Source organism: Peromyscus maniculatus, chromosome X (assembly GCF_049852395.1).
Source record: "Peromyscus maniculatus bairdii isolate BWxNUB_F1_BW_parent chromosome X, HU_Pman_BW_mat_3.1, whole genome shotgun sequence".
In the NCBI taxonomy this organism is placed as follows: domain Eukaryota; kingdom Metazoa; phylum Chordata; class Mammalia; order Rodentia; family Cricetidae; genus Peromyscus; species Peromyscus maniculatus.
Genome location: NC_134875.1, coordinates 117,058,141 through 117,202,319, shown reverse-complemented (window position 1 = coordinate 117,202,319; position 144,179 = coordinate 117,058,141). Strand labels below are relative to the sequence as shown.

General features: G+C 38.9%; 2 protein-coding genes and 1 pseudogene across 4 annotated transcripts; 2 read left to right on the top strand and 1 right to left on the bottom strand.

Annotated features, from left to right (window-relative positions):
- Nucleotides 1–45,797: 45,797 nt before the first annotated feature.
- On the top strand, nucleotides 45,798–47,292 carry LOC102916262 (tumor susceptibility gene 101 protein pseudogene; annotated as a pseudogene).
- Nucleotides 47,293–50,945: 3,653 nt separating this feature from the next.
- Nucleotides 50,946–72,675, bottom strand: Fancb (FA complementation group B). Of its 2 annotated transcripts, XM_006973197.4 has the most exons (9): nucleotides 72,283–72,626; nucleotides 68,623–69,630; nucleotides 64,305–64,457; nucleotides 63,248–63,340; nucleotides 58,425–58,553; nucleotides 57,337–57,500; nucleotides 52,910–53,340; nucleotides 52,562–52,796; nucleotides 50,946–52,109 (listed from the first exon to the last, which is right to left on the bottom strand). In XM_006973197.4, the coding sequence occupies exons 2-9, from the start codon at nucleotides 69,559–69,561 to the stop codon at nucleotides 51,701–51,703; spliced, it is 2,553 nt and encodes an 850-aa protein (XP_006973259.1). In that variant the 5' UTR covers nucleotides 69,562–69,630; nucleotides 72,283–72,626; the 3' UTR covers nucleotides 50,946–51,700. The 2 variants fall into 2 exon arrangements, with proteins under 2 accessions (XP_006973259.1, XP_042125077.1); XM_042269143.2 differs by lacking the exon at nucleotides 58,425–58,553 and having other exon boundaries at nucleotides 72,283–72,675.
- On the top strand, nucleotides 72,491–112,564 carry Mospd2 (motile sperm domain containing 2). Of its 2 annotated transcripts, none has more exons than XM_006973198.4 (15): nucleotides 72,491–72,862; nucleotides 73,011–73,080; nucleotides 86,663–86,818; nucleotides 89,477–89,563; nucleotides 91,255–91,409; nucleotides 94,535–94,595; nucleotides 96,824–96,862; nucleotides 99,895–100,019; nucleotides 103,747–103,923; nucleotides 104,626–104,738; nucleotides 105,642–105,738; nucleotides 106,486–106,582; nucleotides 106,996–107,125; nucleotides 109,741–109,843; nucleotides 110,743–111,368. In XM_006973198.4, exons 1-15 carry the CDS (start codon nucleotides 72,854–72,856, stop codon nucleotides 110,878–110,880), a joined length of 1,557 nt encoding a protein of 518 aa, XP_006973260.1. In that variant the 5' UTR covers nucleotides 72,491–72,853; the 3' UTR covers nucleotides 110,881–111,368. The 2 variants fall into 2 exon arrangements, with proteins under 2 accessions (XP_006973260.1, XP_042124893.1); XM_042268959.2 differs by lacking the exon at nucleotides 110,743–111,368 and adding an exon at nucleotides 112,384–112,564 and having other exon boundaries at nucleotides 72,726–72,862.
- Nucleotides 112,565–144,179: the final 31,615 nt, after the last annotated feature.

The following is a 144,179-nucleotide window of genomic DNA, read 5'->3' as shown; positions in this document are numbered from 1 at the left end:
CTTCTGCTTTCATATGGTTGTAAAAGTCTCAGACAATGTTTTTGCATGCTAAGTCCAATTAAATAAAGCAAACAATATTTTGGCAAGCACCACTGCTCGTTAGTAAGGGATTTAAATTCTACATGGGCTTTGTTTATGCACTGAGCCACTAATTGTCAGTCATTTTGATATGCACAGTAAATCAGAAACACCACCTTGATGAGACTATCCACCAGTGTCACTGCTTAGAAGTCACAAATGATAGAGGTATGGTACAAGCTTCCAAATCTCTGTGATCTAAGTAGCTGGGACGGAATGATCATCTATTTTCTGACTTTGTGCTCTATTGATCAGGTAACTTCTTTCAGCTCTTAGAAAAGTCAGGATTGGATTGCACTGGATACTTCTTTTAGCTTTTAAAGTACATGGAATGACATTCATTAGCTTGATATTGATCCTACTGATTCCCATCACTCCCTTCCACAAATAGTTGTTTCTTATTGGGTCTCTGCAAATAAGGCCTATCTTTAGCACACACACACACACACACACACACACACACACACACACACACACACACACACATTGTGTGATAACAGCTGTGTGTCGCATATCCTGTTGGGTGCCATGTTATAAAAATTTTGAAAACTGTAGCTCTCCAGAGCATTATCATGATTTAAAAGTGTCTTCAGTTTAAAAATAGACATTGGCCTGTTGCATAGTAAATGTGGCCACCCTTCTACTTTTTAAATGTCCCGGGCAAACAGAACTGATGCCTCTGAGAAACATGGATTTCAAAGACTTCAGTCTGCAGAAAACAGAAAGAAAAAAAGTAAAATACACAATAAGAAGAGCTCTGTGGATATAACTCTTTGAATAGCCTAGTGAATTCCTTGAGACCTTGGGCCTGGGTCCACAGAGCTTCCTCCCTTCCTTATAGTTAAATTTAGGTGTTAGAGGCAGAAGATAGTGGGTCAACTCTTTCCCTTCACTGGCTCCTAGTCTGATAACAAAGACATTTAAAATTAGCTTTTAAGGTAATGATGAGAGTAGAGTTAGCAAAATATGGCAGGCTACTACCAAAGATAAAATGTTCTTAAAATATAACTAAGAGATTGTTAGTCTGACAAAGGGAATGAAAGTCACTCCAAACAAAAGGAAGGGTCTATGCGGGCTCCATGAAATGAACAGCAAGTTCATTTTGTATGGAATTTTGTATGCTATAGGATAGCATGGTATCATATGATATAGCTGAAACATCAGTTGACAATTGAATGGAGAGACAGAAAAGACCAGATCATAGAGGGAAGCCTTAAAGGTTATGCTTAACAATTCAGATGGACAGTAGTATAGTTCAATGACAAAGCATTTACCTAGCATTTGCAAGACCCTAAAATTGGTCCCCAACAGCACAAAAGAGTTTGGACACTGTCTTGTGGTCTTGCGGAACCATTGAAGGTTCTTAAAATAATCAAATTTTAAGCACAACGTGTCATTTTTCAAGCACAATCAATAAATGATTTGATGATGAGACATAGGGAGGACTTAATTAAAATGATGGAAAGGCAAAGAAAGTAAGAGAAACAGCTTTTTAAGAGTTCAAGTCAAGAAAATGTGGAAATAGGAAAAGAAGCAGAAGTGTTGGATGGATGATATCTAGACACTTGATTAAGTGGCTTGGTAGGGGATTTACATGAATATAAGAGAAAAGAGAAGTATGGTTTGAGCTAAACTGAATTAAAATGGCTATAGGAAATCCAGCTGAATTAGAATGCTGGACGATTGGCTCTTCAACTCTTTCTTCTGTCTCCCAAGCCAAGGTGCAAAGAATGCAGGAATTATACAGTCCTTGGTCAATCAATCCTTTTACTTAATATTATGAGGCAATAGTTTCTACCATGTATCTTTAAAACCTATTTTTCAAGGAGAAAAATGCCAATATGCAACAAATATAAGAAATTCTTTAAAACCAGTGGGGCACAAATGTTGGTATTTCTGAAACTAAATATTGCTAAGATTTGAATAAAAACATTTCTGAGGGTATAGAGTTTTTGAGACAGGATCTTGCTATACAACTCTAGATATCTGATACTTACTATGTAGCCCAGGCTAGCCTTGAACTAGTGGAATTGCTTCTGTTTCAGCCTATGAGTGCTGCAACTACAGGTATGTTCCACCATTCTTGTCTTGAACAAATTCTTGTCATTGGACAACCAAGCTTCATTTTGAGAGGCAAGAAGTTTGCATGGGTAGAGAAAAGTCACCCAGTTTTATGGTCCTGGTCTTGAATTTTCTCTTAGTTGAAGAATCCACACATAAACTATGAACCAATGGCTGAGGGGCCCCCAACTGGATCAGGCCATCTGAATGGGTGAGACAGTCAATTGGCTTGATCTGTTTGGGAGGCATCCAGGCAGTGGGACCAGGTTCTGTGCTCAGTGCATGAGTTGGCTGTTTGAAACCTGGGGCTTATGCAGGGTCGCTAGGCTCGGCCTGGGAGGAGGGGACTGGACCTGCCTGGACTGAGTCTACCAGGTTGATCTCAGTCCTTGGGGGAGGCTTTGCCCTGGAGGAGGTGGGAATAGGGGGTAGGCTGGGGGGAAGGGGAGGGGGGCGGGAGGGGGGGAGAACAAAGGAATCCATGGCTGATATGTAGAACTGAATTGTATTGTAAAATAAAATTAAATTAAATTAAAAAAAAAAGAATCCAACTTTTTCTATACACCAAAAGGACTTGGCTGTGAACAATACAAACAAGAGATCCTGAAGGGAGAAGTTTTTATTGCTATAGACAAAGTGTAGAGACCATCAGAGGAACCACACCTGCCTGTCAATTACCCATAGGCATGCACAGTCCTTTAGCAAAGGAGCTATGCTACCTGGGTTTCAGTCATAAACTTTGAGTTAGCAAATATTATTATAGAATAAGGATTCCGTTTACTGTCATGAAAAAGTCAGGAATTCATTTTGCCACTCAGTATTTTTAAATGATCACCATGGAATTTTTCACCAACATGGAAATTTCACTTTGAAATGTCTTTTGAAGAGAAAGCATTTCTAATAACTGTATATGTATGTATATGCCTTCATGTTCTAGGTGTGTGTGTTGCAGAGAGAAACATCATGTGAATACCAGTAAAGTTAAAATAAGAAAAGTGTCAGAAGTGAAAAATTAGTAACTCTCCTGGCTTCAAATACCATGTGTGTTTTCTACCCATGGCAAGTACAGATAACAAAGAAATAATTCTGCTGATGTGAATGAAATTTCACCCTCTTTTCCAAATTCATTCCTCATTTCAATCCCTTCACATATTATGAAGACCTGCCTGTCTCTGCCAATCCCAACAGGGTTCCTTATACAAAGCAGAACAAAATCTAAATTCTAAGACCAGCTTCTCAGCTTCACACAACTTAACAAATCTAAGAAATCAAAGGTTGCAGTTCAGCAAATGGAATTACACTTCTGTTTACCTGATTTACACCTCCAGGCCTAATACTATCAAAGCCCTGGTCATGACTTTCCACTGCATGATTCACTCCTGAACACTGTTTTGTGTTTTAGTCTATCAGTCTATTTATACTTTAGTGAGACCATGACCCTCAAGAACATTCAAGGTCAAGTGTGTTAAATCTGTGAGTGCTAGGACTTGAGACTTCATAACTGCCTACTTAACATATTCCAGACTCTGTCTCACTAACACCTCAAGCAAACCACACAGATATCCACATCCATGATCTTCATTGCCAGTCCACACTGCTTTCGTTATTTCAGAGAAGACATGACTATCCTTCTAAAATGCTCACCCTGGCTTCATCTTCCCACTGACTCCCATCTGAATAGTTCATGAGTTCATTGTGTTTCACCGCCTCTCCTCTGATTTTACTTTATATCAGACTGAAAGTTTTTTTTTTTTTTTAAACTCTTCTCCTTGGCTCCATTCTGTTCCTGAGTATAACCAGAGTCATCTTCATAGAGTTTAGCTTTCAGCACCATGCATCATTCTGGTTTTTGCTTTTGTTTCTGAGATGAGGTCTCACTTATGTAGCCAAAATTGGCCTTGAACTTGGGGTTGATTCTCCTGCTTTCTATCCCCTAGTGCTGAGGTTACAGGCATGCACCACCACAAGTAAATGAGCATGGTGTTTCTTTACAACTTTCAATAACTTCCTTCTATCCATAGAAAACTTCCCCAAAGTATTATGTGGTAGTATATATTATATGGTTCATTTGGATGACTCCAATCCAATCCGCTACAATTCCCTGACATCCTCTAACTCTCAAATTCATCTCCTTCTTGAAAGACTTCATAATTTATATTGCTTCCTCCTTGTTCTAATAGTCTGTGAGTAGAAGTCTAATGTCTAATGAATCAATCCTATAAGAAGATGCTCTTCTGAACATATGTATGTTTCTAAAAGGCATCTCAGAGTAGATGGCCTGTCCTTGTTAGAATGTATTGTTGAAGTTCATATGACAAAAAGGTAAAAACAGAGTTGAGTTCAATATTGGGTTAGGTAAATTATAGTATTTACTATAATAAGGCACTTATGACTTTCAAGAGAATGGAATGAGGGGATCTTTATAGAAGGGACATGATGGCCCTCTCAGAAGAAGGAAGGAGATTTGTCAGAAGAGTGCAAATAACAGCATCTAGATGCTATGACTTAAGAAGGAAGACAGCCACTGAGTGGTACTGGAATGCCTATGGTTCACCTTTATATGGCTTCTTGTGACTATTCTGAGATGTGAGCCTCTCTATGACTGCTAAAGCTTCTGTAAAAATCCATTCCACTGGCACAAGTGAGAAAGGTGATACAGGGTGTGGAGAGAAGGGGAAGAAGGTCACCATGACGAGTGACCATACAAAAAGCTGGATGGACAGCATTAACCACACATCTTGGTTAGCATGATAGATTTTCTACCACTTGAATAATTATGTCTCAGAGAGAATAGGTTTATTTGACATCAGAGTAAAAGTGGATGCAGCTATGATAAGGGTGAAAGAATTAGCTATTTCCAGACAGCTGACCCTTGTGTTAGAGTTTCAGTCCAAATCAGAAACTTGTAGAACTGCTATAAAGTAAGCAAATACCCCTGAATAGATCACTATAATAACTCTATAAAATGGAAATAAAATAAATATACTTCTATGAAAAGGATGACAAAATGATACTACAATAGAGATATGAAGCAACCAAATGAGATCACTGATAATAATTTTAAAAGGAAGCAATGCTCTTTATTCCAAGGTACCTTAATTTATAAAAATATTGTGTTTCCAATGGGTCAGAAGAATAATTTTGTAATTTTGATTCAAAGTGAATGAGAGAAGTATGTAAAAGTGAAGAGAGAATTGATTATAATTGTCCTAGAATTTTTGCAATTTCTAATCTAGAAATCCAAGAAGCTAAATCAAATTTCCATTATATTTTGCATAATAGGATTTATATAATAGGCAAAATTCCTCAAGTTTGAGATGTCACAGCTCAGAAAAAATTTCAATTCCAAAAGAAATTATTTGAGGCATAATGTAGGCATATAGTTCCAACAGGTATACATAACATTTAGTACTTACTTGCAGGGACACAAGGATCTTAATGGAGGCTATCATCTCTCTAGGACTTTTATGCTAATTAGAAATTGAGAGAGCAGTATGAAAGAATATGTATATAAAATATCATATCCTGATTTGCAAAGCAAAACCAACATCCTAGAAATTTATGGTAGCTCATAGATTGTAGAGTAATTTCTAATGAACTTTGACATATTCATCAAGATAATTTAGACTACACAATAATAAATTCAATATTTTCAGTGATACAGCACAAGATTACTTCTTACTCATATAAAGTCTTAGGCAAACATTGGAGAATGAGTTAGTGCCACTGTTCTCTAAGTAGACACTGTTTTCCTTGTCACTTCAGCACACTTATTTCTCCATATCCAAATGTGTTCCCAGCAACTATGTAAATAAGAGTCAGGGCAACAAAAAGAGATGATATTCTGACTATAGAACTAGAGGAAGAGCATCAGGAATAAGGATATTAGCAAACAGCTAAAAAGCATAGAGTAATGGAGGTGCTACAGAGAAAAGTAAAAATTAGCTCAGAGTTCCAACAAGAGGAGCTACATTCAAAATGTATGAAAATTAAACAATATGCTCTTGAATGATCAGCAGGTTATTTAAAAATCAGGATGGAATTTTTTAATTGCTAGAATCAAATGGAAATGAAAATATAACTTATCAGGCCCTTTGGGATAGAGAAAAGCAGATCTAAGAAGGATACTCATAATTATAAGTACCTACATGAAAAATAATGAAGATCTCAAACAAGGAACCTAATGTGGCATTTCAAGGTCCAAATTAATGAAAAGAAAAGACCTAAATTAATAGAACTGGGTATGAGTTAAAGAATATTACAACAGGCACTACTGGAATCCAGATAATCAAGTAATATTTTGAAAAAAATTATATTTAAAGAAGTTGGAAAATCTGAAAAACTGAACATATTTCTGGACAAAGGCCATTTAATAAAACTGAGTCAAGAGGATATAAAAACTTAGTTTATATCTATAATGAGGTATGAGATTTAAACAATAATGAGTCTTATGACAAAAGCCTACTGCTATAATAGATTAACTGTTAAATTCTGACTAATAAAAGAGTAACAGCTCTCAAACTATTGATGACTCATTCTAAAGAGCCAATATTAATGAATTCATAAATATACAACAAAGAGAAACTGAAGACATTGGTTCATCCTTGATGAACATGAATGCAAAAATTCACATATGTATGTGTATATGTACATGTGTACATATATATTGCATATATTATTACATAGCTATGTAATATATACACATATACAATGTACTATAGCACATTTATAGAGTCAAAGTCAAAAATCACATAAAGTTACAAAACATTCAGAAAAGGCCTTTGATAAATTTTATGTTCCTTCATAACAAAATTCCTAAAGAAACCAGGAATAGAAGCATCATAGATAAATACAATAAAAGCTTTATATGACAAACCTATAGCCAACATTACACAGAATGTCAGAAAATAAAACATACTTCTTCTAAAATCAGGCATGAGACAAGGATGTTTAATCTCTTCTCTCTTATTCAATACAATGATTGAGTTCTCAGCCAGAGTGACAAGACAAGAGAAAGAAAAAAAAGGAATACAAATAGAAATGGGAAAAGTCTCATGTTGTGTGATATTTGTTTGTGTTCTGACAAATAAAGCTTACCTGGAGATCATAGGGCAGAGCTAGTCACTAGTTAACCACAGAGACCAGGCAGTGGTGGCACACATCTTTAATCCCAGCACTTGGGAGAAGGAAGTATGAAGATCAGGAATTCAAGGCTCCCCTGGGCTAGTTGAGATTGAACCAGTCTAAAAGAGAAACAGCTGGGCGGTGGTGGTGCAGGCTTTTAATTCTAGCACTAGGAAGGTCAAGACAGGAATATAAGGTAGGTGGAGACAGGATATCCCACCCATTCAGTCTGCGATTTCGTAGAGGTAAGAACTCTAGTGGATGGCTGCTCAGCTTCTCTGATCTCTGAGCTTTCACCCTCAGTATCTGACTCTGGGCTTTTATTGATAAGACTAATTAGGATCACTCTTCAGTCTCATTATCTCTATTTGTAGACAGCATGATTCTGTTTAAGATAAAAGACTCCACCAGAAAACTTTTAGACCAGACAAAAACTTTCAACAAACTACCAGGATACAAAAGCAACATAAAAAAACTAGTAGTTATGAGTGTGGGTGTGGTAGTGTACGCATTTAATTCCAGCACTGGAGAGAGACAGACAGATCTCTGTAAGTTCAAGGCCAGCCTGGTCTACGTATTGAGAACCTGTCTCAAAACAAAACCAAACAACAACAAAATCAGTAGTTGTATATGTACTAATAACGAGTATGATAAGAAAAGAAATTGAAAGAGAGTAAAATATGGAAATTCTTTCCAATATTTAGTGATAGAAATAATTAATATCTTGAAAATGGTCATATTACAAAGAGGCATATACAGTGTTAACACAATGTACATCACAACTGCAGTGAAATTCTTTTACTATTTTTAACTTGGCATACAAGTAGCTAAAGTATGACATTATCACACAGTTTGTTTTTATTGACTGACTTCACTGTACTCCTCTCATCTAATCCCTCCCTTCTTAGCTAGTAGGGTAACCCCTAATTCTGGGTTTATATTGTAAGAATTCTGTTACCCTCTTTTCTCCTTTTCCTGAAGACCTCCTCCCCCCTTCATGGTCCTTCTCTCATTTTTTTAATTTATACCAATAAAATATCCTACACATGCATATATGCATATATAAAAATTTGAATCTTGGGTCTGCATATGAAAGAAAACAAGTAATATTTATCTTTCACACTTAACATTAGAATTTCCAGTTCCATTAATTTTCAGAGAAATGTTATGACTTCATTTTTTGTTAAGGCTGGAAATAATTCCATTGTGTATACCCACATTTACAAATCTTAAAATAACAATCTCAGAATTCACATATTTAAGGATTATACACATTAGTGACTAACTCTGAGTCACCAATAGTGCATTGATGTCACATTAAGGAAATAAAAGCACTTGAGGGAAGAAATAATGAAAGCATTTCCCCTTGGAATTGGTAAACCAAGAGTGAGTCCAGATTTGAATTCTCTACTGTATGCTTCCTGTGTCTTCCATCCTCCGTCTGTCTGTTGTGCGAGTCTGAACCTGTGCCTGCCTGAAGGCTGTCTTGTGTGGACTGCTGTGTGAGTGGTGTCTGTCTGTGTCCCTAACAGAGGGCTTCACCCTGTGTTTATTGAACATCATAGAAAGCACCACATGGGGAAGGGATGGGACACTTTACAGACATCTCTAGCAGAGTTTTACAAGGGCTTAAGTAACTGGCTCCAGCTGATCCCAACTGACCCAGACAACAAACATCATTGTTTATCATCTAATACCCATAAATGGATGCTTTCAACCTTTATGGAAGATTTTAGGAGGTTGCTTTCACCTTCTGTATTTGCTGCTTTCAGTAAATAATATACATGCATTATCTAAGTCAGGGGCATGGAAGGATATGTTACTTAAGGCTGCAGCTACGCCTTAGCTTAGGTTGTAAAAGCTGATCATATGGGAAATCCAAGGCAAGTAAGGTTGGTTGTTACATTTGTTCTCTTAAAGGCACATTAAACAAACAGAGTGCACAGTAAGCTAGCCATCCTAAGTCAAGTGACCTCAGGGTGTATTATTAAATTTGGCACTGAGGTTCAAAAGTTTCAGTCTCCTAGAACGTAAGAGATAATTTCATCGTATTGCACCACCACACAACTGGAAACTAAAAAGAGCTGCAAAAGTTATAGCAATCCTGAGCAAATAAAAGTAATGCTTAACGTATTACAATACCAGATTTCAAATTATACTACACAGCAACAGAAACAAAACCAGCATGAGATGGGCAGAAAACAGGCATATGGATCAATGGAATAGAATAGAGGTCCTAGAAATAAATCTCTGCAGTCACAGGCACATGATTCTTGACAGTGTTTCTAAAAATGGACACCAGTGGAAAATGGCCTCTTCAGCAAATGGCTCTGTAAGAATCAGATAGATGTCCATAAGTAGAAGAATGAAACTAGATTCTATTTCTTAGAATGTACAAAAAATTCAATTCAAAGTGGATCAAATACCTTGATGTAAGAGCTGAGATTTAGAAATTATTAGAGAAAGTATTTCAAGACATGGGCATAAGCAACAAGTTTAAGAAGATGCTAATAGCTAAGGAAATTATTACTGATAAATGGACAAATGAGGTTGTATAAAAATTAAAAAAACTTTTGCACAAGAAATGAAATAATTACCAGAGTGATGTGACAACTTACAAATCAGAAGAATTTCCCTAGCTATTCTCTTAATAAGTTATTAATACATAATAAGTCTAAAATGTTAAACACTAAAAGAACACATAATTGATTCAATAAATTGGCAGAACTAAACAGATAATTCTCAAAAGAAGTGCAACCGGTCAATAAATTTAAAATTGTACCATATATTTGGGGACTACAGAAATTTAAATTAAAACTGTACTGAAATTACATCACACTCTAGTTAGAATGACTATCAACAAACAGTAACAAATATTGGCAAGATTCTGGATGTGGGAAGGATAATTATTATTCAGTGTCAATGAAAATGTAAATTAGTACAGATATTGTAGTCATTTCCTCAAAATCTAAACTTAGAATGCCCATATGATCCAGCTACACCTTTCCTGAGTGTGATGGTTTGATTGAAAATGACCTGGTAGAACTGTTTGGGAAGAATTAGGAGGTGTGTTCTTGTTGGAGGAGATATGGCTTTGTTGGAAGCAGTATATGACTAGGGGTGGGTATTAAGTTTTCAAAGACCCACCCGTTCCCACTGGGCTCTGCCTTGTTCCAGTGGATCAGATCTAAGTTCTCAGCTACTGCTCCAGCACCATGCTGTCATGTAGCAGTTTCCCCTGAAACTGACACATTCATTCATCTAGGAAACTCCTTAAGACAGAAAGTAAAGGACCCAAAATAGCTTCAGAAAATCCCTGAAACTGACCAGATTCACTAAAGCTCACACACACACACACACACACACACACACACACACATACACACACACACACACACACACACACACACACATACACACACATATACACACACACACACACACATACACACACACACACACACATACACACACATATACACACACACACACACATACACACACACACACACACACACACACACACACACGTACTAGAAGAGTAAAGAACAAATGCTACAATGGATCACTCTCGGACAAGCCAAGCTGCAAAACCAAAGCTGAGACTAGCCTGGAAAGAAGCAGAAACCAAGCTGCCTAGAAGAGGTTTAGGGCAACCGAGTCGCATAGAAAGGACACTGTCCAACCTGTTGAGCTGCCTGCAGGCCGAGCATTGTGCTCCAGGATCCCGGATTTTGTTAGCTGTCACCCATGCTGGGGTGGGGTTTGGTGATACAGCTGTATTTGAGTCATTTCTGGTCCCCTTCACTCATATTCCTCTAAGTAACCCTAGTAAAACCCATTGGGTATTCATACATCAATCTGTCATGGGCTCCCTATCTGAGGTGAGTAGATGTGTGTGTTGAATCTCCACAGTAAAAGTCCTGTCACCCAACACATGCTTGCCTGTCTGCTGTCAGGCTTGCCACCATGATAGTCATGGACTCTAACCTTTTCTGAACGTGAGCCCCTCCCCCCAAATTAAATGCTTTCTTTGATAAGTTGCCTTGGTCATGGCATTTGTTTACAGCAATAGAAAAATAACTAAGAAACAAAGGCACTGAGTATATATCAAAAAAATCAGTCAGTATACAATAGAGATACCTGCATCTCAATGTTTATCGTAGCATTATTCATAATAGGCAACTTATGAAATAAGCCTATGGATGAATAGAAGAGGAAAGTGTGAGTTTGTGTGTGTGTGTGTGTGTGTGTGTGTGTGTGTGTGTGTGTGTGTGTGTGATCAAGAACAAAGCCATATTGTTTGCAGAAAAAATAGGCAAGACTGAAGATCTTCATGTTTAGTGAAATAAGTCATACTAAGGAAAACAAATGCCATATTCTTCTCCATATATGTTATCTAGATTTAAAAGATATGAAAGCAGAAGAGGACTATTTGAGAAAAAGAAAGGGACCAATGTGAGGGAGTAACAAGGACAAAAGTTGTAAATGGGGGAGCCAGTGTGATCAAATTTTATATTATATATGTATAAAAATATCATAATAAAACCTAATGGGTACAATTATTATATGCTAGTTAAAGCATTAAAAATACAGATTCCCCAAATCAGAAGCTAGCTTTAATTTGTTTTATTTATGTATATGTATGTATGTGTGTGTCTTTGTGTGGGTATGCACATGTGAGTGTAGGTGCCCACAGAGGCTAGAACAGGATGCCAGGTCCACTTGAGCTAGATATACAGACGACTGTGAGTTGTTCAATGTGGCAACTGGAAGCCGAACTTAGGTCTTCTGCAAGAGCAACAAGCACTCTCTCTCCAGCCCCAGAAAGTAGCTTTTAAATTCAACCATATGCAATGCCAGGTGTTGGTGGTGCACGCCTTTAATCCCAGCACTCGGGAGGCAGAGCCAGGCGGATCTCTGTGACTGGACTACCAAGTGAGTGCCAGGAAAAGGCGCAAAGCTATACAGAGAAACCCTGTCTCGAAAAACCAAAACAAAAAAAAAAAATTCAACCATATGCAATGCATGATGAAAGCAAATAAATATATCTAACTTCAGAAAACATGTACACTGGATAAAATTTGTCAGTGGATGTTTGTACATGGTGTGAGATAAGGATCAAATTTCATTTTTCTCCTTAGGTATATCCAGTTTTCTGAACCCATTTTTTAAAAATAAATAGTACTTCCCCTGTTGTGTGTTCTTGGCACCTTTGCATATTCTATATTTCAAAATTGTTATTTAAAACTGAGATATTGGTCACAATTCTCAAGAGAAAAACAACAGAATATTAGGGGACTAGCTCCCAAGATCACAAAGGCTGTAAGGTCCCACGAGTGGCCATCTGCAAATTGGAGAACTACAGACATATATAGCAAAAGTGACAGAAGTTGCCAGTATTGACCCATCGAAGAAACCTGATGCCTCAGAACTAGAGGGACAGACAGTAAACTCCCTAAAGTGTGAACCCAAAGACTTCAAACCCTGAGAGGGCCACTGGTCCATCTCAGAATCTATAGTCTGATGTCCAGGAATAACAGCAGAAGAATTGAAACCTTCTCCAAAAGGAAGAGCCCTATTTTCCGTTTTTCCTTTTCTATCCAGATCCACTCTGCTCTATTGATGGAATGTGCATAACCACATTGATAGTGGACTTCTACTCTCCACTATCTTTTTTTTTTGAAGTATATATTTCAATACTTGGTCCTCAATGGGTGGTGATGTTTGGAAGAGGTTGTGTAACCTCTGTGTGTCTAGCATATGGAATGGCTGGTTTTTAGGTTTCACTTGTATTCTTGCAGGAAAAGTAAAATATTTCTAAGTATTTTCAAACATCAAAAACCATGATGCTCCTTCTTCCTACTTGCCCCTTTAAGCCGACTCATTTGAGGGACACTATGCACGCGGCTCTGGCAGGCCTTGTCCTTCTCCCCCATGCCCTCCGTCTTGCTAAAATTGCTAGATGCCACCAAGGTCTGCTCCCTTGTTTTGACCACTTCCTCCTCCTGAGGCTGATTACCAAGGTCCAGCTATCAAAATAATGAAATCCAGCAATCAAAAGCCCCTTTTGGCTCACCTACTTAACATGCCCAATTAAAACTGAACACCTCATCCTAAGACATGGTTTTTCATTTTACCTTTATAAACTGCCATTTTCCTACATGCCATGTCTGTCTCCTCTCTAACCAGAGGCAATACTTTGTCCCTTAGGGACAAATACCCATTCCCCCTTTCTTTGTCCCTTTCCCCTTATCCCTAGTCCCCTATCTCCTTTACCACAGCATCCTAGCCCATTCTAACACAGACCTCTCCTTCTTCTCCTCTTAAACATCACACTTGCAAGGTCATTTGCTGCTCTTTTTCTGCCTGAGTCAGAAAGCAGCCATTTTAACTCCCTTTCCTGCTTAAAATAAAGCATCTCTGTGAAAATGGGAATGGCTTGTGCCTAATCCTGGTCTAAGAGGAAGCCCCTGCTGTGAGGGGATATCCTTCACTCATCCCTGGGATAGTCAAATTCCCCTCTTCTTTGCAGTTATTGGTTAACTGTATTCTTTGTCTAGAGGTGGACTGAGTCAATGTTATCTCTTCTACCCTGCATGTAAGCATGGCTGTTGATTTTCCATTGTTCTGGTCTTGTTTAGGCAGCCTTTTCTAAGAGAGACTTTTTCACCACAGACTTCCTGGTAGGTATTCTGGCTCTTAAGAGTCTTTCAGCCCCTTCTTTTATGATGTTCCCTGAACCATAGACGCAGGAACTATGATATAAATGTATCTGTTGGGACTGTGTCCAATTGTCATCTTCTGTGATGGTCTCCATTTGCTGTAAAGAAAGTCTTCTTTGATGAGGGGTGGGGACTATACCAAACCTGAGGCTTTGAACCGAGGAACCACAGATGACAGCAAACTTGTAATTAAATGATCAATTTTTGACACAAGTCAAATTTAACATTTCTGCATTGCTCTATATACCTTACATTAGAAGTCCCGAATCAGGTGAGCTAGGAAGGAGGAAGGTATTGATATGACCAAAACCGGTATCAGTTGTAAGAAGTGACAGTGACAGATAATAGTCTGACATTAAAAGAGGAAATTAAAGAGAACACTTTAATTAGAAATAAAAGCCACATGCTCTGGAGAGGAAGTAGCTTTCCACACCACAATAGCCCCCCTTAGCTGCATTATAGTGTCAGTGAATAATTGACATTCCTAATAATGACTGTGGCATTTTTTTAAATGTTAATTTCTGTTCAGTGTGTTCTATTTAAAAATTCAGGGTGGTGTATAAGGGATTCAAGCAAGATTTACATTGTAGACTTCTAAAACATGTGATTTGCAAATGTACCTTAGGGATTATCTAGTCTGTTTTCTAGATGAAGAAAGTCAGTTCAAGAAAGGGGAAATACACTTACCCAAGGTCAGGCACTCAACATGCACAATTAAAAATAAAAGCCTTCCTTTGCTGACTAGATGTCATTTTTCCACTATTGTTCATCTTTACAGACATAAATATGTAATTTGAATGTATTAGGACTGACAAGTTTAACATTTATCATTTTAATAGGGTATATTTCAACTATTTAGAATTTTCCCTCACTGACTTTATTATTATCATCTAGTCCTTACTGAGTCTGTGTTGTTCAAAGAAAAACAGTAGATCCGATATATGTGTGAAAGAGATAAGAATGCCCTTGCCTCAAGTGACTTAAATTTTGAGAAGAGAGGGAAACTTTACATGTAAGAAGTCAGAATGACATAAAGTTTTATGAGTGTAAGTCAGCATGCATAGCTTTTCACACTAGGTGCTCTGGGAATCCAAAGAGGAAACAGCGAACCAGAGCAGATCAGATATGGGCACTTGGAAGTGGAAGCTCAGCTAAAATGGACTCAAATGTTTCTGTAGGCTTTATAAAAGAAAAATCAGAGGCTCCAGATACAAAGAACAATATTAGAATACATGGGGATAGACTGGGGTTATGGCCTAGAAGTAAAGTATTTACTTATCGTGAGTGAGGCCTGAGGCCCTTTGTTTAATCACTGGTATTAATAGAGAAAGGGAAAAAAAGCTAGGATAGGATAGAAATTAGGATAAGGCTTTATAAACCATGTAATCGAGCATATTATTTAAAAATATTATTCATGAAATTTGAGTACAATCAATATTAAGATTTGAGCCTTCACTGGAAAATCATAAAATTAAAGGATGAGAATAAGGAAAATTGTCCAACTACTATAGAACAGTATTCTATTGCAGAAGTATAATGCATATCAGATATATTAGCTACTTTCTAGTAGTCCCACTAAAACAAGGAAAAATTTATATGGCCCACCCCTTTGGGGCCACCACTTCCATTGCCAGGAGCTACTGCCACCACTGGTGTTCACTCTTGTGAGCTGTCCAGATACATCTAAATTAATTACTATACCTGCCTCATCACTAGAATGGTCCCATTTCCAAATGGCTCTCAGAGATAAATGGACTGTCCTAAGCCTCTGTCACAGGCACTCAGTGAATACTCATCAATTATAACTGAAGAAGCTATAGTATATATGGTACCCAGCTAGAAACAAAATCAATAGAGCCTACCAACTTAATGCACTAAGATACAGCTTCATCTGGGCTTTTTGTTATAGAGATTTTTCTTTTGTTATTAATTTAACCTCATAGTTCATTAATGGGCTGTTTAGACCCTGTCATTTGTTGTTGTTGTTTAATTTTGGTGTTATATGTACCCAGATACTTATTAATTTCTTCTAGGACTTTGTATACATTTGTATATAGTTAATCATAAGTCTTTAGTGATTCATTCATTTGATATTAGTTGTAATATCTCTGATTTTACTGACTTATCAACTACATACTATACAGTTACAAAAATTCTCAACAAAACACTAGCCAAGCAAGTACAGCAACACATCAAGATTATTATGCACCATTATGAGTGGATTTTTTCCAAAGATATTTCAACAAATGCCCATCAGTAGCACATTAAAACACATCAAATGACTAAAAGATGCAATTGATGCAGTAAGGTATTCAATACTATTCAACACAGCTTCAGGATAAAACCTCTGAAAATTATATATTGAAGGAACATACATCAATTAAGGCTGTATATAACAAAGCTATAGCTGACATGTGAAATTACCTCTCAAATAAAGATATGTCCACTTTTACCACTCCTAGTCAACATAATATTACTAGACTTATTAGTCAGAGGAAATGGACAACAGAAGAAAATAAAAGTCTTCCTAGTTGGGAAAGAGGAAGTCTGTTTGCAGTTGACATGAAAAATCTAAGGACCGCCCCCCCACCAACACTTTGAACTGATAATCAAATCGAGGAAAGTCTTAGAATGTGAAATAAAATTAAGAATATGAAATAAAAATTAAAAGGGCTACAGCATTTTTACATATCAGTGACAGATTGGTTGCAAAAGAAACTGAAAATTAATACTATTCACAATAGCCACTCAAAAATCAAATGCCTAGGAATAAAATTTACCAGGGAAGTGAAAGATTACTTATAATGCAAATTTTAAAACATCGATAAAATAAACTATAAGATACAATATGGAAACATATAATCATGCCCTTGAATTAGGATTAATATTTCTAAAATTTATCTACTACATAAAATGATATATCGACTCATGTAATGTGTATCGAAGTACCAATGACATTTTACCTGAACTAGAAAGAACAAATGCAACATTTATATGGGACCACAAAAGGTCTCAAAATAGCCAAAAAGAAATTCTGTGGAAGGGAGATGGAAGCATCATAATTGCTGATGTCAAAACATACTACAAAGCTATAATAATCAAAATAGCATAATACTGGTATAAAACTACATTAATGCACCAATCTGATACACCAGAAAAATCCAGAAATTAATCCATTAATAACAGCTAGCTGATTTTCAGTAAATATGTCAAGAACATACATTGGAATAAGTCTTTTCTATAAACGAAACGATACTGAAAAAACTAGATAAACATAGGCAGAATTACGAAACTAGGTCCCTGCCTCTTATCACATTCAAAAATCAACTCAAGGATTAAGAACCTAAATGTGACATATAACACTGTGATATTTCTGGGCAAAAATGTAGAGGAAACAAAGTTGTTAAGACAGGCAAATATTTTCTAAATATGAGTCTAGAAGTACAGGCAACTCTAGAGAGACAGGACTATATCTAACCCAAGAAGTTTCAACCAAGCATAACAAAAACTCAGCAGTAAATATACAACATACAACATACAGAGTGGGAGAAAATATTTGTCAACTGTTCTGACAAGAAACCAGTATCTAGAATAGATATAAATAAAAATAAGCAAGTAATTCTACTAAATGAGCAAACTATATAATTCTACATTTTCTAAACAATTTATAGATATATTGTATTATTTCTTATCCCCCTTAAAGGCCAACCTATGCTTTGTTCTGAACGAGGCTCTCACTTGGCAGCAAAGCCTGGGCAAGAACTCACTGTACAGCCCAGGATGGCCTCAAACTTGCAGCAGTTCACCTGCGTCATCTTCCCAGTTGTTGGGATTACAGGTGTGAGCTTTACCGGCAACATATTACACAAAGCACAATAGAGTTCTGCCATTTTAGATGACAAAGCCTTTCGTAATTCACTAATATGCCTTGCCGCTCACTTGGTTAGGCCATAGCTTTCACCCGTGTTATTGCTGGAGCTTCCCAATGCTGCCTCCCTGGTATTCCTCCACTCCAATCCATGCTCCAAATGGTAGACACAGAGCTCTTTCCCAAACACATTTCAGAATATGTCACCTCTGTGTTGAATACAAGTCACAGGCTTCTGTACAGAAATTATGTCAGTTTTGCAACTCTTCTGAAGCAACTTTAAAATAGTCCCAAATTTAAATTGCTGTTAAAATGCTTTTTTTTACATTCTCTCCTCAGCTATATAATCTCTTTTTTTAAAAAAAAAAAAAGGAAGAATTTCACAAAAATGTCAAGACAAATGAAATGAAAATCTGAATATTTTCCAAACCAAATATTAAGGATTTCAATATCAACATATACACAGAGAACCTAAAATATTGTCTTCCTTCCTCATAGTACTAAATGTCATCATGAGTTTAGTTTATCACAACTTTTTCTTACTGCTATGATGATAAAAGCTACAGAAAGGACAGGTTTTGCCATAAACACATTTCATCCTAAATATTTTGTAATGATTATAATGACTAAAATATTATTTTAGTTAAGTAAGCTGCCCAGTCAACTTAGTTGAAATAGTAATTCTGCCACATTTTAGTAACAGATTGTGTCTCAATTACAGAAAATCTTTGTGAGAAAAAGATAAAATTATATGAAAAGTGAAGCCGCATAGTGAGGATAGAAGCTTGGTTAAAGGCAGTTAAGTGGGGAAAGGTCTATCTAATTTTGTGTTTTAATTATATTTGAAAATATCTGGTCAGAAAATTCTGCCCTCTAACTGCCAAATGTGCCCTCAGTCGTACAGCTGACAAATAATTGTGACATATGCCATGACAGGGAACCTAAGAGCATAAGACAAAATATGTCATACAGTTTGTGACATGTATAACCTAATTATTTAAGCAGCTGATCTTTCTGCAACTAATTCAGAGGAGGCTTTTCTTAGTGTCTTAGTTCTGCTAAGCTACCAGGCGCGACTTCGTAAAAGGCAAACCAACTGGTTCAGTGAGCACCACCTACCTCTATCATGTTTAAGAGAAAGTCAAGGAGACTTACCAAAATGAGAAGTGAGAGCATGCTTGTGTTTTGTTTTGTTTTGTTTTTCTTCCTTGTGTGGACATTCTCTTCCCTCATGCAACCCAAGGGCCAAGCCACAAATCCTTTGGAAAGATGGATGACATTCCCCTCAAAAACGAAGGGCGTTTCACTCAGCAAACGGAAGTTTGCTAGACTTGACATACCCACAGGACTGTCCTGTGATACCAGAGTAGGTGCAGCGGGGTTCTTGGGAAGACCAGGAAGCAATCTCCGACTTCTGAGGAGCACCAGCCCTAATGGCTATGCTGTCCTTTGGTGACATCGGAGAAGCAAGTATGAGAAGAGTGGCACGTTTTCTGCAGGCCAACTCGATGCTCTGGAAGGGAGCCAGCTCCAAGCATTTTGAAATTATCTGCCTTCCAGAACAGAAAAGTGCCCTAAGAGATGGAATGCCAGACGTTAGAAGCTCGGGGGGTATCCTGAAATCACTGTGACCTTGGGCATAGACTGCACCAATACTAAGGCCTCTATAAGGATATTTGAGGTTAGATAGCTATGAGATAAAGACTCTGCAGCTGAGTATTTGCTGATCAGTTGCTAAGGTTACTCAGGAATTGCTCTTTGCCTCTAATGTATGTACATTTCAGAGGCTAGCCAGAAGCAGGGGGTGGAAACTAAGCTTTAGAACAATCTGGTCTCTTTCCTAATTGCTGTTCAGGCCTGAGCTAAGAAGGGGCAAATGGTTGGGAGATGTCTCAGGTAAGTGCTTACATGTTTGGATACTTAGCATCTACATAACAAGACAGACATGGTGATGCTGTTGTGGGTCATTCAAAGATTCACCAGTCTGACTTGACTTCTGGTTTTAGTAAACTAGAGGCTTTTATTAAGAAGAGATTGGCCAGGACCAAATCAGAGAGAGTTCTGTAGGTAAGGTTCTGGCTATTGTTAGCCCAGGGATTATAAAGGAAAAAAACGACAAAGTTATAATTTGGGGAGCCAAATTTACTCATATCCTGTCTTGATGTAGGCTTGATTTTGTAACAGATGTCCAGCAGGTGCCTCAGCCATCCAAGCAAGCAAACATTTCATACAAAAGCAGAACTTAGCAGTTAGCCTGTTTAATCCTGTGGTGACCCAATACCTTGTAGGAATAGCTGAGGCAATGGAATCTTTTGCAACAATCAGCAATTTTTTTTAAGAACGGCACAACTGCACAAGGAAGGGGTCCATCTTGGACTAGCTGTCAGAGTACATTGAGGGTAGGGGCAACTAAAAAGAGTTTTGTGTTTACAAGCCTAGCACAGCAAACTTATCCTCTAAATACAATGTCCACCATCATAGTGCACACCTGCAGTCCCAGCACTGGGAAGGTGGAGGTAGGAAGATCCCCGGGCTTGCTGGCCATATCAGTCCAGCCAAACCAGTGAACTCTAGGTTCAGTAAGAGACCCTATCTTATAAAGTAAGGCTGAGGGAGATACCCAGTGCTGAGGTGTTTTCTATGTGCGTGTGAACATATGTGTGAACCCCTGCTGTGGATATCACTCTGTATAAATAAAATGCTGATTGGCCAGTAGCCAAGAAGAGAAGAGAATTCTGGGAAGTGGAAGGCTGAGGCAGAGAGATGCTGCCAGCCACAACCATGAGAAGGTGTTAAGATACCGGTAAGCCCTGAGCCACATGGCAACTTATAGACTAATAGATATGGGTTAATTTAAGATATAAAAACTCGATAACAAAAAGCCTGCTGCAGTCATACAGTTTGTAAACAATATAAGTCTCTGTGTGTTTACTTGGTTGGGTCTGAGTAGCTGTGGGACTGGCAGATGAGAGAGATTTGTCCTGACTGTGGGCCAGGCAGAAAAACTCTAGCTACAAACCCTCCCACACACATACATACACATTTGTTTTCAATTGAATGCGATGACATCTTTAACAGTTTGAATTTGAAATGTTAAGTGCGTCTATTTTATTTGGTAAATAAGACAACACAAAAAGATAATCAATGAAAATTCCTGGTCCTGCCTCTGTGTTTCAATCCCCTATACTTCTGCCAAAGAGGTGAATATTTGTATTAGTTTCCTATGGGTGCTGTAACAAATTATAAAGGGTGGTGGCCTAAGACAATAAGGAATTTATTCTCTCAAGTTTCTGGAGGTCAGAAATTTGAACCCAGTACAACTGAGTGAAAAGCAAGGGACTGTCAGGGACATGTTCACTCTAGAGGCTTGTCTCTTTTGGCTTCTGGAAACTTGACATTCCTTGACAAAGAGCTGCATGACTCCACTATCTGCTTCAATGAATAAGCTACCCCTCTTCTCTGTGCATAGTCTTTCTGCCTCTCTGAGGATACTTATAATGGCACTGAGACTTCCTCCCACAATACCACATAGCATGATCAATTTAATCATCTTTTACCACATAATTTAATATTTATACATTCCCAAGAATAGGAAGTAGATACATCCTTGAAGGCTGTTATTCAGCCTACCATATTTTCTTATGCATATTTATAAATATAAGCAAATGGAAACAGATAAAAAGCATATTCATACCTTTTACTTTCTGATAAAAGTCATTAACAATACACTATTCTGTACCTTGGATTGCTAATCTAATAATATATATTAATGATAGGCACAGTGGCTCATGACTGACAGAAAGATTCTGGTATAAGGTCAGTCTGGGTTATATATAGAGTTCCAGGCTACCCTGGGCTACAAAGAGATGTCCAAAACCAAAAACAAAAACACAGCTTCACAACCTCATTCTCTCTCTCTCTCTCTCTCTCTCTCTCTCTCTCTCTCTCTCTCTCTCTCTCTCTCTCTTCCCTCACGCGTGCGTGCGTGCGTGCGTGCGTGCGTGCGTGTGTGTGTGTGTGTGTGTGTGTGTGTGTGTATCAGTGCAGGAAAACCATCCTCTAGTTTTACAGGTACATAGACTACTTATCACTAAATGGGTGTTTATGGTTATTTGCATTTTGCTGATTTAGTTCCTTCCATTATTTTCAATTTTCCATTACAAACAATGACAAAACAAATAAGTGTGTATGCATGTATGTACAAATATACGTACAAACAAATTTAACCACAATTTTCCAAAAGAAGAATCTCTTTGTAGAAGTGTATATGAATTTGTAGTTCTGTATAGATATTGCCAAATTACCTGCCTAAGGGATCTATCCATCTCTACTCCCATCTTCACAGTATGAGAATACAAGTTCCCCATGTCTTTGACAGCAGAACATATTGTTAAACAAGACTTGGATTTGTGCCAACCTTAAAGTTGAAATATATTATCTTGGTAAATTGTTTCTGTATATGTGAACAGAATTTTTAAGACTTACAGAATATTTCATCATTTGAGTGGTACAAATTCTAAATATCTTTTCCTATAGTCAGACATTTCATCTTTTGTTGTTTGAAATAGTACAATATCTGAGAATATATCGTTTCTTGCTTCCTCAGAATATATTTCTAGCAGTGCATTTGCTCAACAATCTTAAGAATCTAAGGTCATGGACACATACTGCAAAACAGCCTTCTAGAAAAGTTTTACCTGACTTTCACCAGTAGTATGAGCCAGATATCAAAAATTGGATTTTGATTATTTACAAGAATTGATAGTGTTAGCCCTGGGATGATGACAAGAATACATTTATTAGGGGTTTACTGCATGCTATTTTCATAAATGTTTTATATATGTTATTTTATTTAGGAACTCCATTTTATAGTTGAGGAACCAGAAGAATCCAGCTCTGAACCAGAAATCTATGGATATAGAGTTTTGGGGCCCAACTACACAGGATTATAAAGGCTTTAGTTGGTAGGCTTCACCGGAGAAAGGAAACCTTCCCCACATGCCCGCTGCAAAGCCTTCACCCTTCAGGAAGTGCAGTCAAGACTCAGATGGCTTTGTCAAGGCCATGGAGAGAAGGAGAAAACCCTGGAGTTACTTTTATATTCTTAAATTTACTCCTAACTGACTTACTTCCTGCTACACCTGACCCTTGGGACAGGAACTTCTTGTTTGGGATATCTCAATGGTGAGATTTTCTCTCCTCTTTAGTGAGGTAGCTAATCTTCCATCTGTGCATCACTGATTCCACAGAGGTTGTGGTAAGTGGTGGAGAACTGGGAGAGGGGGGGGTGGAACAGGAACAGGAAGAATCTGGCTCTTTCTCTGATTTCGTCTTCTCTTGCATTATGCAGTAGGCAAACCAATGCTTACAGAGATGTTACTTTCATTTTGCTGTGTCTTAACCAACTACTGTGAAACTAGGCAGCTCGGTTCCCTCCAGGCTGAGCTCCTGAAAGAGCTAATTTAGCCTAATGGAGGTGGAATAACTAGCCAGATGTTCCTAGCTAGTCAGTGCAGGGTCCCAGATTTGAATTCTGGTTGCCTATTTTGAAACTAATATTCTTTATAATACACATGATTGTTTGAAAGCCATAAAATGAGCTATTGCATGCAAAGTTCATAAAATGCTATACTTTAAAGTAAGACTTGCTACACATTACAAATAATACATAGGTATATGTGCTGTGGAATAATCCTTCTGTACACTGGGAATATGTATTACTCTCATTGATTAATAAAGAAGCTGATTGCCTATAGCAAGGCAGGATAAAGTTAGGTGGAACAATCAAACTGAGGATACTGGGATGAAGAAGGGTGGAGTCAGGGTAGATGCCAGGCAGCTCCTGAGGAAGCAGGACATGTAGAAAATGAGGTAGGAAGCCATGAGCCATGTGACAAAGCATCAATAAGAAATATGGGTTAATTTAAGTGTAGGAGTTAGCTAGTAACAATTCTGAGCTATCAGCCAAGCATTTATAAATAATATTAAGCCTCTGTGTCAGTTATTTGGGAGCACGTGGTTAGGAAAGGAAAACTCCTTCTACATATATGGTATCAATTTTCCATGTGAACTCACTGGAATTGAGATATGTGGTTAAGAGAAATAAATTTCTCCTGTATCTATAATCTCTAGAAAATTCCCATTAATTCTATTTATAGACTCGCTTCCCTCTAATGACTTAAAAAAAAACTGCTACCTGCTCCTTTTGCCAAAAAAGATCTTTTCTCACTAATCTGAACAATGGTATATTTTGATTGTAAAATAAGGTTCACATTGTTTGGCATTAATTTTATAGCCAGGCATATTTAGATGCTTATAAACAGGTTATAGTATGGAAAAATGATTCACTTCCTACTGCCTACATATTAATATCACTATGCTAGGGCTTTGGAATGTATGTATGTGCACATACCTGAGTGTTAGACAGCTTACATTGCATGTGTAAGGCCCTGGGTTTGATTTTCAGAACCACAAGTAAAACACACACACACACACACACACACACACACACACACACACACACACACACACACACCACTAACCTTGATTTAAAGTTTGCATAATATGTTTTGTCTACACTATTACTTTCTACCTTTCTTCATTGTACTATTTAAAGCATATCTCATGTATATAGTACAAACTAAATGAAAAATGATACAAATAATATCGATAACCTTTCTTTACATAGAATATTCATTTCTTTTACATTTAATGTAAGTATTGATATAGTAGGATTTATATTCATCATCTTGATATATGTTTTCTATTTTACTCACCTAGTCTATGTCCACTCATTCTTTGCCCTTTTGATTAATAACATTTTTGCTATTTTTTAGAATTCAATACATGAATATTATATTTACATCATTTTCACCCCTTTGTCTCCCCCCTCCAATTCCTCCTGTGTCCCACACTCTGTCTCAAATCCATGGCCTCTTCAATTATTGTTTTACACACACACACACACACACCTTGCTGAACCTATTTAGTATTGCTCATATGTACATATTTTACATGTTTGTCTGGCAATGGTAGTTGGTCAACAATTTAGCTACAGTTTACGTAAAATTTTGTCCTCAAAAGCCACTTCATATATCAGTATGGAGTATCATCAAATAACCAAAAATCATTCTACAGCATAACACAGCTATACAACCCCTTAGCATATGCCAAAAAGACTTGACATCCTACTCCCCAGATACTTGCTCAGCAATGCTCATAATTGTTCTATTCACAATAGCTAGGGAGTGGAAGCAACCTAAATATCCATCAATAGAGAATAGATAATGAAAATGCAGTATGTACAATATGGAATGATATTCAGATATAAAGAAAATGAAGTCATGAACTTCTCAGGTAAATAGATGAAACTAGAAAAGATCATATAGAGTGAGGTAACCCAGACCCAGAAAGACAAACATTGAATGTCCTTTCTTTTTGAAGTTTTAAATCCTCAGATGTGTGTGTAAACCAGGATAGTGTAAAGGGATCATGGAGAGGAAGTACTTGACAGGAGAATAGCAGAATACAGGTGATATAAAGTGAAATGATGGGGGGGCTCCAACTGGAGAGGATGAATGGAAGTCAATCCAGAAGGAGAAAGAGGGTAAAAGAACAAATAACACCAAGGATGTTTCTTAAAACTTCAAGGAATCCTATTATTTTGTATTTCCCTAAAACTGTTCATAATACATACACACAGAAGTCTACATTGATATGATATAAATACAGATATAGATATGTATCTTAAAAGAAGTTATGCCATCAGGGCTGACAATGCTCCCCAAAGAACTAGAGACTACTAAAATCCCTAGTACCATGCACGAGAAACCACTTTTTCAATGGTTCATAAGGGCAGTCCAAGTGACTCTCAAACAACATAGACTATCAATGTAGTCCTTGGTTTCTTCTCAGGAGTTGAGGGTGTACGCTTACTGCTGAAGACACTGCACACTTGGATGATTATAGGTGGATCTGACTCAAAAACCTTCTCAGTGCAGTCTAGCTTCTATGGTTTCAGGAAATATTATGCAAGCTGCCAAGGAAGGAAAGAAATTAAATAGGTCTCCCTGTAGCTAGAGTTTTCCTGCTTTGCCCACAGTCAGGACAAATCTTTGTCACCCACCAGTCCCACAGCCACTCAGACACAACCAAGTAAACACAGAGACTTATACTGCTTACAAACTGTATGGCCGTGACAGGCTTCTTGCTAACTGTTCTTATATCTTAAATTAATCCATTTCTATAAATCTATACCTTGCCACGTGGCTTGTGGCTTACTGGAGTCTTCACATGCTGCTTGTCATGGCAGCAGGTGGCAGTGTCTCTCTGCCTCAGCCTTCCGCTTCCCAGAATTCTCCTCCTCCTTGTCCCGCCTATACTTCCTGCCTGGCCACTGGCCAATCAGTGTTTTATTTATTGACCAATCAGAGCAATTTGACATACAGACCATCCCACAGCATCTCCCCTGCTGTGACATCTATGAACTACAACAATTATCAGCATAGCAAGATATCCATAAATTTACACTAACATGTTGGTGGTAACCAACAGCTATTTAACTGAATCTAAGGCCCACTCAACAGGAGGGAAATCATGCCTGGTACTGGAAACCTAGCCAGCTTCCCAGGACTAGTGAGGCTATAGACCTTAGAAAAGAATCTACTACAGTCACTTCACTAGACCAGAATAATCCCTTACTACCTTCTAAATCTTATAATACCTACAAATAAGTGTAGCTATCATTCCACATAAAAGAATCCTCTCCTTACATCAAATCACAGAAAACCACAACTGTACACAATACAGGGCTGAAAGGATCATGGTGAACCCAACCCCAACAGATATCTATATCACTGCTCCTGCATCTATGGCTCAAGGAACATCATGGAAGAGAGGATAGAAAGACTGTAAGATCCAGGGGACCAGGAAGTTTGTGGTGAAACGGGATTTCCTAGATATGGCTGTACAAACAAGACTAGAACATTGATAATATCAGTGGCCATGCTAATATGGATGGGGAAAATTTTCAATGGATCATACCCATAGACAAAGAACTACAGACAACTAATGACTTCTGTGAAAAGGAAAATTAGACACTTCCAAAGATGAACCATGTTGGTTGATCAATTCAGAGTGGTCACCTGAAACCATATACATACAATCAACAAAAAAGGACTAGACAAATCATATTTATATATTTGTTCATATATATGTATATACATACATATGTAACAATAATAAAGAAAAAGAGACTATAAACTTGAGAGTGGGAGGGGCATAGGAGAGATTAGAGGGATAGTACTTGGGATGGGCTGGAGGAACAAAAAGTAGGTGAAAAAGTGATATAATTTTATTTCAGTTAAAAATTAAAAAATAAAAAGTTATATTGAAAATAAATACCCTATCAGAAATATTCAAACATCAAATAATATTTTCATGTGTTCACTTAAAATTTATGTGCATAGATTTTAAAAATATAGTTTTGTGATCTCTAACAACTGCATACACTTTCTAAATTATTCCTATGCAAGATTTTGAATGTTCTATCATCCCAGTTTCCATGCACCCCAGTTACATACTGTTTGCTGAATATTATATAAATAAAATTGTTTATATTCTTTTTTCTTTCACATATTATGTCTATGAGACTAATATATGTGATTGTTTCTTTTTATTTCTGAGTAGTATTTCATATATGAATGAATAACACAATTTGTTTATATATTTTCATATTCAAAACATTCTGGTTATTTTATTCAGTAGCTATTATAAATAAAAATATCATGAACATTGATCTATAAGTGTTTCTATGGAATTTTTTTCATATACCTTGGTAAGCACCTAGGAATGCTAAGTAATCCATAGAGAATTCTGTTAACTTTTACTTAAAGATTAAACATGCATTTGTGCTTATTACTAATATATAACATTTACTTTTTCTGATATTTCTAAAACTTAATAAGTCTTAAACTTCATTTATCATCCTGAAATCATTTTAGTGTTGTTACACATTTTTGTTCCACAAATAATAATGCCCTGACAATTATCTTGGAGAGAAATCATCATTTATACTTACATACAACAGTTTTCGTGTGTTCATTTCATATTGCAATTCCATGTTCCACTCAGTGTCATTCCATTCTTTTCTGAATAATTTCCTCTGACATTTGTAGAGCATCTTTCAAATTAAAGGAATCCCCTTAATCTTTGTCTGAAACCCCTCATTTCTGATGTACATTTTGCTAGACATAGGTTTTTTATTTCATTTATTAAAGTATTTGTATTGAGGTGTGTGCAATGGTAAATGTTGCAAAGTCAAATGATGACTTGAAGGAGTTGGTTCTCTCCTTTTATAATGTTTGTCCCAAGGATCAAATGCAGACTTTCAGGCTTGGTTGCAAGTGCCCTTTACTCACTGAGCCATCTCTCCAGTCCCCACAGACTGATGCTTTAAAAATAAGCTTAAACCTATACTTCTATTGCTTTCTGAAAAAAGCTTCAAATGCTTTTGAAAAGCCATCGGTTGTCAGTTATATTATTCTCCTTTGAAGGTTCTGTATTTTCTCTAGCCATTTTGTTTAACCAGCTATTTATCCTTCATGTGGATAAATGTGGTTTCTTACTCTTTTCCCAATTTGGAATTTCCAAAATATAAATCTGAGTTAGTGTATTTCATGAGTTTTGAACAAATTCTCAGCCATTATCACTTGAAATATTGCTTTTGGCCCAATCTTTCCATTTCATTGAGATAAAATACATAACTGTTAAAGCATTAAATACATATCATGACTATTACATGGTAGTCTTTCTTTCACTTTTCCTTCTCTGCTTCACTTTCTCTTATATTGACCAACATCATAATACACTGACTGCATTTTGTTGTCTGTCATATCTATTGCTAAACATATGCATTGTGTTTCATTTCAGAGGCTGCAATTTTCATTTCTAAGTGTTTTATTGATGATTAAGTGTTCTAATTGTTTTATATTTCCATCTATCATTTTTCTTCTCTTTTGGATATATTATTTAATATATCATTTTAAAGGTACCTGCTAGTCTCAGTGTCAGCTATATCTGGTCTACAACTATTTATTTTTCTCATGATTTTTAGTTTTTCCTTGTTGCATAGCCAAAAAAAAATCCATTGTGTGCTAAATGGTGTGTATAGATGAGCCATAGATGTATAGATATTGCAGATGATTTTATCTTTTACTAGAGTTGATTTCTCATTATTTCAGTAAGCAATAAGGATGAGTGATTAATCAACTGATCCCAATAAGAAATTGTGTGTTCTGGACTACATTGCCAATTTGGTAAGTATTGGTGAAATTATTAAGGCCACTCCATGTAGTTAAAAGGGAGGTTTATTTTGTGGGATAACTTACAAATGAAGGGATAGTTTACAGGGTCTGGAAAAAGTGTGGTGCAGTCTAGTGGTGTTCTATGGAGAATCTGCTCTGTTTACCTCCAGCATCCAGGGTCCGGGAACCGAGAGAGCTGGCTCATCTGGATCTCGGGTCTTCGGGGTCCTCACTTGGCCCAGTCTTGTAGGCGTGACAGTTACGGAAGCCTCAATGGGGGTTGGAACTTCCAGACCAAAGCTGAAATGGCTACCTACTACATCTCCCCCTTTTGTATAAATAAGAAGGTTCTAACCTAATATAAGACTATATACAAAGGAATGGTTATCAAATATTGTCCAAGAGTAATGAGGGATAATGACCTAGATAAAATGGAACTACAACCAATGTGAATAATATCAAGCAAGAAACATACTAAAATCCAGAGAAGTCTAGAGCATAGGTAAATGGCATGTTACAAAGATCATTCCAAAAGGTGTCCTATCCTAAAGAACCTGAATCTAATACTTAATATGTTCTATCTAAGATAATATATATATATATATATATATATATATATATATATATATATATATATATATATATATATATATATATATATATATATAACTGCTGGTCTTCAATCCCATCAAAGACCTGAGAAGGAATATAATAGTACCTGAGAAAAGGAAGATGGATGCAAGCAACTTTCAGAAATCTTGCAAGAGTAGACAGAGACAGCTGGCAGCCTGGACAGTCATCTAATGTTTCTCAACATTGTTGGTGTATTTAAATTGGCTACAGGCCTAGAGTATCTGACAGACCATTTTTAGAAGCAGGAATTCTGAAACACCATCTTACCCTGTCTTGGCAGACTTCAGAAGTCACTTTTCCTTGTGTCCCACTTGTCCAGAAGGACAGCACTCATATTGTCAGCAGTTGAGGCAAGGGCAGTTCTTTGCCCAATAGGCCATTTTGTGCCAAGAAGACAAACTTCCAAATGGAAATATCTTAGAAGCCCAAAATTCTCGTGGGATCAAATTGGTGCTACCAGGAGCAATTGTGTCTCACGTCAACAGAATTCTAAGTTATTTAAATGCCATATCCTCTAGGTCTATGAAGTGTTTGAAGATTACCTGTCCATCCAACCTATGTATCTGTAAATCTGGATAACCTAACTAACGTAACTCTAGAGATGACAAGCATAGGTGACTATAAACCTATAAATCTTATCTACCGAAATAACCTAAGGACTACGGCTTCCTGTAAGCAAGGTAAACAGTCTATAAGCAAATGAACAGTAAAGGATGATGACTTCAAAATTGTGACAATACACAAGACATTTATAACACATGTAGGAATGTATAGTGTGATATACAATATGACAATAATTTTAAATATATATCAATATACAGAATATCCTAAACAGAAGTAGAACATACCTACAGTATGATGGATATAAATCTACATTTGTAACAATATACAAACATTACAAATAAGAGTAAAAATATATGTACATTATAACAAATATAGTTCTGTATTTGTGTCAATATATGCATTATCTTAAACAGGAATATAAAAATAGTTTACATTTGTATCAACATATAAGAATTCATAACAGTGCAAATTACAGTGCAAATTATCTAAGGCTGCTATTTTACTAAATTTGTTTACTAGTTTATACAATAATCTACCGTAATGTCTTAAGTGTTGTGGATGTTTGTTTGATAAATAAAACACTGATTGGCCAGTAGCCAGGCAGGAAGTATAGGCGGGACTAGCAGAGAGGAGAGAAAGAAAGGACAGGAAGGCAGGAGGAAGACACCAGCTGATGTCCAGGGAGTATTATGTAGAGGCAACAGCTAAAGCCACGGAACACATGGCAGCATATAGATTAACAAAATTGGGCTTAGTATAAGAGTAAGAGCTAGACAATGGTAGGCCTGAGCTAATGGCCGAGCAGTTTAAATAATACAAGAGTCAGTGTGTTTATTTTACAAGTGGGCTCCAGGACTGGCAGGGCTTGGCAGGAGCTGGAGAGAAACTCTCCAGATACAAGTAAGCCTCAATCAACATCTAACATGTTACTATTCCTAGATCCTGGAGGAGACATGAGCTCTGGAAGTTAAGAAACTTTTGACTTTTAGAAGTTGACAGCTTAGCTCTTTAGCTTCCTACTTCATTCAGTTTTGAAATGTTGCAAAAGTTTTGACAGGGTAACCAGCCATGTGTTTTAAGTAGAGCTCCCCCAAAGTTCTGTCCTTCAGAAAATTGGGGGCCTGGTGACATATTCTTTGTATAGTGACAGTACTATGAAAATATTCCAAGATGAAAATTGTCTGAATGTAGGTGCTGCAATATTTTAATTTGTCATTATAATACCATACAACTGCTAAAATGCTGCTGATTGTATTCTCAAAACAGAAGTACTTATTCTTTTCCAAAAACTGGAATGAAATCTAACCCCAAAGAAGCAAAGATCTGGCAACAAGTCATTTGGGGAACAATTCTCACTTTTCCTTTTTTTTCCCTCCCTCTTCATCTATTATTAATCCCAATATTTTTCTCTCCTGGAGAGTTACTTGAATTTCCTAAGATCATCTTTTCTTTCATTCATTTTTTGGACAGGGTTTCATGTAGCCCAGGCTGGCCTTGAATTCTATATGTAGATACAGATGACTTTGCACTATTTTTTGTTTCTCTTATATTAAAAAGATTCTTTTCTAATACAATATATACTGACTACAGTTTCCCCTCCCTCTGCTCCTTCCAGTTCCTCCCCCTTCCCCCATCCATTCAGATATACTCCCTTTCTGTCTCATTAGAAAAGAACAGGCTTCTAAGAGATAACAACAAAACATAATGAAATAAAATATAGTAAGTAGAGCAAAAACTTCTCATCAAAGATGGACAAGGCAAACAAACAAAAGAAAAAGAGCCCCCAAAAGAAGACACAAGAATGAGAGATCCAGTTGTACACAGACTCAGGAATCCCATTAAAAAATACTAAACTGAAAGCTATAATATATATACAAGGGAACTAGGGCAGACCTGTGCAGGCCCTGAACTTGCTGCTGTGGCCTCTGTGGGTTCATATAAGCATTGCTCAGTTGATTGATGGCGTGTTATCCTGGTGTCCTCCATCCCCTCTGGCTCTGACATTCTTCCTGCCTCCTCTTTCATGAGCACTGAGGGGAGGGATTTGATGGAGACATCTCATTTAGAACTGTATGTTTCAAGGTCTGTCTGTCTGTCTCTCTGTCTTACTCTCTGTTTCTGTCTCAGTCTCTCTCTTTCTTTCTCTGTCTGCCTAATGTATAACTGTGAGTATCCATATTTGTTCCCATCTGCTGCAGGGGGAAGCTTCTCTGATAATGACCTAATAAGGCACTGATCTATGAGTATTGCATAATATCATTAGGAGTCATTTTATCACTACTGTTTGTTTTTTTAAGACTTGTAGTATTTAGTTTTACCCCAGGTCTCTGGGCTATCTAGTCTGTGTCATGAGCAAAGGCAGTCCGAGCCCTGAAAAACAACAGTAATGATGTTGTAAATGCTATTATGGAATTAACAATGTAACTATTTGATGGAGTCAATTTTCATTGTGGCAAAAGGTAGCCACTGGACAACAAAGTATCCTCGAATCAACAGGACAAAATTGACAGACAGAGCACGAAACAAAGGACTACTGATTCTTGCCAAAACAAGTGTGGTTATGGCTTTATCAAAAGGCATCTTCTGAGGCCAAGACAATATGGCCCCATCCCTGAAGTGGCCTTCGCATCCGGAAAAAGTACGGTGCCCTTTTCCTCGAAGGCAGCTTAACCGGCAGAGGGCCGATGGCTTCTGTTGTGCAATGGAACAGCAGTTGAAAGCTCACACCTCTCGATAGTAGACTGGCATGTAATAGAGGGATGTGGAGAAGAAGGGGATGCTGAGATGAAGCCATATACACACAGCCAAGAAGAATGGACAGCTGAATTCAAAAACTGTCAACAATTTCCAGAATTTAAAATCCTGAATCATGACAGGACACTAGTGGAATTCAGGTGTTTCTGGTACATGGACTGCTCTCACCCAATGTGAGGTTGAACTGTTGACCTTGTGTACATCCTACTTCACAAATGAGTCTGTCAGATACACTAAGCCTATAGGATAAAGATGATGCCCCAACACTGCGGAGAAACCTCTCAGGTGACTGCCCAGGCAGCTGGCTATTTCTGTCAACTCACAATTTATTGGAAGTTGCTTGCATGCACTTCCTGTTTTTATTTTTGTTAGCTAATATTATTCCCTTCTTGGGTCTCTGAGGGAGTTGAAGATTAGTTAGTTATGGTTGAAGATTAGTTAGCTATAGTTGAAAATTAATTAGGATAAAAAGTGCATTAGATACATCTTGGATTTACCAAAATAGGATAGATAATGGAATTATTTTCTCTGATTTGTCAAATACCTGTTTAGGTATTTATTACTTGTATATATTGTATATAGTTATTGTACTTTTGTATATAGTTTTTCTTTTGTTAGTTATAACCTTTTGCTTTTTTTTCTTTTTATCAAAATAGAAAAGGGGAAATGTGGTGGTATTCTAATTGTACTGAAATGTGATTTTGATTGTATGTTAATAAATAAAGTTGCCCGGGGGTCAGAGCTATTAGAGCCATAGACAGAGTGTGGCGGTGGTGGCACACACCTTTAATCCCATAGATCTCTGTGTGTTCAGGGATACAGCCAGCATTGGAGACATATGCCTTTAAGACCTAGGGGGCTATACATTCAGACAGTGATGAGACAGTCACGTGTTTGGGTTTACAACCAATGAGAAGGAAGAATGACTAGAAAAACGACTTACACTCAGAAAATAGCTCTCTTTTTGGGAAGCTGGGACACAGCAGGAGGAAGGGTGACATTTTAGCTCTGAGCTCTGACCTCTTGGCTTTCTCTTTTACATTGTTTCTGTGTTTCTTATTTAATAAGACGGTTGGTTACATCTACAAATGGCGCCCAACGGCTCGTGTTTCTACCTTAAACCTGAAAATATTTAATAACCAATTCTAAACAGAGCCAAAACCAGGTTCCTGCTTCTTGTCTCATACAGGCAACTAGACGCCACAAAACGCAGGTTTGAACACTGGCGGGTTCCTGGCATTTGCGTTTGACCGGCAGTATGGCGGAAATGAGGCATCTGCCTGCGGCACATTAAGCTGTGTGGTAGATTTAGTCTTTACTAGTATTTGAAAAATAAAAATAAAAAAAAAAGGTTTCTGAGCTACATGCTGCTTTGATAAAAGCTTAAACCCACTATTTCTGAGACTTGATGACTCCCAGAGCTGGCAGAAAATGTACCACTGCCATGTTGGGAAGCTGAAGTGGGCAGAGCCAGCAGCCACAGCGCTGTTTCAGGCTAAAAAGGCTACAGTTTAAAGCAATAAGTTTGCAATAAGACTGATTCAGATGAAATAGTTTATAAAGCATGTAAAAATGTATGTAGGCTTAAAAGAAAAAAATATATACCATTATATAAACAAATAGTATCTAAAAATAAAGTGTTTAAAAAAACAGTGAAGGTAATAAGCCACGTAAAGATGGCTATCACACATAAAATCTGGATTATGTTGTCTTTGATATTCGTAACTGAAGAAAAACATTTGATTGCAAAAGCTGTTGAGTTATGCCAAAATGTATATTTTAAAGGTACCTTGACTTCAAAATTTGGATTTAAGGATATGTTGCTTTGAAAAAGAGGTTCTGCTTTTGTTTCCACAGAAAGCCAGAGGCTGTGGATTTGTTCCAGATTAAGATACATCAGGTTTGACCAGCCAAGACTCCCTGAAAGATCTCCGATGACACCATGGCCCAGAGGATCCAACATCCAGAGCGGTTTCAAGGCAACTGGTTCACACAATACAGCCTCACGGACTACCCCATAGGCCTAAAATTTTCTTTGCGTCCCCATAAGATACAGCGCCCCCCTCAAGCAGGAAGTAGTAAGAGATGCTATGCCCAAATTCCCAAATATACCAAGCTGGCTTTAGAGGTGGAATTGGCTCACTCCCCCTCTAAACCCAGACATATTGCTTTAAAAAAAATGGTTAAGAGATTCTTGTGTCCCAAATCAGAAGAGCCCTCTGGTGTGGGACAGAGAAAAACTAATATTTTTATTTAAAACAGGTTGATTATAAATGTGATCTCTTTCTAAAAAAGAAAAGAGGATATGATATAGATATATAGGAGGATATGGAGATAATAAGATAAAAGGGTAGATTAATGAACCTACTTTTAAAGAACAACTTGTTTAAAATGTTTTACATTGGTATAGATTTCAGTTTATGCTTAAAATGTTTTACATTGGTATAAATTTTAGTTTATTGATACAAACTTGAAGTTAATTTTGTTATACTGTATATATATATATATATATATATATATATATATATATATTCTTGTTTGAGGTATTATGCTTATGTAACTCATTTAAAATTGTAATGGATAATTAAAAAATAGATTAATAATTAGTCATCTATGATAATCATATCTGTAGCCATGTTAGTTAAGTCTTCTAGGTATACATAGATATATTTCAGATAGATAGGTAATCTTCAAACACTTCATAGACCTAGAGAATATGGCATTTAAATAACTTAAAATTCTGTTGACATGAGACACAATTGCTCCTGGCTGCACCAATTGATCCCGAGAGAATGTTGGGCTTCTAAGACATTTCCATTTGAAAGTTTGTCTTTTTGGCACAAAATGGCCTACTGGGCAAAGAACTGCCCTTGCCTTGATGGCTGACAGTACAAATATAATGCTGTCCTTTCTGGACAAGCGGGACACAAGGAAAGCGACCACTGTACTCTGCCAAGACAGGGTAAGATGGTCTCTCAGAATTCCTGCTTCTAAAAATGGTCTGTCAGATACTCTAGGCCTGTAGCCAATTTAAATGCACCAACAATGCTGAGAAACATTGGGTGACTGTCCAGGCTGCCAGCTGTCTTGGTCTACCCTTGCAAGATTCCTGAAAGTTGCTTGCATCCATCTACTATTTCTCAGGTACCATTATGTTCCTTCTCAGGTCTTTGATGTGGTTAAAAACTAGATAGTTACAATTTCCTCAGTTATGATAAAATTTAAGTTAGATATAAAACCTTAAACTCACAAATGTAAGATAGATAGGACATCTTCTTTAATATTGTAACTATAATTCTTGCTCGGTAATTGTTTTGTTATATGTAATTTTACCATGTTAAAGTTAAAACCTTCCTTTTTAAAAAAAGAAAAAAAGGGGAAGTGCTGTGGATATTGCTTTATATAAATAAAACACTGATGGCCAGTGACCAGGCAGGAAGTAGGTTGCCAGGCAGGAAGTAGGTGGGACAAGGAGAGAGGAGAATTCTGGGAAGCGGAAGGCTGAGGGGAGAGACACTACAGCCACCGCCAGGAGAAGAAGCAGCATGTAAAGACTCTGGTAAGCCACCAGCCATGTGGCAAGGTATAGATTTATAAAAATGGGTTAATTTAAGATAAAAGAACAGTTAGCAAGAAGCCTGCCACGGCCATACAGTTTATAAGTGATATAAGCGTCTGAGTGATTATTTTATAAGTGGATTGTGGGACTGCTGGGCTTGGGGAACCTGGAGAGAAGCTCTCCAGCAACACTAGTCTCTGGTTCTTGGTCATCTAAGCAGTGCCAGGTATGGGTTCCATCTCATGAGTGGGCCTTAAGTCAAATCAGACATTGGTTGGCTATTCCCACAAATTATGAACCACCCTACCACATCTTGTAGGCAGGACAGATTGTAGGTCAAAGGTTTTGTAGCTGGGTTGGTGTTTATATTTTTTTGTATCCTTCAGAGCAATTTCCTATACCAAAGACACAAGAAAATGAGGACGAAGGTTCTATGTAGACACCGACTCAACAACTCCATGTTCAATGAGTGGGGTGGGTGTTGTCTTCAGCAATGGGAGAGCTAGCTGTTGTCTAGTCTTGGTGTGATGGGAAAGTGCAGGGATTATCTGAAGTCCTGGCTAGAGTAGTCTACGAAGCTAGACCACCTTAGCTAAACACCTTGAAACTGTCCTGAGCAATTTATAGTCCAAAGATGATCTTTGGGTGGTGTTTGTCAGCTTAGTGGCATTACCATAATCCAGGTGGAATTGTTGTTGTGGAAACCCCATTATCCTTTAAAGACATCAAAGGTCACTGTTATGAATGGTCATGGTTCACTGCAGAAAAATGTAAACATGTAACACAAATTGCCAAACGGTCTTATTAATAAAAACCCAGAGCCAGATATTGGGGTGAAAGCTGAATGATCAGAGGGATAGAACAAGCCAGCCACAAGTAGTTCTTTCTGCTAGGAAATCCTCACCCCAAGAGAGCTACTTCCTGTATACTCACATCTATTTACCTTTCTGTGCCCTGCCATCTCTCTGCCCAGCTACCTCACTTCCTCTTTCTACCCAGCTCTATCACTTCCTTTCTGTCTATATAGACCTCCAGACCTCTATGGTTAACTAGCACTGGGATTAAAGATGTGTGCCACTACACCTGGCTATGCTCACAGTGTGGGCTTGAACTCACAGAAATCCAGATCAATCTCTGCTTCCCAAATGCTAGGATTAAAGGTGTGTGCTACCACTGCCTGACCTCTATGTTTAATATAGTGGCTGAATTTTTCCTCTGAACCCCAGACAAGCTTTAATTGTAAGAGTACAAATAAAATACCACCACATAAACATTTTAAATGTCATATTCAGCAGATCTCTGAGAGGTTAAAGGACAACAGTCTATTAAATACATGTGGGGTACACAAGCTTAATTCCTAGTTACCTGCTTCAGACTCAAGCCTGAAATCATGTACAGGAAGGTAGATGAAGTCTACTTCTAGAATTAGCTAATGTTCTATATGACCATTGATATCACACCAGAAACTTTAAGTGTGTGTGTGTGTATGTGTGTGTGTAAATCTTATAAATTTGAATTAGTATTTAGACCTTAAAAGTTTTAAAGTATCAAAATAAAACCAAAGGATTATGAGATTAGTGGCAATAGAATAGTCCCTTAGTTTTGGTTTTTCTTCTGGTCCCATACCAGGTGGCTCTTCTGACATGAGACAGAAATTTTAGATTTTCCTTTAAGATGCATGTTTGGGTTTAAAGAAGGAGAGAGCTATGCTCCAACTACAAAGCCACCTTTAATTTTTAGTTGAATTGAGACTATAAAAGACTTATTTGTCAGTAGAGAACAGCAGAAACAAACATTTGCGAAGATTCATGAAATTTTATCCTATTGGAACTGTGCTACCATTAGGGCAATTTGCTATTTTTCTTGGGGCATTTTCTCTTGATGATTTGTCCTTTGCTTCAGATGCCTCGTTTTGTCCAGTGGTCTTCAGATCCCTTAGTTGGATGAATTTATTCTCCTGGACAGACAAAAAGAAAACCTGGCCCCAATCCTAACCTTGGGGAGTTGCCCTTTTTGAAAGGTTATATCTGATCAAATGAAAAGCATTTGTTAGTCTTGTAAGTTAGTTTAGATTGAATGGCCACACTGTTTGTTGAACTACCACCTCTCTTAATCAAGAGGTCTCTCATGGTTGAATATAATCTTTATCAATCTTGATGACATCCATAATTTTTCTACTCCTGTGGAAACAAAAGCAAAACTTCTTCCCCAACGTAACACATATCCTGGTTTCCACTCTGAGATCAACACATCTTTAAAGTATACAGGCTGGTTTAATTCAACATTTTTTTTCTACTATCCAATGTCTCTCCACATTTGTTGTTACTTTCTCATTAGCATTTAGAAAATTTAAAGTTCATAAAGTATTGTGCAATCTATCTTTGTGGGTCTTTATTACACCTTTATGCTTATTAAGCATATCTTTTAGAGTTCAATTAGATATTTCTATAACTGCTTTCTCTGTAGGATTGTGTGGTATATGCTTCATGTTGTAATATGCAAAAAATTGTTTCATTTTACTAGACACATATGCTGGAGCTTTTCAGTTTCATTAGGTTCCATTTATTAATTGTTGCCCTTAGTACCAGTGCCAACTGTGTTCTATTCAGAAAATCTCCTGTGTCAATGAGTTCAAGGTCATTCTCCACTTTCTCTTCTATCAAGTTTAGTATATTTTGGTTTATGCTGAAGTTTTTTTATCCATCTGGACTTGAATTTGGTGCAAGGTGATAAGTATGGATCTATTTGAATTCTTCTACATCAGCTATTCAGTTTGAGCAGCACTGTTTGTTGAAGACATCATCTTTTTTCCCCAGTGTGTTTCTGGCCTCTTAATAAAAAAAAAATCAGATGTCTATAAGTGTGTGGGTCTTCAATTCGATTCCATTGATCAACATGTTTGTTTTTATGAAAATAGCATGTAGTTTTTATTACTGTAGCTATGTAGTAGAGCTTGAAATTTGGGGTGCTGATACCTCCAGAAGTTGTATTATTGTACAGGATTGTTTTAGTTATCCTGGGTTTTTTGTTTTCCCATATGAGATTGTGTATTGTTCTTTCAATGTATGTAAAGAATTGTGTGGGGATTTTGATGGGTATTGCATCGAATTTGTAGATTGCTTTTAATATTGTGACCATTTTTGCTATGTGAATCCTACCGATCCATGATATCTTCTTCAATTTCTTTCTTCAAAAACTTGAAGTTTTTAATCATACAAGTCTTTCACTTGCTTGGTTAGAGTTAATCGAAGATATTTTATATTATTTGAGGCTATTGTAAAAGGAATTGCTTCTCTGGGATGAAGCCTATTTGATCACGGTGGATGATCTTTTTGATGCTATTGCATTTGGTTTGTGAGTGTTTTGTGGAGTATTCTTGATTCTATGTTCACAAGGGTAATTGGTCTGTAATTTTCCCCAGATATACCATTTACCAAAGTTAAATCAAGATCAGATAAGCAATTTAAACAGACCTATAAGCCCTAGTGAAATAGAAGCTGTCATTAAAAATCTCCCAACCAAAAAAGCCCAGAGCCAGAATGTTTTAGTGCAGAATTCTACCAGACTTTCAAAGGAGAGTTAATGACAATACTCTTCAAATTATTACACAAAATAGAAGCAGAAGGAACATTGCCAAGTTCATTTTATGAGGCCACAATCACCCTGATACCCAAACTACACCAATATTCAACAAAGAAAAAGAAGCAGAGAAGGTTCAATATATGAAAATCAGTAAATATAATCCACCATATAAACAAACCAAAAAAAAAAACATGTGATCATCTCATTAGTTGCAGAAAAGTACTTTGACTAAATCCAGCAGCTTTTCATGATAAAAGTGCTAGAGAGAAAGGATATACTTGATATTTTATAGCAAGACCATAGCCAACATCAACTTAAATGGAGAAAAACTCAAAGCAATTCCACTAAAATCAGGAATAAGACAAGGTTGTCCACTTTCTCCATACCTATTCAATATAATACTTGAAGTCTTAGCTAGAGCAATAACAAAACCGGAGGAGATGAAGAGTGTAGCAGGGTCCTGTACTGTTGTTCCTTTGAGGAAGGGGGCCAAGTCAGCGCAGAGTCAAACCACACAGACTCCGGGAGAATGTCCAAACAACAAGCTCAGTTTATTCAGGAAGAGGCAAGCCTTATATACCCTCCACCTCACCCTGGGGGGAGGTCTGATGAATATGCGTCTGCTGGTGTGACATGGCTGCCTCTCATTGGTTCAGGTCATCTCCAAATCATGTCTCAGCTAAGGCCCTTAGGCCTACCCAGGTTGGCTGTCAGAAAGTATCTTTTTTACTGGTTTGGGCCAGCTGGCCCTCAAGCCTATTAGGGATGAGTCATTCCACCCAAGGGGACCTTGAACTTCTAATTCTCCGGGTTCTACCTCACAAGTGCTGAGATTACAAGCCTGGGCCTGCACATTTGGTTTTATGTGGTGCTGGGGGTAGAACCCAAGGCTTTGACAAATGCTAGGCAAGAACTCTAGTAATTTAGCTATGTGCTGTGTCACCAACTCCATCTTTTCTCTGCTAACGTGGAATGCCATTATTATCATGTACCAAATTGTCAAATTCGTCTGGTCCTATTTATGAACACTCTATTCTATTGCAGTATGCCCAAATGCATGACAGAAGTAAACTTTGACTTACTGATAATTTACTCTGCATGTTAGTACCCAGTAGGGAGATGCTATTCCCTCCATGGTTTTTTTTTCACAAGTTCCTATGGTCTCTCTGCATTGTAGATATTTTCCATAAGAATTTTAGAAACAGCTCGACTTGTTCCTTGTACACCCTACTGATATTTCATTAAAATTTTAAGTGTATAGAGACTGAAATTAGTTACATCTACTTTCCAATTCAGGAAAATGGTATGTGCTATTGTTAAGTATTATTTGAAATCTTTTAAAGTGTGTTTTTCATTCTGATCAGAAACATGTCTTATTATGGGCACTTTCTGTTGCTACTATAATTATGATATTTGCTTTATTATATAGTCTTATTTTGAAGACAATAGACTGGATTGAGCTTTTCAATATATAAAAATGAGATTGCTCTCCAGTACAAAGCAAGTGCCAAAGAAGGTACTGAGATGAGCCAGAATTACTGTTTTGAGCATAGAGGAAAAAAGACTGCTCTCTTTGAATGCAGACCATTTAATGAAAATGTATTCATAGAATTAGATGGATTCTCAAGGGAGTTCAAAGCACTTTTCTTTCAAAATTCTTATACTTTTAATCTAAAATATAAACTGAATTATTTCTTGTCTACTTCATCTCCTTTCATTGACCATCTATGTTACACCAGAGCAATCATCAGAATCATATTTTTATATGCACATACATGTGGGTACATGTGTGGAATTCAGAGTTCAATCTATATAATAAAAGCATATTTTCATCATCAAGAAATACTTCGAGGCTAGGGATGAAGCTTGGTTACAGAGGGCTTGCTTAACATGTATGAGGCCCTTAAGCTCCACATAAAAATCACCCAAATATCTCAAAAGTGTGATTTATATATTAAATACCTTTATGATGCTCAAAGGCTCTAGTGTAAATTTCCTTGTATGTGTTTGTTTTTTCTTTTGTTCTGGGATTATTCCTGAATCATGAGGTAAAACACCACCATAATATCTTTAATCTTATACCTACTTCCAACATGAACACTCTCAACTCTTAACAGATACCCAAAAGATATCCTCTTTCTCAGCCGGGCGTTGGTGGCGCACGCCTTTAATCCCAGCACTCGGGAGGCAGAGGCAGGCGGATCTCTGTGAGTTCGAGGCCAGCCTGGGCGCAAAGCTACACAGAGAAACCCTGTCTCGAAAAACCAAAAAAAAAAAAAAAAAAAAAAAAGATATCCTCTTTCTCTTTCTCAAAATGAAGACCTCTTTTCTCAGATTATGCTTCTATTGGACATAGTCCTTTAAGGTTGTCCCCTTGGAACACTAGGGATATTTGTTTAGCTTACTCTAGAGTACATCTCTGTGTGACTGTCTCTCCATTAAGAGTGTGTGCTTCTGAAAAACCAAGAAAATTATCTTTGTATCTTCAGCCTTTAGATGTGTACAAGTTATTCAATGAAATCACAGGGAAACACAGGACCAAATAGACAGATCTCTTTATATTCTTCCCCTTCATGGTCCATTGGTATTTTCAAAGATGTGAAATATTTTTTATAGGAATATCATCTGGAAGTATCACAGCAGACAGCAATTGTAAATAGAAAACAGAAATCCACCTCTTTTCCTTCTTGAAAGATATAGTACTCCCATAAAACAAAGACCTAAAGTTTCTAGAATAGACAGCTTACCCGCCCCCCCGGAATTCCAATTTCTCAATTGTAGTGATGACCAGTGAATGACAAATACTTCCAATACTGGAAGACGTAGGTGAGTCTCAAAAAGAAGCTACTTGAAGACTTAAAGGTTTGACACTCATTTAAGAAATTCCCGAATATGAACGAGCGATAGTAGTACAATAATTCTGGAAAGTGATAGTTCTAACAAAGACAACTGACAGCAAATAGGGCACTGATAGACTGCAATATAGATATTGCTGGAGGGGAAGTAGCTAAATGAAAAAAAACTCACTGATTCTATCACTCGACTGAGAAACTAACCATTGCAGGATTTATACACAGTCTTCCTTTTCCCTCATATTGAAATTATATTAATAAAGTTACAGTTTTGGTAATTATGTATTTATAATTCCATCTTTTAAAAATAATAAATAAAATTTGTTACTATAAAACTATCAGGTCATGACTGTTTTATTAATAAACTGACTGAAAGGAGAAAAGCATGCTATCAATAGAGCAAAGGTTGTGGTTACTGGAGGCTTCAAATTTTGGCTCTGTTCCTTACTGGCCATGCGACCTTAGGTATATTATTTCACTTGTGTGGGTGTCCGTTTCTTTATTGGTAAACAAGTGTTGGTTAATAGTACACATCTTAAAGAGCACTGTGGAAGAAAACATTATGTGACCATGTCCTATTCTGCACTGAGCAAATGCTAGCCACTAACCACATGGGACTATTTAAACCTTGTTAGATCAAGTAAGGAACTCAATTTAAATTTTTATTCTGTTTTAACTAATGTAAATGTAAACTGGAATAGCAACACCTTGCTAGTGGCCACTCTCCTGAAAAGCAGTTTTAGGATGAACATAGTATTTGATTCAATAAATGATGTAACTACTACCCAGCAGCCCACACCACAGAAAAGTGGTAAGCAGCATGTGTTAGTTTCTGTCAATCTTATTCTACCTAAATCTTACAAATATTTTTTTCCTAATAATTTTGTTTTCTGACTGATTTCCCCCCTTGCAGGTGGCATGGGTTTCAGAAAACAACAGGCTGCTCTGCACACCAACCCCCACCTTCTTTGGGGGCCAACAAATATACTACATACTTAGCCTATTTTTCCACCAGTAATGCCTCCAGATCCATTCAGATTCGAACACCACAGTGATTTTACTACTTTTATCAGAATTTTAAAAGCATAAAGCTATAGCATAAATTTCCATTTGGGATAACTTACAAGAGGATTTTATTAATGCTCTTGACATAACAAATTACTCAACCATTCTAAACTTTAAAACATCTAATGCCCCTCAAAAATCACACTAAAACTTACCTTGTTTTATGAAGAGATTAGAAAGGGTTAATGTTTCACACACTACTCTATACCTTGGAAAGGGTGTAAGCTCAACATTAATAACCCCGTGTCTATCTAAATATAGCAATGCCACTCTGCTTTGCAAACAGTCCTAGGACATCAAATCAGTTTATTGTTTTTTTCCCAGTGAAAAGACACAATGAACAATAAAAAATGATCAAGGTTTCTTCTCTTACCACAGGACAGGAGCCAGCTGAGAATATGAGAACATTTGCTATGAGAAATAACTGAAAGTCAGAATTCTTCAGATGTTTTAAGACATGCATAAGACAGAACTGTGTTAGACAGATAGTCTTTCATTTATCATTCTGTATTCTAAACCAGGAGATACAGAGATGCAACTGAATTGGTCTGGCATACAACTCTCCTTAGGGAGGATGGCAGAAAAGAAACTGGTCTGCTATAACAGGAAGGAAGCAGAGAATGGGGGGGTGGGGGGTGGCCCACACATGTGACCTCAGCACTCGGGAACCTAAAGCAGAGATTATTGCCTTTTACTTTAAGGTCACGCTGGGCTATGTAGCAAGCTCCATGCCAGTTTAGACCACACAACAAGGAGATTCTGTCCCAGAGGCGGGGAGGATGGATAATTAAACAGTTTTTGAAGTATGTGCTGGTATCAAAGCTAGTGGCTAGAAATAATTCAGCTACAACAGGACCTTTACTTTTTGTCACAAGTACTTTTTTTCTGAAGTTATTGGCAGTGCAGTTTAAAGAGCATTTGGTTTGAATCAGATGTAACAATAAAAATACTGTCTACTTTTAATCTCATTCCAAGGCCTAATTTCCTGTGATTATAACTCTCGGCTTTGAAAATTAGGACTAGCTGCTTCAAGCAGGAGCTACATAGAGTCATTTCCTCCACAGAGAAGCAAGTCCCCTTTCAGTCTGATTAAGGCCACCTCCCCAATCACTTGAGCTGGGGGAAAAGGAGCTTTCTAAACAAAAGAAAGTGTGATTTGGAGAAAGGAGGAGAAGGGTATGCATGCGGTAATTAATAGAGCACATGGTACTTTTTTTTTTTTTTTTTTTTTTGGTTTTTCGAGACAGGGTTTCTCTTGTGTAGCTTTGCGCCTTTCCTGGAACTCACTTGGTAGCCCAGGCTGGCCTCGAACTCACAGAGATCCGCCTGCCTCTGCCTCCCGAGTGCTGGGATTAAAGGCGTGCGCCACCACCGCCCGGCAGAGCACATGGTACTTCTAACTTCGACTGAACTTGTAAAGACTAATGCTAAGCATTTTGATGACAAGTACTATGCTTTTACTGACCATAACACTATTTATGATTTGTCCAAATTGACTACTACTGTGAAGAAATGGATAATTAAAGATGAAGTTAAAGGTGGGAAAGAACTTCCTAGCTGAACTCAAGGCCATGATGTTGAACAGCCCCAAGTACTCTCTTTTTAAATGTATTCTTCTCGGGGGGCAGCGATTGACAGGCGGCCTGGGGCGGCCCCGTGGCGCTGACCCTCTGCCTGCGGGGACGAAGGCGCGCGCCATGGCGGTGTCCAAGAGTCAGCTGAAGAAGATGATGTCCAAGTACAAATACAGAGATCTAACTGTCCGTCAAACTGTCAGTGTCATTGCCATGTACAAAGATCTCAAACCTGTATTGGATTCGTATGTTTTTAGTGATGGCAGTTCCAGGGAGCTGGTGAACCTCACTGGAACAATTCCTGTGCGTTACAGAGGTAATACATATAATATTGCAATATGCCTGTGGCTGCTGGACACATACCCATATAATCCCCCTGTCTGTTTTGTTAAGCCTACTAGTTCAATGACTATTAAAACAGGAAAGCATGTGGATGCAAATGGGAAAATCTACCTACCTTATCTACATGACTGGAAACATCCACGGTCAGAGTTGCTGGAGCTTATTCAGATCATGATTGTGATATTTGGAGGGGAGCCTCCGGTGTTCTCCCGTCCCACTGTTTCTGCATCCTACCCACCATACACAGCAACAGGGCCACCAAATACCTCCTACATGCCAGGCATGCCGAGGGGAATCTCTGCATATCCATCTGGAGACCCTCCCAATTCCAGTGCTTATTCTGACTGTCCTTACCCACCTGCTGGCACATACCCTGCCACAACAAGCTCCCAGTACCCTTCCCAGCCTCCTGTGACCACTGTTGGTCCCAGCAGAGATGGCACAATCAGTGAGGACACCATTCGAGCATCTCTCATTTCAGCAGTCAGTGACAAACTGAGATGGCGGATGAAGGGAGGAAATGGATGGTGCTCAGGCAGAACTCAATGCCTTGAAACGAACAGGGGAAAATCTGAAAAAGGGCCACCAGAAACTGGAAGAGATGGTCACCCGCTTAGATCAAGAAGTAGCTGAAGTTGATAAAAACACAGAACTTTTGAAAAAGAAGGATGACGAACTAAGTTCTGCTCTGGAGAAAATGGAAAATCAATCTGAAAATAATGACATTGATGAAGTTATCATTCCCACAGCCCCACTATATAAACAGATTCTTAATCTGTATGCAGAGGAAAATGCTATTGAACACACTCTCTTTTATCTGGGAGAAGCCTTGAGGCAGGGAGTAATAGACCTGGATGTGTTCCTGAAGCATGTCCGCCTCCTCGCCTGTAAACAGTTCCAGCTGAGGGCACTTACGCAAAAAGCAAGAAAGACTGCGGGTCTTAGTGACCTCTACTGACTTCTGGTCTCAGCTGGAGACGGACCTCTTCGTAAAGCCTTCTTTTCTTCTTTTCCTTTCCCTCATCAGTAGAACCCAGAATAAGTTATTGCAGTTTATCATTCGAGTGTTAAATATTTTGAATCCGTAATATATTTTCTGTTTCCTTTGGGTAAAGACTGGCTTTTATTAATGCACTTTCTACCCTCTGCAAGCTTTCTGTGCTGTGTTGGGACTGAATGGGCTAAATAAAATTTGTTGCATAAAAAAATGTATTCTTCTCTCATACAATATATTCCAAGCACAGTTTTTCCTTCCACCCACTCCTCCCAGTCCTCCCACCCCACATACCACCTCCCTAGAGCAAGTACACAAGTACATCCAGCAAAGCCACTCATAAATGTACACGGCCAATATTCAAACAGTGAAAGCACTGTGGGGGTCTGGCTTACTACCAAAAATCAATATCTAAACAGGACCTGGTCCCACTGAGTACAGCGGGCAGGATAGATTCCTGAAATGAGGTCCTAAAAGGTGAGCAAGAAACTGAAGCCAGAAGACTTTTGTTTCAGTGGTATAATATGTTATTAGCATCTAAAATGCAAAATACCTATGGGTATAAATTAAGGCTCTTTCTTTAATATACTAATAAAAGTCAGAGGTACTTTGGAGATATGACCAGACTATTAGCATTCCAAGAACATGGATCAAAGGGAAAAAAGGCTTTTGCTGTTGTTGAGGTAGTAAGCAACTCAAATCACAGACACAGATAACCCCAAATGGCGAAAAGAACAAGCCCTTGGAAGAACTCGATGAAGTACAGTTTGTGTGTCTTTCCACTGTACCAACTGTCCTTAAAAGCAAACGTGCTGTGTTCTTCAAATGGGAGGAGGGGACAGGAGAGAGGATGGAGAGAAGGCAAGGAAAGGGTACATGATGTAATTATATTTTAATTAAAATAGATTAGTTTTTTAAAGTAAGAGAGCTGAGTATATATAGTTGAGTGGTAGAGCATTTGCTTAGCTGGTATGGGAACCTAGGCTTAATCCCTAATACTGAAAAAACAAATTAACCTTCTGTATGCACAGATATGCATAGGACTGTATTTTATGTCCTTCAAGATTACTGGTAGGCATATAGCTATCTGTCAATAATATTATATTTCCTGACCCCTCACTAAATCTAGGCCCAGAGCTAAACAACTGTCACACTTAAGATGTCTTGAAAATTTTCTCTACAGGATTTGGGCAAACTGACAGTTGTCAAGAAAATAACCTGCGTTCTTTTCAAACCATTGACATGCCCAGATCCTTAGTTACCAGGAAAGTATGGGAGCAGTTAATACTTCATGCTTGCAAACATAAGGTGTCACTTTGTGCAATCAGCTTTAGCTCTTTCAGCTAAGAAGACAGTCAGCATCTTAGTCAAAGACTGTAAAATGAAAGGGACCTGCACCTGCCCCCTTCCTTTCTTTTCCAGACACTCTTGTTATTAAGACTTCTTTTTCAATGTTAGTGAGATGGTTCCATGGGTAGAGGCACTAGCCACTAAGCCTGATGACCTGAGTCCCATTCCCTAGACCCACATAGTAGAAGGAAAATGACTCCCAAAAGTGTTCTCTGAAGTTCACATGGATACCATAGCACTTGCACACCCACACACATACTAAACACATTCTTTTACAATTCCTTTTCAGGAAGAGAAAGTAGGTCGAATTTTTATTTCTTTCAAATGTCGCTCACTAGACCTTATATATCAGTTCTTTAATGAATTTTCACTTATTTTAAATTTTCTTTTTTTTTCTTCTTTTTTCTTTTTTTTCGTTTTTTTGTTTGTTTGTTTGTTTTTGTTTTGTTTTGTTTTTCGAGACAGGGTTTCTCTGTGTAGCTTTGCCCCTTTCCTGGATCTTGCTCTGTAGACCAGGCTGGCCTCGAACTCACAAAGATCCGCCTGCCTCTGCCTCCTTCTATCTCTACTGAGAGCTATATTCTTTAGTCTAGTTAGAATTTTGTATTTCAGTTTTTGCCTCCAGTTGGAATTTCAGAAGGCATCAAAAGCATTTTCATTTTTTTTTGCATGGAAAATGTGTGTGCGCACACACAGGAATATGTGCTGCACACCTTCTGTCTTGTTTGAGATGGAGTCTCTTATTGTTTGGCATTATAGCTATCAAGCTACCCCCTCCCCGTGAGTTTCCAGGAATTCTCCTGTCTCCACTTCTCATCTCATTGTAGGAGCACTGCATTTATAGGAGCATGCTTCTGCACCCAGCTCTCATAGGATGCCGAGATCAGAACTCAGGTCCCTAGCCTTGCAGGGCAAATTATTTTATACACTAAGCTCTTTGCTCAGCCCCACAATTTTACTTCTGAGAGTATAGTAGCTTGTGAGGTATACTTAGCCATTTGAGAGAGATGTTCTTTTAAGAAAAATGTCCCAAGTTCTTTGCATTCCTACAGTTGTATAATTTCAGAGTGGCTCTCTAATACAATATAACCAGAACTTCACAAACTAGTCTTACTCACCACTACATTTAATTTTCCAGAAGGGCTAGGTATATCAAAAAGTGATTTCTAACACTTTGCTTCTTCCTGTTCCCATGGGGTCTTCATTGATCATGGTCTCTCTTTCCTTGTTCTCCTCTGTTCTTGATCCAGCTGGGATCTCCTGCTCCCCTAAGCTCTCTTTCCACCGACCCTTGTCCTTCCTTACCCCCCCCTCATGTCCAGTTTGCTCATGTAGATCTCATCCACTTCTGTTGTTGGGTGATCCCTGTGTCTTTCTTAGGGTTCTCTTTACTACTAGCCTCCCTGGAGTTGTGAGTAGCAGTCTAGTCATCTAGTATCCACCTATGAGTGAGTATATACCATGTTTGTCTTTCTGAGTCTGGGTTATCTCACACAGGATGATTTTTTCTAGATCCATTCATTTGCCTGCAAACCTCATGATGTCATTGTTTTTCTCTGCTGAGTAGTACTCCATTGTGTATATGTGCCACATTTTATTTATCCATTCTTCAGTTGAAGGGCATCTAGGTTGTTTCCAGGTTCTGGCTATTACAAACAATGCTGCTATGAATGTAGTTGAGCATGTGCCCTTGTGGTATGATTGAGCATTCCTTGGGTATGTGCCCAAGAGTGTCCCCAGATATCCACAAAGATACCTCCACAATAGACTATTGGCAATGGTCGAGAGAAAGCCCAAACTGATGATTGGATGGCCGAACCCCCTAACTGTCATGATAGAACTCTCATGCAATGACTGATGGAAGCAGATGCAGAGATCCACAGCCAGGCCCCAGGTGGAGCTCCGGGAGTCCAATCAGCGAGAGAGAGGAGGGATTGTGTGAGCAAGAGATATTGAGACCATGATTGGAAAAAGCACAGGGACAAATAGCCAAACTAGTGGAAACATGTGAACTATGAACCAATAGCTGAGGAGCCCCCATGGAACTGGATCAGGCCCTCTGGATAACTGAGACAGTTGATTAGCTTGAATTGTTTGGGAAGCCCCCAGGCAGTGGGACCGGGACCTGTTCTTGGTGCATGAGCTGGTTTTTTGGAGCCTGGGGCCTATGCTGGGACACTTTGCTCAGCCTGGGAGGAGGGGACTGGACCTGCCTGGACTAAATCTACCAGGCTGAGCTGAATCCCCAGGAGAGTCCCTGCCCTGGAGGAGATGGGAATGGAGGGTGGATTGGAGGGAGGGGGGCGCGGGCGGGGGAGGAGGGAGGACAGAGGAATCCGTGGCTGATATGTAAAATTAAATTAATTTTAAAATTTAAAAAATAATAATAAATAAAATGTAAAAGAATTTTTTAAAGTGATTTCTGACAATCCAATTTAGTTAGTTCATCCATTTGAAGTTGGCTTTTTTACATGCCATGTTTTACTAAGCAGAATACACAAAAAGAAGCTTTTTTTAAAAATAGAGCAAAATATTTTTTACTTAAGTGGTACATTTAAGAAAAGATTTCTCAAACCTAAATTATTGACATTTTAGTTCTTTGGACTATTGGATTTAGTTCTTTGCTGTGTGGGCTATCCTTGAATAGCAGGTTTCATAGGATCCTAGCCTTAACTCCCTGCAATGGTAGGTTGGGAATGTTACGGGCATCTAGTGGGTAGAGGAAGTCCGAGATGCTGCTAAACTTCCTACTAACATAAAACAAAGCCCCACAGCAAATAATCATCCATTCCAAAGTGCCACTATTAGAATTCTTATTTTGTCTCAGTTCTTCTGATTATATACACATAAACCTTCCTCTACAAATTCTAACACAAAGAAGTCTCCAGGCACAGTCAAATGCCGCCTTGCAATAGAAAGCAGAAGCAAAGGGAGTCAAAATGACAATGTAAGAAACTGCTGCTCTATTGGAATACCACATTGTGTCATCAGTATTCATCATTGAGCACACACATCTAATTTTGCTACGCAGGAGGTTGAGGTACATAGATTTCTGCAATCCTAAGTAAGACCAGTACAGGCTCCATAATGAATTATAGGACAGCCTAAATTATAGAATGAGATCCTACATCATACACAAAATAATAAAACAAAAACAAGTCCGTCCCTAGGGATTATAGTAAGTTTTAATCCTTATATTAACAAAGGATAACAAGTGAAACCAACACTTTATGACAGTTGGAACATTTTAAAACAAGATTTTGAAAGTATAATTACAAATTGGCCAGTTTCTCTGCAATAAGGTCTGATTTCAACTGAGTCTCAGCTAATGCCAAAGTCATCTCCACATAGCTGGCACCATTCACTTTCAGATTCAAGTCCTGTATCAGTCTTTCTCTCTGTACTTCTTGTTTGTGCAGATGGATTTTGGCCATTTCCTCTGAAGCACTTGTGGCACTATTACTTGTGTTGCTGGTCTTATACTGATGCACCAATCCATCTCTCACATATTCAAAGGCAGAAGTAGAAAGGGAACAAAAGGTAACTAGTTCCTGCTCCAAAGTGGATGACAAATAATTCATTAGGTCATCCTCAGTTCCTAATGTCAGGTATTTGAAGAAACATTTTTCAGGGAGCACTTTGAAGAGATGGTCAAGAAACTGGAATAAAACTCCTTGGTTCCTAAAAATAAAAGACAAACGAGATACAACTGCAATGGACACAAGAGTCACACATATTTATAGTAACCAATTCATATTCATTCATAAACACAAAGATCAATAATAAAAAATGCATGCTTTCATTAATAAAATTCTGACTATATCAGTACACATATCCTGTACTAATTAACTTAATAGCAGTCAAGTTACTGGTTATGTATCTTTTGCTCAGTAACAACAGCAACATAGTATTTACTGAAAATTCACTATAGAGAAGGGGTAAACTCTAAAATAGCTGCTAGAATCTAAAATATATAAAACAAAAAACTAAAGAAAAGACATCAAATTTCTATGCATTCAAGCAATTCCAGGCCATGATTGTGACATATCCTAACACAGAATTCTACACAGAGATTATTAGACCACTCAGACACACGAACCTCTCTGAATTGGTTTGAACTGGATATACATTACCTGCAGTATACTGTTAAAATTCCTTCAAATTTTGTTCTTGGCTTCCAAGAGAAGAGTGCCCCACAACTTCGTAGCTTTTTATAAAGGTATATTTCTGTAAAGTCATTGATGATTTCACATTTCATATGTTTCAAGAGCCACATCTTCATTAGATTCGGGGCATGGGCAGGCGATGTGACAAGAAAACAGTATTTGTGCAATACTGCAAGAAGTGAGAAAAGATCTTCCATATGTTCTACAAGAAAAGCACATCACAAATCCTATCCTTAAATTCTGTCTACTATCAACCAATTTTCAAAATCTTCTGATTCAATTAAGCATACAACAAAAAATTGCCCCTCCAATTACCTAGTGATTGCTTCGTGGGGAACGCCAGTAGGTGGTTCATACTAAAAAGATCTTGTAGATTAAAATCAAGGTTGTCACATACAATATAATCATGCACAGTATTTTTGTCACTCTCTCTGTCACTAATGTTTAACACTAAAGTGCAACACAATTTGTTAAATACTAAAAGTGGAGAAAGAGCTGTGACAGCAGTAATGATGTGTGTAGGTTCTGTCTGAGAGGACTGCTCACACAAAGACTTTTCTTCTTCCTTGCTCCCACAGGTCAACTTGATCCTTTTTCTCTTTGCTCCTGTTTCCACTGGCATCAAGTATGCTTCTGGGTGAGAACTCATACTCAACCTAGTCACCTGACTTTGACACTTCATAAGCTGAAAGCTGGACCTGTTGCCTTGATCCATGATCAGTGACAAAGTCATTTCATTAGGAGATCTGTGAAAATACGAGAATTTGGGTTATTCTGCACATTCTTTTTTTTTTTTTTTTTTTTTTTTTTTTGGTTTTTCGAGACAGGGTTTCTCTGTATAGCTTTGCGCCTTTCCTGGAACTCACTTGGTAGCCCAGGCTGGCCTCGAACTCACAGAGATCCGCCTGCCTCTGCCTCCCGAGTGCTGGGATTAAAGGCGTGCGCCACCACCGCCCGGCATCTGCACATTCTTTTAAAAGAATCAAATAAATGATTAAATATTTACAAAAAAACCCAGGAAAATAGTTATTCTCTCCTTCCCTAGGAAAAATCATTCCAATGCAAAATTTTAAAGAGTTGGAGTAAAAGCCACACAGACTTGAAAAAGGTCTGTGATGTCAGGTACATCAATCACACTCCTGGGTAGTTTCCACACCTAAGAGGAGCTGGATAATACAAACTAGATTTTCTAGGTTTTTAAAAAAGGAAATAACATAAAGTTTGGTGGGTAGAGAGGTCGAGGTAGATCTGGGAGGAGTTGAGGGAGGAGGCTTAATATGATGAAAATACATTCTATGAAATTATCAGTGAATGAATCTTATTGAAATACATAAAAAGAAATTACTCATTTTTAAGTTCTGGTAATAATTTAGAATAAAATACCTCTGAAGTAAACCTTCCCTGAGTAACTTAAAATCTAACTGTTAAATATAGTTTCTTTTACAAAAGTTTTTGTGATTGATATTCCTCATTATTGACAAATATGACTCAGGTTTATTTAGGCACATTCCAATTCTATCACGTTATCAAGGAATGGTGATGCATACCAAAGATAGGAATTTCACTACCTACTGGGTTATACTAAAGATTAGGCAAAGGATTTTAATGAAACAACTTGTAATAAACATACTTGTGATATTTTGATTCCACGACTATCATATACAGATTGTGTAATGAAGAAAGAGTAATTTTGTTGGTGTAACTGAGAGCTGGGATTTTTCAGCAAGAGGGGGAGAAACTGAGCTACAAAACTGGTAGTGATACCGTAAAGTCTTTACTCCAAATTGGAAATATCAGCATGGATTTATGCTAGATTTTACCACTAAGAATAAAACCCCACAGTCAACCAGCCAACCAAAGACAACTCTTATCTCTGCATATACAAAATCCCAAGAAAGAACAATCCATTGAGCTAGAAACAAGCACCTAGTCCTGACCAGGCTTTTGTTTCTAATTACAAATCACATCATTTAAGGGCATACGTATTTAACTCCTGAAGAACTGTTCTTAACAATGTTATTCTGGCTGATAAATCCCAAAGCATTTTTACATGCTTTCTGATAGGAGAAGGCATTATCTATTCAGAATTCTTTTAATATAAATTCAACAATTTAGTCAATGACTCAGCTTTGAGATATAACTTCTGATTTAGGGGGCATAAAGGTGACAGCGAAACGTGTTATGCTATACCATGGGATGAATTCAGCAAAGTCTAGCCCATTGAACTTTACAGGGAAAAATGCTTGGTTACTTCAAAATATACATTACAAGAAAAAAACAACATATACACAAGAAAGGAGTGTGTACAGAGTATGGGGAGGTATATACAGCCAGGTCCAATATATAAATATTATTTGGCTTATGTTTTAAAAACTTATTTTAAATTCAAGACAAGACATAAATGTGAACATTGCCCGAGAGAATTGTTAGCCAAACACATTTTTAATGTTCTCACTGTGTGTGTGTGTGTGTGTGTGTGTGTTAAAATTCTTACAGATGAGACATACTTTTGCTTCAAAATAATCTGGAGGGTTGTGAATAAAGGTGCATATATAACAAGATTAATAATAATTTGATAATTATTGGACCTGAGTCATGAGAAGATGATGTCACCATGCCATCTGGTATGTTTGAAATTTTCTATACATGAACAGCATTTAAAAAAGTAATCATGCTCACCATACTAAGGAAATAAAAGCTTGAAAATTATGAGATAATAAAACATGACCAGGTGAACCTAGGAAGGGGTAAATAGAACAAATATAAATAAAAATGTGGAATAAACAGTGGACTAGAAAATTGGAGATAAAATTAGTGAATAGACTATATCAGAAGACACGACCTAGGAGCCAATGAGATGAACAGAAGGTACAGAGGTAGGCTATGAAACATGGAATACAGAAGGAACAAGTGTAACACCACTTCCTGAACTGCTTTAAAAAAAGTCAATTCTCAAAGTCTGGAAGTTTAACAGCCTAATGGAGAATATAAAGAAATCCACATCCAATCACATCATGATGAAACAGGTATAAAAGGAATAATAGCATAAGCCTAAAATAGTAAGAAAATGAAGGACTAGAAATTTTTAAAAACTAGGAAACAATTCAAAAATCATAAATCATTAAAGCAAAATTATTTGACTGAAAAGTCTAATAAAATGAACAAAATTCTGGAAAATTGCTCATGAACAGACACAAGATTTGGAGCGAAAACTGCTAAGAGCACAGTTGATAAATGTTTGTATGTATCACAGCATTCAATTACTAGAAAAACATAAGCAAATGGTTTTTAAGAATAAAATCTGTATTATCCACAACTTTTAGACAAATTGATCACCAGTTAAGAATTATCTCAAAATTCACTGCTTTCCAGATCAGTACAACCAAATGGCAAAATCCAAATAATTTGGATTTTATACAATTTTCCATAGATCAGGAAAAACAAAACAAAACAGCCTGGCTTCCTAGGAGGCTGAGCTGACAGGATGATTTAAACACAGGAACTCTGGGCTAGCCTGGGCAACAAAGCAAGACTCGACATGAATAAATGCATATGAACAAATGAGCAAACTGTCACAACACTGGGGCTAAAACCAAGAAAATATTATTGAAGGAAATTTCAAGGCGACTTCACTTGTGTTCACAAATGCAAATATTCTTGACCAAACATGAGGAAACCAAATCTATTATTAATGCGCCCGAACTATATAATGAATTTGGGTTTATAAAACTCAGGATTGCAAAATTAGTTTTAGACTAGAAAACAGATTCACCTAACTCACCACATGAAACAAAAAACCCCCAAACCTGCATGCTCCATCACCTCAAACACCTTAGGAAGTCAGTGAACAGGCAGGCATGGTAATACACTTGGAATCGTGGGGCTGGGATGGCTGGGACACGAGGATCAAGAGCTTGAAGCCAGGCTGGGCAAAACAGAGTGCTACATCAACTTAGGCTACAGTGAGATCCTTTGTCATGAAATAAAAAGGAACTCACTGAAACAAGATCAAGTAGAAACCCCAAATAACTAGGTAAGGTGTTTGAACTCTACACTGTTACAGTCAAATAAACTAGCAGAGTCTCTCCAACTTGTCTGTATGCACATTTGTGCTTCTCTGTTTTGGTGGGAAAGCTTTTCTCTAGGCTTCAGACAGTAGAGATATTATTTCCCTTTCCATGATTTCAACAGCCCAAGAAGAAAAATCTTCTATTATCAAACATTTAGTTATTTAACTAAACTTTCTCCAGTCCATGCTAGTTTAAAGTTTCTACATGCTCCTAATTCTTCTCAATGCTTTGATAAAATATTCTGTGTGCTCTTTAATTATCTCCACCCTGAGAATATCCATCTTCATTTTGTAAATGCCATGCTCCTCAAATAAACTCAATGCATCTGTATAAAATGGATATTTGTAGAACATTGCTGGCCAAGACACATACAGCTACTAAACAGTAGAAACATGGCAAGTGGGAATTAAAACGTGTTAGACAAACCAAATTTCAAAAGCTCAATATAAAAACAAGTATCTCATTAACAGTTTTTACACTGATTATATGTTAAAATGAAACTTTGCATGGAGGGTATCCAATAAAATACTGAAACTAATTTCACTTGCTTTTATTTCAATTTTTAATAGGGCTACTAGAACAATCAAAATTACATGTGCCTTTCATTAATTTCTGTTAGATAGGGTTGGTATGCAGCATTTATATAGCATTATTACATTAAAATTAACTTACAGTTTCGAAGATGTGACTTTCATTCCAACAACTAAGTCATCGTCTAGTACACGACACCAGGTCTGCTCTACAATATGTTCTGGCTCTTGAAAAGTCTCTGATGACTTCTCCTCAGGGATATGGACACTGTTTTCATCTTCATCACAGAACGGAACAAGGGAGTCCTTAAAGAAAAATGTGTCAAAACAGGTGACTACAAAAAAAATGCACAGAATGAATCAAAAGGTATACAATGAAGACCAGCTTGTGGCTTTATAGCATGAAGAAGCATGCTCAGCCCCAAGCCCTACAGACTACAAGCTTTTCAAGACAACTATGAATGTAGCCCAACACATTTGTAGATGATATCATGTTGCAATGTCAAAAGGCTGGACACTACAGAAGGATTTTAAAATAAATTATAATACAGTATAATAATAAATAATACAATTATATAATAAATAAAAAGTTATAGGTTATACATAACTTATTAAAATAAAATTCATGAAACATAAGTATATGCTCAGGTCAAGAATCATGACTGGAAGATGAGTTATCTGATATAGAGGCAGTGGGGACACAAAACTGGATTTTAATACAGTGTGATAATATATTCCACAAATATACTGAAAACAATCCACTCTGGAACTTGCACTGAGCTCAGATCGAATTGTGCTGAAGTTTTATTGTTACTGTCCGGGCCATTCTCATGTCATTACCATAAATATATAATAACAACAGAAACCAGAGTTAGGGGAAATAACTGTTCCTTATTGAATCTTTATTTTTATGTCGAAATACCATTTGTACACCAATCTTCACAATACCCACAGCCTCCTTTGTTGGTTGTATTGTTCTCTACATTTTACAGATACAACTGAGCTACAGAGCGGTGAAGAACACAGCTACAAAGTGGCAGAGCTGGGTTTGTACTTAAACAGACTAACATTGGCTCCTTGAACAAATGTTTTTCAATATTATGAAAGTCTACCCTGTCACTCTTCTTTTCAATCCAGTAAGCAATATTTTCTACTTTATTATAATTTAAATAACTCAAACAGATTGCACATTGTCAATTGAATAAATGATAGTCACATGATTAACTTTACCTCCTCATCACTTGACGTACTATCAACTTTCCCATAAATTGAGTTTAAAAGAGCCCTCCAAGACTTTGCAATAAATTTATCCTTAAGTGAGATATGTTTCTGAAATTTGTTAAGAAAAACAAATGAAGCCTGTAAAATAGAAAGAAAAAGTTACCAGAGACAGTTTCAAATGAAACTGGACATGCCATTAATTCAGGAAGTACTTTGTGCAAATAAGCTCTGCAGAGAACACTTTCAGAGAAAAGCTCTTTTGTTTATAGATTCTCTTTCTCTTACAAAAGAAGTGCTTTGTGTTCCCAGGAAGACATGGAAGTAGCTGCTGTGGAGTTTACGCACCAAACTGAGCATACTGATACATTAGCATCCATTTCAATGCTGCGTTCAGTAACATGTATCACTATGAATAAAGCTGAGGCCTCCAACAGAACAATGGCCACAATCTGTTTGATGCTTGTTTTTTCCTAGTCAACTCTACTGACAAAAAAATCTACTGAAAACTATTGAAGAAGCTAACTTTGGCTCAGAACAGGGAATAGGGCAATTCATTTCTTTTATTGTGCTAGATAATTAGATTTCAGCTCTAAGGATGAAAAAAAATCTTGGAATATATTTTGCTACTAAAAGTATAAATAGTCTTGTTGAATTGACAGAAGTTGCTTCATTTAGATAGACATGTAAGGCTGTTTAAATATTAATCCAGCTTCTAATAAAATGTCTTTCCATATTTAAAAACCTTTTGGGTTCTTTCTTATGAACTAAAGTTTTTTTTTTTTTTTAATCAATCACTAGAAGGTGGAGGAGGGAGACTGAATTATTTACCTTACTTACCTTACCTCATTACAAAGCGTGTAAAGTGTAGCTACCATTTTGAACCATCTCATGGTGGCCTCCTCCTACTTGCTTCACAGTGCCCCTAGTCCATTGTCCAGGTACTTGGTGGCTTGTAATTGGGGTGGGAGTGGATGTATCTATCCAAGGCGGGCTGACTGAAAGTGAACCCTCTGAAATTAGCACTGGCCTCTGTCAGTTCTTTCTCTTCTCATGTCCCCTCTGGTCCAGGACAAAATAGCAAATCTCTAGTTTCAAATATTGTGTAGTTTGGTTATTAAACTATAAAACTAAACCAAGCTCATAGGAAGAAATTTAGTCAATAAAGCATTCCCCTCCTTTTCCTATACACATAATCCTGCTTACCTTTCCAGAATTTTGCCATGTATGTTAAGGACTATTTTCGTTCATCTCCTTATAACCAGAAACCCAAGCAAAAACCCAGTATAGGGACAAACTGCCCTGCTTGACACTGAGCCTTGCTACTATCCATGCCCCAAATGCCACCATTTGGAAAAGTCTGAAGACTAAAAAAGATGTCAGCACCCACAAAACTATATCCAAGTATATGGAAGCACTCTGGGAGCTGCCTGGGAGGCCTGAATAGTCACAAATGGTTTTTTTTTTCTAGCTAGAAGGCAACACTACTTGGACTCTTAACAAAATTTCCTTGCTTGTCTTCTGAATTTACCATTTTTTCTGCATGTTCCTATGGAGTGTTTTTAGTCTTGTATGTTTTCTGAACACTTCTTAAATTGAACCATTCTGTGTACCTCAGATTTTAAGGTTGGTTGTGTTGTCCCTAACAGCTGGATATCTTTCCTTCTCAGTGATTTATAGCACTTCATCTCATGAGCACAGTTCACTTCTGTTGATGAGGATCTGTGTTAATGTCTAGGTGTGGGGCATTACAAGCAATGATTATCAGCATCTTGCTACATGCTCACCAATTTCTTCAAGGTATGGGTCCTCCATTTTCTTCCCTACTAACAACTATGTTGATGCTCTAGTTTTAGCTCTAAGGCACTTAATTTTTCTAGTCTGCATATTTCATCATATATAAAATGAGGAGTAGGGAAGGAGTAGTTAATATCTAAAGGACCTTCCTCTTCCCAGATGACCCTGACTTCTATCAAGTTGACAAAAAAACTTAAGTGCTGCATGCTGCAGGAATATATCATAAGAACTCAGCTGGTTATGACAAAGTCACTATCCACAATTCCACAATCAGGGAATTCCTCCAGAGGAAGCCAAATCCCACAGAGTTTTTGGTGTTACTTGGCTTGTTTTATATATCAGATGTATTCTGTTATGAAAATCATGTGTGCCTTCATAGTTTTCCCAATTGACTTTTCCCTAAGAAGGGCTAACAGTGTGGACTGATCACTCTCTGGACATACACATTCCAGGTATTTAGAGAACTGCCTCAGGAAAGGCATTCTCTGGAATCAGATTATCTCCCTTGGCTACTTTCAAGGACTAGCAGTAATAACAGTCCACATGCAAGTCTCCTGATTTAAGACAAATTCCACAAGGAGACACCGCATAGGTCAGGTAGATGTTCAGTAATAGCTTTACACAATTTAGCCTGGACCCTCCTTTCTTACAGCCTTACTAACTTTATAGACCTCTAACTCCTTATCTAACGACTTCTAGGAATATTTGGATAACCTTCTGCACTGACAGCTATGCTCAGCCAGAACCCCAGTTCAAGCCTCACTGTAATTATCATTGGCAGCATCCGGCCAGGTCCATGCCCAGATGGAGGAAAGTACTTTATCAGAGATACTTCTGTACTCTCTAAGAACAGACTTAAGCATCCAAGCTACCTGTTTAAGAAGGCCTGGCGGATGTACCAGTTAAGCTTTACTTCCTTTCCCAAACCTTACCTCTAGTTCCAGATCTCCCTTTAACTATCACCAGAGGCATCTAGCTGTACACAGGTTGCCTAGCAACTGAGCACACTTTCCCCCACCCTGCAGAAAAACAGCAGAGAGCTTGGACAGATAGGAGCCACAGGAAAAAAGAAGACAGTTTTATTTTCTCCCATTGACCTAGCAATGTATAGTTTCTTAACATTTTCTACTAATCATGTTTAAGACTATAGTTGAGCACATAAGATCCCTCTTCTTAGATATTACCCGAATTTAGCCTTTAGTTAATTCATTTCTCCATTGATCACTTCCCTTTGGGGTTGCAAATGATAATTAATGGTTATTGCCCCTCAGTGTGATTCTTATCACCCCTCTGGTTGACCCTAGAAGCCTGCCTATATATACCAGGATTTCCAGGGCATGTGGAGGACAGAGAAAAGAGAATGGAAGAACTAGATAGGTAAGAACTTGAGAGGAACAGGAGAGAGAAGGAGATGGGAGAGGAGATGATATGGGAAGGAACAAGATGGATGAGAACCTAGAAGGGGCAGAACTAGATGAAGGAATTAAGACAGGACCTAGAGGGGACCAAAGACAAGTGTAGAGAGAAATCAGGTTAGAAATGAGCTAAATATGAGAGCAGAATATAAGCTTGTAACTGACACAGAATAATAAAGTATATGGACTAAGGAGTTTCGTGTACATAGATTCATTTCTTCTCATCAAAGATTAATCATCAGCTGGTTGTAGATTCTTCCCGGACCCTGGGAGGGGACTATCGAGGGAATGGACCCCCCATAGTCCCCGATACTTAAGAGCACAGGATCTGTGAAGGTATTTCCAAAAATAATAAACTAAAGGGGACAAGACCCATTCTGGATGTGAGGCAGCATCCATCACCCCATAGACTAAGGGTATGAAAGTTAAAAGGGGAGAGGAGAAATTACATTAACACAAGCACACTCTCTGCTTTGTGGCTACCATGAGATACCTCATGGCTACCATGCGATGCACAGCTGTGCTCTCCCACACTCCTGTTGTCATGATATTCTGTCTCATCTCAAGCCCTAAGCAATTGCAGCTGGCCAGCCAAGAACTGAAGTATCTTAAACTGTGAGCCAAAAGAAATCCTTCCCTTTGAACAGTGGTTCTCAACCTTCCTAAAGCTGCAACCCTTTAATACAGTTTCTCATGTTGTGGTGACCCCAACCATAACATTATTTTCGTTGCTACTTTATAACTGTAATTTTGCTACTGCTCTGAATCATAGTATAAATATCTGATACATAACCCCTGTAAAAGAGTTGACTTCCCAAAGGGGTCCTGTCCCACAGGTTGAAAAATATTGCCTTAGATCCTATGTTAGGAACTTTGTCAGTGATGAAAACTAATACAGCTGGTATATTTAACCAAAAACAATAATTCTTTTGCAGAGATTTTTCATGGTCTGTCTGAGAGAGTCTCATCTATGCTGGCTTGGAACATGGTATATACTGACCTTAAACTCTTGTTACCCCCAAGTGCTGGGGTTATAGGCATGTGCCACCATGCCTGGCTTTTGTAGAGAAGTTTATTAGGGAAAAATTGAGAGTAGACTGTTATATGTCTGTTAATGTGCTATAACCTATTATACTCACTGCCATTCTAAGAGAGATGCTGTGACATACTGATTCTGTAGGTCAGGATCCTTTTATAACTGGCCTTCTGTTATTTTCATTCATATAGCTTGTTAACCCTACTAAATCCTACTGCAAAAAGTTATCATTTCTAGACAATATACTTATATGTAACAGCACAGTAGTTTGGGTTATTATTTTTGAGACAGGTCTTGCTCTGTTGCCTAGGCCGTCCTGGAACTGTGTAGAGCAAAAGCTGGACTCAAACTAACAATTAGCCTGCCTCAACCTCTCAAGTGCTAAAAGCACAGGCCTGCAACATCACACTCACCTTCATAATATTAATAGTTTTTTATAGCAGTGCCCAAACATAGAGCTCTCTGAAATACCCTTTTTCTAAACACTGAGTTGCTGAATACTGTAACCAGCCCCTTTCAATGTTATGTACTTCAGTTAGAACTTGTCAATCACAAGGCAGAAGGAAAGAGCAGATCGAGACACTAACTTCTAATTGTGCTTCCAGTGCTGGAAGCACCAAGCAATAATTTTCATGTTCCTTTTCAGCGGAAGGGTCTTCAATGCAATCCAGTGGTTTAGTCTAATAACAGAAAAGATCAAGACAAGCTGTGAAATAAATTGAAAATTCAAAGGATTAAAAAACTACAATCACTATTTATCTAAAGGGCAGTTCTTCATGAAAAACAAAGTATGTATTTTCAACATCTGGGAACTGGGCAACTATCACTATGGGTCCTACTGCTACCACCTAAAATATGTATACTGTATCACAAATTTGTATACTGTATCACAAATTTGTAGACTGTACCGCAAATTTGTATACTGTATCATTATTCTCTATAAAACCCTGGAGCAAGCACTAATCATCTTCATTTTACAAAAGAAAAAAATTAGAGAGATTCTAATTCTACTTAAATATGAAACTTCAGGGAAAATCACTTCTCTTATGAAAAAGACTTCAAGATTGTGTCACCTTTTTCTTGTATTTGAAAACATTTATTACATTTATTTTTTTTTCTGGGATTGGAAGTGTTCCACAGCATGTGACCCAGCATGTATGTGGAGGACAGAGGACAACCTGTGGAGGTCAGCTTTCTCCTTCCACCACGTGGGTTCTAGGCACACAACTCAGGTTATCAGGCTAGGCAACCAAGTACCCTTGCCACTGAGCCATTTCATAGTCACTTATTTCCTCTTCTAAGAAGTAGTTTCACTTCCTTTTAGTCCTTAATTAATGCAATATTATTTGTCAATCCAAAATGGTATTTCAGAAGCAACAATAAAGTTTGCTTACAGCATTACCATCATTTGAGTGACCCTTAGATATACATATACCACAATACAAGTTTATATGAAAAGCAAGGTCAATTTATATAACGTTTGTTGAAAAGGACACTGTATACATTTAAAAGAGTCAGTCTATATACTTTTAAAGTTAGAAGTATGAAATCATTTAGATAGAGATACACACTATTTAGATTGAGGATCAAGCTTTTTTAAGTACTAAAATGGCTCTTAAACCATATTATGTAAACAGAACTTACTGAATAGCTTATTCTGACAAAATCTGTTATTGCAAATGAAGTCAGCCAATGTGTGTTCTGAGCATCCTCAAAAATGACCAGTACTTGTTCAGTTCCAACTCCAACAAAGTCATTTATCAGGACTAAGCTAAGTTGTTCCCACTTAGCAACAACCTGAAAGAATGGGAGTGTTACAAGAGGAATACGGAAAGGAAACATATGAACCAACTAGGAAGTCTTTTTGTTTCATGCAATTATAATCTCTTAAGTTCATTCTTACAAATGACTGATGAAAGTTGCAATACAAAAGCTAAAGATATAGCTACTATAGGATCCAAAACCACAAGGAACTATGACAACTTTGTAAATAGCAAGATACTTATGTCGTATTTTATTAATGCTTATCTAAAGACTATCACAGTCCTGATTTTTGTGTTCCAATCTTATGATCTATGTACAAATTCAATCACTTCTCATAACTAAAACTAATATTTAGCATGAGTAAAACTCTAGTGAAGATTCTTTATCTAGCATGGATAATTTAAGGATGACCCTATTTCTCATAAGCTTCAGTGGACACGCTGTTTACAATCAGACCAATTCCCCAAGGAATTCAGTAGCACTGGATAACCGAAAAGTACCAGTACATGTTTGAAGAGTTCTCAAAGTAAAATACAGTCAAGATGAACTTAACAGCTTAACCCCAGTGGTGGTGGTACAAGCATTGTTATTATCAGGGACACAAAAGGAAATGAATGGATCTTTAACAGCAGGACACCTAGAAGCATTCTAATTAAATAGAATGATCTGTTAAGTTTATAAGAGAATAGGAGACATGGAGTTTAAAATAGTTTCCTTAAATGTCCATAGAGCTAAAGGCTTTTAACACCACAAGTATCAGATCACCTACTGAGGGCACAAGAGCTACACTTCCCACCCAGAATCCAAGGAACAAAGACACATTATCTAGATGACACGGGAAGGCAGCTTATACTTTGGAAAGAATTTAAATAAGGCATTTCAATCTACATAATGAAATATCAATTCTGGTCCTACAGGATTAATTTCGAAAGCTGTGATTCTTCACTTGTACAGGGAGACAGCCTATCTGAAAACCTACATGTCTCTCCACAATTATGGGGCATAATGAACTATGGAAAGGAGACACTAGCAATCAAAATTTGTTAACATGTTCAGAACATGTTTAGGCAATCATGTTGGTGAGAATTTTATGGGTATAGCTTTTGACATTCTTAGGACATGTAAACATCAAAGAACTATGCATGAATTTACATGCATATTTGTAATGACTATCTTTCAAACAGTTATTTAACACAAATAAACAGCTATTTAACACAAATACAAGTGAACCAAAAATGGGAAGCACACATACAATTTTAAGTTTTCAGTAAAAATGTAAAAGTAATATAGTCATCTCTCAATGTAAGTGGAAGATTAGCTCCTAAACCCTCTGGAGAATCAAGACTCAGTGGATGCTTATTGGTTTAGTATTTGTATATAATATATAACCAAGCATAGCGGTGAATGCCTTTAATCCTAGCACTTGGAAGGCAGAGGCAAGCAGATCTCTGAGTTCAAAGCCAGCCTGGGCTACAGAGTGAGTTCCAGGACATCTAGGACTGTTACACAGAGAAATCCTGTCTCGAAAAAACAAATAATAATAATAATAATAATAATAATAATAATAATAATAATAATTTACCCATATTTTGCCATATACTTTAAAACATCTCTAGATTATTTATAACGTCAAATACAATGAAATACAACATTCCATTGATTATACTGCACTTGTTAGGGCACAGAAACAAGGAAAAAGGTTGTTCATATTCAATACAAACCCCAGATTTTGTCAAATATTTTAAATCTGCTCTTGGCAGAATCAGTGTTTGCAGAACACTTAGATAGGGAGGGCTGACTACTTAACCCAGTCTATTTAACCCAGTATGCCCGAACATTACCATTTCAATTCGATGTCATCAATTAAGAATCAAAATATTTCACTGCATTTTCACTAACTCTTTTTTTTCAAAGACAAGATCTTACTGGCTCTGCCTTGGTTTCCCCACTGTTGGCATTACAATGTAGCACCATACCTAGCCCTTCACTAAGTCTGATATCTCAGGTCGACTTGCCATTAATATATTTTAATTCAGACCACTCCTATTTCAAATACTGCACAACTTCCTGAGACTATTAAACAGAACAACTAGAGAACATATGAATCTCTTCTATTGAAAACACAAATATCTGTGCATACCTGACAACGGCCTCAAGTTTGAAATGGTCACTAAACAGATTCTTGTCAAAACATGCAGAGACAGTTTCCACTTGAGGAAAACCCTAAGAGAAAATGTAGTCCTATCACTGAATCAAATATCTCTGGGGCTTTTAAGAAGAGCTGGTCTGGGAGCACGATAACTTAGATTTTCATTATTTACTTGAATTTATGCCTGTTTGTATTTCTTGTAAGCTACCTCAATTCCTTCTTGGAATGAAACAGAATGAACAGATTCACAGCTTCCACAAAGAAAGATTGTTACTTTCCACATGGGGACAAAACTGCTATTAAAGATAATTTTATTATTTAATAAAGTATTCATTCTACTACCTAAAACCTCTCACAGAAGGTCTTCATAGCAAAGGCCCAGTATTCAATATTAGAAATGTTTCATTCCATTTTAAATCCTACATGGTTACTGTTTTGTCTTAATTGCTAAGTATAATTGTTCAAGTATAATCACTTTACTTCCTATAACTTAGATATTCCAATATGATTACATTAATAAAAATTACAAATATAGTAAAAGACAAATAAATATAATTGTAGGTATATATTTATGCGTCCAAACTCAAAGGCTTTACTGACTTCAAACACCAAGACCCCAAACTATTATCAGGAAGACTTCAGACCACTTCAGGAAAGAAAAACAAAAACAAAAAAATAGTGAAACAGCTACACAGACTAATGCTAAAAACTGACTTACAAAATAGGGATGCTTAGAAAGACTAAAAATGGTTGGATGTGATGGTGGCACAAGGGTGTAATCCTAGGATTCAGGAAAGCAGGATGAAAAACTTAAAGCCGTCTGAACTACATATTAAGACCCAGCCCTGTTTAAAACAAAACAAAACAAAACAAAACAAAGCAAACACAGGAAAAGAAAAGCCCAAGCTACCAACTGAATTACTGTAAGATTGAGTGCTGCAGGCCACAGGAATATATCATAAGAACTCAGCTGGTTATGGCCAAGTCACTACGTGGAGGGATCAGGGAATTCCTCCAGAGGAAGCCAAATCCCACAGAGTTTTTGGTGTTACTTGGCTTGTTATATATCAGCTGTATTCTGCTATGAAAATCATGTGTGCCTTCATAGTTTTCCCAATTGACTTTTCCTAAGAAGGGCTAACAGTATGGACTGATCACTCTCTGGACATACACATTCCAGGTATTTGGAGAACAGCCTCAGGAAAGGCTTTCTCTGGAATCAGATTATCTCCCTTAGCCACTTTCAAGGACTACAGGAAACACTACCCAGGTGGGGGCCCAACTTCCAAGGATAACAATGATAACAGCCCACCTGCAAGTCTCCTGACTTAAATTCCACAAGGAGACACCGCCCAGGGGGGCGCCCAACTTCCAAGGACTAACAATGATAGCAGCCCACAGGCAAGTCTCCTGACTTAAGGTAAATTCCACAAGGAGACACTGCCTAGGAGAGGTGGACATTAAGTAACAGCTTTACACAATTTAGCTCGGACCCGCCCTTTATATACCGGGACTTCCAGGGCACGGGGAGAGAAGAGAGAAGAGAATGGAAGAATCAGATGGGTAAGAACTTGAGAGGAACAAACTGAGATGGGGGAGAAGTAGATTGAAGGGCTAGAAGAGAGTACTAGAGGAACAAGATGAAAGATGAGGAAGAGCCAGATGGGGAAGAACAAGATAAAAAAGAGCCAGATGAGAGAGAAGGAGATGGGAGAAGAGCTGATAGGGGAAAGAACTAGATAGATGAGAACCTAGAAGGGACAGAACTAGATGAAGGAATTATGATACAACCGAGAGGGGACAGTAGATAAATATAGAGAAATCAGGCAAGAAAGGAGCTAGGCATGAGAGCAGACTAGAAGCTGTGTAGAGAGAGAACTATCACAGAATAATAAAGTGTATGAACTAAGGAGTCTCATGTACATAGATTCATTTCTTCTCATCAAAGATTAATTATCAGCTGGTTGTAGATTCTTCCCGGACCCTGGGAGGGGACTATCGAGGGCCTGGACCCCCATAGTCCCCAATAATTGAGATCAAACACTGTACCTTAAATTTCTTTTCTGAAACAGCACAAGCCTTGGAGTTGAATGACACGATGAAAAATCGATTTCCTTTGCCTGAATCTAGAATTTGAACTGAACAAGGATCTAGAAATGGAAGCTGGCACACTCTTACAGGAATGCCATTTTGGAACAAAACAAGCTGATTCTTTTTCGTAAGGGCAATCAGAGACATTCTTAACTGGTTGTTGACCATCTCAGCTGCACAGACATGCACATGAGTTACTACACTACTATAAGCAAGAGGGATAAGGTAGCAATTGCTTAATATTTCTTGACTTTTAAGAACATATGCACAAAGGTTGGAATTGGAAAATTCATAATCTGATTCTGAAAGCTTATGGGTACATTTAGCCTCAGGTGGTTCTGCTAGACCCAAAAATACTACTCCAAAATTTTCGATCTCACCTATCCACTCAATAGAAGAAAGTTTAACTGATATATTAGTAACTTTCCCAATTTCAGAAGATATATAGAAGAATTTGTCGAGATATTGCCAAAAAACTATAGGGCCATCAAAGATCTGTAAGCTGTCATCCAATGCATGGTGAAGTTTAAAACTCAAATGCTTTTCAAATTTGTTTGGACTGTGAAGAAACACTATATAATATTTGAAAGCTCTACTACTGTATTGTGTATATTGTATCAAAATGCAAGGGAGGTTAACTCTAGTTCTGAAATCTGACACACATTTGCAACACAGAATTTTCATATGAGAAGCTTTCTCCTTAATGTTTAAAAAACCCGTGGATATCAGAATAAATGTTTCTGTTTCTCTGTCAAATACCATCTTTTTGACATATAATACAGATGTATCTGTGGGCACTTCACAATCTCCTTTGTACAAATGAAACACAAGGATTTCCCCATTATAACACAAGAATTTTGCTTGCTCATTAAATGGCATTGCTTGTTTGCCAGCCATTCTAATACATCAAGTCTCTGTGTTGATCCAGTTCCAAATGCAAATGGATTCCAGTTGAGGCCTTTAATCCTAAGGGGGAAAAAAGAAGGACTCAGTGGAACAGGCAGAGTAGAAAACATACTTTGTTAGAAAATTATCACAGAAGTAATCATACATTTCATTTGAAGTAAATATATTAAAACTTCTTACACAATTGTGACAACATTCTATGGAAAGAAGGCCTTGCTATATAAAAGACCCTTGCTGTCCCTGCCCTCATAATTCCTCTGCCTCTGTCTCTAGAGTGCTGGCATTATAGGTACATATCATGCACCTGGTGACAATGCCATATTTCCTTAAACAACTCTAAGACTGTGAATAATAAGTCAGAAAAGATACCTGAATTTCTATCAGCATGGCAAGCTGTATTCTGAAGTTCTATTAAAAGTACCATCCATCAGGAAGGTATACAAGTGGGAGGACCAGACTTCACAAAGGAAAAAGCAGCCTGATACAGTGGTGTGCCTTGTCATCACAGCATTCCTTTGGGGAGATGGGAAGCAGAAGCAGGAAAACTTCCTGAAAGCCCCCAGGCCATCTAAGCCTGGAGTGTGCAAAGGAGCAGCAGAAACCAGACTCTGCCTCAGCAGGGTAGAAGGCAAGAACTATTCTAGAAAACTGGAGATACCCCGAGAGCACTGAAAAAAAAAATGACTTCAGGTATCTTTCTGGTTCAGGAAATTTCTCATGAGTTCTACTTCCCTCTCTGTTACAAATCTACTAAATCTAATTTGGGTTTATATTAGCTTCTTTAGGATGAGATGCAGTTAATCAATGGTTTACTTGTCTTGAAACTCAGACTTCCCTAAATATGTTGATTGCTGAATTGGGTTGCTCCCCACAGACAAGGCACTTGGGCCCTGCTTCCTAAAAAACAGTTTGTACAGGCTACACGATGAAAGAAAAAAGCTCACAAATCTCTCTGGAAAAAAACAGAAATACTTCTTACTTTACAATACATTTTTATGACCTGAGGAAAACTATTAGTATTCAAAATAGGAGGAAATTGAGGGTGAATACAACTAACTAAAATGAGCAGAAGAATTAAGTAATTGTGATCAATCACTTGTGCTTATTAGCTCTGTCAGTTACAATACATGCATTACGTCATTTCAGGTTTATGACTATTCTCTCAGAATGAACATTCTGATTGCTCCTTTATATAAATTCAGACCCTTTTACTGTAATGAAGGTAAATTGTCCCAAGGTTGCAGCATTGCTCCATGCTTACAATACTAATCAGCAATGCTGATTTAGAAAAGAGTCATTTTGCCTCTTGAGCCAACCCTGTTAATCATATTGCCATGGCATGCATTTCTCTATTAAGAACAAACTGCCAATAGGAAGGCAGTGTGAGAGAATGAGTAAAATCAATGTAATCAAAGGAACATCCTCTAAATTCAACAGACATGGAAATCTGTCCTTCTCTCTTGTTTCAGTGGCTATACATGCAGAGCCACTCTTTTAAGTAACGACAACACATGGGATGAATTAACAATGCAGAAATCACAGAATGGTACTGCTCCAGCTGAGTGGCAGCACTAAAATACATGACTGAGGAACAAAGTTCATTAATAGGAGATAATTAATAAGTCATTTATGAAAGAGAGGTGACTAGAGAATTTAACCTGACAAGAAACTGAAATGTGTATCTTTGGCAATTGCATTTCTGACCTGACCCAAGAGAAACAGACCCACATAAGGAAGGATACTACTACTCTAAAATATATACTGCACTACTATTTGCAATATAAAAATTACAAATTTGAATGATTACCAGTAGGAAAACAAACCAATGGAACATCACACTACAGTTAAAAGAAATGTATTGCATATCATGATGGTTAAATTTTAATAAGCAAGGGAATCGAAGTGAGAATTCAGTCTAAAGGAGATTTTAGCTATTCAAATATTTTTATGAATATTTTCAAATAAGTTTTAAACAATGTGTTCAATTTTTCCCATAAAAATGTAAACATAGGAAACACTGTGGGGGAAGATGCTAAATGCCTTACTGTGGTGAACCAGCTACAGATTAGGGATTTATGAGGGAAGACTTGGGTTTTCCTTTTTGGTGGAGGTAAAGGGCTGCTGGAGACTGAGCATCAGGCCTCCAACATGCACGGTACCAGTGAGCTATATCCTCAGTCCCTAGGCTAACAGTTTTCTTTTGTTTTTACAATTTATACAAGTAGTCTCCAGCATCTGTCAATTTTTTAAGAAAGGCAACATTGTTATCTTCAACTAAACCACCAAACCTAAACTTTGTTCCAGCACTTTATAAATCTAAGCTCTTACCAGCCTTGGCAATGTTTGCATTTTGCCCTGGATAAGCATTGCGAGCTGTGACAACCACAAATGTCACTTACATGGCAGAAATAATAGCCCTATCCCCACCTTGTTAAGAACAAGCACCTCAAAATAACATCTTTCTTTTTAACTTTCTATAACCACTTCAACTCGGAGTTCAAAGGTATTTGCCTTGTAAGCGTCTCACATTCCACAACCAAGAGCGGAGGCTACACCTGTAGTCTCCATCAGAGAGTCAGAAACAGGAACATGTCTGAGAGTTGAGGCCAACCCGGGCTACATACTAAGTTCCAGGCCTGCCAGCACTATAATGCGAGACACCACAACAAAAAGTCTTAACGGAAATAATCGCCGGATATAGAGAACACTCACAGTCCAAAGTATCCGCAACGGTGAGGAGGAAAAAAAACAATTCTCCAAGGCAGCCTAATCTTCACGTCCCAGAAGCACTAAATGACTCTGAACCTCCCGCCCGCGCACTGCACGCTGGGACACCCGGCCCAATAGCAGAGTGAAAAACTCGGAAGGCGAAGCCTGATGGAGGCGGTTGCCAGGGGAGACCTGAGGGGGCGGGGCCTCCGAGTGGTGGAAGCGAATGACCTGCCGAGCTGTCAGAGGCTGTGCTTTGGGGAAAGCTTCGGAGCGCTCCAGCCTGCTGGAGGCGGGACAGCAGTGCCAGGAGGACGTCGGAGGGCGGAGTTTCTCCTTAGAGAAGCAAGTGGGAGCCGAGCAGAGAACTTATTCCCGCCTCTACCCCGGGACGACAGTATGGGATTGGACAGTATGGAGGCACTTCCTTCTACCTTCCGGTGTCACGCGACCGCCTCCTCCTCCCTCCCTTCTTGGTCTACCTTTGGGCTGGGCTGACTGGTGATGAGATACTTGGCAGCCAGCTGTGGAAGCGGCGACAGCTACAACTACGATCAAGTCCACGATCGTGACCATGGCCGAGGTGAGCAGCACCCAGCACTGCTGGGTCCCCGGACTGGGAAGCCGCCTTCCAGGCCCAGGGCCCGTGCGCTCCGGGTGCAGGTGCGCTGTGCTGAGTGATCATAGTAAAGACCATAAGCATCTAAGGTTCTGTTTTGTCTCCCATCCAGAATAACGCTCAGAATAAAGCCAAGCTAATCTCTGAGACCCGGCGGAGATTCGAAGCTGAGTATGTGACAGGTGAGCTTGCATTCCTAGGGGTTGAAGTGGGGTGTTCAGTGAGCATATCCAACTTTTGTTAGAATGTTTGTGGGTGTTTTTGCTGGCAGATGTTAGAGACCTTTTCAACCCTCACTGGAAAGATGCTGTAGGTGTTTCAAGGGTTTTTGCCATACTGTGTGAGCTGCTTCAGTGAGGCAGATGGTGTGCTCGTTTCTTCCTTTACAAGGTTAATGTATGTTAGAAATCAGAATGTCTAGCATCTTGTGTTCATGGGCCCGTGTGCAGTTCATAGCCTTTCACCAGAAAATAAACCTGGAAACTGTCATTGTACTTTTGCTATATACTTTGTACAAAATTTGGTAATCCAGTTCCTTTTATTTTGCTTAATTCCGCTTCTCAAAACCAAAAGTGCTACTCACAAGTTCTTATTTCATCACGCTCTGTACTTGAAAGTTTCTGTAAGTGCAGAATTGATTTATTGGTTAAGCATTCAATGTCTCAATGTCATAGATACTTGAGTTGTCAAGTACTTAACTGATCAGTATTTTTAAACATTTAGAGTGAGTTATAAATACGGAATTTAAAAGCTCAAGTTGCCATCTGCCTTGATTGATGCTAATCTAGACCCTTCCACTAAAGAGCTAGCTTACATCTTCTGAGTTCCTGTTTCCATATCTGTGAAATGTAAATAAGGTTAAAGGATTAAGTGAAGAAACATGTATCAGATTGTCAAGTGTGGAACTAAAAACTAGTGAGTTGTCAATACAGATTTTGCCTTGGGCATTTGGTTACTGTGGATGGAATCAAACTTTTGCATTTTGATTTTAGTGCTGACTAGAAGATTCCTATACCCTTATACTGTTCTGTAGTGTATATCAGTTGGTGACCTAGAACAAATAAGGAAATCTGTTCCAAATAGCCTGGTCAGTAAATCTTTTCATACCTCCTTGCCAATTTTCTTCATGTACCAAACTTTGTACCAGAGAGTTGCAAAATCACTCCATTCCCTTTTAGCACAGAGATCTCATTCATGCCTGTTATTATAGCTGGTTACAGTAAGGAGATTCTACAATAGCTTTCTATATGAAAACAAGTCATAGCTATATGGTTTATAGTGTATTAAGACATAACTCGTAACTAATGAATTGATGATTCTATAATAGTCATTTACTTATGCTCAAGGGATCAAGCAGAAGATAGGTAAGTTATGCAATCTCCAAGGTTTTAAAGGTCATCTTGATTCAGTCTTCTCATTTTTAAAATGAGGGAAGTGAAGTGTAGTAAGATTAAGCAATTTGCTCAGAATCCCTGGTGTTAGAATTTTGGCCTGGCCTACCACTCAGGCCTTTTGGATTTCACTATAGTAATCTTTAAGCAACATCACAGTGTCAGATTAGATCATGTCACTCCCCAGCGTGAAACCTTTCAGTGTCTTCCCACTGTATGTATTTAGAATAAAGTTCCAGTTCTTCTTAGTGGCCTACAAATACGCAGTCATATATTACCTAGCTCTTGGCTACCTGTCCATCCTCATCTTTTATTTCTCTCCTTGCTTAGTGCAGAGTTGACCATCCCTAGCATTAAGAGGCATACAAATAGCAATCCAGCACGCACGCGCGCGCACACACACACACACATATACACACACAAAGTTAATTAAAGAATATTTAGTCTAAAAACATGTGGCTGATGTATTTTCTATTTGACTTCCTTTTTAAAAATTCAGTGACCCACAAAATTGACATCACACTCCAAAACATGACTCACAGTTTGAAAAATATAGCTACACTGCCTCATTTGTGTTCTTCAAACAGAATGCATCTGTTTTCATCTTGGGACATTTCCATTTCTCTCAGCCTGGGATGCTTTTCCCCAGTTAGTGTGTATGGTTAGGCCTTGTTTTTGTCTTTTCAGGGTTTAAATGTATCTGAGAGGCCTTCACGGGTTATTAAGTAGCTTCCTGTCCTGCATACTTTCCCTCCTAGCCTGTAATTGTCTTGTTTGTTTATTGTTCATTTCCTCCAGTAGATGATAGATGGGTTTAGTTACTAGCAGCAGCCTATAGAAGTTGAAGGCAGAAGCTGTATGTATTTTTCTCACTCCTCAATACCTTTCACAGCATTCAGTACATAATCATTGAATGAATATAGCACTACTTAAAGATGTGCATTAGAAGATGATTGGAAGAATTGATATTCCAAATTAAGAACTGACCTAACCAGCTCCCATTTCCTACCAAAAGTCTGGCAAAGAGCAGCCTTTACAATGTAAGCCATAAAGACAAACTTTTTTTTTCAGAGAAAGGCACTGTGTATGGTGGCATGGGGTGATTTTACCCTATACTTAGGTATAGGTGATTTTACCCTATACTTAGGTATAGGTGAACCAGTATATGGGTTGTCTACACAAGAGTTGTAAAAAGACTCTGGGCAAGGAAAGCAGAAGCTATGAAAGACTTTCTCACCTGGAAGTTGCAGGTGTACCCTGGACTATAATAAGGCTTTTTAGTTTGTATGTATTCTCCCTATAAGGTTGCGTTTTAGAAATTAACCTTGGTAACACTGATGTGGTTCTTTTTTTTTTTTTTTTTTTTTTTTTTTTTTTTTTTTTTTTTTTTTTTTTTTGGTTTTTCAAGACAGGGTTTCTCTGTGTAGCTTTGCGCCTTTCCTGGAACTCACTTGGTAGCCCAGGCTGGCCTCGAACTCACAGAGATCCACCTGCCTCTGCCTCCCGAGTGCTGGGATTAAAGGCGTGCGCCACCACCGCCCGGCCTGATGTGGTTCTTAATGCATGGAATCATAGAACTCAGAGGCTAAGGCAGGAGGGCCTTTAAGTTCCAAGGTGGCATGATTTATTATAGTGGGTTCCAGGTGAGCATGTACGAAAAGTGAAATCCTGTCTTTAAAAAATATAAATAGTAGCCGGGCGATGGTGGTGCAGGCCTTTATCCCAGCACTTGGGAGGCAGAGGCAGGCAGATCTCTGAGTTCCAGGCCAGCCTGATCTGTAGAGTGAGTTCTAGGACAGCCAGGGCTACACAGAGAAACCCTGTCTAAAAAAAAATATAGATAGATAGACAGACAGACAGACAGACAGATAGATAGATAGATAGAATAAAAAATTTTATATAGATAAAATAAGAAAAAGTTAACTTTGTGTTTAGAGCATCCACTTTTGTTACAGTCTCTATTGTCGTTAACAATACTTTGGTTCATAAAAGGTTTAAGCATATAAGCCATAATGATATTTTTCCTAAAGAAAAGTGTTTATCATCCACAAGTTTATCTCTTCAAACATTCATTTGAAAACAGGTTCTTGGGAATTTGAAGCTCATTTTTTTTTGTGCCTGTAGAAAATATTGCCAAATATGGGTAGATTTTTAAGCAGACAAAAAGAAGAAAATAGAGGTCCACAATTATGGTACTTTTCTCCATCATTGTTACTGTGAGAAGTTCAAATGAAAACCATTTCCTGTTCTTTTCCAAACTTGTACAATTTAGTGAGTGACCGATGTTAGAACAAAGATAAACTGCTAAGTAAGGTGAACTGGATCACAAGGAGTAAGAACCAAAGCAGTGCCTTGGCATGGTGGTATACATCTGTAATCCCAGAAAATGGGCAGTGAAAGCAGGAGGATTGGGACTTCAAAAAGGTTAGCCTTGACTACCTAGTGATTTGCAATCTAGCCTAAGCTTCATGAGACCTTTTCTCAAAGAAGACTGATTAAGTGCTATGACAAAGAAAGATACCTACTGCTTGGTGATCTGGTTAGTACTGGGTTAAAAGCAGTGTCATGGAAAAGCTCAGCAGCTCCCAAACCTTAGGAAAGCTTGCTCTAAAGCATGGTGCTATTGGGAATCTTTAGGAGCTGTTTGCAGCCAGGCGGTGGTGGCATACGCCTTCAATTCCAGCACTCAGGAGGCAGGGGCAGGGAGATCTCTTTGATTTCCAGGCCATCCTGGTCTACAGAGTGAATTCCAAGACAGCTAGGGCTACACAGAGATACCCTGTCTTGAAAAACCAAGACCAAAACCAACCAAACAAAAAAGGGCTGATCCCCTAATAAGAGTTCTTGGGAATGGTACCTTTAAAGATGATGATGGAACCCTGGTTCCTTCCTCTTCCTGTTGTTGGGCCTGATACATGCTACCCACCTCGCCACAGGTTCAAAAACAACTTGGCCAACTGGTCCCAGACTGAACCTCTAACACTCGGAGCCAAAATAAACCTTTACTCTCTTCATCTCTGATATTTGTTGTGGTGACGGAAAGCTGACTAACTCAGGTGGTATTTCTTATGAACTTAGGTGGAACTTGGCCAGGCAGAGAAGGTGATCGAGGTGGGTCAGACAGTCTGAGCAAAAGCACTGGGATAAAAAGGTATGCAGCATGTTCAGGAAGCCTAGGAAGCTTGCTGTCGTAAGCCTCAAAGAGACATGTGCACATGGTTGGAAACATTAGGAGTACAGTGTAGAGAACCTTGGATGTCCAGGGGATGGGTTTGTACTTCAGTACATGTGGAAAGAGAGCCTGCTGTGCTCAAGGGGTTTGTCTGATCTTACAGCTATAGGAATTTCTTTAAATGAACTTAGTTGATAGCGGAAAAGTAACAAAGCCTCCATACCGTCTAGAAATAGTTAACAGTGGTAGTTTTTTCTAATCTTTTGCTATATCCTTATGAGAGCAAAATTAAAAGACGATCCTGATTATCATTTGTATATTACATTTTTATTGACATAATCTTACTCCCCATTTTATAAAGTAGACAACATTGTATTTTTAAAATATTTGAATCTATTAGTAAAAGACAATTGCCATTTCATTTAGGTAATCCCTTTTTGGACATTTAGATTACTTGTTTTTGTTAGTACAACTTTATGAAGCAGTTAAGATTACTTCCTTTTAGACTCATGTCTTGGAATCAAATTATTGTTTTCACAAATAAATACTTGGTACTCATTTCATAATATATATCAAAATTCCACCATACAAGCTGCCCAAGTTCATTTCTACTGGCCCTGTGGGATAATGTTTGTCTCCCACACCTTATCCATATTTAATGTCATCATTTCTTAACTAATAGTTTTTTAGTTTGTGTTTGATTGCTAGTTTGGCTAAACTTCTTTTCATATGATTATATTCATTTATGCATACACCTTTTTTGTTAATGCCACTATGATTGATTTTGGCAGTTTTTTAATGTATTCAAAATTACCCATTATTTTGTGGTTTCTTCAGTTGCTATTAAAGTTGATTCCTCTCACCCAAAGACGTTTCTGCCCTTTTAATTTTTATTTTGTTTTGGATGACTGTTGATTTTTTTTTAATGGACATATCTTTAAAGCATGAAAGAATATGTAACCATGCACTTAATGTTCAGCCAAAGGGTTAGATCCATTAGCTTATACGCTTCCCATATAGTATGATGTTTGGGAGATACTTTTCCTGTATTTTGGGTTCCTCATTCTCTTCTTTTTCATTAGTTTTATCCCCTAAGAAATTTCCTCCACCAAAACTTTATTACATTTTTAATTCTTTTCTTACCTTGATATAAAGGCTGAACATACTTTACAATGATTTGCCTCAGTTTGGGACTCCTTCATATTGTGTAATGTAACTAATTTTGGAACTGTGTAATAGTTCATAGAATGCATAAAACAATTGATAAACTTCAGTTTTCACTAGGCTTGCTATCTTCCATACTACTGCTCTGAACATTGCCTATACATTTCTGCACACATAAAGAGATGATGGTAGCCGGGCGGTGGTGGCGCACACCTTTAATCCCAGCACACGGGAGGCAGAGCCAGGCAGATCTCTGTGAGTTCGAGGCCAGCCTGGGCTCACTATCAAGTGAGCTCCAGGAAAGGCGCAAAGCTATGCAGAGAAACCCTGTCTCGAAAAACAAAAAAAAAAAACAAAAAACAAAAAACAAAAAAAGAGATGATGGTCAAAGTATAGAAATATCAGTGAGACAGGAAAAATAAGTTCAAGAGATCTCTGTATAATATAGTGAATAGAGTTAATAACAGTATTTTATACATGTAAATTACTAAGGCAGACTTTAAGTACACTTACAATGGAAATGAAATGTATGGAAAAAATATCTTTTCATTAGCTTGATTTATATGTTCTATGATGTATACATAAGAATGCTATATAAATGTATATAATTATTTGTCAGTCAGTTTTTGAAAAGGATCAATTTTTATCATTATGATAGATCTAAAATGACCAAATCTCTGCTTTAGAGGACATGAAATGTGGCTTTTTAAAATTTTTTATTTTTATTATTAAGAAATTTTTTATTCATTTTACATACCAACTACAGATCTTTCTCTCCTCCCTCCTCCCGTCCCCCAGCCTTCCCCCCCACGCCATCCCAACCCCCATTCCCACCTCCTCCAAGGCAAGGCCTCCCATGGGGAGTCAGTAGAGCCTGGTACATTCAGTTGATGCAGGTTCAAGCCCCTCCCTCCCTGCACCAAGGCTGTACAAGTTATCCCACCATAGGCACTGGGCTCTAAAGAGCCAGCTCATGCACCAGGGATGGATCCTGATCCCCCTACCTCCTCCCTCCTCAAGCTCACCAACTGTCTCGTATATCCAGAGAGACTAGTCTAGTCCCATGGGGGCTCCACAGCTGTTGGTCCACAGTTCATGAGTTCCCACTAGTTTGGCTGGCCATCTCTGTACGGTTTCCCATCATGATCTTGATGTCCCTTGCTCATAGAGTCCCTCCTCTCTCACAAAGCCTTCATAAACTTGGATGAGAGTGAAGAATTGGTAGATCTGCTTACTTTTTAATCTTCAGTCTCAGTAATGACCCTTTACATTGCCTAACAACTATTCTTTTATCTTTCAGTGGGTTTTTAAAATTCATATCTCTATGAAATTTATCCCTAGTCATATATCCTGAGTTTTAATGTTTAGTGACATTTGCAGTTTGAAACCACCTGCTAATGAAATACTGCCAGTTCTAGGATGGTGGTTTTGTTTTAGTCACAGTTATTTTCATAGCTTAGACAATAAGAGTACAATCTGTTTATCTAATTCACAGTGTACTCTTCATTGTTTTGTGGTACAAGGGAGCCCAGGCCCCTACTTATGCTAGGCAAGCACTGTACCAATAAACTACATCTCCAGCCCTAACATGTGCTCTTGATAATGGGCTACAGAAGTGATTTTTCATTACTGAAAATTTAATGTATAACAATGATTCTGATTTGATAAGTATTTCAGTTTCTACTACTCTGATAAAACACCCTGACCCTGACCAAAAGGCAACTGAGGGGAGAAATGGATTTATTTCACTTACAATCTAGTATTATGGGTAAATGGAGACCAGAACTTCAAATAGCAAGTCACACTACATCTCCAATCAAGTGAAGAGAGAAATGTGTGAATATAGGCTCATTTGCTTACTTGCATATGCACCATTCCTCCACTCTTATATAGTTCTGGACTTCTTGTCAAGGGAATGGTGCTGCCCACAGTTGGCTGGACCTTGCCATACCAATTAATTTGATTAAGACAATCTTCCACAGACATGCCCATAGTCCAACCCAATGAACACAATCCCTCATTGAGACTCTTCCTAGGTGGTTCTAGGTTATATCAAGATGACAATGAAAGTTAACTATCACAGTAAAATATCTTAGAAGAACCAAGTGTGGTAGCTCAGGTCTAGCATCCCAGCACTTGAGGTGAAGATATGAGGATCAGGAGTTGAAGGCCAACCTCAGCTCCGTATTGTGTCTGAGGCCCTCCTGGGCTCCATGGATCCTTGTCTCAAAATCAAAAGAAAAAGAAAAGAAAAGAAAACAACAATAAAAGATCTCTAGACTTTTGAATAGAATCATAGAAATTCCTAAAGGACTTTTCCCCTCCAGTCACCATTTTACAAAGAATGAGAGAACATAAATTTGATACATTTCACTAAACAATGTAACAGTGTTACAAAATTTATGTTCATTGTAGAACTTATTATTTATATCATTTACTTTTTCTAGTTCTCCATGGTTCTTGTTTTATTATACTGCTGTATATTTCCAGTGAACATGACATTCAACAACTCAAAACTACTTAATGATGTATGTAGCCTTAAAAATGCAACTTCTCAGAGTAGAAAAGAAACTCAAGAAATCCATAAACATGTGAAGTAATCAATTCTAGCAAATTTCTTTCACAACTAGAACAAAGCAGGTTAAAAAAAAAATGTCCTTAAGATTTGAGATTTTAACAGCACAGTGAACAAACTTAATTGTAGAACACAGCTGAGTACATTTGTATATTTGTATATGTGTTTGTGTGTGTTTGAGTGTATACGTTTTCCTACCCAACAAATAGAGAATAGATACTTTTAAAATCTATTTTTCTACTTTTGGAGCTTTTGCAAATACTTTTCATGTGATAAGTAATAAAAGAAGTCTCAGAAAATTCTAAAGCAGCTAGATGATAAAGGCCAGGTTCTCACACCGTTAGGAAACTATATTTGGAGTCATAATAAACAGATACTTAAAAACAAATTAAATTTTAGGAAGCCAAAACAACATACCTCTATGGATTAATAACCTCCCAGCTATGTGTGTAATTCTTACTTCTGCTAAATAACCCGTGGTTTAATGAGGGTGTCACAATGGAAAGTACCAAAAAATGTTAAAACTAGTTGAAAGCTTATATGGAAAGATCAAGAGTAATTTTAGCTGAAGTCAGTAAGCTTGGTTGGTTTTGTGTGTGTGTGTGTGTGTGTGTGTGTGTGTGTGTGTGTGTGTGTGTGTGTGTTTCAATTCAGAGTCTTTGTTGCCTAGGTATTTTTTAACTTTATTTTCTGTTCGGTAAAATTTTAACTTTTCAAAAGGGCAAGAACAATGCCATCTATTATTGAACATCTGGACCCTGAGAAATGTCAGGGTTGGTGAGGGGTCAGACTTACACAGGAATAATCATTCTGATTCAAAAATGGAATGTGCATGTATTGCTGGTGGGGATTAGAAGGATGGGGAGGTGACTTTCCAAAGTCCCTGAGCGCTTGGAGCTCAGCAGAGTAGAGAAGCATTAGCCCCCACCCCTCTCATGCCCTCTTCCTCCTTACACGGGGACTCTGACATTTGCAGCTGTGACTTAAGGAGCGGGTCCCTTCAAAATGAGTGCTTATCACTTATTTATCATGAACAGTATTTCCATATGGCGTGTGTGTGTGTGTGTGTGTGTGTGTGTGTGTGTGTGTGTGTGTGTGGTTTGGAGCTTGAACCCAGGGATTCATACATGCTAGGCTAGCACACTACCATTCTACCATTGAGTTGTATAACTTAGCCTTTCTCTTCTCGGGTTTTAATTTGAAGAAGTATCTTGTTGAGTCACCTGGCTGTCCTTGAATTCACCGTGTAGCTGCGGTAGGCCTTGGACTTGTGACCTTCCTGCCTTGGCCTCCTGAGTAACTGGAATTACAGGCTTGTGTCACCAGGCCTGGATTGTTATTGAGATGGGCCCCACATCCTCCTGTTTTGACTTGGACTAAGAAGAGCAAACACCAAATTGTAGATAATGAGTCCACACCGAAGCCCTGACACAGTTCAGAATATGTAGGAATGACCAAAATCCATTAAATCTGTTTGGCCTGGATAATTAGCTGGTGACTGTTGAAAATTTAGTCCCTGGTGCTCTTGAAGCAACTGAAGTGTAAAGTTCTACCTTCCCTGCGACTGACTAAAGATCATCCAAGACTGGTTTCCATACAGCCCTCGCCTGAGAATTATTTTTGTTCAGTTTGTATTTTAAAGGGCTTTTAAATACACATACAAGGAATCAGCCTCTGGATATCTGTGTCCCTCAAGGTTTAAGATATTTACCATCTAACTGTACACAGGGTAGGGTGGTGGGATTACCAAACCCTGCAGTAGACCACGGGTTTACTAATATGGTCCTTACACCAGCTTGCTGATTCTTGGGTCTCCTCCAAAGTTCACTATCGAGGTACGGAACCCAAAAATGCCTGTGTGGACAGCCCTTATTGGTTCTGATGCATGCTGAAACTTGAGACTTGTTCTGTCATGGAAGATCACCTTTCCCTTAGTCTTTCAGATACGAAGAGATTCAGAGTAGACTATGGCCAACTGCTAAGGGAGGGGGGTTTTTCTTTTGTTGTGTTTTATTTTGTTTCCCATTCTTAACTCATCAGTAGTCTGTGCTTCTCTCCCAACCCCCTGTGAGGACTTTTATCTGATCTATACTAAAGATTCATGGAGGAATCTAAGGCCTAGATATGAAAACAAGAGATTTGGGGGCCAGCAAAATGGCTCAGTGGGTAAAGGGGCATACCACCAACCTGACAAATGGAGTTCAATTCCCAGAACACACACGGTAGGAGAGAACTGGTTCCACAAAGTTGTCCTCCTCTCACAATCACACATGCCCTATATATGGACACTGTAAATAATACAAATAAATGCATAAATAACACAATGAATGTTAAAAGAAAACAGTGGATTTTGTTGTACTAAATATAACTATGAATGTCCTTTAACTGTGCGATCCAAAGCCATAGAATGCTGACTGTTGACTTTCTTCTCTGTTCTTAGTCTCCTCCTTCTGTCTGCCTTTTCTGTCCCTCGTCTCTCTCGTCATCTTTTCTCTCTGCCTTTTTCTTCCCTTGGCCCTTTCCCTATTTCCTCTTGTTCTTTATCCCTGTTTCTACTTTTCTCCTCCCTCTCTCTACTGAACCCTACCTCTTCCCCTCTCCAGCTATCTCTTTCTCATTTCTTCCCCCTGCTCTGATTTCATTTCTGCTTGTCCAGGGTCAAATGGTTAAAACAGTAACAACAGTATTTCCTGTGTAAATACATTCCTATTAATAATAACACTAAATGGAAACTTTTGGATTCAGAGATCGGTATCCATGAAAACTACCAAAGGAAGAGGGCTTTAAATTTCTAGTAGTGGTCAGTGTCTTGATGATAGCACTACCAGTAGTAATAATATGAATAATAATGTTTCACTGGTTTTGTTGTGGTTACTTTATACTGACCCTGTGTCACTTCCAAATACTTTCCTAAGAAAGTACTTTTCAGTGTAGTCTGGGACCCTGGGGGATGCCCAAGACTGATCCAGAAGTCTCTAAGGTCAAACAGTTTTTATCTTCGTCCTAAGATATCATTTGTTCTTTTCATTGTGCTGACACCTCTACTGGCTATACAAAAGCAATAGCAGCAAAAACTATTACCTGACTCTGTGACCAGAGCCAAGGAAAGTAGTCACTGTAGTATTTACCGTGTTTGTGAAAGGAGAGAGAAAACCAGATTTATTTTAGAAAGTCTCTAATGATACAGCAATTTTTTTTATTAAACTTTGACCTTTGAAGACATGTGCATTTAATGTCTTATGTGAGAAAATGGGGGTATACCCACAGAACATTTCTACATCCTAAGTGTGTTTGACTTGGGAGCTTACTTAGTCCCCTTTTTCACTGACCGCCATTTTTATTTGGAAGAAGAACTGATAAGTAAACTGTGCTTATGCTAACTTGGGTGGTAGCAGACATTTTCCTGCAAGTGGATGAAGGCAGCCATAATTTTAAGGAAAATATTCTACTGGTAGAATGGCCAAACAAAATGATCCCTCCTTAATGAGACAGAGGCTATGTTAACTCTTTTAAAGCCATCTTATGCTCTCAAATGTCATTTCTAATTAAAGGGAAAATCTGCTTGGAATACTAATGAATTTTCAAATTACAGAGCTAAAACTGTTTCCTAAAGGTTATGTAGTATGAAGCCACTCATTTTATAGATTAGAAAAATAGAGCCCATATATTAAAATCTACACCCCAGATGACATTCCACAAATGTGTGATTTATGGTGTCATATTTTGTAGTGTTTTAAATTTCCAAGCACTTTCATATATTCTTTTTCATCTGACCCTTACACAGGCCTCTGAGTACATAAAACTGTTTGAAGATGAGAAACTGAGAGACTCAAAGAGGTTAATTGTCTCAATGCACTTTATACTTTCCTGCCCTTTCATCTATTATCTCAAGGCCCTGAACTAAAGGCAGTACAGGTGGAGAGGACGGAGACGCTCTACAACTTAGCAACTAAATACTTGTGAAAGAAGAGGAAATGCAGAAGCCAGGGAAATTTCCAAAACCATTTGCTTTAGAACTTAAGAGAGAATGGGTAGTTGAGGAACTAAAAATAAAGACAGAATAGAGTCTGTCAGTAAATGTTGTGGCATCTGCTTTAGAGAACTCTTAAGACGTACAGGCTGTGGACCTGGTTTATTTAGGAAAGATGGCATGCATACCAGTAACTCTAATTCAAGATAAAGATTGTTGAATGCCTCATGAAAACCATAAATGAAAGCCTGTTGCTGCTCACCAAAGACTGACTTTGGTCACGGGAAATATTTATGAAAGAGTGCTGCTGAATTGTTGAATTTGGATGTGTAGAGGTGATTACACGGAGACAAGAAGAATCCCCTTACAACAAACTAGTGAGAAGAGCATTCAAGGAGGAATATCTGGTATAGAAGTTAGTGGGGAATTTGGCATGTGTAGGAAGACCACAATTATAATTGAATACAATTACTCCACCAAATGTCTAGAAATGTTTGCCGCAGAGTCTGAAAACATGGTGATGCTGCATGTTATGATTTAGATGTGAAATATTTCCTGAAAAAGCTTGTGTGTTGAAGTTCTTGGTCCCCAGCTGGTAACAGATGAAAAATGACTGGATCATAAGGGTACTGACTTCATCCATGTACAGATCCATTGACGAGTTCATAGTTGAGTGGTCTATTAGGAGACAGGTCCTTGCTGGAAGAAGTTAGCCACTGGAGGAATGTATACTTGAATAGTATACCCATTCCCTGGCCCCTTGCTGGCTGTTTCTCTACTTCCTGTCTACCATGATAGGAGAAGTTTTGTTCTCTAGTACCATTCTGCCATGACATACTACCTCATCACAGGCCAAGGAATAACAGAGACAGTTGGCACAGACTAAAACCTCTGAAACTGTGAGCCAAAATCAATGCGTCCTTAGTTGATCTTGTTGGTGCACCCCTGTAATCCCAGTACTTGGGAGACTGAGAAAGAAGGGCCACAAGTTAGAAAACACCTTATAATCACACACACACACACACACACACACACACACACACACACACACACACACACAAAATCTTTTCTTCCTTCTTGGATTTTGTCACAGGAAGGAAGGATTAGCTAGTAAACTCTAGCTAATGGACAGTTTTCCATTTGACTTTTTCAAAAAATGATATTCTGTGTCATGTGCAGACGTGCACACCTCTAATTCTAGCTACTAAGACTAGGGTAAGAGGATCACTTGAACTCCAAGAATTCAGACATCCTGGACAGCATCGTTAGACACCTTCTCAAATCTGTAGTCTTTAGATAACTTTATTCTGCTCTCACTTAGAAATCCAGTCAATTCTTTAGATTATATTTTCACCTGAAAAAAACATCCCTATGTGTGTCTTAGAGAAATATGGCTTTGTCTTATAGATTTTCTTCTCCTTTGCCATTATTTTTGTTATTTTTCATGGCAGAATTAACCTGATTTAGATGTTCATTATTTTTTTTTCCCTAGAAAAGTCAGAAAAATATGATCCACGTGATGTTGAAAGGCTTCAGCAAGATGATAATTGGGTTGAAAGTTACTTAGTTTGGAGACATAATGTTGTGGATGAAACACTGAAGATGCTTGATGAGAGTTTTCAGTGGAGGAAAGAATTTTCTGTCAATGGTAAGCTATTGGACTTCACCTTGACAGGGTGATACCATCTGTATAAATGTTATTGTTAGATGTTTGTCTGTATTTGCAGTCATCATTAACACTAGAATATTATCTTTAGGGGCCTAATCATACTTTCAAAGGGACCATTTATGACAAAATCTTAGAAGGAGAATCATTCATAAGAAAATCAGATCACAGAGAACCAGGTCACTCATTGCCACTAAAAGAATGGTTACCTAGTCTGTGTTTGGTTCAATTCCATTAAACAATGGCAAGATAGTCTTCTATGGTGGTATTCTAATTGTACTGAAATGTGATTTTGATTGTATGTTAATAAATAAAGTTGCCCGGGGGTCAGAGCTATTAGAGCCATAGCAAGAGTGTGGTGGTGGTGGCACATGCCTTTAATCCCATAGATCTCTGTGTGTTCAGGGATACAGCCAGCATTGGAGACATATGCCTTTAAGACCTAGGGGGCTGTACATTCAGACAGTGATGAGACAGTCACGTGTTTGGGTTTACAACCAATGAGAAGGCAGAATGACTGGAAAATCGACTTACACACAGGAAGTAGCTCTCTCTTTCGAGAAGCTGGGACACAGAGGAGGAAGGGTGAGGTTTTAGCTCTGAGCTCTGACCTCTTGGCTTTCTCTTTTACATTGTTTCTGTGTTTCTTATTTAATAAGACGGTTGGTTACATCAACAGTCTTCCATATTAGACCTAGAAATAAGAGGATATTGCTGTCCTGTTTTGTTTTTTCAGTTGTTGCCCATGCCTTTCCATATCCCCAGAGTACCTCATATTTGTGAGTGTTCCATAACTGAATTGGGAGCCCAGAATAGCAAGCTTTTCCCCAAGGAGTCCTGTGGTAGCCTTCTCTAAACTCTTCTACTAGATTGAAATTTGTCATCAAATGGGTGTTTGAAATCTTAGAGGAAATTTTACAGTAGTTTTCAGATATATGAAGAACTTTGCAGGGAAGGTTACCTATTATCTCCTTCTAAAATGTTAACAAGAATAATTAGACAAAACTGCCCATTTCAACTACCTATAAGCATGAACTTGGGAGTGACTGAGTCTAAAGACTTATACAAAATAGTCAACAAATCTAGAACTAATTTTCTCCCTATTCTTTATACTAGAGTCCACAAGAAAGGGCATACCTAAAATCTAAGAAGTCAAGTGATGGGAAATATAAAAATGTAGGCAGTTTAAACAAGGAAACAAGTATTCATCAAGAAAAAAAATCACATATCTGCAATTTCTAAATCATAGACAGAATAAATTTATTTGGAATAAAGTTTGTTGTGTGTGTGGCTTTTTCCCCTTTCTTTCTTTCTTTCTTTCTTTCTTTCTTTCTTTCTTTCTTTCTTTCTTTCTTTCTTTCTTTCTTTCTTCCTTCCTTCCTTCCTTCCTTCCTTCCTTCCTTCCTTCCTTCCTTCTTTTCTTTCTCTCTTTCTTTTTTTTTTTTAGCTCATGGAGAATCTCGTACTTAATTCAACAATGTGTGTATTCTTGCATAGGTTATGTTTTGGGTGACAGAGCAAAGATCTGAGATGGGCAGAGGGGATGACAGAGAAACCTTGACTGTTCTCTGGGAAGAGCTTCCCTGTGCTGCCTTGCCACACTGGTCCTTAGCCTCCCTTAGAGACTAGTTAGGTCTATTTGGTTTGCCTGCTAAAGAATTTGATCTTTTTTCTTGAATTCTTTTCCACCTACTCTAAAACATTAGCATTTACTGTATAGAAAACTTAGTAGAAAAATACCATCTTGGGGGTGGGGAGGTAGCCCAGTAGGTACGATGCTTGTTGTACAAGTATGACTAAATTTAGATCCCTAGCACTTACTTGAAAAGTTAGGCATGGCAACATGCACTTGTAATCAGAGGGCTGGGGGTGGAGGGCGGGGTGGAAACGGGACACCAGGGGCTTTGCTGGCCAGCTAGTGTAATAGTATAACCAAATCAGCTCAGCAAGCTCGAACTCCAGTGAGAGACTTTCTCACAAAAGTAAGGTGACAGTGGAAAGGAAGACAACCCACATCAATGCCTGGTCTGCATGCACGCGCGCACACACACACACACACACACACACACACACACACACACACACACACGGCAGGGTAGGGTGCTAAAGAGGAGATGGATAAGTGGCATCTTGTTAGACAAAACAGTGATATTTTACCCCCTCAAATTCTGAGGTTGTGTGAATATTTTATTAATGTAGCTTTTATTTGTTTAGGAGGAACCTAGGGATAGAATCCATGACCTTGTCTGTGCTAACCATGTACCCTCCTACCACTGGACTACACCCAGACTCCTCCTCCAGGATTAAATTGAATGGTCTCTTAGTGTTAACATGTGTTGATAAGTCAAGTCATTATTTGAAATCCAACCAGAATCTGCAGATATCCACAGAAATAAGAGAGTTTTTCCAGTTCTTTCCATCATCTGTAAATCTTTTGTGCGTTGTTTCTCAGCAGGAACTAACTTTGTATTACCAGCCACTCTTTCTAATTTTTTAACAAGTTACATTTATTCAAGATTTAAGTTGTACATTGTTCATGTTTGAGTAAGTGATGCTACTATGTAACATTATTTTTATAGTGTGAGTTTTCTTTTTAGATACATAGGTTACTATTATTGATCAAAGTTTATCACTTTCTAGATCTTAGTGAATCCTCTATTCCAAGATGGTTATTAGAACTTGGTGGTATTTATCTCCACGGTTATGACAAAGAAGGTAACAAATTATGTAAGTATATTCAGCTCATACCCTACCTTTTTAAGATTTTGAGATGCATATCTGTGTCTCTATTAATAATCACAGAACTTTTCCATATGTATACGCAATAAATTTCCTGTAACTAGAGGTGTGTGGCTCTCTTTACCCCTGTCAAATACTATCAAAGCATAGTTTGCCTTATTATAAACTAAGCAGTAAACACAAATGCTGTGTCTTAGTTACTTGTCTATTTCCGTGATAAGACATCATGACCAAGGCAACTTAATAAAAGAGTTTATTTGGGGCTTGTGGTTTCAGAGGTTTAGAGTCCATGACCATCATGGTGGAGAGTATGGTAGCTGGCAAGTAGGCATGGCACCAGAGCAGTCATAACACAGTCAAAGTATTTCAGTTAGTCATTATCTTCTTTCTCTCCTGGTCTCCTCTTAGCGTTTTCTGAAATGTGTGTAGTAATGGGAAGAAGAGTAACAGTCATCTGTTGTTCAGATGACTTTCTTATGCTCCTTTCCACTCGCCCAAATCTAGCTTGAGTTGGTACTAAGGGTAGGAGAGCCTATGTGCATCTTCCTTGCCTTTTCTTTAGCTTGTGAACTGCACTGTATTTTGACTTTCCTCTTATCCCTGCCGCTTCTTTTTCAGTCTCCTTTTCTCATGCCTCTTCTGCAGTTTGTTCCTGAAACGTGTTTCCCAAAGCCCATTCTTTTCTTGGTTTCTTATACTTTGCATCTGCTACTGTCCCATGGGGTCATCTCAGACACATCAGCTTTGGCAACCTCCCAATTCACAGTGCGGATCCCATGCAATTCCCAAGCTGCTTGTGCATACCCAGCTGCCCGCCAGCTGGTGTCTCTTGACTGTGAGCTGCCTTCAACACTCAACATGATCTACAGCTCACACTTGTATCCTGCCATCATGCTCCTTCTGGATTGTCAGCTCTGGCTCATTTCTTGGCTCTCCCTATAATTTTAACATCATTTTGGTTCCCGATTCATCTTTACCAGCCACTTCCTCAGTTCATCCTGTCTACCCTGTTCTCTTCCCAGGTTGTGACCCGATAGGTTTCCTCCCTGGCCTCTTCCACGCCAACCTCTGTGGCACTGCTCAAGCTGGGTTTTGAAAAAGCAAAACCAAAATGACGCTAGGACTTCAAAGTCATCTAGCCATCCCTCCCCTGCCTCTGTTCTGCTCCTCTTCTCACCATCCCATTTCAGTCTTAGCTGTCAGCACCCTAAGCTTTCCATGTCCCACTCCCCTGCATGGCTCTCCTCAGGCCTCCCCGCTGCCTGTCTGTGCGTCTCTTGTGGGTGGAACATATTTTCTAGTGTTTGATCAGACCAGTGGCTTTCCTCTTAAGCATAGTGCAGAGCACTTCTGGGTTATTACAAAATGCTGTTTGTTCACCTGCATTCTCTCTTCAGCTCACTTAAAAGTGACGTCTGTTTATTTCCTAAAGGAGCGAAAAGTAGTTTGCCTCTCTTCTACTCTTTCATTTAAAGGTCCCAAGTGCAACTATTTCTCATTTTAAAGAGGGGAGAGATGTTTTTATTCAAAACAAGATGAATTATAAATGAACATGCCAAGGGAAATTATATATATATATATATATATATATATATATATATATATATATATATATATAAAATGAAAATGCCACAAATAATAAACAATATGCTTATTTTTATCTGTTGTTCTGCTTAAAGTCTGGATCAGAGTGAAGTATCATATAAAAGACCAGAAAACCATAATGGACAAAAAGAAGCTCATAGCGTTCTGGTTGGAACGATACGCCAAGAGAGAAAATGGGAAGCCTATCACAGTGATGTTTGACATGTCAGAAACTGGACTCAATAGCATGGTAAGTATTCTTCATTAATCCTAAAGTGTGGTTTGTCCTGGTTTCCTCTTTATTTCCTGTCTTCTTGACATCTAAATATTGTTGTAAGATGAAGCTAGCAGAATCTAAAATGATTATTTTTCCCCTTGCATTGCGTGTGAAGTCAAATGTGGAATAGGGTTTGCAGAGAATTAAATTTGCTTCAGTATTTGGTAGGGATGCTGTATTTCCTAGCGATGTTCCATGTCTGATGATATAGATGGAGAGGTAAGACATGGAGGCTGGCAGGACATGAGTCACTGCGATGAACACTGAACATTTTCAGCATGCTAATATCCACCAGCACCAACCCCCATGCCTAGAACAGAGCAACACAGTCACTAAATATTGAATAAACACATGCATAACCTCTGTGACCTTATATTTTTGCCTTGTTTTGAGGGTGCAAGGTATTCATGTGAGTTTGCTTCATGCCATACTCTGCTATTGTTGGGCACTTGTTTATACTTCTTGAATTTTGTTATTTGTTTATTTTATCTAGTAAGCTTGCACAGCTAGTTTTCTTCAGATGGTTTTACCAGCCTGAAAATTTAGTTAAATCACTAGTTACAATAGCAATATATTCTTCTATGTACACCAGTAGCCACAGCTACGTATGAAGCTGAGGTATAAAGATACTTTAAACCTGAAAGTTTATAATGTTTGTTTAAAAAGTTCATAAAAGCCGGGCGGTGGTGGCGCACGCCTTTAATCCCAGCACTCGGGAGGCAGAGCCAGGCGGATCTCTGTGAGTTCGAGGCCAGCCTGGGCTACCAAGTGAGTTCCAGGAAAGGCGCAAAGCTACACAAGAGAAACCCTGTCTCGAAAAAACCAAAAAAAAAAAAAAAAAAGTTCATAAAAGTTCAAGGATAGCTTGGACAGCATAGTGAGACTGTCTCAAAAAATAATGACAGATTAGGAAAAAGTCTTTGTGTCCAACATGGCAAAATGGTCAATTAAGTTATATTTCATTGATAGAGTATACATAACTATGTATGTTGGTATTTGTGAAGAACTTGTAATAATATTGGAGAATACCTGTTTAAGATAAAAAGAACTGTTTTACTACAGTATGTGTGTGGCTATGTAGCCCAAAATAATGGTATCTTAAATGTAAACAACAACAAAACCAGGTTAGAGTAAACAATTAAAGAGAGCTTTAGGGGAAGGAGACAGCAGAATGTTTTCTCACATTAAGAATCTAATACCCTGCGTATTTTTAAAAATGTAGTTTCCATTGAGTGGATTTTAAATTATAAAGCAAAACATTTTATATTCTAAATGAAACTAAAGTTACTTAGATAAGTCAACATTCAATAAAGATAGAGTATGATCCTGTTGTTCTTTAGGTACCAAAGCCACCTATTATTACTTCACCACCATGAACAATGTATGTTAATGTTTTCTGTACCAAATATAGTGAATTGATAGGAACTATATGATGGTTTTTCAAATGACTTACAGAATGTCTTTTCTAATTTGTAAAGAAAGACTATTGGTACTATTACATATTTTAGTCACTGATAATGTTATATAGCACCTGAATCTTTACTGGATAATTTCTTTTTTATATGACACTTTTAGGATTCACAAAGTCAGCATATAAAGATGCATTAAAAATGCTTTAGTAAGAGTTGAACTTCAATGTTGACTATAGCCTTTTACCTTCCTAGCTAAAAGAATGGAATCATTTAAAATTATACAAATAGCTAGATTTTAAATAATCGACATTTTAGGAGAGGTTTATCCATTCTCAGCAGTTGAACTAGAAAGAAAAATCTTGCATGCATCATCAGAGGGTGGACACTTTGAATGATAAAGACACCATTCTGAAAAATATCCTAAGAGATTGTACAACAAGCTGTTTCATGAAGCTATGGTATGTAGTACCCAGTGTAGGCATACATCACATCCCCCAAAATTAGCAGTATTCAAGCTTTTATGAACAAGGACATTCAATTGAATAAATGATTTTATGACTACTAGATGAAGACTAGTAAGAGTATCAGAGAGTGGTCATGGCTGTTAAATTATGTAACCAAATGTTTGTAGAGCTAGTTTTTTAAGCCCTTTCTCTGGCTCTTACTTACCCATAGATTTTTGAAACTGTGCCCAGTGGATATAATGATTATTTATAAAGGTATTATTATATGCTAGGATTTCTCCCATATTCAATAGTTATAGCTAGGGATACTTACATTCAGTTTACTGCAATTAAAGGTGCTGCAACTCATGCTGGGAATGACTTTATAGGTTGTCCTATCTGGAATCACCAGGTTTTTAGTAGCTGTACTGGATTACAGCTTGTCTGCTTAGCTTTTCAAACTCACAGTGTTTATAAGGTGGCTAAGCAGGATTAATAAAACAACCTGCTAGCATGGAATAATATGGGGAATGAAACATGAATAATGTCCCTAATGACCTAATTTTCTGTTGTTGTATATGAATCAAGAGAACTACCCTGACAGCTGCTTAATACAGTCTCCTAACAATTGGATTGAATGAACAGCACTTGATTATGAGCAAAAAAAACAAAAAACAAAAAAAACAAAAACAACATTAATCTGGGTCCTTTTAAATAAAAAGTAAACTGGCAGGTCTGATCAGTGGGATCATTGTGTAAAAAAATTAATACAGTATTTTTATTGAAGCTCTTTTAAGGTAAAAATTAGATTTAGAAAGTAAATACTAAACCATAACCTATATATGTATAGCTACAAATGAGTACCTATATATCATTTCAGTTAGTCAGGTTATAAATAATTCTTTAGTTGTTCAATAGAATTTTAGAGTCTCACTGTGGGAATCACTTTTATATACATTGCATACCCCATGGCTCTTGTAGCCTGAAGCATATAACTAGTTTGAAGTAATACAAGTAATTTTTAAAATACCAATAACTGTCTGACTTCTTTAACTCAATTTTTAGAGCCAATTCTTAGCTTAATGACCTAAACCTTAATCCTTGGGGCAATAGATACTTATATTAGCTTATCTCTTAAGAAAAATAGTAATCTCACTTGTATTTAATAATTTATCACCTTTAGAAATGTGTAATTGGAAGTTTTCTAATATGGACAGCCTTAAAGCTTTAATCTTTATTTTAGGACATGGAATTTGTACGCTTTATCATCAGCTGCTTTAAGGTGTATTACCCCAAATACCTCTGTAAGTAACTTACTCCTTTATAAAAACATAATATGTTGAAATTATAGATGATGTCCAAAAATTATAAAGCTTTATATTGCAGAGTCTCATACCTGGACTATTGTTTTCTGATGAAATACTTTAAATGTATTCATAGGTAGACATGTAAATCCTCATCATGGTAGATACATAGACAATTTTTTGCAGTAATTTTCCTTTAAAGTTACTGGTGCAAGTGAAGTTCTAAACACCAAGACATCCTGTAACATCTGACACACAGCTGTGTGCAATTATACATTTATTTGCAATGTGAGCCCATTTTTACTGATCTTTGTCTAAAATTATATTTATTATGTGGAACTTGCTGCATGTAAGAACAGATAAGCAGTACTGATAAGGCACATTGTACGATAAATACATATAGTATGTTACTAATTGCCGTTTTAAAATTGGCACTAAGAAAATACTGAATCACAATGCACTACATTTGACTCTGGTATTTAGAGAGTTTTTTATTACTTTGTTTTCTTATGGTGCTGGAGATTGAACCCAGAGCCTTGTACATGCCAGGCAAGTGTTCTACCACTAAACTAACATCCTCGGCCTTGTTTTGTTTGTTTTGAATGGTCACTCTCCCATTGATGACACAAATGATGGACTCCTCATAAGCCTTATATGCTCATTTTTCATATATTTCAGTTTTACAGAACTGGATTTAAATATATTTGACTGTTTATGTGCAGTCAAATATATTTAACTCCAGTTCTGTAAAACTGAAAGGGCAGGAAAAGCAAAGGTTTATCAAAATGGAAATCCACAAAACTGCCTGCGCATATTCCTGACAGATCCCACAGTTAGGATCTCTTGGGTAACCAAAAGCACAATGGATATCTAGGATCAGCACAACCTACAGCCCTATACTGCAATCCCTTTAGAGACTGTGACTGTTGGTAAAGAGAATGACAGTGTCCAGGTTGGGAAACTTGAACGATCTATTGTTCCTTGTGTATCTGGTACACCCTGACTCATTAAGTCTTGCTGAGCAGTGCCCATCAATGGATGCTATAGAATTACTACTTCATGATATTAACCTGCTTCTTTTATGGGCAAAACAAAACAAATGCTTGTTTGTTGAAGGATGTAAAGGACGTTGTGGTGAGCCATGTAGAAATAATACTAATGTAACTATTACTTTATAAAATACATTCAGCCTTCCAAAATACCTGTTCACTGAAATACTTAAAAGCATTTGTGATGAGCCACTGAGAAAAAATATAACTATAGTTATTTATCAAATATGTCCAGGATTACTTTGAAAGAACGATTCATGGATTCATATAAAAGTGAATGGTAATATTGTTCATTTCAGTTAAATACAGATGATGTCTGTGTTCTACAAAATCATGTGGTTTTGCAGACATTGGATTTTATGGGCTCTTTAACTGATTGTTTTTCAAAACATGCCATGAGCTATTCTACTTTAGTTAAACTCCCACTGAGTAACAGGAATACTGAGCGCGCCAGTCTACCTCTTACTGATACCATGTTTTTTGTGCGCTTTACTTTGTGCTAGTTTTGTGTAACATTCTACAGGGTTCTCTGCTCAGAGAAAAATGAAATTACATATTCGGTTCATCTGGAATAGAAGAATGAATTGGCTATCGCCATCTCCGTTGTGGTTTCTGATATTTTTCCCTCACAGGTGTTGATAGCGCTCCTTAATATCCTCGGTTCTGTATGTAAAATAACCGCTCTGTCTACTTTGGAAGTATTGGCTTCCTGGAGCTCATAACATTGAAGAAAAAAGTAGTTTCTGTTTCTTAGAATCAGAAGGAAGGGACGGCTCTGTGACTAGTTTAATAGTGTGACTCAAGAAAATTATAAGTGAAGCCATAAATTAGACATGTAAATATTTTTAAAGTGCAGTTGCTTTCTGCACTGGTCTGACATGTCACACTCATGTCCTCTTAACCATTTTCTTGTGTACCTTTGTTCAGGCAGCAAACTCAGCAAATGAACAAAGGAAAGCATTGCTTGCCAAAAGACAATGACCGTGCATTGTTGGGACCCCTCCCCGTTGTGAGACAATGGTCTGTCCCAGCACTACTCATACTTCCCTGAATTCAAACTTGGCCAATCAGCTCAATTTTTCCTCACATGTTAGTTTTTTTTTCTAGATCAGGTCAAACTGGTAGCGTATTATAGAGGTACTAAGTCAAATTGAGTGATTCTTTTTTTCCATCTTTCAGCAAAAATAGTGATCTTTGATATGCCTTGGATAATGAATGGTGAGTGTATTATTTGTGTTTTTCTAAAGTGTTTTGACTTTCATTTGTCTTACTTGGCCCATTCAACCATGTTTCTACAGCTGTTTAGGAAAATGTTTGTATTATACTTGTGTGCTCTTAAAAGGCTACAGCCAGGCTACTGAAAGGCTGGTTTTTAAACAAATAAGGCTGACATTCTCTCTCCTCAGACACTGAGAGTTTTCCCACTAGTCTTTTCTAATACGAGCCTCAAGATAATCTGCCATTTGGGCAAAGCAATTACAAGACGCCTCGTTCTGTTTCCCACACATAGGGTGTCTAACAAAACATGTGTTGCCTAGGTTTTCTCTTGGGGTTCAAGTGTGGAGGGACAAGGCGGGAGGAATCTGAAAGTCACTCTCAATCATTGTAGTCACATAGCCCTTTAACAATCATAATTTTGCTCTGAGTCTTTTGAAGTGGCCATTGAAAAAAATTACCTAGTGATTTTAAAAGGAACGCTGCTTCTTCACATTCTGTTTTCATTGGTGTTTACAGAAGTCCATTGTTGCATACGCAGCAAACAATAGGATCACTCTGTAAACTGGAATTCAGTTCTAGGAAAAGTTCCTGATTGGCAAACCTTTCATACTGGTAAAGAATAAACAAACACTTACTAAAATTTTAAATCAGAAAACAGAGGTCATTACTGACTTTATGGAATTAAAAAAACAATTATAGCAGCAAAATTAGGAAGCTAGATGAAAATGATAAATTATTAGGAAGACCTAGACTACTAAAACTGGCTCAAGAATAATCAGAAGTAGTAGCCAACAACCCCCCCCCCCAAAAAAAAAATCCCACAAAGAAGCATTCAGGTCCTGGTGGCTTTTCTGGCTAATTCTATGAAATACTTGAAGAATTCACCCGGATCCTTTGTAAACAGTTCTAAAACAGTTCTAAAAATAGGCCACAAAGGACTGATTGTAACTCATTTATGAGTAAATACAGGCCTGATACCAACATGAGATGTAAAGAAAACTCCAGACTGCACTCCTTACAACTGTAGATGCACCAGTCCTTTGAAGGTACTATGGCTAGGGGTATGGCTCAGTGACTGTGAGCCCTTGCCTAGCCTGTGAGAAGCCCTGAGTTCCACCTCTAGCACTACAGAAGGACAAAACTAACAAACTGTAGGCAAAAAAATAGAAAAAGCATTATAGGCTACAGAGATGCCTCAGTTGGGAAAGTACTTGAGAACTGAGTTGACTCCTCCAAGAACCTATGTAAAGCAGCCAGTTGTAGTAAGTAGCATGTGCCTATAACCTTAGCCCAAGGAGTGAGGGGTGAGGACACCAACAGGCAGAAGAACTCTGGAGCTGTCTGGCCAGCCAGTCTGATCTAATCAATGAGCTCAGGCTGGTGAGACCCTGACAAACCATGACAAAGCAGGATTTGTCTTAAGAATGCAAACTTGGTCCAAGTGGGAAAATCAGGGTAATATACCATATTAATAAAATGAAAAAGGGACAAAAATCTAATGCCATCTCATGATAAAACACTTTAAATAGTAGGACCAGAAAGTACTGTTTGAAAAAAAGTAGATTTTAAAGGGATCCTAGCAGTCCATACAAGGCTACCTTCCACAAATTCAAGAAGTTCCCCAAATGCCTTTCACGTTTGATCACTCACTAGGACTGCTAGAACTCACTGAAAGCAATGGTGCTCACTTTGTGATTTATTGCAAGGAAAGGCTTCAGAGAGATTCTTTCAGTGAGAAACAGATCTCTCTGTTGGCATCAGTGTGAGCAGCACACGCGTAGTATTGCCAACCAAGGAAATTCATTGAAGCCTTGTGTCTTGGTATTCAGAAATTGTCTTGGAGCTCCGTTATGTAGGCATGATTGATTTTGCCTGTGGTTAGTCCCCACTGATACTCCATAGACCACAGCTAGCTCCTACCTTAGATCACATGTTGGTTTTCCAAGTCCCTCCCAAAATCCTAGATCATGCTGTTCTCATTCATCTAAGGCCCCCAGGCTAAAAAAGACCTCTCTTTAGGTAACGGTAATTTTGAACTGCATAGAACAGAGCTTTTTGGCATTTATGATAACCTACAGCTAGAATCATTTGTGAATTATTTCAATAAAGCTGGCATGAAAAAAATCAGACTTAACACTTCATTTAATTCCAATAGCATGACTTCAATCCTGTCAAATCACAAGCTGTTTTAAAATGAAAAGGAAAGTTTAAGTAGTATTTGAACAAAAGCTTAAATCATAGTGAACCAGAATAAGAATAAAACATGATTTTCTAAACCACACTTTAATGTTTTTATTATTCTTATTTCCCCTTCTCTCTAATATCACTTTTGCATATTTGTTGCAGCAGTCTGCTTTTAGTTTTTTTTCCAAATGTGTTAAAAAAATGTCCCAATAGAAATATTTTTTTTTAAATTAAGCATAAAACAAACGACAGGACACAGGACAGAATTATAACTGTCAAATAGCTATGTTTGATAGTAGTTTATTCTTGTAGCGTCTTTCTCGTGGTTATATAAACTGTGAGGCCTGGGAAAAATGCAGAGTTTTGAGTCAGGAAGGAAGCTGGTTCTGGCTCGCACCCATAATGAGCAGGACCTCTTCCTCCTGTTTCTCCTTTTCCTTTGAGAAGGGTTTTCAGATTGAGGCTTTATCAGAAGAAACACAAAGTAAAAGATTCTTCACAACATCATGCAATTCCTTCCTGAATCACAGAGCAGTTTGCTTCATTGTCTAAAAGTCATAGTTGTTGAGGCCGCTGATAGATGTGGTCAGAGGTCAAAACTCTGAAAAGCTTCTCCATGAACATCAGGGTAATTTAGTCTTCCTGAATCTCTGTGGATCATTTGAAACCTGTGAGGGACATACATACCATCAAGCCTCCCAGAATTAAAGAACGGTAAGTGCCGTAACTCATAAGAAACACACTAACAGCTCCTAGTTGAAACTGGTCTCAGAAGTTGTGGGTTAGTACATACAGGAAAGTACTTGACAAGTCAAATAAAGCTCTGTGACGTGATTGTTTTTCTTCAGCTGCTTTCAAAATTGTGAAAAGCTGGCTTGGCCCCGAAGCAGTAAGTTTGTTGAAGTTTGCAAGTAAAAATGAAATCCAGGAGTATGTCAGTGTGGAATACCTGCCTCCTCACATGGGTGGGACAGTAAGTACAGTCCTTGAAACTTGTAGAATAATGCTGAATAATAGCACTCTACACTATGTACTCAAAAGGAAAAAGCCGTATCTTTTAAAAATGTTTTATTTATTCTTCTCTCATATAATACATTCTATCAATAGCTTCCCCTCCCTCTACTCTTTCCAGTTCCCCTACAAACTCTCATCTCCCCCAGATCCACTCCTCCTCCATATCCCCCCAGAAAAGAGCAGGCCTACCAGGGACATCACCCAAACATGGCACAAGATACAATAAGACTAAGCACAAACCCTCATATCAAGGCAACCCAGTAGGAGGAAAAGGGTCCCAAGAGCAGATAAGAGTCAAAGACACCCCTGTTCCCACTGTTAGGAGCCCCACAGAAACACCAAGCTAACAAATATAACATATTCAGAGGACCTGGTGCAGACCCATGCAGGCCCTGTGCTTGGTGCTTCAGTCTCTGTGTGCTCATATGAGCCTTGCTTAGTTGATTCTGTGGGCTGTGCTCTCCTGGTGTTCTCAACACCTCTGGCTCCTACAATTCTTCCTCCCCTCTTATACAGGGTTCCCCCAAGTTCCTCCTAATGTTTGAGTATGGGTCTCTGTATCTGTTCCCATTGGCTGCCAGAGGAAGCCTCTCTGGTGATAATTGAGCTAGGCACTAGTTTATGAGTATATCAGAATATCATTAGGAATCATTTCATTGACTTTTTTCCATTTGTGTTTGAGTCTACCCTAGGTCTCTGAGCTATCCAGCCTTCAGTTCCTGGTCATCCAGGCAGTATTGGGCATGGGCTCCCTCTCATAGCGTGGACCTCAAATTAGACATGCCATTGGTTGACCATTCCCACAAGTTCTACACCATCATTGCCCCAGCACATCTTGCAGGCAGGGCAGGCTATAGGTCGCAGATTTTGTGGCTGGGTTAATGTTGTGGTCCCACCACTGGAAGCCTTGCCTTGTTACAAAGGATGGTCAGTTTAGGCTCCATAGCGTCTATTACTAGGAGTCCTCGATAGGATCACCCTCATAGATTCCAGGGGATTTCCACTGCACTGGTTGCCATTGGCCCCCAGGTGCCCTCCAGTTCCGGTTGTTTCTCCCATACTCTCTTCCTCCACCCCCCCCCCCACCTGATCCCTCCTGTTCCCATCCCCATCTGCCCCCAGTCCACCTGCAAAATCTGTTCTATTTCCCCTTCCCAGGGAGATCCATGCCATATCATAATGCCCAAGGAAGGATCACTGATACCCCCAGAAAAGGATGCAGTGGTGTAGATACTTTTCACTTATGCTTCAAAGTTCACTAATTTTTTGAATAGCTAATATATGTATATGATTCTAAACTAAAGTGCTGCATTTAGGATTCAGAAGTATATTCAGAAACAGGTCTTCATAAAATGTCTTCTACTCTTGTCTCAACCACCCTATTGCCTTCCATGATTGCATTTCTTATCTTAATTTCCAGGGATGTGTATTGCGCATGTAGGCAAGTGTACATAAGCCTTCCTCCTACTCATTTTTTTTAGTAGATAGTGTATTTGTACAGTATTATACATCTCAGTTTTTCCTTCACAACACAGCATAGAGATCATTCCAAATCTGTGGCAAGATTTCACCTATGTCTGCAGCTATGTATGCTAACATGAGCCATAAGTTACTGAATTTTGTGTGCCCCCCCCAGCCACCCCCGTCTTTCCTATTCAGTAGTCTATTTAATTTGAAATGCATCCTTTAAAATGTGCTGCCAAAGTTTGGAAGGGGTGTTTGCTTTTGATTGATTTCTTCTCCTTTGTCTTGGGTGCTAAGGATCAAACCAGTGGCCAAATTCATGCTAGGCAAATTCTCTTGCGCAGCCCTCGGAATTTTTTTTAACTGATTTATATTACTTATTAATGGAGATCAGAAACAAGTGGGTGTGTTTGAAATGTTTAATGTTGTGGCCAGATGTGGTACTGCACACCTGTAATCTCAGTATCCAAAAGGTAAAATTAGGAGGATTGCAAAGTTCTGGGCCAGCCTGGACTACATGGTGACTCCCCACATCAAACAATTTTGTTAGTATTTACAAAGCTGTTAAAAAGAATATGAAAGCGACTTTTCCTAAAGTTCGAAACCTATGTAAATAATTATAGGTATATTTTGTCTGCCTGGCCAAATTGTATTTGAAGAGAACCAAAGAATAGCAGGATTAAGTTTTCAGCGGCCTTCTGTTTGTTTTCATTAATCAGAAGAGACTTGAACCAAAAAAATTAATTTTAAGTCTGTACCTTTCTTATTCTTAAACTTTATAGTTTGTATTTTAACCTAGAAAAACTGAATATTTTGCATTTCTGATCCTATTCTTACAATTAAAGTAAAACCATTGTTGCAATTTTCCCCTTTTTTTGAGGTAGGGTCTCTTGTAGACTTTACAGTACTCATATTATAGGCATAGAACTATTACATATAACTATCATGCCCACTTCTTTGTAAGCTTTGTTCACTTGTGTTTTGTTTTTTTAAAGATATTCTCTCTCTCTCTCTCTCTCTCTCTCTCTCTCTCTCTCTCTCTCTCTCTCTCTCTCTCTCTGTGTGTGTGTGTGTGTGAATACATGAATGTGTAAATACCCGTGGAAGGAGGCCAAAAGGAGCTAAAAAATACCTTGGAGCTGGAGTCCCAAGTGCAGTGCTCTGAGCTACCTGATGTGGGTGCTGGGATCTGAACTCTAGTCTCCGATAGAGCAGGAAGCACTCTTCATCATTGAACCACCTCTCCAGCCCTTGTGTTTCTTCCTGCTTGCTTCTGTGTGGTGTATAAGTATGTGTGCATGTGTGTGCATGCCTGCACATGTGGAGGCCAGGGGTCAACATTAGATGTCTTCCTCTATTGCTCTAGACCTTATTTTTTTGAGACAGGGTCTCTCAATGCATCTGGAACTTACCGATTACCTAGACTGAACCCTTAAGGTCCTGCTGTCTGTGCCTCCCGGTACTGGAATTACAGGCTTTTCACATGGGGTCTAAATTCAAGTCCTCATGCTAGCTCAGCAATCACTTTACCCACTGAGCCATCTTTAGCCCTCTTGATGTTTTGGTTTGGTTTTATGGGCTTTTTTATATTTTTTAGTTGATTGAGGTTTGTTTTACTTGTAATGCTAGGCATTGAACCCAAGTTCTCAGACATGCTAGAGAAGTGCTTTACCATTGAGCCATATCAGGAGCCAGTTGTCAGTGTTATTGCACCACCTATGTTCTGTGTTGTGTGCAGAGAGTCTGCTCTACTGAGGTTTTTGCTGATCTCTTTTATTCCTCTTCTGTTTTAATGCATACCTTTTTGATTTAAAAACCACACAAAGATACACACACCGCATTTAATGCTTTTGGCCATCTGAACTTCTTGCTGTGAAGTAAGCTAAAGATGTAACTTGAGCCAGGCGGTGGTGGCACACGCCTTTAATCCCAGCACTCGGGAGGCAGAGGCAGGCGGATCACTGTGAGTTGGAGGCCAGCCTTGTCTACAGAGTGAGTTCCAGGAAAGGCGCAAAGCTACACAGAGAAACCCTGCCTCGAAAAACAAAACAAAACAAAAAAGATGTAACTTGATTTTTTTCTTTGAAATGAATCCCATCTTTTCCTTATTTCACTAATTAAGCATATTTTCTTGGCCCACGTAATCAATTTTTAACATAGCATGAGAAAAATATTTCTCTCCACATTACTAGCAGGCTGATAAGGCAAGTTCTCTTCTTTAGGATCCTTTCAAGTATAGCTACCCACCACTGGTAGATGATGACTTCCAGACACCACTGTGTGAAAATGGGCCGATTGCCAGTGAGGATGAAACCTCAAGTAAAGAGGATATAGAAGGTGATGGTAAAGAAACCTTGGAGACAGTGTCTAACGAAGAACAACCAGTTCCCTCAGAAAAGGTAATTTGAGGAATAAAGTTGAACGGAATCAAAAGCTGCCGTCTAACTCTTGGGCCGTAGCTCGGTGGTGGAGCACTTGTCCAGCATGCATGCCGCCCTAAGTTCAGTCCCTAGCACGTGGGGGAAAGCACTGTCACGCTTCCCCAGCTCGGCCTGCATCCTGGAGATAATCCAGTTCCCATGCTTCCGAGTCTTGAGAAAATGAAGGAGTGGGGATGAGGTCAATTGAATTGCAGCATACTTTTTTTTTCCCTGAATAAAAAGAGCTGAGTCCATACTCTGTGCAAAACTTGGCAAAGTCCATCTGGAAGGAATTTTTTTTTGTCAAAAATATATTTATTTATCTAAGATAAAAATAAGTGATTAATGTAAAACTTCACCTGGATGAAGTTCCTTTTTATCTTGTTTTGAAGAACTTGTTAATTGTCAGTCTTTACAAAACTTAGCAATGGCTTGCTTGATAAGTAGATTATAATTTAGAATAAATATCTTCAAGAATGTCATGTTTATAAGAGAATCATATAATATTTTTTTCATGGTCATGTCAGTATATGTTAAACATGTCATTCAGACATGCTAAACATGTTAACACCTATAATTTGCATTGAATTTGATATTTACTTGTTCTCCCAGTGACTTGTCCAACTTGATCTAAAACTGCTTCCTCTTGTCTCCATTGTTTCTGTGTTTTTTAATCTATAGATCAGCCCAACTGAGTCTGCTTCCAAAGCAGATGAAACCGAAAAAGTTGATTCAAAGACTAAAACTTTTAAAAAGCCATTGAGTGTTTTCAAAGGGCCCTTATTGCACATCAGGTAACAAAGATCCTTTTCACTGCATTGCTGTAACATATCTTGATCATCTTGGGGATAGGGAGGACTGCAAGATTAAGAAAACTTCTACCTCTTGTTTAAACTGTTGAGAGTAGACAGTACAATTTGTTAGGAGTACAGTCTGCCTTCTTTTCCTGGCTTAGTGACCATTTCTAACTACCCTTTTTATTATTTCTTCCACTGAGTCTACCCCAAATGATACAGTTTGGTTAATGTTAAGCTACACAATTTTTTGGGAGAATTGAATCTTTTCATTTTAAGTAATAGATATTACAATACCCAATAATAGCAAACTTGGAAGCTTGAGACTTACTAGTTTTACTAGTTTAACTGCCCTCTGGTTGCTACTCCAAATTTCTTTCTGTGTCTGTCTTTTCTCCTCCGTTACTCAGAAAAGCCATTGTGTAGTAAGAAATTATTCTGTTACTTAAATATATCCCTAATAATCTTTCTGTGAGATTATGTTCTTCTCTATTGGTGTAAAAAAGGTGCTCAAGTCGAATCTGTTTGTAATTAGGGAGAGCTGGAGCGGTAATACCATCTGTGTTCTTTTTATTATAATCCATAACCTCCCAAAGAGCTTACACAGATCCACCTTAGATTGTGTTGATTACAGGATTAATTCAGCATCTTCATAATTCTCTCTTCTGTTCCTTCCTGTTTTCCTTCTGACCTTAGGGAAAACCATAGTGCTTCCTAGCATGCGCAGCATCAGAAGTTTAAAGTACAAAATTCTAATAGGTAACTGTTTTTGTAGTCATCTTTTATAAGGAAGTCTCTTCGTACAAATGAGCGTGAACTATAGGCTAAACATTTTTTCAGACTAATGATTAGAATGCTGTTTAGTCTGAGTGTTATAAATGCCTTATTTGTTTATCCACCTAGCCCAGCCGAAGAATTATATTTCGGAAGCATGGAGTCTGGAGAGAAGAAAACTCTAATAGTGTTGACAAATGTCACGAAAAATATAGTGGCCTTTAAGGTAACAAACAAAACAAAAACTTAAAGCCATACTAAGTTATGAAAGTGATTGGAGGCCTATACTGATGGAAAGAGTAGTCCTCAAGCAATGGACAGCTGTGTATATCATAGTCAGCTTGTGCCCTCTTCTTTTTTCTAGTACTTTGAGCCCTTTTGTATTCCCTTCTAGTAGGGCTGATAGTGACGATAGTCTCCTACACTTCATATTTGCTGCCACATTAGGATCCAATAGAAACGACACTCCAGGTTGTACCAAATGTGAGGGGAAAGGTACTTCGATTTGATTGTTTTAGCCTGATTCACTGTTGTAAGTTAGATGTTTCATATATGTGCACATATCTGCTCACATACAACAAAAGGAAAGCTAGGGCCAGGTGTGGTGGTGCATGTCTTTAATCCCAGCTCATGAGAGGCAGAGGCAGGTGGATCTCTATGAGTTTGAGGCCAGCCTGGTCTACATAGCCAGCTTCAGGCCAGCAATGGCTACAAAGTAACACCCTATCTCACAAAAAGGGGGCGCGGGGAGAGGGGGAGGAGGAAGGCCAAGTGTCAGTAGAACTTAAAAAGTCAGTTTTTAAATAACTCAGGATGTTTTTATCTTATTGGTGAACAAAGAGGATTCTACACATAACAACCAAGGTGGTTGCATAGACTTCATTCATTGTTTATTAGCTGCACTTTTGTAAGGTCATTCTTAAGCCATGCCTCCCAACCAGCATGAGGTCATGTGGTAACTGTTTCTAACCAGGTGAGAACCACTGCTCCAGAGAAGTACAGAGTTAAGCCAAGCAACAGCAGCTGTGATCCTGGAGCCTCAATTGATATAATTGTTTCTCCACATGGAGGTGAGTTGTCTTTCCTTATTTTTTTTCTTAATGTATTCTTAAATAATGCCTCATGTTCAGAAGTAGTTGACCCATATATGATGGACTACACCAGATTTTTGGCTTGCTTTTATTTGGTTACAGTTTGGTGGGTTTTTTGTTTGTTTTAGGTGGTGTTTTCTTGGTTTGGGGGGTTATTGTTGTATTGTATTGGGGTTTCCTTTTTTTTGAGAAAGAACTTATAGTTGGCTGGGTATGGAGGTAGGGAGAATCAGGAAGGACTTATAGGGGAGGGGAAGAATATGATCAAAATATATTTAAATTTAAAAACTGTTTTAAATAATATTTTTTAAAATCGTAACAATGCATTAAGCCATATATCTAGCCCCATGACAGTTGGTGTTCATATGTTACCTTATTCTCTTGGAATACAGGCTTAAGAGTCTCTGCCCAAGACCGGTTTCTGATAATGGCTGCAGAAATGGAGCAATCATCTGGCACTGGGCCAGCAGAATTGACCCAGTTCTGGAAAGAAGTTCCAAGAAGCAAAGTGATGGAACATAGGTAAGCGCTTTGACTCACAGCCTCTCAAATAAGATGGAAGACTAAGAATCAGAAATTCCTGCATGGCGGGGATGGCCCTGTCCTTTCTTGGGGTGCCTGGATTGAAATGGGGGAGCTGCTCACAGACTGACCAGTTGACAGGTGTACATCTCTGACGCTCAAGTCCACCTTCTGGGAATGCTTACTTGCTTCATAGACTGTGGCAGTGTGAAGTCGAAGGGTAAGGCAGGAGGTATAGGGCCACTGGTGGACCCTAGTTGAGATCCATTGGCGCATGCCCATGTTGGAGGACTCTGGAGCTACTCAGAGAATTCAGCCACTCTGTTCCCACATGAAGAAACCCAGTAGATAACAATTAGAAAAGCTGCTCAAAGAAACATGGAAACAGTATCCTATTTAAACAGGAGTGCACAGTTGGATACTTGTGTGCGCCTTTGTATGTCATCTGTGACAAATGTCTTTAAATATATACTGGAAAGTAAAGGAAACAAGAGGAGACTGCTTTCTGCCTTGTTTTGCTTTACTCCCTTTTAAAGTGGGATTACAATTTATTGAAGTGGCATCAGTTTGGCGCCCCCGTCTTCGCCCCACCCAAGAATATTTGCCAACATCCAGAGACATCTTTATTTTTCACAACTCAGGGGTGGGGTACAGTGGCATCTGGCAAATGCTCCTAAGCTTCCTACAGTCCAAATCATGAGCCCCCCCAAACCAGTAGCGCTGAGGTAGGAAAGCCTGGTTTATAGAGTGGTTAAGGATGGTCTCTCTGCTGGCACATTGACTAGGACCTGAACGAAATGAAAGAGGAAGGAAGTCACACTGTGACTGATTGTAACTGCACAGAGAGCTTTTGTGGTGGCAGGCGAAACAAGTTTCAAGAAAAAGCCACGTGCTTGGGCTTACAGGAAAAACCGGGGTGGGGGGGGGTGGCCAGGAGACAGCCAGCAGAGCACTAGATCATTGCTTCTGAGGAGTGTTGAATTTGGCCCAACCTGGAGGAGTATTGTGTGGTCAAAGGGCAGCTCTGGTCAGGTCAGTAAAGTCCAGGGAAGAAAGTGTGTCAACAGAGAAGAGACCAGTGGTCCCAAGTACTGCCATGCAGATAAAGAAAGACAAGGTACTGGCACTGCTCACTGATGGGCACATTGCTGAAAGTACTGCTGACTGGAAAGAGCACTTGCAGGATGCAGGAACCGCATCAGGCAGAGCCCATGCCAAAGAGATGGATGCGGACAACCGGGCTAGACTAGAGGTGTGGCAGACTGGAGAGCGACTAGGAAGCTGATGAAGGGTCTTGGTTTTGTTTTTGTTTTCAGTAGTGGTTTGTTTCTTGGGTATTGGGGGTACTTATTGGCTTGGGGGGTTGTTTGTTCGTTGACACAGAGTGTCATTGTCTAGCCAAGCATTAGCCTCAAACCTGTAACAGTTCTCCTGGCCCAGCCTTTGAAGTACTGGCATTGGAAGTGCTCTCCACTATGTCCAGCCTATCTTGAGGTTTTTAACATGAGAAACTTGAGCACTGTTTAAATAAACAGCCTGGGGGAGACAGCTCAGGACTGCAGTGCTTGCCCCTCATGTGCAAGGTCCTAGGTTCCATCCCCCTACACACACACACCCCAAAAATGAGGAACATGGCAATAGGGACCTATAATCCAACACACAGTGCTTGCAGGTTGCAGCAGGAAGATCAAAAGTTTGAGGCTAGCATGGACTACATAGGAAGACCATGTTTCAAAGAAGAAAATAAAGCTAACAAAAAACACTGGAGAAGTTGATGCAGGTCCGACTGAGTAGAGGTACCACCTGTTTTTCACGAAATAATAACAATACTTAGATTTTCAAATCATAGCCTAGGAACAAAACCTATATTCTGTCAAGCTTTGTTTGTTTTGGTTTACTGTGGTTTGCTCTGTTCGTGAAATGGGGCTTTGCTATGCACTCCAGGGGTGACCTGGGCCTCAAGATCTTTCTGCTTTTAGTTAAAAGCATGGGAAATTTCTGCAAGGTTAAGAGTGAGTGACACAAAAAGAGTTGGAGATTAACTCAAAGTGCTTATGAAACATTCAAAATGAGGGGGTTCGTTAAATGTAAGTTGCTTTACTTTCTTTGCTTTGGGGTTTTACCAGTTGCTAATGGCTGCCTTCTCCAGAGCTCTCACCTGGAAGGTAGGAGGGATCCCGGTGGCTTGAGACTAAAAGCTCTAATAAAGCACCATCCTCCGTTCTAGAAATTGAAAGCTAATCTGGGTAAATTCTACTGAACAACATACAAAGAAGCCTTCTATTGAATTTCCTGGGGCAGTGGGCAGTACGCACAGCCTCTTGTTCTTTGTACACACACATTAGGTAGCTAAAAGGGGACTGGGGGTTAAGCTCAGTGGTTTAGAAGCAGGCACAAAGCCTAAGCTTTCATTTTCACTGGAGAATAAAAGACCCCAGAAGATAATAGATAAATATAGACTGATCTACCTTCTGAATTGTGCCTAAGGAGAGGAATGAAACCTTTCGCCTCCAGTACACAACCACTTGCATTTAACTCCGCACTCCCTATTTTACTTTCAGAAAAAAATATTTACTAAAGCTTTGAAGAAGTTACATTTCCTTTGAATTTCCTAGGTTAAGGTGCCATACTGTTGAGAGCAGCAAACCAAACACTCTCATGCTGAAAGACGGTGCTTCTAACATGTCAGATAAAACCAGTGAAGATCTCTATCTACAGGTAAGTGTGCTGTCTGCCTGACTAAGCAATCGCCAGTGGTAATCGGCACCAGAAGGCCATCTGTGTTCCACTAATTAAGGGAACTTTTTAATAGAGACAATGAAAGTTGGTTTTTGCTCTCTTTCTTCCTTTTTTTTTTGGTTTTGGTTTTGTTTCTTTTGCAGGGTTTAGGGTTTGTTTGTTTGTTTGTTGGGGGTCTCTGTTTCTTTGCTTTTGGAGACAAAGACTCATCTTGAACCCAGGCTGGCCTGGAACTCCTTGTAATCCTCTTGCCTCAGCCTTCCAAGTTCTAGAGTTACTTACAGGTGTGGGCCACCATGCCTGGCTTGGAAGTGCCCTCTTCTGTGTGAAAAGGCCAGTTAGAAATGGTACATGGCAGGTTGCTTTCAGAAGGCCACAAGCATTTAAAGACTCGGACAATTTTACTATGGAATTAGGGCCAAATAGTAAAGCACATAGTGCTTTGGTGAGTACAAAAGACTTCCACCTTATATGAAAAGGGCTCCAACTAGTACATTTCAATTGGAAAGAAACAAAAGGGCTTCATGCATCTACCTCAGTGGTGGAGTTTTTATTTATCATGGAAGTGCCCTAGGTGCGATGCCCAAAAGGAAAGAGAAACCAAAGAGATCTAGATAGCCCAAAGGTGTCTGTACCTCCAGGAAGTGATAACTCTATCTTGTTTCAACTAGAAAATTGGACCTTTCAGAGTAGAGCATGAAGGACATATGTGTCTACCAAACTTTACATCAGATGCCTCCTTGCATTTTTAGCCCCCAGCCTTTCAGAGTAGATGGGTCCCATCCCTTTAGTGTTTGGAGTTCTGATATTCCAGTTTGGCATGATTTATGATTGTTTCATTGATATCAACTTTCATCCCTTTTTTTCTTCCCATTCAGCTCAATCGTTTACTAGAAAGCAATAGGAAACTTGAAGACCAACTCCAGCGCTCTATCTGGTTCCAACAGCTGCTGCTTGCCTTAACAATGGTCTTGCTTGCTTTTGTTGTGTCTTTCTTTTATTCATTATACAGTTAAAGAAGTGGTGCCTGGTCAGAAACCTAAGTCCTTCAGACATTATCTGGAGAAGGTATACAGACCCCACTCAAACTTCTCCACCCCCTTCTAGAACTACTGTACATCTGGGCTTCCTAAAAGGAAATATGTAGCATATAGGAGGGTACCTAGCTTGAAAATCAGTTGTTTGAATAGAGAAATGTCCAAGGCATTGATTATTAGAGACTATAGCTAGTTAGGAAACTAAGTAAAGGCATATGCATTATGTAAATTAATAGCTTAGACGTAATTTATTTTTTTTCTTTTTGATTTGAATGCTTTCAAAGCAAAGTTGTATCATGTAAATACATGAGCTGAGCTGAAAAGTCTAAGTAACATGCATTGTTGTAGCCAAAAGATGTAATCTGCTTTTTTAAAAAATATAGAATTACTAGCTGAGCTGACGTAATCGCTTTTCTATACTATGTATGTAAAATATGTATATTGAAGAGTAAACATACTTAAACAGAGTAATTTATGTAATCATGACTTTGTAACTTGAGAACTCCTTCCAGATGATAGTCAAGATTCTTTTTGGAATGTAAAGCTATTTAATGGCAAACCACCTTAGCCTTTGTTTCTCAGCATTGCTGAGCAGCCTGCCTCTTACTAATCTGGGCTCTTTAGTGAACACTCTGGTTTTGACACAATATGGAAAGCTCCATGTGGTTGAATTTTTGTTGATTTCTGGTAACAGTGCCCAGAAAGAAAGTCTCCAAAACAGCCCCCCTTTCTAGTCAATTCTATGCAGTTTCATGCCGTTCACTCTGTTTGGACACTGAACCTTTTTGCCTGGTTTAGTGTAAGGGCCTACTCTTCCATTGTTCCATCTTCTTCTTCATTCCAGGGCAAAGGAGTCTCCTCTGTGGACCACAGATTATGCCCTGTGCACCCTCATTTTTAAATGAAAGGCTTTAGGTAATGTTGTTGAGAGTCTAGTTGTTTTAGCTGATTGTTAGTATAGCCAACCTTGCGTTCAAAATGGTCCTTGTTAAAATTGTTGGTGAGAAGGAAAACTTGAAAAGACTGGAGTATCCATGTGTGCAAATATAAAAGCAAAACAAAGAGGCTGAGAGGATGGGAACCACTACTTCCAATGGGCTCTCTGGACCACTTGTTACTCTGCCTTTGGTATATTCACACGGCTCCTAAATTCCTCCAGGGATACACCTTGCAGAAGCAGAAGCTAATGAAATTAGTTTGTGTTATCATCAACATGACCAGTTTCAGTCACTTTAGGTTCAAATGTATATCTACTTTTGATTAAAGAAAAGTGGTCTGCCTAGCAAATGAATTTGCAGCCATGTTTGGAGATTTATTGTTCTCAGGAGTAGAGTTGGGGGCTTTCAGCTTGAAGAAGTTGACTCCAAAACCGAGTTTTGAGGAGTGATGTAACAGAGCTCCTTCAAAAGTCGGCTGAGGAAATAAAACCTTAAAAGGACACTAGTGTAATCCTTTGTCTTAATTTGGGTTTTTCTGTTTCAGTTTGCCACCTCCAGATGTGAAACAGACTGCAGTCCACACTAAGTACTGTGCACAGTATCTATGTCCCTGTGTGTTCACAGTGACTTCCCAAGTGGTAGATTTGGGGCCTTAATGTAATCTCATCCCAGAGTATTTGTCTGTGCTTTTCATTCCTCATCAGATAAATGAAGAATCAATTAGCCAAGATGAGGAATAAAATTGTCCTAACAGTGTCCCTTTAATGTTTCATAAGAAAATGGTGTTGGCACACTAAATACCCTTCCTTGCTTAATGTCTGGTCAGTTGAATTTAGTAACATACCTTGTTAGCATTCATTGTAATACATTTCATTGTAATACATGAATGTAACACATACATCGTTACATCACTCCTCAAAACTGTGGTGAATGTGACTAAACAGAACTGCAGAAAATTAACCATAATGTCAAAGGCGTCTAAACTTTTCTACTAATCTTGATTAATCTATATATTTGCATTATATTTCGTTCTGTCTTCATTTAATTTAATCACATTTGCATGATTATTTTTGGTATTCTAATCAGGAATTTTATCTCTAATCATGTCATTGCCTTTTCATGATCAAATTGCCAGGGATTTTCATTTTGATTTTTGTTTTCACATGGGAATGGAAATTAATACATTTTCCATGAAAACATTAATAAAAAATCATTAGCTTGATCTGCAAGTAGCCTAAAATGCAATTACTGGTAAACCTAGTCTCAAATTTCATAAAACCATAACTTTTTATATCTTGCCACTAATTTTGACTGGATTTAATAGCACTTTATTGTATAATTATAAAAAATATATTCCTAGAATTGTTGTTGCCAGTGTCATTTCTCTAATGTTCTGGTGCTTTTCATATATTTTCAGTATTTTTATTACTATATTGGTATTTTCTTTGTATAAATTGATCAAAAGAACATGTTTTCTATTTTAATATGTTTTAGAAAATAATTACATTTATGAAATAAATATCATCAGGAAAAAACTCTTGTCTCTAAGTGATAAATCATTGTTTAAAAAAACCCCCCAATGTTCAGACCATTTTTTCCCTTCTAAAGATCATCGTCATTCCATTTGGGTCGCCTTTGCATTTTGTAAGGACACTACCTTGGGCTTCCAAAAATGAATTCCATGTCAAGAGACCCTATCCTTGAGTGCATCCAGTTTCTCCCCGTCCCTGTGCCTAGTTTAGGCTGCACACCAGTGCGGTTTGGGACATTAAACTCACAGCTTTAGCTTGAAACTCTGGGGCCACAGAAGTCTAGATTGCCTCATGTCTCCCCTACTTGAGTCCTTGCACAGAGGTACTTGATGGGTGACTGGGTGATGGAAGGGCACAAAGACAGCCCAAGCTGGTGATAGAAGAGACCTTTGAAGCTGATACCATTGTCCCCTCACTAATAGAAGACATAACTTTCCCAAAAAGCAGCCCCTCATGGAAATCAAATAAATAACTGGTCCTCCTAATTTGAAAAGCAGCGATATAAGATCAGGGAGGAGAAGGGCCCAACACATGTGATAAAAGAAAAAGTGACTCACAGTGACAGAACATCAGCCCGCAGAGTGAAGTACCAACCTGGACTGGGTGAGCTCTCCTAAAGGAAGCTTTTCTGGGCAGCAAGTTTCTCAGGAAATCTTCGCTTAGGGAAGGGTTGATGCCAAAAAGCTGCTCTTTCTCCCTGCACTTTTCACCACCCACTGGAGGGTTCTTGACATCACTAGTACCATGGGCCCTCCCAAACACACAGGCCGTTTCCTCCCTCCAGAGTCCAAAGGAACGGATTTGAATTCTTCCCATGTGTCCTAGTCACCTCCCTACTCTTCATATCTAGGGAAAGGTAGCCCATGTGTCTCTTCTCCCTGTTGGGTGATTATATCTTGTACATGATAGGTGTGAGAGTGAGGAAATAACACATTTAACCTGTCCACTGAGGCTGGCCTCCCTCTGCCTTCCTAGAACTGTTCATGGGTGAATATCCTGAACATTACACCTCACTGAGAGCCAAATGTCAGTTCTTCAAACTTCCATGCTTGGTAGTATTCCCACCCCTGCCCTGGCACCCCAATAAAATCACCACATCAGATCCTTTCCATTTGCCTACTGATGGTTTCTTTCCTTTGAAAAAAAAACAGTTTTGGCTTTTAATGTCCAAAATCTCATACCTTCCCCACCCCACTTATGTGTCCTAAACTTTTGTGCATGTTAAAACATTTGAAGATAACTGGGAACTTAGTTCACTCTGAACAATTGGGAGCCTTTTAAACACAAGGACCTGAGTTTGATCCCCAAATGACACAAAAAGAAAGAAAGAGAGAGAGAGAGAGAGAGAGAGAGAGAGAGAGAGAGAGAGAGAAAGAAAGATGATAGATGCATAGATACATAGATAGATAGATAGATAGATAGATAGATAGATAGATAGATAGATAGATAGACAGATAGATAGATGGCCAGACATATTGCCATACACTTGTAATTCAAGCACTAGGAAAGCAGAGAGGAGAATATAAACACTCACTGACCAGCCAGTCTATCTACTCAGCAAGCTTCACATTTAGTAAGAGAGACCCTGTCTCAAAAAAATAAGTGGTGGCTAGTGACTTAAGAAAGACACCTAAGATTGTCCTGTGGATCCCATATGTTTGCTTTAATTGACCAGCCCCTTGTCTGTAAAAAGTATATGCACACTCAAGAGCAAGTTTGGTCCTTGGAAGACAAGTTGTTCATGTTCCTTTCTCCTAACAGCCTGCCTCAGTTTATCCTAAAATCTTGGTTTTTATGGGCAAGGAGGATGAGGATCCTAGAAGTCATTCTTTTCCCCAAGATTACATGAGGGTGCAACTTTGGAGGCAAGTTGAGCCACCTTCCCACTTGTAGTGCTGGTTAAAACCACCTAGAACTAGCTCTACTGTGGTGCCCACGCCTGGCACAGTGGTCATCTCTGGAGTGCTTCAGCAGATGAGGAGCAGGGACGGCTCTCCCACTCTTCTGACCTCAGGGCCAGCTCTCCCACATGCCTCAGATGTTGATTGTTGGAGGTGAGGGGGTGGGGAGCATCTCTCTCCCACTCATGCTGCCACATGACAGGTGAGTCCACCCCATCTGGGATCTGCTGGAGCATGTGAGGGGACTGGTCCTACAGACCCAAAGCTCCAGGATCTCCACTACATAGGGCAACATCAGGGTAGCCAAAAGGAGTCCCAGTGGGGGCCCAGCTTTGACAATGTAGCAGAAACCAGAGGCCTCAAACTAGACCAATGACTCTTTGCAATGAACACCTGCAAGTGAAGACATATGGACAAAGGGGTTTCCAGCATGACTCACTGTGTCACACTGCAGCTTCCATGATGAGATTTTTTCCCTTTTTCTCTTAAATTCTATTGGGGGGCAGGGAGTGGGCTGCAAGGGCAGAGGGCATATACGAAGGGACAGAAAATGAATGGGATCGAGATGCATGATATGAAAGACACAAAGAGTAAATAAAATCAAAGTTTTAAAATAAACCCAAAGCAGCCACATCTGAGAAACTGGTTTAAATGGAGGATAGGCAGATCCAACATTGCTTTACCTTCACTAAACCATATGAAAATAAAAAGAGAATGAACATAAAAGGTTCCAAGAAAAACAGGTGATAGAAAAGCTGAAAAACTGGTTTCTTGGAACTGGAGAGGTGGTTCAGCAGTTCACTTATTGCTAAATAAGTAAGAGGAGCAGAGTTTGGATCCTAGCACCCAGCTTAAAAAGCAGGATGTGGTATTACCTGTAACTGCAGAGCTGGAAGAGACACGGGGGCTGGGGGGGGCGGGGGGGGGGGGGGGAGGATTGCTGGGGCTTGCTGGCCATCAGCCTAGTCCATGTTCACTGAGTTAGCCCTATTTCAAAGGAATAAGGCAGGGAGTATAAAAGAGCAGGGCACCCAACACCCCCTGTCCTTATTGTTCACATGTGTGCATGCAGGCGTACACACACACACACACACACACACACACTGTAGGGAAAAGGAACGGGCTAAAGAAACCCACCCTGACTCTGGAGCCCAGAACCATGGAAAGAAACACAGCCTGGATCTGGGACCTGAGCCAGAGGAAGAAACAGTTTATCCCCAAACCCAGAACCTGAGAAACATGCCCTCATTCTGAAACCAGTGCCAAAGAAACATTCTTTGTCCCTAGAATCAGAGCCATTGAGAGAAATATGCCCTGGCCTTAGAAATAGAGTCAAAAAGGTAAGGAAGGCCAGTGAAAGAAACACAGTTTGGCTCTGAGATCAGAGCCATCTCTGCCCCTGGCCAACTGACCAGTGAAACCAACCAATCACAGAAAAAGGAAAGTAAGCACACTGACCTGGAGCTGAGAACCAGTGAAAGAAACAGCCTGGATCTAAGACCTGAGCCAGAGAAAAGAATACTTTATTGCCAAACCCAGAACCAAAGAAACATGCCGTGATACTGAAACCAGTACAAAGGAAACACTCTTTGTCCCTAGAATCAGAGCCAGTGGAAGAAATATGCCTTAGAATTAGATTCAAAAAGCTAAGAAAGGCCAGTGAAAGAAACACAGTTTGGCTCTGAAATCAGGGCCATCTCTGTTCCTAACCCACAAAATTAACCAATCCCTGAGCAGAAAAAAAAAAAAAAAACTAACCAATCCCTGGTTAACTATGCCCCCAAAAGATCTATATAAACCGCCCTGCCTGGTCAGTTGTGGGCTGTTCTCGCCACCCTGGTAGAGGCAGCCACTCTTCCCGGACTCCTCCTTCCCCAAAAAATCTTTCTCAAAGAGTCTTAAGTGTGAAGCTCTTCATTCATCGGTGCAGAGAAGGAGAGTGCTATGACATCCCATAGCGGACTGAGCAGAAAAACCTTTGCAGAGTTGTTCCCTTGGGGAGGGGGCTGAGCAAGAGGAGCTGAACAGAAGAACCTTGCTGAGACATCCCTTAGGGGGCTGAGCAAGGGGGAGTAAACTAGTAACAACTTTTGAGCTGGAGCAGGAGATTGCTACATTTCTGCAAGGTTTTCCCCTTTAACAGAGTGAAGCAAAAGAGGCAACATCTTGGGCAGGAGAAGGAGCAGAGTTCGGCTAGGAAGCCCACTTAAGTGGGGACTGAGCAAAGCTTAGCTGTAGTGGCTCTCCAGGAGAGGAGTAGGATTGCTATAACCTGCAGGGAGACCATCCCCCATCGCACCAGGTATAGCCTGACTCCCGAACAGTCAGGTTACCTTTCCCTCCAGAGCTGAGCTGTCCCCTTGCAGCTCCAGCTGCCAGAGCTGTCCAAGCAGCTCAAGGTGTCGCCTAAGTCCTGAACAGTTAGGATACCTTTCCTCCAGAGTTGCAACACAGTTGCCGAAACGAAACCTGGGATAGACTCCCTTGGTGCCTGTGTTTTCCCCTTGTGGTCTGAGCCACACTGGGACTCTATCCCTTATCTCCAGTCCATCTACAACAGATCCAACTTCCAGTTCATCAATTGCTCATTCCATCCATTTCCCTGGGTCTGAGAAAGTGGCTGTTGTCAGATTTTTAGTTTTCGAAGCTACAAGGAGACTGTTCCAGAATCCCTCAGTTCTTATCTTCTTGAATTTAGTCAAGAGCCATTGATAATTTAAGCAGATATTTAGCAAAGCTAAGCAAAGCAAACACTCCCAAGAAAGATTGGAGTGGGCTGCCTCCGGGCAAAAAGAAGCCCAGTGGGTTCTGTAGTGTGAATTTTAAAGGTGTTTATATGAATATTTTTAAGTTGGTGGCATACTCATGGAGTAAGAGGATCCCTTTTTTCCCTCCTGTTATGATGGACTGAAGCTCCTTTGGTGGGTATTTCTTCTCATGATATTCTAGAAAATTCCACAAAATATGGGGGCGGTGTCAAAACAAGTGATTTTTTTTTTTTTTTGGTTTTTCGAGACAGGGTTTCTCTTGTATAGCTTTGCGCCTTTCCTGGAACTCACTCTGTAGACCAGGCTGGCCTCGAACTCACAGAGATCCGCCTGCCTCTGCCTCCCGAGTGCTGGGATTAAAGGCGTGCACCACCATCACCCGGCAACAAGTGATATTTTAACGATGTCAGATTTTTTTTTGAGGCTGCAATCCCTTCATTAGTGCACCTAGTTGCTCTAGTTTGATTTGTTGGTGGCAGAGAGCCTTACTGTTAGCTCCTATAAGCTACCCTTGGGTCTTTGTTCTCTGGCCACCACCATAAGCAGAGCTGCCCTCTCTTCAAATCTTTTCTTTCCAATGGGGCCCAGTTCCCTTTAAGGGTCTGCCTAATTAGATCATTGCTGTACTCAGGGCAATCTCCTTTGAGATTAACTCAAAACTAGTTCTTCTGGAACCTTAATTAAGCCTAAGCCTGCAATGTCTCTGCCATATAGCATAGCTTAATTAGGAAAGTGATGTAACATCACATTCTCAAGCCCCACCTCCACAGACAAGAAGCTAGTTTATAGAAGGCTGTGTTGGGTGGGACCTACCTGAAAGTTTTCCCAATTCAGTACTCCCAGAAACAGGGTTAGAGCTCAACCTTGCCTCTGACGGATGGCTTTGAAGATGTTCCTCACTTGAAAGAATGTTAACTAGAACTTCTGTGATAGGCACCAAGTGACAGGCTCTGGGATAGTTTATCTCTAGCCTAGTCACAGCTTCAGTCCACACAAATGATCTTTTAGGACTAAAATCTCAAGAGAAAGCACGTGGTCCCTGTCTTGAACATTAATCCCATCATAAAAGAACTCAGAAAAGATTCTGACAATGAGTTAATTTACTAGGACAAAGGGTATTTCCAGGAATTGGGTACTTTTCTAAATGATGCTCTAGTGAAACCAACTCACTTTAAAAAAAAATGTCTCTTTCCTTTAGGAATAATTCATTCACGTCAATGGATTTAAGCTAATTTTCTTAGACATGAGAATTCTCTATGAAAGTGTTAAAACTTTAAAGGGGAAAAATAGGAAGAAAGAAAAGGAGAGCACATACCCTCTTTTTTCCCATGACCTGCATGCAGTTCCTAACATTTAAGCTATCTAATTTGTTTTGAACCGAATTCCAATGCCTTACAATCTCTTTATTTTCCAGCAAAGCCTCTGTGCATTTTCAAGTGGTTGTATGCATGTTGAAAATCTCACTGATTTCCTGATACGTGGAATTTGTATGTGTATAAATTGCTGACTATGAGAAACTTCCCCAACTTTTGATATTGTGCCTGCTCCCTTTCCTTGCTGGATCTGGGGTTATAATAAATTAAGAAATAATTTGTCTTTCCCGAATGCAATAGTCACCTGTCACTTTTATGAAATAGGCTCTCTTATACTGCCACACAGATTCATTGAGGAAAATTTGTTTACAGTTAAATTTGCACTGAAATGTTCTCATCCAGGAACATGTACTTGGGGTAGAGCAACATGAATAGAAGCCGGGGGAGAGGGGGGGAACAACTGTTGTCAACTGTCAACTAAATGTGCAAACAAAGGTGATTTCACTATTCTAACCCTGTGACCCCAAATATTTCCTTCTAGTGGTGGTGGAGACTACAGGAGGTTATTATTAAGAGACAAGAAAAACAGCATGACATAGTCTGGAAAATGCACCTTTTTAATGTGGCTGAATTGGTAGGTGATCGAAAGGGAATTGATATAAAAAGCAAGTCTTCTTTACAAATCCAGTACTTCTCTGAGGTTTCTAAAAAAAGACTTAAGACCGTAGGCATTAAAGGCAGAGAGGTTCATCTCACACAAGTTACATTTTTAAAGTCAACGCTTAGGGCAGAATTTGTTATAGTCTGAATTTTCCTTAAACATTTGGAAAGACATTATTATAGCAGAGACAGGCATAGAAATTTCTAAAGTGATGAATGTGAACTTTCTGTGTAATAGCACAAAAAATATTTGTTTTAATTTTATTGTTTTAGTGAGAGGACAGAGGTCCTATATCATAATAAATATATAATGGCTCTTTATTTATTATTTATTCACTTGTTTATTTGGTGCTGAGATACAAAATCAGGGCTTCATGCATGCTATACAGATACTCTGTCCTTAAGAATATCCCTAGTACAGTAGTATGTCTTTAAAACTAGATAGCAGGGAACTGGAGAGCTGGGTCAGCAGTGAAGAGCACTTGCAGCTCTTCCAGAGGACCCAGGTTGGATTCCCAGCAACCACATGATGACTCACAACTGTCTGTAACTACAATTCCTGGTAATCTGACCCCCTCTTCTGGCCTCTATGGCCTCTACTGCACCTTTGTGGCCCACATACTACATACATGCAGGCAAAACACTCATACACATAAAGTAAAAAATAAATAAAAATATTTTAAAAAATGAGTAAATAAAACTTGATATTAGAAAGATTTTCTTGCTTTGAGGGCCATAAAGGAATTGAGAGTGAATAAAAAAATCATCTATTTATCATCCTCTGAAGAGCTGGATCAGACATTTGTCTTAGTTTCATTTCCAGTGACTGACAAAAGCCACTTAGTGGATGAGGGGCTTTATTTTCGCTCACAGTTACAGGTTATAGTCCATCATCCAGGGAAGTCACTGCTGAAGGAGCTGAGAGAAACTGCTTACACTACAACCACAGTCAGAGAAAGCAATAGATGCATACTAGTGTTTAGCTGGCTTCTTTCTTCTTATCAGTCCAGGGCACAGCCCACGAAATGGTGCCACACACATTCAGGGGCCTCCACTTCAATGAACAAAATGAAGAAAAGTCCTCACAGGCATGCCCCAAAGCCAACCTAATCTAGACAATTTTTCATTGAGACTCCCTTCCCAGGTAACACTAGATTGTATCAAGTTGACGAGTAAAACCAACCATCACAATTTCTGCATTCTAAGTGGTGAGAGCCAAATACAAGTGAGGTTGCTTACATACTTATGGCCAAAGTCAGACTGACTATTGATCTTCCTTTAGTCCTTGAAAAAAACAATCATCTCACTCAATTCTAGAATCTAGTCTTATCATTCCAGCTACAGTACTTGTCAAAGATCAGCAATAACCGCCTTGTTGCTTCATCCAATGGATTTTCTATGACCCAAACTTGAAGTGAGCTCTTGTTATAATATGTGGCTATATCAATAACACTAGGTTTCTGACATAACAGACTCCCCCTTCTACTGTTAGCATCTTTCAGTTTCCTTTACTGGCACCTATCTATGAACCCTTTAAGATGCTAAAGTTAGAAGAGTACTCTCCTCCCTCTCTTTAACTGAACTTCTCCACAGCCATGGTAGCAAATACCATTGGTAAGCCATTACTCCCTGTATATTTGCAGCCCAGGTACACTGTTGAAGTTGACACACATGTATGAACTGTCAACTTAGGAGTTGCAAGGGTCTATAACAAATGAGATAAACAATTTGTGATCACACACTTGGGTTTGCCAACTATGGTGATACTTTATTTGTGCTGAAATGTGATATTTTATTTGAATGTTAATAAATGAGGTTTGCCTGGAGATCAGAGGTCAGAGAGCCATAAATAGAAGTCAGGCAGTGGTAGCCTATGCCCTTAATGTGATCACATGGTGGGCAGAGTCTCTGTGTGGTCAAAAACACAGCCAAGCGTGGTGATATGAGTCTTTAATCCCAGTACCAACCATAGAGACCTGGAGGTCTATATAGACAGGCAGTGACAAGCAAGTCATGTGGCTGGGCTTAGAGCCAATGAGAAGGCAGAACAGGAAGGCAATAAAAGCACAGATCAGATGGGAAGAAGCTCTCTCTATGGAATAAGCTTGGTAAGCTAAGGCTAGTTGTGGCTATTCGCTCTGATCTCTTTGACTGTTACCTCTGTATTTGGCTCTGTGTTCTTATTTAATAAGACTGTTTAGAAATCTGTCTACAGCCATCCAATTTCTATTTCAGTGAATTGTAGCTAGAGTTTTCCTGCCTGGACCATAGTCAGGACAAATCTCTGTCACCCACCAGTCCCACAGCCACTCAGACACAACCAAGTAAACACAGAGACTTATATTGCTTACAAACTGTATGACCGTGGCAGGCTTCTTGCTAACTGTTCTTATATCTTATATTAATCCATTTCTATAAATCTATACCTTGCCACATGGCTCATGGCTTACCAGCATCTTCACATGCTGCTTGTCATGGCGGCAGCAGGCAGTGTCTCTTTCTGCCTCCTGTTCTCTCAATTCTCCTCTCTGTTAGTCCCGCCTATACTTCCTGCCTGGCTACTGGCCAATCAGTGTTTTATTTATTGACCAATCAGAGCAATACATTTGACATACAGACCATCCCACAGCAATGCATGCTCCATTTTAATGGATGATACCACCCTCCCTCCATTTATACCACCTAGGAATTTGACTTTCATCCTTGACACCCTTCCTCTATCTATCTATCTATCTATCTATCTATCTATCTATCTATCTATCTATCTATCATCTATCTATCTATCTATCTATCTATCTATCTATCTATCTATCTATAATCTATCCATATTTCTATTTCCCTCTCTCCCCTTTTACCATCCCTAAACATATCAGAGCTTCTCTCACCTAGACTCCTACCAGAGTCTCAAGAGATCTGGGCAACTTCTACATTTTGATTCAGAAATACTCAGGATGTAAGAAACTATAGACCTGGTGAGATTTGATGAAAACCCTCAAAATAGAGCCAGCAAGATGGCCCAGTAGGTGAAAGTGTTTGCTACACAAGGTTGATGACCTGGGTTTAGACCTATATTGGAGAAAACCAATTCCCAAAAGTTGTCCTATGACTTTCACATGTACAGTGTAGCACATGTAGGCCTGGATTCATACATTTACATTGGACATATACAAAAGAAAACATCAAATGGCTCTAATGTCTTTTAGCCCATGAATGACTATAACTTTCCTTCCAACTCCCTGAATAATCAAGGCTTTGTGTACCTTCCTAGCCCCTCTCTCAAAACCTCAAGTGTCTTTATGGCTCAGGCCCATTTCTCTGCCTCACATTTCCTCTGTCCTAACTTCCCTCTCTCACCCCCTTCCCATTGGCTCTCAAATCATCATTGGCTCAGAACATTAAATGTCCCCTCAATTGACAGTACTAGGTTTTTCTTCATAGCACACTCATAATATCTTGCATTTTAAAATCTTTATAATTTCTATTAACACTTCTCTCTCTACCAGATTCTAAATTCTGTAAGTGAAGAGATGCTCATCATGGAGTCCTGGCATGAAGGGGAAAAATGACTACAATTTTAAAACGAAAATTCTTAAGTTCTGTACTTGCCTTCTCCCTGTTCATTCCTGACTCTCCTCCTCATGTGCATAAATTTACATCCATTAGCACAGCTTTAGGCAAAGGATATAACAGTACTATAGGACCTAGATTAACTGGTCTGGGGCCTTCCTGGTAAGTGGAGGTAAGTGGGGCCATTATTTTTCTAGAACATGCAAAGATATTTCTTCCATCCTGGCCTCACTAGAGTGGAAAAGTATTGGGCTTACCCAAAGCTTTGATGAGCAGGCAGTTTTCCCAGCCTTTAAACATTGTTTATATCCTGGCAGCGAGGACTATGACGCCTGTAATACTGCATTAGAATACATCCCTATGTTCTATTTTCTAGCTCTAGAAATCATCATTTCCTCAAGTAGATCCCTCCTAATATTACTTCCCCCACAGCTCACACTGGGACAAAAAGTTATTTCATATAATGTTAAGAAACATGGCATTGGCCGGTGGTGGTGGCGCACGCCGGTAGGATTTGCTGAAGGAGGCGGAGGCAGGAGGATCACGAGTTCGAGGCCAGCCTGGGCTAAATAAAAAAAAAAAAAGAAAAAAAAAAGAAACATGGCATTGGACAAAATTGTTTCTCCCCCATAAAATTTCTCAGAATCTCTTTCTGTTTGGTTGTGGTGCTAGGGATGGAATTCAGGGTCTTTTGTATGCTGGTAAACTGCCCTGCCACTTGAGCTACAACTCCAGCTCAAATGTGCTAGAATCTGTATGTGGTAACATGCATAATGATTTTTTTTAAGAATAAAACATATTCCACAAATTTTCAGACCTCGTGTTAAATAAAAAATTTTAGGTGAATCTCTCTTTTGAACTAATCTCCTGCATTAGGCCTCAACAGACCAATTTAAAAAATCAAAATAGAATCATTCATGTCAAAATTCCTTTTTACCGATCTGAGACTAAGCTTTTATAGCTTTTATTGACTTGAGAAATCAAAATTAGAAAAACACCACTGAAATTTCCCAAGCAAAAATTAACACACAGCAATAATGTTCTTTCTGCTTCAAAGTGCAGACAAAAGAAGCAACTTACAAGCTAGATGTTAATGGATCAGTTACCTCCTGCTGCTCTGTCACCCTGTCCCCACTCCCACCATTAACAAAAGTAACTTCCTGGCAATTTCCCTAGCCCTGGATTTCTCTCTATCCCCATGATATCTCCCTCTATCATGGTATCTCCTTCATTGCTTTCCCCCTCCATTGCTATTCCAGCTCAACCATCCCATTCCCTTATGTTCTCAATCCCCTATCCCCTAACCTCCATTGCCCTCCCCTCATCCCCAGTTTATTCATGGAGATCTCATCTATTTCTCCTTCCCAGGGCAATCCATGCATGCTGTGAGACGGTCTGTATGTCAAATTGCTCTGATTGGTCAATAAATAAAACACTGATTGGCCAGTGGCCAGGCAGGAAGTAGGTGGGACAAGGAGAGAGGAGAATTCCGGGAAGCAGAAGGCTGAGGAGAGACACCTCAGCCGCCGCCATGACCAGCAGCATGTGAAGATGCCGGTAAGCCACCAGCCACGTGGCAAGGTATAGATTTATGGAAATGGACTAATTTAAGCTACAAGCACAGTTAGCAAGAAGCCTGCCACGGCCATACAGTTTGTAAGCAATATAAGTCTCTGTGTTTACTTGGTTGGGTCTGAGCGGCTGTGGGACTGGCGGGTGACAAAGATTTGTCCTGACTGTGGGCAAGGCGGAAAACTCTAGCTACACATGCATCCCTCTTTGGGTCTTTCTTGTTAGTTAGCTTCTCTGGAGTTGTGAGTTGTTGTCTGATTATCCTTTGCTTTACATCTAGTATCCACTTATGAGTGAGTACATACCATGTTTGTCCTTCTTAGTCTGGGTTATCTCACTCAGGATGATATTTTCTAGTTACATCCATTTGCCTGCAAATTTCATGATGTCATTGTTTTTCTCTGCTGAGTCATACTCCATTGTGTACATATACCACATTTTCTTTGTCCATTCTTTGGTTGAGGGACATCTAGATTGTTTCTAGGTTCTGGCTATTATGAATACTGCTGCTATGAACATAGTTAAGCATGTGTCCATGTGGTATGATTGAGCATTCCTTGGTATATGCCCAAGAGTGGTATAGCTGGGTCTTGAGGTAGATTGATTCCCAATTTTCTGAGAAACTGTCATATTGATTTCCAAAGTGGCTGTACAAATTTGCATTCCCACCAACAGTGTAGGAGTGTTCCCCTTGCTCCACATCCTCTCTAACATAAGCTGTCTGCAGTGCTTTTGATCTTAGTCATTCTGACAGGTGTAAGATGGTATCTCAGAGTCATTTTGATTTTCATCTCCCTGATGATTAAGGATGTTGAGCAATTCCCTAAATGTCTTTTGGCCATTTGAAATTCTTCCAGATTGGGCTACTAGAAATAGTGGAGTGGGTGCCCGAACTAAACTGGCTTACCCCAGTGATCAGACCATTGAATACCCTAACTGTCATCACAGAGCATTTCTCCAGTAACTGATGGAAGCAAATGCAGAGATCCACGGCTAAACACCAGGCCATGCTCCAAGAGTCCAGTCGGGGAGAGAGAGAGGAGGGATTCTATGAGCAAGTGCATCTGGATCATGATGGGGAAACATGCAGAGATGACCAAACCAAACTGGAGAGATGACCAAACCAAACTGGTGGGAACTTATGAAAGTTGTATCAATGGCTGTGGAGCCTGCATGGGACTGGAATAGGCCCTTTGCATGGCAAGACAGTTTTGTAGCTTGGTCTGCTTGTGGTGGGAGCCCTAGCGGTAGAATCAGAATCCATCTCTGGTGCATGAGCAGGCTTTTTGGAACCCACTACCTATGATGAGTTACCTTGTGCAGCCTTCAGGCAGGGGGAAGGGCTTGGACTTGTCTCTACTGGATGTGCCTCTCCATGGTAGGCCCTGCCTTCTTGTGGGTGGAAGTGGGGGGTGAGTTGGGAGGACAAGGCTGGGGGTATAGAAGGAGGGAAGAGGGGGAATCTTTGTTGTTTAAAATGAATGAAAATTTTTTCTAAATAAATAAATAAATGAAAAGAAAAGCAACTTCAAAATGGCCATTCTGACTGGGCCACCATGCACAAGAGTGAAGCTGGAGAAAGGCATTCTTGGCAACATGTCAAGACTCAGTCTCAAACCAAAGCAGAACACAGGGAAATTAGGGTTCTTCTTTATTCAAGTATTTCTCTATAAAGCCAATGTCATTCACTCAGACTATCAGAATATTAAGACAGTCAAAATCAAAATGCCATGACAATTGTAAATAAAGGCTAAGAGGGAAAGATCTTTCTTTTCTAATTTTCTCAATGTCATTTGTAAAATGAGTCAGTTTGGCCAAAGTGTAGGTTTTACCAACAAGGACAACAACAAAACCCACATGTAATCTTGAAGAGCTTTCAGTGGATTTGCATTCCTGTTTTTCATTTCCTTCTACAATAGTCTATGGTTTAGTCCCAGCCAGAGTCCAATCTATGTGTGTGGCTCTCCCTTCCTTCCTATTCTGGTCTTTCTTTACCGGTTTTATGTTTGTTAGCTCTCAGTAGATTGGTTGAGCATGGAAAGGGTATCTGAGACTCACTGAAATGCAAGGTCATCATGAAAGCCACTGTTGCTCTCTGCTTGCTGCTCTGCTGGACTCTATACAACCCACACAGAGCTTGGGGCCCAAATTCCTGGCTGTTAGGAAGGTATTAGCAGCAAATATTCACTCAGGGTAAAGCCAAGTAGACCTCAGAGGCATTATGAAACCTAACATTAGGGAACCTCATTTCAAATACAACATGTAAGCATCCACATAACAAGTTTGTTTCAAGTTTGTGCCGTTCTCTAGACTAAACTTTCATGACAGTCTGACTCATCATGTGTCTGTGACATTTCTTTATGTGTCTTCTTGCTAATTTATGTTCCTCTGAGCTCTTCTTTTCCTTCCAGTAGTGTTTTCTTCTTCACTGATATTTTGAATTTCAATGATTCTGACACTGATCTCTGGCTAATTGTTCCTATTAACCCTTCCATTTTATGGCTTAAAATCAATATACATTTTTATTAAAGGCTCAGGGAAAAGAAAAGACTCTATGAACTTGCTATATACCAATGCATTTTTCTTTACCCCAGGCACATCTATCAGCTACTTACTGAATCTAATGTTCTTTAACTCGATTATAGGTGAAATTTCCACATCCTTTTTCTTGCCCATGGGACTCATTATTCAATATTGTATTTTCCTGCCCTCCAGTAAACAGAATATATAATAGTATTAAACTTTTTGCAAAGCAGTCCATAAGCAAGCAGTGTTTGAATAAAATGGATTGAAAGTTCAACATTTTGTAGGTTCAGAAAAGTATGAGAAATAGAAAACTGGTTTGTCCTCTCTTAGTTCTAAGCCTGGGAAAGCCAACCAATCATAATGGGGATATATAAGCATCAAAGAAAGTATCACTTCTTTTTTTTTTTTTTTTTGGTTTTTCGAGACAGGGTTTCTCTGTGTAGCTTTGCGCCTTTCCTGGAACTCACTTGGTAGACCAGGCTGGCCTCGAACTCACAGAGATCCGCCTGGCTCTGCCTCCCGAGTGCTGGGATTAAAGGCGTGCGCCACCACCGCCCGGCTGAAAGTATCACTTCTTAAGCAGGGTCAGATAACCTCAAAGACAGATCAATAAGGAATCCTTAGACCTTTTCCAGGAGTGTGTTTGAAGGACTCATTGAATGAGGAGCCAGAGTATGACTAAGAAGGGTTGGCACTGGGTTGAAGATTATGCATTTCTAATATGCCAGCAATTCTGAGGTCATAGTACCTGGATTATGCTTTGAGGAAGACTTTCGAAATGTTAGAAAAGACTAAGGAACCACTAACTACCAGCTGGGCAGGTGCTCAGTGAGTAGAGCACTTGATGAACAAGCATGAAGATCTGAGTCTGGATCCCCCAAACCCACATGAAGCTAAACACTCTAGTGTGTGTCTGGAATCCCAGCATTCGTTTGGCTATGTGAGAGATGGAGTCTGGAGAATCTCTGGCATGGGGAGCAGGAAATGAGTGGTCATGTGTCAAACAATGAAGACAGAGAGGACTGACACTAGAGGATGTCCTCTCTGCTCCACAAGTGCACTACAGCATACATGCCTACATTCACACACATGAACATGTACTCTACACACACATACAACACACAGACACACAACAAGAGAGAGAATCTGCACGTTCATGTACATACTGTTCCCAAGTTCCCAGGTAGTCACATATAAATAGTTTCTCATTTTACTTGATTATTAAGCATTCCCCCAATGTCAAGGGTTGTGGTTAGAAGCTATTTTTTTTTTCAGCTTTTCAATGAGTTTCATAATCCACATAGTTTATGTCCATTAAAAGTAACCTGCATTGTGTATGGATATTGTTCTAAATAACTTAAACATGTATTGAACGTTTTCTACACGTCAAGTACTATGCTTGGCACAGTGTCCCAAAGATAAACAGGATACAGCCCCTGTTTTCAGGAAGTTATAGAATTAGAGTAGGGTGATTGGTCCCAGTCCAGATTTAACATACAAACTACTAAATTGTTGTTTGGAGTATGTGGGAGGGTATCAAAAAACAAACTATTTTTTTTTGTCATGAAACATCTTCATTTTACAGTTGGATATTAGAAGTGTAGTATTTTTCAGCTGGCCATGTTCCAGAAATCTACAGATACCTGGTGGGATTATCATAGCTAATAATAGTCAAACTTAGTATATCATAATGAGGGCATTGTGTAGGTAAGGACTCCCCATGAGGAAATACCATCAGGTAGCTCAATTAACAAATCTACAGGGAGAGCTGACAGCTTCATTTCTCCTAATTTTACTAGGGAGGGAAAGGCTAGAATGCAAACAAGAATTCAACCTTTCTTTTCAACATGCATAGGTGTGTCTTGCTAGGAGCTAGTTGATATATGCACAGTTTCCAAAGTGGGTGTTCCAGAGGGGAGTGTGTGGGTAAAAATGTGCTTGAATGGAACATAGTTCACCCTAGTCCCACAAATATATCCTGGAAATGAAGCATCTGAAATAAGGAACGGAATAATGTATTCATTACTTGTCTGCTTGCTATGACAAAAAATACCTGACCAAAGCAACTTAGGGAAGAAAGGGATCATTTTGGCTTATAGTTCCAGGGTATAGAAACCATCATGGTGTAAAGGCATGGAGGCAGGAAAGGGAGGCAGCAAGCAAAATAGCATCCACAGTGAGGGAACAGAGAGGAATGAATGGTGATACTCAACTAGCCTTTGCTTTTTTATTCAGTCAAGGACCTCAACCCATAGGATGATGTCAGCCACATTTAAGGTGTGCTTTCTTACCTTCATTAACTTCATCTAGAAAATCCTTCAGAGATATATCCATAGTTTTCCCCCACCGTAGGATTCTAAATTTCATCAAGTTGACAATCAAGATTAACAATCACAAATGAAAATGTAAATGTCCTAAGGCATATTACTTGGAAGACTATCTGATGCATAATACATCCCTGTGTTATCTTGAAGACATTAATGATTAACCAAGTGTCACACTGTGATTTGGGGGACATATCACTATGCACATTAACTTAACATTAAAAAAAAATAGAGGGCATATGGTGACCTGTATTGGGTGAAGTCTAGGAGTTACAACTGCTCATATGATCACTAGTAGAAAATGACATTTTGACATTCAGCTCTGAAAAATTAATTCACATGTTTAATGCAAATTAGCAGAATTGTTTAATCTTTTAAACCCATGATTCAAACATAGCTTATTCTAGAGACCAATTATTCAACATTGGAAATCTCTCCAGGGAGAGAGAGAGAGAGAGAGAGAGAGAGAGAGAGAGAGAGAGAGAGAGAGAGAGAGGGAGAGGGAGAGGGAGAGGGAGAGGGAGAGGGAGAGGGAGAGGGAGAGGGAGAGGGAGAGGGAGAGGGAGAGGGAGAGGGAGAGGGAGAGGGAGAGGGAGAGGGAGAGGGAGAGGGAGAGGGAGAGGGAGAGGGAGAAACCTAAACAGGTATTGTTCAGTTTCTTTTTACATCATTTCTATCTTTACACATAAGATGGTCCTTGGAAATAGGAAATATTTCCCAAACTCTCTCCTAAAAACCACTTTTATTGGGTGAATTGATTTAATTTGTGTGCTCATTAAATGGATTTTGCTTTAGTGGATCTGTGAAATCAATCCATTTCTTACTTAGCTCCTCTAGATAATGTATCTACTAACTTGTTTCCACTTACTTTCATCCTATGGGGAAAATGGTTCTTCCCTCTAAGGCTAGCTACCAAACATCCTCAGGATGGGAGAGAAGGGGTTGTTTTTTTATGATGATTATTTCCAAAGAAATGTCACTGAAAGGTAGATGGGAATGCAGAGGGCTTTTTTTGTTTGTTTCTTTGGCACAGCATCTCTGCCTGCCACTCTTAAGGTGAGAATAAAAGGGCAAGTCTGCATCTACAAATAGGTTCTACAAATAGCCACTGAATTAAATCAGCAACTCTTCTGGGCTTTGCTGCCAATGGAGAGATTAGATTTCTTTTGCTCCCAAATGAGATAAGTGGTGGGCTGTACCAAAAGAGGACTCCTGGATTAAATACTTCTTTGAATAGGTGGTAGGGTCCTCAGGATTGTCTATGAGGTATTTATCTGAATAATTATGAAATATGAGACCTGTGAAACTCGCATACATTCAAATTCAACCATTTTTCACAAATCATTAGGATGATTTTATACCCAAACTGATACAAAGATCATAACATGACAAAATTTGTTATGAGAAGGGTTGGAGAGGTTGCTTTGTGGTTACCAGCACTTTTTGCCCTTTCAGAGGACCCACATTCAGTACCTAGCACCCACACCAGTCCACTCACTAACAACCTGTAACTCCAGTTCCCAGGTATTGATGCCCTTTTCTGGCCACCATGGGCACTCACACACATGTACTCATAACCACACACAGAGAGAAATAAATAAAATTAAAAACAAAATCTTTAAAAGCTTAAAATTTTATTTCACTTGTATAAATATTTGTCTGCATGTATTTGAATGCACCATGTGAATGCAGTACCCCAAGAGGCCAGAAGAGGATGTTGAATCCCCTGAAACTGGAGTTGCAGATGGTTGTGAACCACCAGTTGAATACTGGGGTCCAAACTGGGTCCTCTGCAAAAGTAACAAGTGACCTTAACCACTAAGTCATCTCTACGTTCCCTAAAATAAAATCTTAAAATAGATTGTGATAAAATGTATATAAAGAAAGCAGACAGTGTGCATATGTGTGTATCTATAATTACTCAGAAAATATAGTTCAAAAAATTTTTAATCTTTCCAGAAAGATGCAACACTCTGAAAATGTACTTAACAGCAATTCTTTTCATGGTAAAATGCAGTTTCCTCCATTTTTATTTATTTATTTTTTAATTTTATTTGCATTTTGGTGTCTGTGTGAGGGTGTCAGATTCCTGGAAATGGAGTTACAGACAGTTGTGAGCTGTCATGTGGATGCTGGGACTTGAACCCGGGTCCTCCAGAAGAGCATCCAGTGCTTTTAACCACTGAGGCATCTCTCCAGCCTCTCCTTATTTTTTTTAAAAATGAGCTTATTACAACCCTGCTTTTTATAATTGAAATTTGATGAAAGATATCAAAAATTAATTAAGAAAACAAATTTAATTATGACCTATATTAGTTAACTAATTTCCTTTGATACAACAAGATTGTTTTAAACCAATATCAAAAATAAAGTGATAAAGCATTGCCATGGAATGCAACAGAAAAAATGCTTTTCCCATAATGGTGTCTTTCCTGTCATAGACACTCCATGTCTCTGTGCTTGGTCTCTCCCCTTTTCAAACAGATATCCAGGCTCATTCCTTAAAGCGAAGATCTCAAAATCAGAGTTCTTTTTCTTGTTTGGCTGATGGGCCATGAATAAATGATAGCCTTATTTCTCCCCCCGACAGCCCTATGGTAACTTGTTTGACACTAACCTACATATTGCTTAGGATTCTTGGAGGAGCGCTATTCGCTCTACCCACAGCTTTACTCTCTGTCTTGAAGGCACCCCACTCCCTGCATCCAACTTGCTGGAATTTATCTTTTCTATCTCCACAAAGTCTTAGGACAGTCCCCATTTTATCCAACACTACTTGGTCTATAAGGCAAAGGAATGTGAGAACAGTTAGAGATAGAAATGTTTTAGCCGATCTTCAGTGTTCAGACATCTTGTAATAGTTATCTGTATCTGTGATAGCTGATACTGATGTTCAACATATTAGAATTATTATGGAAACAAATGTCTGTACATGTCTATGAGGGAGTTAATGCACTGGTTTAACTGAGGTGAGAAGATCCGCCCTAAATGTGCATGCTACCATTCCACAGGTTCAGGTTCTGGACTGAATAAAAAGGAGAATGTGAGATGAGCACCAGCATTCATCTTTCTGTGCTTCCTGATTGTGGATACAATACAATCAGCCACTTTAAACTCCTTCAACTATAACTTCTCTTCCATGACAGACTGCACCCTTGAACTTGGAGTCCAAATAAATGGTGTGTTCCTTGATTTTGTCACCATATTTGATTACAGTAACAGGAAATGATATTACCACAGTATCCCTCTGGAAAAATAGTATAGAATTTAGTCTTTCAGCAATGCTTCTAGCTCCTACTAAACCAATAGATTTCCTGGAGCTTTTGTGAAAATGCAGATTATGATTCAGTAGGTCTGAAGTGAGGCTTCAGATTCTCTATTTGCATAAAGCACCCAGGTAATGCTGATGCTGCACTACAGTGGTTGCCCCAGTGTGGTGGTGTCGCTATAATAGGATATCTCAAATGGGTAATTCATAAAGGAAGGACATTGACTCTGTTTGTGGTTCTGAGAACTAGAAATCCAAAATAAGGAAGCTGCATTTGGTGAAGGCCCTTGATAGATTATAACATGATGGAAAGTAGAAGGCAAGTGGGTGTGGTGTGTATGGAAGAGGTTAACCATAAAGGGCAGCCCATTCTCATGTAACTAATCTAGTCCCTTAAGGAAGACATTAAGGACCAGTGATATGCCTCAGTGGGTAAAGACACTTTCCTCCAAGCTGAGGACCTGAGTTTGATCTTTGGGACCCACATGGCAGAAAGAAAAAAATGCCTGCAAGTTGTCTTTTGACCACATGAGTGCCATATACAACCTTATAGGCAACTACATAGAGAGTTTAGGGCCAGACATTGTATAAAAAACAATGACCTGTGATAAAGCATGGTTACTCCTACAAGTCATGAAATAGAGAATATTTGACTTTTGCAGAACTAGGACTTGATACTTTTACGATACCTTTATGTTACTATAGAATATAATTTAAAGGTATCATTTGAAACTTGATTTACTTTTCCAGCACAGGACCTAAAGGATGGTATGGCACAGCTCTTTAGAGAATGCATTTTCTTAGATAGGCTTTCCTGTCATGGGAGGAACCATTCTAAGTACTCATTCTATTTTTGAATATCGAGGAAAAATTGTTCTATTGCTGTGAAAAGACGCCATGACCATGGCAACTCATATAAAGGAAAACATTTAATTGGGGCTGGCTTACAGCTTCAGAGGTTTAGTCCATTATTGTTATGACAGGAAACATGGCAGAGTGCAGGCAGACATGGTGCTGGAGAAGGAGCTAAGAGTTCTACATCTGGATGGTTAGGCAGTGAAGGTCACACTTGAGCCTTTGAGACCTCAAAGCCTGGCCCCTAGTGACTCCAACAAAGCCACACCTATCCCAACAAGGCCACATCCACTAATAGCACCACTCCCTATGAGCCTATGGGGGCCATTTTCTTTCTAACCACCACACCCACAAAAAAAACCCAACCAAGCAAGTAAACAAAAAACAACAGCAACAAAACAACCATTTCATTTATACAAAGATAGCAGAATGGAGGCAAGCAAGACTGAGTCTAGCTAGTATTTTAGTGAGTCTGTCATTGAAAGAGAACCTCTCCAAAGACAAAGGGGACATGCCAAGTAGGGCTTCAAAGCTATAAAGCACATTGCTTTGAGCAAAAGTAGTCAACAAATATTGCATATTTGGATGTATTTAAGGACTGTGACTTCCATGGTTTCTCATCTGCCTACTCATCCATGAAAGAGGGGAGTTCAGTTACTATTGAACTTCCATTGGGTTCAGCCTGCTCACCATGTTCCAAATCTCTGTTGTGATAGTGAAAAGAAATAAGGCTCCTGTATCCAGCTCTAGTTCACCACCAACACTACGAATGTCAAGGTCAGAATGTCAAGGTCATATCCAAAGATCTTAAAGGGACAAAATAGCCTCAGCTGACATATTAGCTGACACTGCCCCACTGTTTGTCCATTTTCCTCTGAGTTCTGGTGCTTTCTCTAATCAGAAAGATCTTTGTGCCTAACCTGCGTGCAGTTCAGGAATGTGTACATATTACATATAAATTCTGATTGAAGATGCATGGTCATCAACTGAGCCAACTTTATTCACTATGTATAAGTTTGCAAAGCCTCATTCTAACTAGTGCAGCAGATGTGTCCTTGTCTTACTCTATTTTTAAATAACAATGTTTATTTAAGATACAATTTTACCATAAGGTGATTATTACACAATGATACAATTTTATTATGTTTCAAAGATCCTTAGGCTCATAACAGATTAGAAAATCTTTAAAAATTCATTGGTTGGGGGGAGCTGAGGAGATGGCTCAGTGGGTGAGGCACTTGCTGCACATGTATTGGGGGAACTGAGTTTGAATCGTAAGAATCCACAGAAATCTGGGTACAGGAGCATGAGTGTCTGTGACCCCAGTGCTGCTACGAAGAAATAGGGTGCAGAGACAAGAGGCTCCTCAGAGGCATCACCCAGCTAGCACTCAACAACAAAGAGACTGTGTCCCAAACAAGGTGAAAGGCAAGGACTGACTCCCAAATTTGTTGTCTGACCTCCATACAACAACCATAGCATTATACTTGTACTCAAATACACGGACACACACGAATACATATCACATACACACATACACTCACAAACTGGTTTTTTCTACTGATAATTTTCCAATCAGGGTCAGATCATCTGAAGCAGTAGTGGTCAATTGGTGGTTGGTTTTCATTGTCAGCTTGATTGGATTAAGAAACACCTGGCTTAGTTGGGAAGGTGCTAGCTATGCCATCTTGAAGACCTGAATTTGGGCAGGCTGGTGTTGGAAGGAGGCAGAGATAAGCAAATACCTGGAGCTCACAGTCCAGTCAGCCTAGCCAATCAGTGAGCTCCATAGTCAGTGAATGCCTCAGTTTCAAAGAATAAGATGGATAAAAGTTGAGAAAACACTCAACACCAACCTCTGTCCTCCAAATGCACATACATGCATGTGCACATGTACATGCACATATACCAACCATACAGAAACACAAAATAGGACATTAATAAGGTACAGTTTGAGTATTCCATGAAAATATTTCCAGATCAGATAAGCTAAGAGGAAGAGATCTGCCCGAAGGGTGTGTGGCACCATTCTAAAGGCTGTGGTCCTGAATTAAATACAAATAGAACAAGGAAATCCATCACCATTACCTCACTCTACCTCCTAGTTTGCCCAGAAGTGAACAGATTCCCCTCACCACAGCTGTGAGCTGCTTCTGCTACCATGCTTTTCCTTACCATAATGGCCTCTATTCCTTTAACCTTTGAGCTAAGATAAACCTTTGCTCCCTCCAGTTGCTTTAGGCAGGTATTTCATCAGAACAATGAGAAAAGCTGCTGTTACATAGGGGCTGGGGATGTAGCTTAGTTACAGGACTCACGATTAGCATACATGTGGCTCTGAGTTCAATTCCCTGCTCTCCCTTCAGCCACCCCAAAGAGAAAATTACTGACCAGAACAAAATAAGTTTGTCACATCGACTCTAGTTGACTGAAGGGTCCAAGCAACATCCTCAGGGCACTGCACCATTGAGCTATATCCTCAGCTCCATGAGCTCCGGTTTCTACCTTATAGACAAAGTGCCTTAGATATGGCCAATCTACTTTGGCTGTTTTGTTTCTGCTTTCTCCTGTTCTGCCATACTTATAAATTCACCTCTTCTTGGCCCATCAGAACATTTATCCTATCACACTGAATGAAGGATTGCCTTGTTCTACAAGAACAGAGATTGCTAAATTAAAGTGCTATATTTTCTCATATGACTGCAACTCCTGAAAACACCCCATAAGTCAGTCACACATCTGTTTTAAGGTAGCTTAAATCCCCAAAGTTCAATGAATATTAAATCCCTAAATCTGGATCTGTCTTGCTGGCCATTACTAGGATGGGGAGTCACAGGTTCCCCCTTTCAGAAGAAATGTGGTGGACACTGAAAGCTTTCATGCTGGCAATCTTCTTTCTTTACTTCCAAATGTATTTTGATTAGTTTGAACTGTGCTCCAAGCACACCATCGCTAACTAATCCCTTTTGTTCGGCCCATTGTCTCTGGATACAGTAAACCCGTTTCTTGGTTCAGTCCTATGCTTCAATCCCCAGCTTCTACCTGCAACGCCACTTGTAATCCTGTATCTGTTCATTCATGCGATGTGCAGGAGCAACCATAATACCTAATAAAGTCTCTTTGAAGGGCTCTGGCAAAGAAGAGGAAGACTTCTGAATCCAGTGTCATTTTCTTGGCTGGAGAAATGGGCAAACACTTTCTGTATGTGTGGGAAATCAAGCTGTCCTTCCAGGATGAGAAGAGAATCATTGGGCAGTGAATAATCTTGAAATTGGCAGAAAAAAAACCCAGACCTGTGTGGAAGAGTCTACAAAGCTTACTGATAGCACAGAACTCTGGGCTGATGAGATGGTTCAGTGGGGGAAAAGTAAGTTTGATCCTCATAACCCACATTTTTTTTTTGTTTGTTTTCGAGACAGGGTTTCTCTGTGTAGCTTTGTGCCTTTCCTGGAACTCACTTGGTAGCTGAGGCTGGCCTCGAACTCGCAGAGATCCACCTGGCTCTGCCTCCCGAGTGCTGGGATTAAAGGCGTGCGCCACCACCGCCCGGCATCATAACCCACATTTAAAAACCAGGCATGGTAACTATTAAATTCTGTCTCAGGGGAAGACATAAGCAATGTCTATTCCTTCTCCTAAAGTCCCAATACTAAAGTCCTAAAGGCAAACTGAGTCTCAATTCTGCCAAAGTTCACTCTGGGGAACCAATGAGTGTATTGGGCTTTTTCACAGAGCATAGGGGGAGGGTGCCAGTGCTCTCTTCCGACAGGCTGCAGGGCCTGAAAAGCCTTATCCAGTGGGGCAGAAGGCCACATAGACAGACAACCCTGCTTCCCCTAGGCTTCTCAGATTGAGGTACTCTAACCTCTCCTCCCGGCCATTGGCAATTTAGGAACAGTTGCTTACAATAGGCTGTAAGGAGCAGCTGGATACTCAGGTGAGGGTCTGCTGACCCTCCCCACCCCTCTATTGGAGGTACAAACTGTCAACAAGCCCAAGTAAAGTGCTGTTTTGCAGAGGGGCACAGCTGCATGCCCCAAGATGGCAATTGCCTGCCTCAGGGTACAAACACTCATGACAGCTGAATACATATGTAATCCCAGTGATGAGGACACAGAAATAGGTAGATTCCTGAGGTTTACCAGTCTGCCAGCCTAGCCTAATTGGCAAGCTCCAGGTCAATGAAAGATCCTGTCTCAAAATAATCTAGATGACTCTTAAGTAACAATACTTGAGGTTTTCCTCTACTCTCCTCCATATGTACCCAAATACGAACATTCTTACCCACCCATTAACATACATGCATACACACATAAAGAACTTCATAACTGTGTGTAGTAGGAATATTGCAGATCTAGAGCAAAATTATTTTTGGGCTACCTTTATTAATATTATTATTGTTGTTGTTGTTATTGAAACAAGATCTCACACTGTAGCTCAGGATGCCCTGGAACTCGGCATATAGACCCAACTGGCCTCAAACTTGTGGTAATCCTCCTGTCTTTGCCTTGTGAATGCTAGGAAAAGAGGTGTTAGCCATTATGCCTGGCTTTTGGACTATCTTCAGTCTTCTTAATAGCCATTCTTATGGATCTCTGTGTCTGACCTAACATGCTTTTTTTAGTCAGGTAAAACCTTTGAATGTATTTACTAGCTTCCACCAACCAAAAAGCTAACAATGCCATCTGATAACATCTGAGATGCATAACAGAGATTCCCCACATCGGATGAAATGCCTATCTGCAGTTCCCATCAGTGTGGTTGGTAAATACCTTGATTTATGACTTTCTTTTGTTCTGTGACTATGAAAGTTCCACATTGGAACATGTTATTCAGGGTCATTTGAATCTGTGTTCCCAGGCCATGGTCACTCATTCTTGGTTCAGAACAATTGCTCTCATTCCTTTTGAGGTAAGTGCAGCTGCGTTTTGTTTGCATCAATATAAGAATCTATCCCACTTCTCGATGTTAAGGTATCCACAATACTGTGACCTGAAAAACAGGTAACATTTTTCTCAATGACTAACAAATCTCACAAGTAGTTTGAGAAAGCATCATTTCTCTCCAGAGACAAAAATAAATTGGAGTGGTCCATAATATTAAAGGAATTCTGTTAGTTATGTAAAGTTTCAAATTGGGCAAAGAATCCAAGAAGCAAGGAAGGAAAGAAGGCAGAAAGGACGGGAGCAAGCAAGCAAGCAAGCAAGGAAGGAAGATTGCTCAATTGGTTAATGAAACCCTAGGTTGGATCTCCAGCAACACATAAGCCCAGCATGGTTGCATAGATTTATGATCCTAGCACTGGGAGGTGGAGGCAAGATGATCAAAAGGTTAGGGTTAGCCTGAGTCATACGGTGAGTCTGAGGTCAGCCTGAGATGCAGGAGGTCCTGTCTTAAAAAAAATTAAGAAAAGAAAAAAGGAAAGGAGAAAGGAGAAGAAACTATGCATACTTTAGAAATTCATTTCGGTGTGGTCCAGTGAGTCTCAGTTCCATGTGATCTCTAGGGGTCATTTAGCAATGTCTAGAGATAATATTTGACACAGACATTGGAGATCACATATGATGCCACATATCCTAACAGTGCACAGGACAGCCCCTCAGCAAGAAAATTTTTTAAAAAAAAATTAAAAGTAACAAATGTCAGCAGCATTGAGGTTGAGAAGTCATTCTAGTTGGTGCTGGGTGTGTAAAGGTGCATTTATTTAAATCTGCGTGCATTCATTTGTAGAATGGAAATCAGTTCTGCTCAGCATTTTGTTCCTTAGACAGTTTAAGTGATGACATGGAAGATTTACCTTGTCCCACCTTCACTGCAATACAGTTCCATCTATAAACAAGGCTCTCATGAATTTAGAACACTGTGCAAGCTCATGTGAATTTAATAACTTTAGTTGAGGGAAAATAAGATAAGATCCAAGCATGGGGAGAAGACATCATGGCTCTCAGGCTGTGGGGCCATCACTGTCAGACCGATATAAATATTTATAGCAGCACATTCCACCATGAATGCATTTGTCTAGAACAAGATTGTTTCATCCTGCTCTAATCAGAAGCAAGGCTTTCTAAAACAGCTGCTATTATTTGAAGTGAGTAGGCCCCACATTGGCTTCAGGTAGAAACAGTACATGAATTTAATATTCAGTTAACAAACATGAGAAAGATAGGGATAAAGAATAAGACTTCCTTTGCCTGAAACTGTGATTTCCAAAACAGTAGGCATTAACTATTTGTGTTTATTGAGCACTTGAAATGTGGTAGTACAAACTGAGATGTGATGTAAATGTCAGATACAGATGAGTTACATTTCTTGTTACATTTTGTTTGTTTGGGAAAGAGGCACATACATGTGTTGAGGTCAGATGACAACTTGCAGAAGTCAGTCTCTCCTTCCACCACAAGGATCCCAGGGACTGAACTCAAGTTGTCAGACTTCAGACTTAGTGCAAAAGCCTGGGACCACTGAGCAAGACTGAGCAATTTTGGCGGCCTCAAACTGGGTTACAGGGATTGAACTCAGGTTGTCATGTTTGGTGGCATGTGCCTTTACCTAGTGAGCCATCTCACTAGATCTGAGGAGCTTTTTAAAAATACTGATGCAGGGCTGGAGAGATGGCTTAGTGCTTAAGAGGATCTGTTGCTATTGCAGAGGATCCGGATTTAGTTCCTAGAACCCACATGGTTGCTATCTGTAACATCAGTTACAGGAGATCAGATTCTTCTTCTGACCTCCTTGGGCACCAGTTATGTGCATAGTACACATACATGCATGTGAGTAAAACGCTTATGCACATAAAATAAAAAAATTTTAAAATGCCAACTTGTGGACATCCACAGACATAGAAATAAATAAAGGCAATAGACATATACCTTGACTCTTATAAAAAAATTTTTACTCAAAGCAGATATACTTAAATGTGAAATGTGCCTTGCTATGAAGATGACATACTGAAAATGAAGAAAAGTTGTACCTCTAAAGAAAGCCAAAGCCATGGCTTTGAAAGCCACATTGCAGTGCTGAAAGGAGTCTACAACCTCTACACCCAAACCCTGGCCAAAAAAAAAAAAATGTCTGTCATCTTCTGGTGGCCAACATTACTAAATCTAGACACAACCTAAATATCTTCAGAAGAGAGCTGCTCCAGGAGAAATAGGTTTGGCCAATATACTATTATCAACTGCACTGTGAATCCTGAGTCTGAGTTCATTGTGCATGTCAAAGCCAACAAGCACCAGACACCAGAGCAAACAGGCTGTGGAACTCGGTGACATGGATGCAGTCAAGGTCAATACTGTGATCTGGTCTGATGGCAAGAAGCCATCTGTTCTACTGGTTACTATTTGTGATACTTGGGATTTCAAAAAAAAATTTAGATTACCTAAACTGAGTCCAGTTGACTAATTCTAAACGTGTACTGTTTAATTATAAAAAATAAAATGTAAAACTATAAAGTCTGTAAAATCTTTATTCTTTGAGAATTTCATACCTGTATAGAATGCATTTTGATTCGATCTAATCCCACTCCCTCTACCAACTTCCTATCTTTTATTCTTTTAAAAAAAATCTTTATAACCCACTGAATCCAATTACTACTGCTATAGAGCCACCTACTGAAAGGAAAACACAGGGAGGGGGGGCTTCAGGATCAGAGGCCGAATTCTTTGACTTTGTACTAAAAGCATTATCCATTAGGAGAGAAATCAGTAAGCTGGACTTTGTCAAGACTGAAAACTCATGTTCCATGGGAGCCCATGTACAAAGGGTGAAAAGACAAGCTATAGTGTGGGAAAACATATTTATATCAGTTTTCTCATCGCTATGACAAAATACCTATTAAGAAGCAGCTTAACAGTAGGTAGTACTTAACAGTAGTACCTTAAGGTGGGTTTTGAGTTTTTTCTTTTTGTTTTAGGCTCACAGTACCAGAGATAGTGTTCATTACAGTGGGGAAGACATGGGGGCAGGACAGAAGGCATCTGGTCACGTTGTTTCCATAGGCAGGAAGCAGAGACTAATGTTTGCGCTCAGAGAGAGTGATGAATGCTGTGCTCAGCTAACTTTTTCCTTTATATGTTATGCAGTATGGGAATCTCAGCCCAGAGAATGGCAGATCCTACATCTAGGGCAGGTGTGTCCACCTCAGTTGACTTAATGTTGAAAATCCTTCACATGCATGCTCAGAAGCCTGTTTCCATGGTGATTCTAGATCTTATCAAGGTGACAAGATGAACCAACACAGTATCTGACAAAGTATCAAGAAGATCTACAGAAACCTGAAGCTCAACAGCAAAACTACAAAAATTGATTGCAATATGGGCAAAAGACTCAAACAAATATCTCACCAAAGAGGATTTGTGGCCAGCAAATAAGCATGTGAGAAGATGTTGGATATCATCCATTAGAGAAATGCACATCAAAGCTGCTGCATGAGAATCTAAAATTATCTGAATACATTTTCTGGTTTAAAAACACACTGGAGCTGGTGGTGGAACTTGTGCCAGAGTATTCAGTTACCACACAGGAGGCCTAGTTCTCAGCACCAAAATACACACACACACACACACACACACACACACACACACACACACACACACACACACACACTGTTAGTATGAACTCCACCCCTCCCTCTTCTCCCCCAGACTCTGCTTTCACTGACCTGGAGAGAGACCTGAGCAGTGAAAACTTGCAATCTCTTCTTGTGATTTTAATATGCAGCTGAGGTGAAGGCATGGTTCTCCCTAGATAAAGCAGATCTCGTAATAGGAATTTATAAACTGGAGCCTAAAGGCAGGTGAGGGAAAATGCTGATCTGTGGCTTTCTGAATAAGGGTGATCTTCACCTTCAATACATAAAGTAAGAGAATGGATGCAGCCTCTTCTGGGGATACTTTATACCTCAACATAATGTCAAGCCAGAGAGCAAGCTGTTGGATTCACTGGACTTGCTCCAGTACCGAAAAACAAAATCATTTATCAGAACAGAATTTGAGCAGTTGACAAAGGAGACAAAATTATTAGTGATGTCTTCCTATATCCTCTGTTCTTTCTCCCTTAGCTACTCTTTCACCTGTCAGAGGACTAGTTCTCAGGTCAGTTTGCAAATTGAACTTACCTGAGGAGGTTATAAAACATCCATAACTGAGCCACACCCCGAGGACTCTCAGGTCACTTGTGTGGATAATAGCTTGTGATTTATTTATTTTTTTAGGAGTTAGACTCCTAACTCCCAATGGGGGAATTCTGGCATGCACCCAAATTTGAAGAGCACTGTTTCAGACCACTGGCTCTCAACCTTATGGGTAAATTGAAATTACCTGAGGATTTTTTTTTTGCTTTGTTTTGTCTGGTCTTGTTTTTCTAATATCCAATGCAGATATCCAACAATTTTGACATTTTCCAAGTCTTGGGAATTTTTAAAGGCCCCTAAATGATAGAGGCTAAGAGGGATGGGTGTGTGCACAGGTACTTTGATATTCTGTATTTTAAAGACACACTTGTACTTCATACTGTACAAAGAAATCTGCATATGCATGCTATTAAGAGGGTAACATGTACACACTGATACTGATTTGTTTGTTATGAGTTAACCACTCTCCAACCCAGATGCCCCCTGGAGTAGAACAAGATTGACACCAGCAGACGCTGACTTGAATGCTTTACCAGTTAGAAACAGACAAGTTGAGGGTGAGTAGTGTCCCTGACTGCTCCAATTTCACTGACTATTCTAACATTTATAGGGCTGAGAAACCTTTTGGCCTTATCCTATTTCCAGTGCATAGTACCATATGTTCGTTTCCTTACAAATAGAATGTCTATCCCAAGCTCACACGACCCCTCAACTAACTGTCATGAAATTGTTCAAGTAGTTCTCTCTCTCTCTCTCTCTCTCTCTCTCTCTCTCTCTCTCTCTCTCTCTCTCTCTCTCTCTCTCTCTCTCCAATAGGATGTCCTGGAAAGCTTTTAAATATGTTGTTATTTCTGTCCCACCCCCATTCAGTCTGATGTCATTGGTCTGGGGTGCACCCTACTTGTAAGTATGAAAAAAAAATGT

Bases quoted from the DNA above. Each gene is read 5' to 3' on its own strand.
- Fancb (XM_006973197.4), bottom strand. From the start codon at position 69,561: ATGGCTGGCAAACAAGCAATGCCATTTAATGAGCAAGCAAAATTCTTG. The intron at 58,554-63,247 runs GTTAGTGTCTCG...TCTATTTTACAG, and splicing joins CACTGGAAGCACAATTAGAA to GCTTCATTTGTTTTTCTTAA. The intron at 52,110-52,561 runs GTAATGTATATC...TTTTATTTTTAG, and splicing joins ATTTTAACAGTATACTGCAG to GAACCAAGGAGTTTTATTCC.
- Mospd2 (XM_006973198.4), top strand. The intron at 73,081-86,662 runs GTGAGCTTGCAT...TTTTTTCCCTAG, and splicing joins CGAAGCTGAGTATGTGACAG to AAAAGTCAGAAAAATATGAT. The intron at 96,863-99,894 runs GTGAGTGTATTA...GTTTTTCTTCAG, and splicing joins TATGCCTTGGATAATGAATG to CTGCTTTCAAAATTGTGAAA.